General features: G+C 49.4%; 2 protein-coding genes across 3 annotated transcripts; both read right to left on the reverse strand.

Annotated features, from left to right (window-relative positions):
- Positions 1 to 3,544: 3,544 nt before the first annotated feature.
- LOC140387318 (uncharacterized) lies at positions 3,545 to 69,537 on the reverse strand. Its single transcript, XM_072470246.1, has 5 exons — positions 69,374 to 69,537; positions 66,046 to 66,107; positions 44,034 to 44,176; positions 9,506 to 10,261; positions 3,545 to 3,733 (listed from the first exon to the last, which is right to left on the reverse strand). Exons 1-5 carry the CDS (start codon positions 69,535 to 69,537, stop codon positions 3,545 to 3,547), a joined length of 1,314 nt encoding a protein of 437 aa, XP_072326347.1.
- Positions 69,538 to 85,265: 15,728 nt separating this feature from the next.
- Positions 85,266 to 114,559, reverse strand: pdcd7 (programmed cell death 7). 2 transcript variants are annotated; one of them, XM_072470595.1, is made up of 5 exons: positions 112,295 to 114,555; positions 100,073 to 100,211; positions 94,491 to 94,727; positions 86,616 to 86,700; positions 85,266 to 85,480 (listed from the first exon to the last, which is right to left on the reverse strand). In XM_072470595.1, exons 1-5 carry the CDS (start codon positions 114,551 to 114,553, stop codon positions 85,351 to 85,353), a joined length of 2,850 nt encoding a protein of 949 aa, XP_072326696.1. In that variant the 5' UTR covers positions 114,554 to 114,555; the 3' UTR covers positions 85,266 to 85,350. The 2 variants fall into 2 exon arrangements, with proteins under 2 accessions (XP_072326696.1, XP_072326697.1); XM_072470596.1 differs by lacking the exons at positions 85,266 to 85,480; positions 86,616 to 86,700; positions 100,073 to 100,211 and having other exon boundaries at positions 94,580 to 94,727; positions 112,295 to 114,559.
- Between the last annotated feature and the right edge of the window lie 564 nt (positions 114,560 to 115,123).

The following is a 115,123-nucleotide window of genomic DNA, read 5'->3' on the forward strand; positions in this document are numbered from 1 at the left end:
CCCGTTGATTGAGCGGCCTACAAGTAGAAACGGAAATTAGGCTTTATTACTATTTGCTATATCTTGCAGGTTGGATCCATGCCAAGTAGCAATGCATGGTGCATATGTGATTAAAAATTAATTAGGCTAATTACCAAAGGGGTGTGACCCCCATGAAAAGAGCCTACTACTATTTTCCGGGAGAGTTAAAGATGACAAGCAGTAAGAGCTTTTCGAATTAGGATTTAATAGTCCCAATTAACATCACAGGGTGTAAAAGGAAATAATTGTCATTGAATGTTATGCATTAAATGTAAACCATCATTTAAATTAGCTGTAATACATTATAATTATTTTATAAGTGACATACAGGCTATCATTAAATAACTTGGCTCATTAAAATCAAGACTGTGAGGTTGCATTATTGTGTAATAATTTATGTACAGGTGGGGATTTATATTTGTTTGCGATTATTGTGATGAAGGGAAAGGTCAGTCACAAATTGGTCGCTCCTTTCTTCTCTCTCTTTCCCAGTTGGGATAGATCAACTTCGAAATCGAACAAATAATTCAGCCCAGCCCACTTTCCGTCACTGGCATTTAGACCCTGCAGTTTGACAATGCTGCTTTGGGACCAGCAATTTGATCGACAGTTGGAAACATGTTAATTGAGAACCGGACTGAGTACTGAGTAGGCAGAGTCTGCAGTGAAGTTGGGAGTATGGCATTATCATAACTGTCAGTACTGCATGGGTTAATGAAGTGTTGAGAGTAGCTACTAGAGGGAGCTACAGTTACAACTATCTCAGGCAGTGATGCTAAGCCTTGTGAGAGAGTATGTGCAGAAGTTAGCTAGTCAGAAGCACAGATAGCGTAAGTGAGTGGAGATCATAGTTTAACCAGTAGTGAGATGAGCAGTAGATGAGCGTAATTTAGATGTTATTAATCAACTGTGTAACAGGGCAGCACGGTAGCATTGTGGATAGCACAATTGCTTCACAGCTCCAGGGTCCCAGGTTCGATTCCGGCTTGGGTCACTGTCTGTGCGGAGTCTGCACATCCTCCCCGTGTGTGCGTGGGTTTCCTCCGGGTGCTCCGGTTTCCTCCCACAGCCCAAAGATGTGCAGGTTAGGTGGATTGGCCATGATAAATTGCCCTTAGTGTCCAAAATTGCCCTTAGGGTTGGGTGGGGTTACTGGGTTATGGGGATAGGGTGGAGGTGTTGACCTTGGGTAGGGTGCTCTTTCTAAGAGCCGGTGCAGACTCGATGGGCCGAATGGCCTCCTTCTGCACTGTAAATTCTATGATATGATTAAGGAGTACGTGTCGAATCCAAGTTAGGAGTGTTAATAAATTTATAGCTTTCTTTAAGTTCAAGCTATTTTGTGGTCTTTGTGAACACTACGCCAACCATCCTGAAATAAGCAACACAAAGAACACCACAGGGAGAAGATTGGTGCTGCACTTGTGGGCAAATTGTGAGCTTCCTAGCTCAGCCTCTCCAGAACACAACGGAGTAACATGAAGGAGCACATTGTTATTGGGTAACGTTCCTTGTGTCGTTGAAGCACTTGCTGCTCCGCTGGTTCTGCCCACGCCGTGCAAAAGAATGGGAGAGGACCCACGCCAAGCACGTTCCCAAAGTTACTCTGAAACTGGCCACCAGGAGAGAGAGCAGTATCCCGGAATTAGTAACCTCCTGTTTCCTTCCACATTCCACAAGGAAGTATTTAGTCTGGCCGTGGTCCTCTCAAGGCTCAGATTGTTGTCTCCAACTTTGACGTGTGGTGAGCCTATAACTCCATTTGACAGCTCTAAAGTTAACATTTTGTTTTAAAATTCCAGTAGAACTAAGTTAATTTAGTCGCTTGTGCAGGAGATATGATTTTGATTTGACTGTACCCTAGCCAACTCTTTTGAATGCTGAATTATTCATGTGGCTCTTGTCCCAATTGGAAAGGCAAGCAACCCTGCTCGAAGGGCGGTGTGATTAAAAATGGATAAAACTACAACAAAACTCAGAAGATTTCTCTGGATTGTGTAGAAGAGCGAAGCATTGAGATGGCAAGATTTGCAATACCGCATGAAGTACTGGGAATCATAATGAGAACCAGGAGAGGGTAAGAAAGCAAACAAGACAGGGTTATGATTTAAACATAACTCGACTAACTGACTTCACTTTTACTAACTGCGATGGATGGCTACAAATGTCATTCATTAATTGGGTTTAAAGGTGATTGAACTGTTAAAATATTGTCCAGTAGTTCAATGGGATCCTTTGAGCCATTGCAGGATCTCCACTGGAGAATTGAGATACTTTCACTGCCCGGCCCTTTCCCGGTGACCCTGTAATTCTGTTCCCTTCAGGAGTTTACCCAATTCATTCTTGAAAGATAGGATTGAATCTACCTCCTCCACCCTTTCAGACAGTTCCGAGCTCTGAGCTCCTCACTGTCTGAAAGGCTGGTGGGAAGCGGTGATATTGTCGCTGGGTTTATAATCCAGAGTAATGCTCTGGGTTCAAATCCCAACACAACAGGTGATGACATTTTGAATTCAATAAAATTCTGGAATGAAAAGTCCACAAAACCATTCTCGTGAAAACCCACCTGGTTCAGTAATGCCTTCAAGGGAAGGAAATCTGCCATCTTTACCTGGTCTGGCCTACATGTGATTGCAGACCCACAGCAATGTGGGTGACTCTGAGATGGCCTAGCAAGCCACTCAGTTCCAGAGCAATTAGGAATAGCAATAAATGCTGGCCCAGCCATCAACTCCCACATCCCATAGTGAATTTTTAAAAACCCAACTCATAACCACTTGCAGTGTAATAAAGTTTCCCCTTTGGTTCTTTTACCATTCACCTTAAATTGGTGTCCTCTAGTTTCAATCCTTCTGCCAATCGGAACAGTCTCTATGTATCTCTTCTGCTGAGACCCCTCGTGCAAATGAACACCTCTATCAAATCTCCTCTCGAAATTCTCTTCTCGAGGGAGAACAACCCCAGATTTTCTGACCAATATATTTAACTGAAGTCTCACATTTGTGGAAGCATTCTTCTCTGCTCCTCTCTAAAGCAGTCACACCCTTCCCAAAATATGGTGCCCAGAGTTGGAAGCAATACTCTAGTTGAGACCAAACCAGTGTTTTACAAACGTTCATCATAACTTTCTTGGGAATTGTATTATCCATCGGACAAGGTGAGGGAATTCTGCTTCCGGTTTCACTGTAAGGAGGAGGTCATTTCATTATAACAAGACTTGGAAAGAGGAGAGGTAGTAAATTGTCTGAGTCTAGAGTGATCAGAGCATGGGTTTAAAAATGAATCCAGGTAGTCCAGTGTTGCACAATTAACCAGGGTGCAGAAAGGTAGTACACCGCTTCCTGTTCCGCCTCCCGTGTGGCTAGTCCCAGATCTTGCTCATAGTGTCTGAAGAGATGATGGCCAAAGTCGCTTTCTGCTGCTGGGAGCAGAGGGCGAGAGCCAGAGAACAATTCAGAGCGAGCTTTGAGACACACTGGGCTGATATTCCTCTCTATATTGGAGCAGGAGTAGAATTCAATCCCTATGATTGTTGGCCCTCAGTCAGACTTTGTGTCCAGTGATATTCTGAAGAACTTATGGATAAATTGTTTGAGGTCATTAACTTGAAATATTTGTGTTCATCAGTCTGTTTTCTGCTCCTCAGCATGAACGTACTGGCCATTGGAAGTAGGAGGATATTGGCTTCCAATGAAGCAGCACAATCTTGGTTCTGTAGAACGGTCATTTAGACTTAAGCGTTAACTCTGTTTCCCTCTTCACAGATGCTGCCAGACCTGCTGAGTTCTTCCAGCATTCTCTGAATTTATTTCAGATTTCCAGCATCCGCAGTATTTGTTTTTAAATCTTGGGAATAAATGGCTCCAGAATATACAATTTCATCAATCCAGTTATTAATTGGATTGGTATTCTCCCATTTTTTTCTAATGAAAAGAGCAATTGCGACCCCACCTTCATAGTCATTAGGCATTTTCAAGCATGTTGGATTTTATGTCTATGAACTTGTTAAAAATAAATGTAGGACTTCCGGTTGCGGCGATGCGGAGCTAAGCCACACATTTCGGCAGCTCCAGCTATAACGGACTTTTGGGCTCTCCAGAGGAGCCACAATGGAAATTTTTTGATTTAATACTGTGTGGGAAGGTGAAGTAAGGTCCCCTCTTACGTTGTATGGCGGAAATTGGTGGTGGAGCGTTGGAGAAAGAGGCTCTGGAGCAGCGGCAAAAACGAGGGGGAAAAAAACAAGATGGCAGAGGGCGGAGAGCAAGCAGCATGGGGGCCGGACCAGCAGGAGTTCCTTAAGCGCTGTGTGGCAGAACTTAAAAAGGAGGTGCTGGCGCCAATGCTGTTGGCGATCGAGGGCTGAAGGAGACCCAGAAGGCCCAGGCGGGGGAGCTTAATGAGGTGAGGGATAAAACGAACGAGAATGAGGATGAGATCCTGGGCCGGCGGTAAAAATGGAGGCGCATGAGGCGGTGCACAGGAGGTGGGTCGAGAGACTCGAGGTCCTGGAGAACAGGTCGAGGAGGAAGAATCTCCGGATTCTGGGTCTCCCCGAAGGAGTGGAGGGAGCTGATGCCGGAGCGTATGTGAGTACGATGCTCCATTTGCTAATGGGTGCGGAGGCCTCTCCGACCCCCCTGGAGCTGGAAGGGGCTCACCGGGTCCTGGCGAGGAGACCCAAGGCTGATGAGCCGCCAAGGGCGATAGTGGCGAGGTTCCATCGTTTCGCAGACAAAGAAAGGGTGCTGAGATGGGCCAAGAAGGTGCGGAGCAGTAGATGGGAGAATACGGTGATCCGAGTCAACCAGGATTGGAGCGCGGAGGTGGCAAGGAGGAGAGCTGGCTTCAACCGGGCCAAGGCGGTGCTGCACAAAAAAAGAGTCAGGTTCGGCATGCTGCAGCCTGCATGACTGTGGGTCACTTATCAGGACAGACACCATTATTTTGAAACGCCAGAAGAGGCCTGGACCTTCATCCAAACGGAGAAATTGGGGGAGTGGGGGGGGGAAGGAGGAAGGTAAGGAGGAGGAGAAACTCCCACACGGGGGAGATCAATGGGAAGGCGGGGGAAGCCGGGGTCAGCAGAAGTCAGCTGACTCATGGAAGTAATATGGGGGAGCAAGACTGCTAGATGCGGATCTAGCGGGGAGGGGGGAGGGAAGGGGGGGAGAGGGGGATATTAGGGTTGCTGCTGCACTTGGACGAGGTGGTCGGGGCGGGGGTTCCCCGTCTGGGGGACTGGAGAGTGCAGGAGGCGCGGGCACAGGACTGGCCTAAGATAGGAGATGGCTAGTCGGGGGGTGTTAGCCCCCCAATCCTGCTGATCACGTGGAATGTGAGAGGCCTAAATGGGCCGGTTAAGAGGGCCCGAGTGTTCGCGCACCTAAAGGGACTGAAGGCAGACGTGGCCATGCTCCAGGAGACACATCTGAAGGTGGCAGATCAGGTCAGGTTAACGAAGGGATGGGTAGGACAGGTGTTCCATTCGGGGCTGGATGCGAAGAATAGAGGGGTGGCAATATTAGTGGGGAAGCGGGTGTCGTTTGAGGCCAAGAACATAGTAGCGGACAATGGAGGCCGATACGTGATGGTGAGCGGTAGGTTGCAGGGGACAGAGGTGGTACTGGTGAATGTATATGCCCCGAACTGGGACGATGCTGGATTCATGAAACGGATGTTGGGGCGTATTCCAGACTTGGAGGTAGGGAGCTTGATAATGGGTGGGGATTTTAACACGGTGCTGGACCCAGCATTAGATCGCTCCAGGTCGAGGACGGGGAAGAGGCCGGCTGCGGCCAAGGTGCTTAGGGGTTTATGGGTCAGATGGGGGGAGTAGATCCGTGGAGATTTGCCAGGCCTTTGGCCAAATAATTTTCTTTTTTCTCTCACGTGCATAAGGCCTACTCCCGGATAGATCTTTTTGTTCTGGGCAGGGCATTGATCCCGAAAGTGGAGGGAACGGAGTACTCGGCCATAGCCATCTCAGACCATGCCCCGCATTGGGTGGAGCTGGAGCTGGGGGAGGAGAGGGACCAACGCCCATTGTGGCGGTTGGATGTGGGACTGCTGGCAGACGAGGAAGTGTGTGGGAGGGTGCGGGGGTGCATCGAAAGGTATCTGGAGGCCAATGACAATGGGGTGGTGCAGGTGGGAGTAGTGTGGGAGGCGCTGAAGGCGGTGGTCAGGGGAGAGTTAATCTCCATCAGGGCTCATAGGGTGAAGAGAGAGGGCAGGGAAAGGGAGAGGTTAGTGGGGGAGATTTTAAGGGTGGACAGGAGATATGCAGAGGCCCCTGATGAGGGACTACTCAGGGAGAGACGAAGTCTCCAGATGGACCTGTTGACCACGGGGAAGGCAGAGGCACAGCGGAGGAAGGCACAGGGGGCAATATATGAATATGGGGAGAAGGCGAGTCGGATGCTGGCACATCAGCTCCGTAAGAGGATGGCAGAGAGTGAAATAGGTGGAGTCAAGGATGACAGGGGAACTACGGTGCGGAGTGCGGTGAAAGTGAATGAGGCATTCAAGGTCTTTTACGAGGAGCTGTATAGGTCCCAGCCCCCAGGGGGAAAAGAGGGGATGCGACGATTCTTGGACCAACTGAGGTTCCCGAGGGTGGAGGAGCAGGAGGTGGCTGGTTTGGGGGCGCCAATTAGGGTGGAGGAGCTGGTTAAAGGACTGGGGAGCATGCAGGCAGGGAAGGCCCCGGGGCCGAGTGGGTTCCCGGTGGAGTTTTATAGGAAGTTTGTAGACCTGTTAGCCCCGTTGCTGGCAAGGACTTTCAATGAAGCAAGGGAGGGGGGGTACCCTGCCCCCGACAATGTCGGAGGCGATGATCTCTTTGATCTTGAAGCGGGATAAGGACCCATTGCAATGTGAGTCGTATAGGCCGATCTCGCTCCTTAACGTAGATGCTAAGTTGCTGGCAAAAATGTTGGCTACGAGGATTGAGGACTGTGTCCCGGGGGTGATTCACGAGGACCAGACGGGATTCGTAAAGGGTAGGCAGTTAAACACTAATGTGCGAAGGCTCTTAAATGTGATAATGATGCCATCGGTGGAGGGAGAGGCAGAGATAGTGACAGCCATGGACGCGGAGAAAGCCTTTGATCGGGTAGAGTGGGAGTATCTCTGGGAAGTGTTGAGGAGGTTTGGGTTTGGGGGAGGGTTTATTAGTTGGGTTAAGCTCCTGTATAAAGCCCCGGTGGCGAGTGTGGTCACGAACCGGCGGAGGTCGGAGTATTTCCGGCTGTATCGAGGGACGAGGCAGGGGTGCCCCCTGTCCCCTCTGCTGTTCGCATTAGCAATTGAACCTTTGGCCATGGCGTTAAGGGAGTCGGGGAAATGGAAGGGGGTGGTTCGAGGGGGAGAGGAACATCGAGTGTCGCTGTACGCAGACGACCTGTTGCTGTATGTGGCGGACCCAGTGGAGGGGATGGTTAAGGTATTGCAGATCTTAAGGGAGTTTGGAGATTTTTCGGGCTATAAGCTCAATGTGGGAAAGAGTGAGCTCTTTGTGGTGCATCCGGGGGATCAGGGAAGAGGGATAGACGACCTACCATTGAGGAGGGTGGAAAGGAGCTTTCGATATTTGGGGATTCAGGTAGCTAGGAGCTGGGGGGCACTGCACAAACTTAATTTGACGCGGCTGGTGGAACAGATGGAGGAGGATTTTAAAAGGTGGGACATGTTGGCGCTCTCGCTGGCGGGCAGGGTACAGTCAATTAAAATGGTGGTCCTCCCAAGGTTTCTCTTTGTGTTCCAGTGCCTTCCAATCGTGATCACCAAGGCCTTTTTTTAAGAGGGTAGGCAGGAGCATTATGAGTTTTGTGTGGGCGAGCAAGACCCCGAGGGTAAGGAGGGGGTTCCTGGAGCGTAGCAGGGATAGAGGAGGGCTGGCGTTGCCGAATTTGGGTGGCTACTACTGGGCAGCCAACGTGGCGATGATCCGTAAGTGGGTGATGGAGGGAGAGGGGGCGGCGTGGAAGAGGTTGGAGATGGCGTCCTGCAAAGGAACGAGCCTGGGGGCGCTGGTGACGGCACTGCTGCCGCTCTCGCTGACAAGGTACACCACGAGCCCGGTGGTGGCGGCAACGCTAAAGATCTGGGGGCAGTGGAGATGACATAGGGGAGCGCTGGGAGCCTCGGTGTGGTCCCCGATTAGGGATAACCATCGGTTTGTCCCAGGAAGGATGGACGGGGGGGTTTCAGAGCTGGCATCGAGCAGGGATTAAAAGAATGGGGGACCTGTTCATCGATGGGACGTTTGCGAGCTTGGGGGCGCTGGAGGAGAAATTTTGTCTCCCCCCGGGAAACGCGTTCAAGTACATGCAAGTGAGGGTGTTTGTGAGGCGGCAGGTGAGGGAATTCCCGCTGCTCCCGGCACAGGGGATTCAAGACAGGGTGATTGCGGACGTATGGGTCAGAGAGGGCAAGGTGTCGTGATATACCAGGAGATGAAAAAGGAGGGGGAGGCTTTGGTAGAGGAGCTGAAAGGTAAATGGGAAAGGAGCTGGGGGAGGAGATTGAGGAGGGGCTGTGGGCTGATGCCCTAAGTAGGGTTAATTCCTCTTCCTCGTGTGCCAGGCTTAGCCTGATACAGTTTAAGGTAGTGCACAGAGCGCATATGACGGGGGCGAGGCTGAGTAAGTTCTTTGGAGTGGAGGACAGATGTGGGAGGTGCTCAGGAAGTCCGGCGAACCATGTCCATATGTTTTGGTCATGTCCGGCACTGGAGGGGTTCTGGAGAGGAGTGGCGGGAGCAATATCTCAGGTGGTGAAAGCCCAGGTCAAGCCAAGCTGGGGGCTAGCAATATTTGGAGTAGTGGATGAGCCGGGAGTGCAGGAGGCGAAAGAGGCCGGCATTCTGGCCTTTGTGTCCCTAGTAGCCCGGCGAAGGATCTTGTTAATGTGGAAGGAGGCGAAGCCTCCCAGCGTGGAGGCCTGGATAAATGATATGGCAGGGTTTATTAAGTTGGAGAGGATAAAGTTTGCCTCGAGAGGGTCTGTGCAGGGGTTCCACAGGCGGCTCCACAGGCGGTGGCAACTTTTCATAGACTATCTCGCGGAGCATTAGATGTTTGCATGGTTGAAAATTTTGTTAAAAAACTTTTAATGAACATTTTTATTTAAAAAAAATAAAAAAATTTAGAGTACCCAATTCTTTTTTTCCCCCCAATTACGGGGCAATTTAGTGTGGCCAATCCACCTACCCTGCGCATCTTTTTGGGTTGTGAGGGTGAGACCCACGCAGACTCGGGGGAAAAGTGCAAATTCCACATGGACAGTGACCCGGGGCCGGGATTGAACCGGGGTCCTTAGCGACATGAGGCAGCAATGCTAACCACTGCGCCGCCATGCCGCCCCATGGCTATGAACTTGATCATGGCTGAGAAATACAGATCCTGAGTTTCTATAAAAGAATTATATCAAGCCGGATAACTCCACAATGGAGTTAAAACATGACGCCCTCAATTCTTACCGGTAATGGTGGTCTGTGTTTTCTGGGTGGAGTTCTGCTTCTGATCATAAAAGATCTTTCCAAGTGACATCGGGCGCAGGATAATGGTGGATTTCCAATGGAAATTCGTTCTGAGTTCAGATTCTTGTTGTTTCTATTGTTCAGGTGCTGAGAGAGAGATTTTCTACAAAGGTTTCTTGGCGTATGTCCCTGTGACCAGTTCGATCCTTGCTTCCTAACATCTTCCTCCCTAGCAGGACTGTGGCAAAGAGGTGATGACCTACGGCCAGAGATGTGAGGGAGTCTAGTTAAGCTAGCGCTGAGGCATCTCTCACAGTGCCAATTTCTGGAAGGAATGTCCGAGCAGAAAGGGGAAGAAGCTGGTCTTCCATCCAGCAATCGGGAATGAAGATTAAATTTGCCCCTGAGAAGCGGCACACAAGGAAGTTTCTGCTGTTCATTATCATCAGACGATGAGAGTTCATCATCTTCTGAGTACCCATCATCACTTTCTGTGTCTGACTTGCATACGACCCTTGAACGAATATATTTAATGTCCGTCACACTGAAACTCCTGAACCTCTTGGTCTGCAAAATCATATGGTCCGTTTGAGCTTTAGCGTGGTGAGAGTCACGATTCATATAATCCGTATCCTCTCCATCCATATCAGAAAATGCAAGACGAAATGGTGGACATGTTGGTATAAGCCTTGGAGGTTCTCTTAGGGAACAGTCTCGCAGCCATTCCAAAATCTTCTTTTCCAGGGTAAAATCGTACTGCAAAAGAATGAAAATTGCATTCATCTCAATCAAAGTGTTAACATTTTTTTCTAAACATGGCTGCATTTCCATAGGGGCACTCCTGACAATCTGAGAGATCCTACTTTTCAGGGGATTGAGTGACTCTTCTGCCCAAGATATAATGGACAAAGAGCGAAACTCTGCAGAAATGAATCACGATCATTCAGGAGTAACTTCATTAATGTTCTTATAGAAATGTTATAGAATTTACAGTGCAGAAGGGGGCCATTCGGCCCATCGAGTCTGCACCGGCTCTTGGAAAGAGCACCCTACCCAAGCCCACACCTCCACCCTACCCCATAACCCAGCAACCGCACATAACACTAAGGGCAAATTTGGACACTAAGGGCAATTTAGCATGGCCAATCCACCTAACCCGCACATCTTTGGACTGTGGGAGGAAACCGGAGCACCCGGAGGAAACCCACACACACACGGGGAGAACGTGCAGACTCCGCACAGACAGTGACCCAAACCGGGAATCGAACCTGGGACCCTGGAGCTGTGAAGCAACAGTGCTAACCACTATGTTACCGTGCTGCCCTAAATAGCAAAACGTACTGTGGAATTCATCTTTGATATGGAGACCCTTTTCATCAGCCAATCATATATTCTCTTTCTCTCTCTCTCACGCAGATAACTGCTTATGAATGACTTGATGATTTTGCCTCAGATTGCAAAAGGAACATTGGCTGATATTTTGGGGTCCTAGTGCATTAATCACAAAAGGTTTATATGGAGATGAAGAAAATAATTTGGAAAGCGAATAGAATGTTATTGTTTACTGAAAGGGGAATTGATTACAAAAGTAGGAAGGTTATGCTTCAGTTATACAGGGCATTGGTGAGACAACATCTAGAGTATTGTGTACAATTACACCCTTAGGAAGGGTGTAAATGCATTGGAAGCAGTTTTTTAAAAATTCATTTATGGGATGTGGGTGTCGCTGGTTAGGCCAGCATTTATTGCCCATCCCTAGTTGCCCTTCAGAAGGTGGTGGTGAGTTGCCTTCTTGAATCGCTGCAGTCCTTGAGGTGTGGGTACACCCACTATGCTGTTAGGGAGGGAGTTCTAGGATTTTGCCCCAGCGACAGTGAAGGAACGGTGATATATTTCCAAGTAAGGGTGGTGAGTGCCTTGGAGGGGAACCTCCAGGTGATGGGGTTCCCAGGTATCTGCTCCTCTTGTCCTTCTGGATGGTAGTGGCCTTGGGTTTGGAAGGTGCTGTCTAAAGAACCTCGGTGAGTTACTTGTAGATTATACTCGCGACTGCCACTGTTCGTCGATGGTGGAGAGTTTGAATGTTTGTGGAAGGAGGAGCAATCAAGCGGTCTGCTTTGTCCTGGATGGTATCGAGCCTCTTGAGTGTTGCTGAAGCTGCACTCATCCAGGCAAGTGGAGAGTATTCCATTACACTCCTGACTTGTGCCTTGTAGATGGTGGACAGGCTTTTGGGGGGTCAGGAGGTGAGTTACTCACTGTAGGATTCCTAACCTTTGAGTTCAGAGAACTTTACTAGACCAATATCTGGAATGGGGTAGGTTGTCTTTTGAGGAAAGGTTGGACAGGTTAAGCTTGTATCTACTGGAGTTTAGAAGAATAATAGATGACTTGATTGGAACATATCAGATTGTGAGGGGTATTGACAAGGTGGATGTGGAGAAGATGTTTCCTCTTGTGGGAGAATCTAGAACTAGGTGGTCACTGTTTAAAAATAAGGGGTCACCCATTTAAGACAGAGATTAGAAGAATGTTGTTTCTCTCAGAGGGCCGTGACTCTTTAGAACTCTTTCTCAAAACACAGTGGAAGCACAGCCTTCAAATATTCTTAAGGCAGAGATAGATAGATTCTTGACAAGCAAGGAGGGCGAAGAAGGTGAAAGGTTATCGGGGGCTGGCAGGGATTGCAGTTGAAGTTATCATCAGATGATCCATGATCTTATTCCTTCTTTGTTGACCGCAGATTCCAGACCATGACATGCTGATAATGGCAAGGCTGGGGGAGGCAGTATTGGAAAGACTTTCAACCTTCACAGTGATTATCTGAACAAAAGTAATCGAAGGTGATTTGAAGCATACACTCGCTTGTCAATAAAAAAGGTGGACAACTTGAAGAAATTAGGAGAATGGATGAACCTGAAGAAAAAGCCAAGGAAATCTGTTAAGAATAAGCTTAAATGAGGACCAAACTGGATTTGTTACGAGCAGTCAGCTCAATGCTAATGTCCGGAGGCTTTTAAATGTAATTATGATGCCCGCAGAAGGAGAGGAGGCGGAGGTGGTGGTGGGGATGGATGCAGAGAAGACATTTGATCGGGTGAAGTGGGAGTATCTGTGGGATACGCTGGGAAGGTTTGGGTTTGGTGAGGGCTCTATCGACTGGGTGCGGTTGCTCTACCAGGCGCCGGTAGCGAGTGTGTGCACGAACCGGCTGAGGTCGGGGTACTTCCCTGTTGCTGTTCGCTCTGGCTATAGAGCCATTGGCCATGGCGCTGAGAGCATCAAGGAATTGGCAGGGGCTGGTTCGGGGGGGGGGGGGGGGGGGAACACCGGGTTTCGCTGTACGCGGACAATCTGCTGTTGTACATTTCGGACCCGGTGGAGGGATGTGGGGGAGGTGATGCAGATTTTGGGGGAATTTGGCAGGTTTTCCAGGGTCTAAATTGAACGTGGGAAAAAGTGAATTGTTCGTGATCCAGGCAAGGGGGCAGGAGAGGAGACTGAAGGAGCTGCCGCTCAGGATGGTAGAGAGGAGCTTTCGCTACCTGGGAATACAGGTGGCTCGGAAATGGGAGGCATTACACAGGCTCAACCTAACCCGGCTGGTGGGGCAAATGGAGGGGGACTTTAAAAGATGGGATATGTTCCCGTTATCGCTGGCGGGGAGGATACAGACTGTGAAAATGACGGTGCTCCCCAGATTTTTGTTTGTCTTCCAGTGCCTCCCCATCTTCATCCCTAAGGCCTTTTTTAAGATTATTTCGGGCTTTGTATGGGCGAATAAAACCCCGTGAGTGAAGAAAATGTTGTTGGAGCGCAGTCGGGGGGAGGGTGGGTTGGCACTGTCGAACTTCGGCAACTACTACTGGGCGGCGAATATAGCGATGATTAGGAAGTGGGTGGTGGGGGAGGGGTTCCAGTTTGGGAGCGCTGGTAACGGCACCTCTGCCGTTCTCGCCGGCCCGGTACTCCACTAGCCCGGAGGTGGTGGCGGCACTGAGGATCAGGGGGCAATGGAGGAGGTATAAGAAGGTGGAGGGTGCATCGGTCTGGACCCCGATTTGCAATAACCACCGGTACGCACCGGGCAGGATAAATGGCGGGTTCCGGAGCTGGCAGAGAGCAGGAATCAGAAGGATGGGCGATCTATTCATCGATGGGAGTTTTCCCAGTCTGAAGGCGCTGGAGGACAAGTTCAAGCTGCCGCCGGGGAATGGTTTCAGATATTTGCAAGTGCGGGACTTTCCGAGGAAACAGGGGCGTCATTCTCCGACCCCCCGCCGGGTCGGAGAATAGCTGTTGGCCGCCGTGAATCCCGCTCCTGCCGAAGTCTCCGGTACCGGAGATTGGGCGGGGGCGGGAATCGGGCCGCGCCAGTTGGCGGGCCCCCCCGCTCAATTCTCCGGCCCGGATGGGCCGAAGTCCCGCCAAGAAATTGCCTGTCCCGCCGGCGTAAATTAAAGTAGGTATTTACCGGCGGGACAAGGCGGCGTGATGGGCTCCGGGGCCCTGGGGGGGGCGCGGGGCGATCTGACCCCGGGGGGTGCCCCCACGGTGGCCTGGACCGCGATCGGGGCCTACCGATCCGCGGGCAGGCCTGTGCCATGGGGACACTCTTTCCCTTCCGCCTCCGCCATGGCCTCCACCATGGCGGAGGCGGAAGTGACTCTCCCCACAGCGCATGCGCGGGAAACTGTCAGCGGCCGCTGACGCTCCCGCGCATGCGCCGCCCTGAATGTCATTTCCGCACCAGCTGGCGGGGCAACAAACGCCATTTCCGCCAGCTGGCGTGGCGGAAATCCCTCCGGCGTCGGCCTAGCCCCTCAATGTTGGGGCTCGGCCCCCAAAGATGCGGAAAGGGGCGGCGCGATGCCTGTCTGATTGGCGCCGTTTTGGGCGCCAGTCGGCGGACATCGCGCCGTTGGGGGAGAATTACGCCCCAGGTGTTGCCTTTCCCGCTCTTGCTGCCATGGGGGATACAGGACAGAGTAGGCTCTGGTACGTGGGTGGGGGAGGTGAAGGTGTCAGATATCTATCGGGAGTTGTTGGAGGCGGAGGTAACCCCGGTGCTGGAACTGAAGGGCAAGTGGGAGGAGGAGCTAGGTGGAGAGTTAGAGGCGGGTCTGTGGGCGGACGCCCAAGCAGGGTTAATTCCTCCTCATCATGTGCCAGGCTCAGTCTAATACAGTTTAATGTGGTGCACCGGGCACACATGATGGCGGCGAGGATGAGCACGTTTTTCGGGGTAGAAGACAGATGTACGAGGTGTGCAGGAAGCCCAGCAAACCATGTCCACATGTTTTGGGCATGCCCGAAGCTTGGAGGATTCTGGCAGGGGTTTGCCAAGGCTGTGTCCAACGTGCTAGGTACGCGGGTGGTGCCGAGTCCAGAGGTGGCGATCTTTGGAGTGTCAGAAGATCCGGGAGTTCAAGGAGAGAAAGAGGCTGAAGTTTTGGCCTTTGCCGCCCTGGTAGCCCGGAGACAGGTCCTTTTAATGTGGAAGGACTCGAAGTCCCCGAGTGTGGAGATTTGGGTCAGTGACATGGCTGGGTTTCTCAAGCTGGAGAAAATAAAGTTTGCCTTGAGAGGGTCAATGCTGGGGTTCTCTCGGAGGTGGCAGCCGTTCGTCGACTTTCTCGGGGAAAATTAATATGTTAGCAGAAGCAGCATTCTGAAGGGGGGGGGGGGCAGGTAGGTGCAATATGGTTAAGGGATGTACAGAAGGGGTTGGGTGGGAAATGACTAGTTTACCATGTTGTTGTTTATGTTATTATTATTTTGTTTGTTATTGTTATAAAAATTTTGCAAATACTTCAATAAAAATTTTTTTTTAAATGAATAAGCTTTAATTGGTTCGATCCCGGCCCCGGGTCACTGTCCGTGTGGAGTTTGCACATTCTCCCCGTGTCTGCGTGGGTCTCACCCCCACAACCCAAAGATGTGCAAGGTAGGTGGATTGGCCACGCTAAATTGTCCCTTAATTGGAAAGACAATAATTGGGTACTCCAAATGTATTTTAAAAAATATGTTTTAAAAATGTTTTATGTACCGCTGTCGCCGGCCAGGTACTCCACCAGCCCCGTAGTGGGGGCGGCCCTGCGGATATGGGGCCAGTGGTGGAGGCATGTGGGGGAGGTGGGTGCGTCGGTCTGGGCTCCAATTTGTGATAACCATCGATTCGCCCCCGGGAACATGGATGGAGGGTTTCAAACATGGCGGCGGGTGGGGGTGGGGAGGGTGGGCGATATGTTCCTGGAGGGGAGCTTTGCGAGTTTGAGGGGCTTGGAGGAGAAATTTGGACTGGTAAGGGGAAATGACTTTAGGTGCTTACAGATGCGGGACTTTGTACGCAGACAGGTCCCATCCTTCCCACGCCTCCCACCAATAGGGATCCAGGACAGAATAGTCTTTAGAGGAGAAGGAGGAAAGGGCAAAGTCTCGGATATCTACAAGGTGCTCATGAAGGGGAAAGAGTCCCAGACGGAGGAACTGAAACTCAAATGGGAGGAGGAGCTTGGCAGGGAGATGGAGGACGGGCTGTGGGTGGAAGCTCTGAGTAGGGTAAACTCAACCGCAACATGTGCCAGGCTTGGCCTGATTCAATTTAAGGTCGTTCACCGGGCCCACATGACGGTAGCGCGGATGAGCAAATTCTTTGGGGTAGAGGACGAGTGCGCTAGACGCGGGAGGTCCAGCGAACCATGTTCACATGTTTTGGGCATGTCCTAAGCTTAGGGGGTACTGGGTACTAGGGGGAGGGATTTGCAGATGTCCCGGGTGCAGAAAACAAGGATGGTGATGAGTCCAGGGATGGCAATGTTCGGGGTTTCGGAAGACCCGGGAGTCCAGGGGGAGAAAGAGGCAGATGTTCTGGCCTTTGCTTCCCTGATAGCCCGGCGGCGGAAACAGCTGGCATGGACGGACTCAAAACTCCCGAAGACCGAAGTATGGCTTTGGGACATGTCAAGTTTTCTGGATATGGAAAAAATTAAGTTCGCCTTGAGGGGATCTGTACTGGGGTTCGCCCGAAGGTGGCAACCATTCATCGACTTCTTCGCGGGAGAGTGAACGTCAGCAGCGGGGGGAGGGGGGGGGGGGGGGGGGGAGATTAGAGTAGAGTAGGAGGGATAAATCGGCGGGTACTGTCTAGGGGAGAGGAGCGGGCATGTGCAGTATGGTTTGATTGAAGTATTGGTTTTATATTGATGTTTGCACATTTCTGTTATCTGTAACTGTTTACAATGCCAAAAAATACCTCAATAAAATTGTTTGTTAAAAAATAAAAAATGTTTAATGGAATAATTCAAATCAGGATAGCAATTGGAACCAGTTGCCTCAATTTTATGCGATGGGGCTGGAGTTTAGAAGAATAAGAATAAAACAGGGTGGCAATGTGGCATAGTGGTTAGCACTGTTGCTTCACAGCACCAGGGTCCCAGGTTCGATTCCCAGCTTGGGTCACTGTCTGTGCGGAGTCTGCACGCTCTCCCAGTGTCTGCGTGGGTTTCCCCCGGGTGCTCCGGTTTCCTCCCACAGGTCCCAAAAGACGTGCTTGTTAGGTGAATTGGATATTCTGAATTCTCCCTCAGTGCACCTGAACAGGTGCTGGAATGTGGCGACTAGGGTATTTTGACAATAACTTCATTGCAGTGTTAAAGTAAGCCTACTTGTGACAATAATAAAGATTATTATTAAGGGGAATCTCTTTGAAACGTATAAACATAAAATTGTGATAGGGCTGGACAGACTGGGTGTAGGATACAGAGATGATGGGCTGGATTCTCCGGTCTCTGACGCCAAAATCGAGTTCGGCGACCAGCCGGAGAATCCAAGTTTCTGGCGAAATCGGGGGGCGGCGCTGCTCTGCGAGTACGCTGCGACACATATCGATGGCCTCAGGACGTTGCCTGAGGCCCGCCCCCCAATGCTCTGCCCCCGACCTGCCGAGTTCCCAACGCCGTGGATCTCTCATGGTCTCATCCATCGGGAACTCGGCGTGGCGGCTGCGGACTCAGCGTCGCCACAGTCGGGGAGGGCTGATCCACGGGCAGGGGGGATATTATTCGGGGCTGGGGGCACTGTGGGGATGTGATCCGGGGCGCTCGAGCCGGCCGTAGGGTGGGACTATTTCGCATGCCGGGTCCACGAGCGGCTGCCACCATGTTGCACAGGCGTCCACTGCAGACCGCTGCCATGCGCATGCACGGCCACGGACCCGGCAATTCTCCGGTGCATATCGGCAGCTAGAGCTGGGTGCTCTGGCTGCCGCCCTGCTAGCCCCCAGCAAAATGGGGAATTGGTGGCCATTTTGCGCCAGATTTTCGCCGGCGTGGGGACATAACCCCAGAGTCTCAGAATCCAGCCCGATGTTTCCCCCTGCCTGGGAGGTCTAGAGCAAGGGTGAATCAGTCTCAGTATATGCAGTAGGCCATTTAGGACTGAGATTAGGAGAAATGCCTTCCCTCAGAGGGTGGCGGATCTCGCAAATTCTTTACCGCAGAAGGCTGTGGATGGCCAAATCACTGACTGTATTTAAGAAAGGAATAGATATATTTCTAGACACCAAAAGCATCTAGGGATATGGGGAGAATGCTGCAGTGCAGCATTGAGACAGAGGAACAGGCTGGCTGGGCTGAATGGCCCACATGTGCTCCTATATTCAATCTTTCTGTGACATTCCTTCCCTGGGTGAAAAATTAAATTAACAAATAAATCTCAAATCAATTGTTAAAAACATGAAAGCAAAAACTCTGATTTGAAAACATTTCAAAATCTGGAATTGATTTACCTCTCAGCTATGTACAAAACAAAATAGCAACGTAAGAAAGACCAAATAATAGTTTAAATTACCAACAGGTGAAAAGATGACTTCAAACAGCAAATGTTGGCACTTCATCACCTCAATGTAATTAGACCAACTCAAGTTAATGTAGGACCTATCCAGGGCAGCATGGTGGCGCAGTGGGTTAGCCCTGTTGCCTCACGGCGCCGAGGTCCCAGGTTTGATCCCGGCTATGGGTCACTGTCCGTGTGGAGTTTGCACATTCTCCCCGTGTTTGTGTGGGTTTTGCCCCCACAACCCAAAGATGTGCAAGGTAGGTGGATTGGCCACACTAAAGCATTAAAATTAATGATCCTAAGGTTGAAGAGCTTGTTCGAATAAACAAAACATTAGCAAAATTAAAATTGGATAATTGTATTTTGAAATACCTATCTTTAGTTAATATTGACAACTGAAACTGATCGTGTATTGTTATTGTTATTATGAAATCGGGGGCGGAGCCGCTTTTGTGATGCTTCACCCCTCCAAAACAACATACTCTGCGACATTGCCCAAGGCCCTCCCCCAATGCTCCACCCCCAATGGGCTGAGTTCCCGATGGCGTGGGCGCGTGAGGTATTTTTTGGGGAGGAACTCAGCAGTGGACTAAGACCAGCGCCGCCACAGCCGGGGGGTGGGGGGAGGCCGATCCGCAGGCAGGGGGCTCTATGCTGGTTTAAAAGTGTCTGGATAGAATTCCCTAACCCCACCTCAGAGATTTTCCCTTCAGCTTTTGCAATTCCCAGTGTTTTGGCGTTCTACTGGATCTCAATGGAACCTGTTTAAAATTCATCTTTAAATATAAAAGCAAAATACAGCTTTTAATCTTGTAAATCAATATTAAAAGCAGAAAGTGCTGGAAATTCGCAGCAAGTCAGGCAGAATCCGTGGAGAAAGTTAACGTTTCAGGTTGATGACCTTTCGACCTGTCTAATCCAACGGAAGAGACGCAGGAACGCACGGTAGGATAGGAACGAACAAAGGTATATTACAGTGTACACTAAATCGCAAAGCTACAACTCCTCTCCCTGAAGGGCCACCCTCCAGCACCTGCACCCAGGCCTCAGGGTTTTTATACTGAGAGTTTCCTCCTTGTTAAGGGGAAACTGCAGCCATCTGGGATGGCCACTTCCAGCATATAAAATGGACACTCGCAGAGCATACAGGGAAAAATGGACAATGCAAAGTAACAAGCAGGCACTGAGCCTGAATGTGTATTTAGAAGACAGACTGCAGACAGAACCGGAACTCCTGGCCGATTTACACATTGATGGCCCATCTCCGATGAACAAAGACTAGTGCTCAGGTAGCCGGTACCGTCCCAGACATTCCGGCGCCACTACCCCAGCAAGAAGACACAAACAAAGCAAGGCCAACGGCCACTTAGGACACGCCCAGCCATCAAGGCACCCGCCCCTTTATTGGCTCAGATTGATGGCAGTGATCGAGAAGCGGCCCAATTAATTGAGGCCAAGGTTAAGGCCCGCCTAAAAGCGCGCAAAGCCCCTCCGAGTGTAAGAAGGAACCCCAGCCATATGTTCAGCCTCTTGCAATCAGCTCTCAACGGGAGAGACCCTTCCACCTGCACCACCAGAAGCAAGTAAGTTCAAGTTCAACGCTCGCTACCAGACGGACGACCTTAGCTGTACTCCTGCTACTTCTTCAAACCCAACAGCCTCAGATCCGAACAACGGCCACTGTTCCTCTGACCTAAGGGGGCACTCGAAGTTAAGTATAGGTGTTAGTGATAGACATAGTTTAGCCTGTAGTGTTATTGTGCATGAGTAAATCATACTGTGTGTAAATAAAGTGTCATTGACTTTGAACTAACTAACTGGTGTATTGGCTCTTTGATCGGTATTCGGTTGAACCTTGTGGCGGTATCAAGAGATACCTGGCGACTCTGAAAGCATATTCATAATTAAGATTAAGAAAGGCGACCTTATTAACCGCCATATTTACAGCCACAAAAGAGAGCAACAAAATCCCACCCCCAATTACCGGGAGAGTTCATACTCTGAGGTGATAGGGGGGATCGTATAGAGCACAGTCCTTGGCCCCAAAGGGGATCGTAACAGAGTCAACAAGTGTGAGCATTAAAACTGTGGAAGAAAACGTGTAACCTTTCTGTCATCAAACCCAAATCTTGTCCGAGGATTTGAGAGTTTAGAAAGATACTTAAAGTCTTTAGTTACAATCAGATTACGGAAGAACCCATGATGCCAAGTGTCCAAGTTAAGATCTTTCGTAAATTGCATTAACCACTTCATTTCCTTCTACCTTCCCACAATACCACTTCAGGAAGCCTGATTACTCACCCTTCATGAAGCTCCCAAGCCACCAAGTTCTAGAATCCCTCATTTGCTCTGTTATTGAAACCCTTCCAGAGCTTTCAATTAGAAATGCACATTTAATCATTACTCGGTAATTCACTTTGGAATAGCTTTGCAGAGAAGAAAAAAAATGTAAAAACTGTTTTCAGAAGCATGTTTATGTTTTCGGAAGCATGTTTATTTTTATCTCGCATCCTTTTAAAACCCCAATTTGTCATGGAGATAAGCTTTGATTCCCAGCCAACATTTGAAGTCTTGATTGAAACCAGGGCAGTATGTCCAGCATTATTATTTGCCGCAGCTTGGGTTAGACAGTAGAAAAATCAGTCAGAATTCCAAATTCTGATCAATAATTCACACTGGAAAGTTTGTATGCGTGGTCACCAGATGAGGGCGATTTCAGGCTAGCCTTCCATTGTTGGATAGCCTGCTGAAATTATGTTTCAGGTACAAATGAAGAAGGACCACGGGGGGAATGACTGAAAGGCCTTATTTTAGGCATGGAATCTTTGGGAAATCAGTCCAGAATACATTAACAGCTACATGTTCTTTATGGATTGTGTGTTTCAGTTCCCTTCATCCAAGAACTCATCCTTTTCAAATCTCAAATAAATTATTAAACTGACAAGTTTAAAAATACTGCCCCGCAAGGCTGCGTTACTTAACCCCCTACTACACTCTCTGTACACACACGACAGCGTGGAAAAATTTGGTTGCAACTCCATCTACAATTTTGCTGACGACACAACTATAGTGGGTCGGAACTCGAATACCGACAAGTCAGAATGCAGGAGGGAGATAGAGAACCTAGTGAAGTGGTGCAACGACAACAATCTGCCCCTCAATGCTAGCTAAACTAAAGAGCTGGTCATTGACTTCAGGAAGCAAAGTACTGTACACACCCCTGTCTGCATCAATGGAACCGAGGTGGAGATGGTTGACAGCTTCAAATTCCTTGGGGTGCACATCACCAAAAATCTGTCCTGGTCCACCCACGTCGACGCTACCACCAAGAAAGCACAACAGCTCCTATACTTTCCCAGGAAACTAAGGAATTTTGGCATATCCACACTGACTCTTACCAACTTTTACAGATGCACCATGGAAAGCATCCTATCTGGCTGCAACACAGCCTGGTATGGCAATTGCTCGGCCCGGACCCCAAGAAATTTCAGAGAGTCGTGAACACAGCCCAGTCCAGCACACAAACCTGCCTCCCATCCATTGACTCCATCTACACCTCCCGCTGCCTGGTGAAAGCGGGCAGCATAATCAAAGACCCCTCCCACCCGGCTTACTCACTCTTCCAACTTCTTCCATCAGGCAGAAGATACAAAAGTCAGAGAACACGCACGAACAGATTCAAAAACAGCTTCTTCCCCACTGTCACCAGACTCCTAAACGACCCTCTTATAGACTGACCTGATTAACACTACACACCTGTATGCTTCACCCGATGCCGGTGTCTATGTATTTACATTGTGTACCTTGTGTTGCCCTTATAAGTGTTTTATTTTTATTTTATTTTATTTTCATGTACTAAATGATCTGTTTGAGCTGCTCGCAGAAAAATACTTTTCACTGCACCTCGGTACACATGACAGTAAACAAATCCATCCATCGATCAGACAAAGCTACAGTTGTCATTTGCCATGCAACTGTTAAATTAATTTCATTCACAGAGCAATTATATCCTTAAAGCAACATTCAATTTTATGATGTCCTGTATTCACAAAACAGCACTTCCTCTAATATACTGAGCAGTGTCATGAGAGATTTACATTATGTAATATTAAAAATCTTACATCTGAATGACTTCCGGCCAACCTTTTCCCATCGCGAATTCTTATGTTTGCGTGTTGCAAACCCCATAGAGACCAAGAACTTTTTAAAAAGAGATACATTTCCCAGAGACTGACAGAAATAGCCAAAGGGCAAGATTTCACATCTTATTGTCACAAACAAACTAAAATCACCAGAGATCAACAGGCAACCAACCAGTGCACCAAATTAAAGAAATGCATGAACCAACTCACAAGATTGAGATGCACCTTACAAGGCCTTTCACTGTGCACTTCTGGCAGATGTGTAGCATTACAAGAACAAGCCCAAAATTATTCCTGTCTCTTTAGAAAGCTGACATCGCTAGGTTGAAAGTTCCACCGTAATTTTTAAATCGCTCCGTTCATTCTCGATCCTTCAAATCCGGGGCGGGATTCTCCAATCCTGCGGCAGAGTGTCCATGCCGTTGTAAACGCCGCTGCGTTTTACGACGGCATGAACGGGCCGCTCCTAGGACTAATTCTGGCCCCTACAGGTGGTAGGGGCCGATTGGTGGGCCCCGATTGCGGGCCAGGCCACATCGGAGACCACCGCCCCGCCCCCTCCGCCCCCACAGGACGCCACCGGATCCTTCAACGCTGAGGTCCCGCCGGCTCAGAGCAGGTTAGAATGGCGCCGGCGGGAATCAGCTCTTTTCTTACGGCCGCTCGGCCCATCCGGGACTGAGAATCGGCGGGCCGGCCATGGAGAGTGGTGTGACACGTTCGCGGGATTCTCCAGCCCGGCCCAGGGCTGGGAGAATTCCGCCCCCGACTTTCGCACAGAAGGCACACCTTGGAGACTTCTTTCTACTTAAATCTCCAAAAGTCCCATCAGTTCTGTCTCCTTCCTTTCGAACAAAAAAGCTACTCTGGCAAGCATCCTGCTTGGTTGTTAACATAAAACAATCCCTCTCTGCTTCACGTGGCAGTACCTATTGTCGCGGGTGTGAAAACTGTCACTCCTGTTTCAGTAAGTTTTGGTTTGAATTTCGTTCCCCGACAACTAATTATATGAGCCTTTTTAGTATGACCGCCCTATCCCATTTCGATAATGTTCTATCTCAACTTAAATTAAAGGAGACATTTCAAAACACGTCATGAGGTCCACCACTCATAACAGAACGTATAATTGAACTGTCCATGTAAACGTGTTGTAACTTCACCTTTCTCCCATGGAGGTGCTTCAGTGGGTGGTTGTCAGCTCAGTGTGGCAGTGGGAGGGTGTCATTACAGTGTGCAAGTGGGAGGGTGCCATTAGAGGGTGGCAGTGGGAGGGTGTCATTACAGTGTGGCAGTGGGGGGGTGTCATTACAGTGTGGCAGTGGGAGGGTGTCATTACAGTGTGGCAGTGGGGGGGCGTCATTCCAGGGTGGCAGTGGGAGGGTGTCATTACATGATGGCAGTGGGAGGGTGTCATTACAGTCTGGCAGTGGGAGGGTGTCATTACAGTGCGACAGTGGGAGGGTGTCATTACAGTCTGGCAGTGGGAGGGTGTCATTACAGGGTGGCAGTGGGAGGGTGTCATGTCAGTGTGGCAGTGGGAGGGTGTCATTACAGTGTGGCAGTGGGAGGGTGTCATTACAGTGTGGCAGTGGGAGGGTGTCATTACAGTCTGGCAGTGGAAGGGTGTCATTACAGTGCGGCAGTGGGAGGGCGTCATTACAGTCTGGCAGTGGAAGGGTGTCATTACAGTGTGGCAGTGGGAGGGTGTCATTACAGTGTGACAGTGGGAGGGTGTCATTACAGTGTGGCAGTGGGAGGGTGTCATTACAGTGTGGCAGTGGGAGGGTGTCATTACAGTGTAGCAGTGGGAGGGTGTCATTACAGTGTGGCAGTGGGAGGGTGTCATTACAGTGTGGCAGTGGGAGGATGTCATTACAGTGTGGCAGTGGGAGGGTGTCATTACAGTGTGGCAGTGGGAGGGTGTCATTACAGTGTGCCAGTGGGAGGGTGCCATTAGAGGGTGGCAGTGGGAGGGTGTCATTACAGTGTGGCAGTGGGAGGGTGTCATTACAGTGTAGCAGTGGGAGGGTGTCATTACAGTGTGGCAGTGGGAGGGTGTCATTACAGTGTGGCAGTGGGAGGATGTCATTACAGTGTGGCAGTGGGAGGGTGTCATTACAGTGTGGCAGTGGGAGGGCATCATTACAGTGTGCCAGTGGGAGGGTGCCATTAGAGGGTGGCAGTGGGAGGGTGTCATTACAGTGTGGCAGTGGGAGGGTGTCATTACATGGTGGCAGTGGGAGGGTGTCATTACAGTGTGGCAGTGGGAGGGTGTCATTACAGTGTGACAGTGGGAGAGTGTCATTACAGTGTTGTAGTGGGAGGGTGTCATTACAGTGTGGCAGTGGGAGGGTGTCATTACAGGGTGGCAGTGGGAGGTTATCATTACAGTGTGGCAGTGGGAGGGCGTCATTACAGTGTGACAGTGGGAGGGTGTCATTACCGTGTGACAGTGGGAGGGTGTCATTACAGTGTGGCAGTGGAAGGGTGTCATTACAGTGTGGCAGTGGGAGGGCGTCAATACCAGGTGGCAGTGGGAGGGTGTCATGTCAGTGTGGCAGTGGGAGGGTGTCATTACAGTGTGGCAGTGGGAGGGTGTCATTACAGTCTGGCAGTGGGAGGGTGTCATTACAGTCTGGCAGTGGGAGGGTGTCATTACAGTGTGGCAGTGGGAGGGTGTCATTACAGTGTGGCAGTGGGAGGACGTCATTACAGTCTGGCAGTGGAACGGTGTCATTACAGTGTGGCAGTGGGAGGGCGTCATTACAGTGTGCCAGTGGGAGGGTGTCATTACAGTGTGGCAGTGGGAGGGTGTCATTACAGTCTGGCAGGGGAAGGGTGTCATTACAGTGTGGCAGTGGGAGGGCGTCATTACAGTGTGGCAGTGGGAGGGTGTCATTACAGTGTGGCAGTGGGAGGGTGTCATTACAGTGTGGCAGTGGGAGGGCGTCATTACAGTGTGCCAGTGGGAGCGTGCCATTAGAGGGTGGCAGTGGGAGGGTGTCATTACAGTGTGGCAGTGGGAGGGTGTCATTACAGTGTGGCAGTGGGAGGGTGTCATTACAGTGTGACAGTGGGAGGGTGCCATTAGAGGGTGGCAGTGGGAGGGTGTCATTACAGTGTGGCAGTGGGAGGGCGTCATTACAGTGTGGCAGTGGGAGGGTGTCATTACAGTGTGGCAGTGGGAGGGTGTCATTACAGTGTGGCAGTGGGAGGGTGTCATTACAGTGTGGCAGTGGGAGGGTGTCATTACATGGTGGCAATGGGAGGGTGTCATTACAGTGTGGCAGTGGGAGGGTGTCATTACAGGGTGGCAGTAGGAGGGTATCATTACAGTGTGGCAGTGGGAGGGCATCATTATAGTGTGGCAGTGGGAGGGCGTCATTACAGTGTGGCAATGGGAGGGTGTCATTACAGTGTGGCAGTGGGTGGGTATCATTACAGTGTGGCAGTGGGAGGGCGTCATTACAGTGTGTCAGTGGGAGGGTGTCATTACAGTGTGACAGTGGGAGGGTGTCATTACAGTGTGGCAGTGGGAGGGTGTCATTACAGGGTGGCAGTGGGAGGGCGTCATTACAGTGTGGCAGTGGGAGGGTGTCATTACAGTGTGGAAGTGGGAGGGTGTCATTACAGGGTGGCAGTGGGAGGGTATCATTACAGTGTGGCAGTGGGAGGGTATCATTACAGTGTGACAGTGGGAGGGTGTCATTAGTGTGGCAGTGGGAGGGAGTCATTACAGTGTGGCAGTGGGAGTGTGTCATTACAGTGTGGCAGTGGAAGGGTGTCATTACAGTGTGGCAGTGGGAGGGCGTCATTACAGTGTGGCAGTGGGAGGGCGTCATTACAGTGTGGCAATGGGAGGGTGTCATTACAGTGTGGCAGTGGGAGGGTATCATTACAGTGTGGCAGTGGGAGGGCGTCATTACAGTGTGCCAGTGGGAGGGTGTCATTACAGTGTGACAGTGGGAGGGTGTCATTACAGTGTGGCAGTGGGAGGGTGTCATTACAGGGTGGCAGTGGGAGGGTATCATTACAGTGTGGCAGTGGGAGGGCGTCATTACAGTGTGGCAGTGGGAGGGTGTCATTACAGTGTGGCAGTGGGAGGGTGTCATTACAGGGTGGCAGTGGGAGGGTATCATTACAGTGTGGCAGTGGGAGGGCGTCATTACAGTGTGACAGTGGGAGGGTGTCATTACAGTGTGACAGTGGGAGGGTGTCATTACAGTGTGGCAGTGGGAGGGAGTCATTACAGTGTGGCAGTGGGAGGGCGTCATTACAGTGTGACAGTGGGATGGTGCCATTAGAGGGTGGCAGTGAGAGGGTGCCATTAGAGGGTGGCAGTGGGAGGGTGTCATTACAGGGTGGCAGTGGGAGGGCGTCATTATGAGGTTGCAATGGGAGGGTGTCATTACAGTGTGGGTGTGGGAGGGTGTCATTCCAGTGTGTCAGTGGTTGGGCATCATTAGAATGTGGCAGTGGAGGGCGTCATTACAGTGTGGCAATGGGAGGGTGTCATTACAGTGTGACAGTGGGAGGGTGTCATTACAGTGTGGCAGTGGGAGGGAGTCATTACAGTGTGGCAGTGGGTGTGTGTCATTACAGTGTGGCAGTGGAAGGGTGTCATTACAGTGTGGCAGTGGGAGGGCATCAATACAGTGTGGCAGTGGGAGGGCGTCATTACAGTGTGACAGTGGGAGGGTGCCATTAGAGGGTGGCAGTGAGAGGGTGCCATTAGAGGGTGGCAGTGGGAGGGTGTCATTAGAGGGTGGCAGTGGGAGGGTGTCATTACAGTGTGGCAATGGGAGGGTGTCATTACAGTGTGACAGTGGGAGGGTGTCATTACAGTGTGGCAGTGGGAGGGAGTCATTACAGTGTGGCAGTGGGTGTGTGTCATTACAGTGTGGCAGTGGAAGGGTGTCATTACAGTGTGGCAGTGGGAGGGCGTCATTACAGTGTGGCAGTGGGAGGGCGTCATTACAGTGTGACAGTGGGAGGGTGCCATTAGAGGGTGGCAGTGAGAGGGTGCCATTAGAGGGTGGCAGTGGGAGGGTGCCATTACAGTGTGACAGTGGGAGGGTGCCATTAGAGGGTGGCAGTGAGAGGGTGCCATTAGAGGGTGGCAGTGGGAGGGTGTCATTACAGGGTGGCAGTGGGAGGGCGTCATTATGAGGTTGCAATGGGAGGGTGTCATTACAGTGTGGGTGTGGGAGGGTGTCATTCCAGTGTGTCAGTGGTTGGGCATCATTAGAATGTGGCAGTGGGAGGGCGTCATTACAGTGTGGCAGTGGGAGGGCGTCATTACAGTGTGGCAATGGGAGGGCGTAATAATAGTGTGCAATGGGAGGGCGTCATTATAGTGTGCAATGGGAGGGCGTCATTCCAGGGTGGCAGTGGGAGGGCGTCATTTCAGTGTGGCAAGTTTACATCAGCAGCTATATGCCCCACATTGAGTGATTGAGATTTGGCCTGAAGGGATCAGCTCAGCTTAGTGGCTAAATATCGTATCAGTGCTCCAGGTCTGTCTGAAACAGCAGTACAAAACATTAACTTGTGTAAAAATCATTGAGAAATAAATACGAAGGCTTTGTAATGCAGACTCTTGCTCAAATGGAAAACAGCAGAATGGACCCAACCTGGATGACAAATTGAATAATAACCATTGATCAGTTCCATAAAGGAAACATAATAAAAGAAAATAGTTACTCTGCGCATTTATCTTAATATTGCACATTATGCACTCAGTCAGCATAGTTCCCATTTTGGGCCAGCACTGAAATAAGGGAAATAGATTTTGTTACTTCTTTTCAGAGATTTCAGAGATAGTAAGGGGAGGTCGTGCCTGACAAACCTGTTAGAGTTCTTTGAAGAGATAACAAATAGGTTAGACCAAGGAGAGCCAATGGATGTTATCTATCTTGACTTCCAAAAGGCCTTTGATAAGGTGCCTCACGGGAGACTGCTGAGTAAAATAAGGGCCCATGGTATTCGAGGCAAGGTACTAACATGGATTGACGATTGGCTGTCAGGCAGAAGGCAGAGAGTTGGGATAAAAGGTTCTTTTTCGGAATGGCAACCGGTGACGAGTGGTGTCCCGTAGGGTTCAGTGTTGGGGCCACAGCTGTTCTCTTTATATATTAACGATCTAGATGACGGGACTGGGGGCATTCTGGCTAAGTTTGCCAATGATACAAAGATAGGTGGCGGGGCAGGTAGTATGGAGGAGGTGGGGAGGCTGCAGAAAGATTTAGACAGTTTAGGAGAGTGGTCCAAGAAATGGCTGATGAAATTCAACGTGGGCAAGTGCGAGGTCTTGCACTTTGGAAAAAAGAATAGAGGCGTGGACTATTTTCTAAACGGTGACAAAATTCATAATGCTGAAGTGCAAAGGGACTTGGGAGTCCTAGTCCAGGATTCTCTAAAGGTAAACTTGCAGGTTGAGTCCGTAATTAAGAAAGCAAATGCAATGTTGTCATTCATCTCAAGAGGCTTGGAATATAAAAGCAGGGATGTACTTCTGAAGCTTTATAAAGCATTAGTTAGGCCCCATTTAGAATACTGTGAGCAATTTTGGGCCCCACACCTCAGGAAGGACATACTGGCACTGGAGCGGGTCCAGCGGAGATTCACACGGATGATCCTAGGAATGGTAAGTCTAACATATGATGAATGTCTGAGGATCCTGGGATTATATTCATTGGAGTTTAGGAGGTTGAGGGGAGATCTAATAGAAACTTACAAGATAATGAATGGCTTAGATAGGGTGGATGTAGGGAAGTTGTTTCCATTAGCAGGGGAGACTAGGACCTGGGGGCACAGCCTTAGAATAAAAGGGAGTCACTTTAGAACAGAGATGAGGAGAAATTTCTTCAGCCAGAGAGTGGTGGGTCTGTGGAATTCATTGCCACAGAGGGCGGTGGAGGCCGGGACGTTGAGTGTCTTTAAGACAGAAGTTGATAAATTCTTGATTTCTCAAGGAATTAAGGGCTACGGAGAGAGAGCGGGTAAATGGAGTTGAAATCAGCCATGATTGAATGGTGGAGTGGACTCGATGGGCCGAATGGCCTTACTTCCGTTCCTATGTCTTATGGTCTTATTTGTACGGTTAACTGTGATTTGTTAGCAACAGTAGATGTAACAGATATTTATGATTTGCTGGCACAATCACGGGTTAAACATCAACATATTGTCAAATCAAATATCTGTTCAACCTCCTTTTTCTGCCCCAACTACAAATGTTATAGTCCTTTTTGTACCAAGATAGTTTGTTATCATTTGTCCTTACTGCTCTCCTGCTGCAGTTTCTCAAAGTTGGGAAACTTTGCAATCAAGCCAGCTAAAATGAATCGTTGCTTGTTGTTCCCTCATGTTATTCCCATACTACTAATAAACACACTTGCAGTTTTGAGTTTTCAGCACGAGTCAATTTTGAAAATACGCTTCCGTTTCTAAAGTTATTCCGAGCCTCACTTGGAGGAACTGCCACAATTCCCTATTGTAAGGAATTAAGCAGTTTCAGCCTGGGAAGACACTCTCCCATAATTGATGTGGAAAATTTGCAAACCTTCAGCAATTCTTGCTGCTGACTTGGAAACAAGTACAATATGTTTAGTGCTCCAACATGAATATATCAAAACTGAAAGTCTGTCACAGAAAACTCACTCTCTGTCTGAACTCTAAATTTACTGTCTAAACTCTAATCTTTCCCATTTCAACTGAAATGGCAGGCATAAATTTACTGCCTTATTTCTCTTCATTGGTTGGGATCATTTCTGCATTGCAAACAAGATGGTTTTAGGCCTAACCACAATGGTATTTGAGGCCGACCTGCCTGTGTGATCTTCCTAGAGGCATTCTCTTAATTGGCTGCCTCAGGAGCTGGTCCAAATAAGGCTGGCAGGTGAGAGGCCAATAGGAGGCCAACTGAGTAGTTGGCAGACCCATCCGGAGAGCTGTTGCAGGGTGGGTTCAGAAGGGTAAGGAAGTAAAAGAGCCCTCACTGATCTCCTGGCCTTGTTGCCTGCCTCCAGTAAACTGTCAGAATTCAGCCAGAGTAGGGGGAGGGGGTGGATTAAGCACCAGTAGGATTTTCCATTCATTCCACTCATCTGCAAACCCTCAAGGAGGCTTAAACAATTAAACTGCAACATTTGGGCCCAAAGGCATGAGTGGGTATGCTTTGATACTGTGGTAGTATGCATTAGGGGTCATGTGGGACTGTGAAGCTGTGATGTCATTGGCTGACAGATCCCGGGTCCTGGTTGGCTGTTGATCTCTAGCTCCGCCCTGAAGGCGGAGTATAAGAACCAAGAGTTCTACCCCGCAGGCCAGTCTGTTGCTGAACTGCGGGGAACAAGTCACGCTTAATAAAGCCTCATCGACTTCATCTCTATTCGTCTCTCGTGAGTCTTTGTGCGCTACAATTTATTAAGCGTGCTTAAAGGACTATGGAGCTCAGGATCATCCTGGAATGCCTGAGGATCAGCCCCCACGCAGTGAACTCAGCAGCAGTTTTTAAACACTGGCAGACTTGTTTCGAAGCATACCTCCGAACGGCCCCCGGCCGGGTCACAGAAGACCAGAAACTACAGGTCCTGCACTCGAGGGTAAGCCCGGAAATTTTCCCTCTCATAGAAGACGCAGCGGATTTCCAGACGGCGTTCGCAGCACTAAGGAGCATCTATGTTCGCCCAGTGAACCAGATCTACGCACGCTACCAACTCGCAACGAGACGGCAAAGTCCCGGAGAATCGCTGGACGAATTCTACGCCGCGCTGCTAATTTTGGGATGGGCCTGCAGCTGCCCGCCGGTAAACGCGATTGAACACACGGACATGTTAATTCGCGTTGCGTTCGTGGCTGGTATGAACTCTCCCCAAACCCGCCAAAGACTTTTAGAAAAAGAGTCGCTAGGACTCTCAGAGGCACGGGCCCTTGCAGCCTCACTAGATGTGGCCGCGCGAAACGCCCATGCGTACGGCCCCGACCGCGCGGCAGCCCCTTGTGCTCTGTGGACCCCCGTCGCGACAAACCCCCCCCCCCCACCCCACAGGCTTGCGCGGTTCAGACGCCAAGTCGTCCCGGGGGAGCCCTCTGCTATTTCTGCAGCCAGGCGAAACACCCCTGGCAGCGCTGCCCGGCCCGCGCAGTGATTTGCAAGAGCTGTGGGAAAAAGGGCCATTTCGCGGCTGTGTGCCGGTCCCGGGAGGTCGCCGCTGTCCCCGGAGAAGAAGGAGTCCTGCGCATTTCTAACGCTCCCCAACCCCCCCAGCGCCCCATGTACGACCCGCAGGCGCAGCCATTTTGGGTCCCGGCCACCGCTGTTCCCGGAGAACAAGGAGTCCTGCGCATTTCAAACGCTCCCCAACCCCCCCAGCGCCCCATGTGCGACCCGCAGGCGCCGCCATTTTGGGTCCCGGCCACCACGAGGGGAGGAGGGGCGCCGCCATCTTGGGACCCCCCAGCCCTGTGCGACGCATGGGGGCGGCCATTTTGTCCACCCCCTCCGCCATCTTGTGACCCCCAGCCATGTGCGATGCATGGGGACGGCCATTTTGTTCACCCCCGCCGCCACCTTGGACGGCAACAATGGACCCCAGCATCGACGGCTCCACGGGGTTCGAGGAAGACGCTGAAGCACTACGACAACGTCTGGCCTCAATGACGCTGGACCAAGCACGGCCCCCGGACGCTCCAGACGACGACAACAACGGTGCTGATCAACGGGCACGAGACACCATGCCTGGTCGACTCCGGGAGCACAGAAAGCTTCATCCACCCCGACACGGTAAGACGCTGTTTTTTGACCATACGTCCCAGTGCGCAAAAGATTTCCCTAGCTGCAGGAACCCACTCCGTACAGATCAAAGGCTTCTGCATAGTGACCCTAACGGTGCAAGGGAGGGAGTTTAAAAACTACAGGCTCTACGTCCTTCCCCAACTCTGCACGCCCACATTACTGGGATTAGACTTCCAGTGCAATCTGCAGAGCCTAACTTTCCAATTCGGCGGCCCAATACCCCCACTCACTATCTGCGGCCTCGCAACCCTCAAGGTTGAGCCCCCATCCTTGTTTGCAAACCTCACCCCGGATTGCAAACCCATCGCCACTAGGAGCAGACGGTACAGCGCCCAGGACCGGACATTCATTCGGTCCGAAGTCCAGCGGCTACTGAAGGAAGGCATAATCCAGGTCAGCAATAGTCCCTGGCGAGCACAGGTGGTAGTAGTAAAGACAGGGGAGAAGCAAAGGATGGTCATAGACTATAGCCAGACCATCAACAGGTACACACAGCTAGATGCGTACCCTCTCCCCCGCATATCCGGCATGGTCAACCGGATTGCCCAATATAAGGTCTTCTCCACCGTGGACCTCAAGTCCGCCTACCATCAGCTCCCCATCCACCCAAGTGACCGCAAGTACACAGCCTTCGAGGCAGACGGGCGATTATACCACTTCCTAAGGGTCCCATTTGGCGTCACAAACGGGGTCTCGGTCTTCCAACGAGAGATGGACCGTATGGTTGACCAACACGGGTTGCAGGCCACGTTCCCGTATCTCGACAACGTAACCATCTGCGGCCACGATCAGCAGGACAACAACGCCAACCTCCAAAAATTCCTCCAGACCGCTAAAGCCTTGAACCTCACACACAACGAGGACAAGTGCGTTTTTAGCACAAACCGGCTAGCCATCTTGGGATATGTAGTGTGCAATGGGATAATAGGCCCCGACCCCGAACGTATGCACCCCCTCATGGAATTTCCCCTCCCTCCCTGCTCAAAAGCCCTAAAACGCTGCCTGGGGTTCTTTTCATATTACGCCCAGTGGGTCCCCCAGTACGCAGACAAGGCCCGCCCCCTAATACAGACCCCCTACTCCGTGGAGGAGGTCCGTACAGTCACCAGGAGCTGCCACATCTGCGCAGAGTGCAAACCGCATTTTTTCAGGCCGGATACTGCGCACCTGATCAAGGCCTGCCGTCCCTTTGAACGCCTCAGTCTGGATTTCAAAGGGCCCCTCCCCTCCACCGACCGCAACACATACTTCCTGAACGTGGTGGACGAGTACTCCCGTTTCCCCTTCGCCATCCCCTGCCCTGACATGACAGCGGCCACAGTCATTAAAGCCCTTAACACCATATTCACACTGTTCGGTTGCCCCGCATACGTCCATAGCGACAGGGGGTCCTCCTTCATGAGTGACGAGCTGAGCCAGTTCCTGCTCAGCAAGGGTATAGCCTCGAGCAGGACGACCAGCTACAACCCCCGGGGGAACGGGCAAGTAGAGAGGGAGAACGGCACGGTCTGGAAGACCGTCCTACTGGCCCTACGGTCCAGGGATCTCCCAGTTTCACGGTGGCAGGAGGTCCTCCCGGACGCCCTCCACTCCAACCGGTCGCTACTGTGTACCACCACTAACCAAATGCCTCATGAGCGCCTCCTTGTCTTCCCCAGGAAGTCCTCCTCTGGAACGTCGCTGCTGACCTGGCTGGCGGCCCCAGGACCCATCTTGCTCCGGAAACATGTGCGGGCGCACAAGTCGGACCCGTTGGTCGAGAGGGTTCACCTCCTCCACGCGAACCCGCAGTACGCCTACGTGGAGTACCCCGACGGCCGACAGGACACTGTCTCCCTGCGAGATCTGGCGCCCGCCGGCAACACGCACACCCCCTCGACACCAATCACCCCCTCCCTGCCACCGGCGCACCCCGCGACAGCCCCCTTCCCGGGAGGATCGGTGCTCCTCCCAGGTCCGACCAGAAGTGAAGCTGAAGCAGAAACTGTAAAGCTCCCGGAGGCGACAACACTGGAACAAGCACCACCACCACCGGGGCTGAGGCGATCGACAAGGACGACCAGACCGCCCGCCCGACTCGTGGCATCGGTGTAACACTACAATGTTATGGACTTTAACAAGAATGTTTTTTTCTTTTTCCCTCTTACGAATACTGTAAATAGTTTGTAGCGCACAAAGACTCCGTGAGACGAATAGAGTGAAGTCGATGAGGCTTTATTAAGCGTGTCTGTTCCCCAGCAGCCCGATAGTAAACTGGCCTACGGGGGAAGGCACCGGCTTCTTATACTTCGCCTTCAGGGCGGAGCATGAGGTCAACGGCCAACCAGGACCCTGGATCTGTCAGCCAATGACATTAGGGCTTCCAGTCCCACATGACCCCCAATACATACTACCACATTCACCCCTTGTCAAAAATGAACCCGGCGGGGTGATGCTTCGTATGGTGGTAAGGGTTTACAGGGCTGGTCCTGGGAGGATAGAACAGTTACATGGTAGTACAGTATTGGACAGTATCGTCCTGTTACAACTATTTACAGAGGGTATAGGAAAAACAAAATGTTCATTGGACAGTCCATCTTTGTTCTACATCGACGCCACGAGTCGGTCGGGCGGTCTGGTCGTCCGTGTCGATCGCCTCGGCCCCGGCGGTGGTGGTGGTGCTTGTACCAGTGTTGTCGCCTCCGGGAGCCGCACGGTTTCAGCTGTCGGTGCAAAGGGGAGGGGGACTGATCCTCCTGGGAAGGGGGCGGTCGCGGGGTGCGGCGGTGGCAGGAAGGGGGGCGGTTGGGTTGATGGTGTCGGGGGGGTGTGCGTGGTGCCGGCGGGCGCCAGATCCCGCAGGGAGACCGTGTCCTGTCGGCCGTCGGGGTACTCCACGTAGGCGTACTGGGGGTTTGCGTGGAGGAGGTGAACCCTTTCGACCAACGGGTCCGCCTTATGTGCCCGCACGTGCTTTCGGAGCAGGATGGGTCCTGGGGCCGCCAGCCAGGTCGGCAGCGACGTTCCAGAGGAGGACCTCCTAGGGAAGACAAGGAGACACTCGTGAGGCGTTTGATTAGTGCTTGTACATAATAACGACCGGATGGAATGGAGAGCGTCCGGGAGGACCTCCTGCCACCGTGAAACTGGGAGATCCCTGGACCATAGGGCCAGTAGGACGGCCTTCCAGATCGTGCCGTTCTCCCTTTCTACTTGCCCGTTCCCCCGGGGGTTGTAGCTGGTCGTCCTGCTTGAAGCTATGCCCTTGCTGAGCAGGAACTGGCGCAGCTCGTCACTCATGAAAGAGGACCCCCTGTCGCTGTGGACGCATGCGGGGTAACCGAACAGCGTGAAGATGCTGTTCAGGGCTTTAATGACTGTGGCCGCGGTCATGTTGGAGCAGGGAATGGCAAAAGGGAAGCGGGAGTATTCGTCCACTACATTAAGGAAATACGCGGTGCGGTCAGTGGAGGGGAGGGGCCCTTTGAAATCGAGACTGAGGCGTTCAAAGGGGCGGGAAGCCTTAATCAGGTGCGCTCCATCTGGCCTGAAAAAATGCGGTTTGCATTCTGCGCAGATGTGGCAGTCCCTTGTGACTGTACGGACCTCCTCTAAAGAGTATGGGAGATTGCGGGATTTGATGAAGTGGTAAAACCGAGTGACCCCCGGGTGGCAGAGGTCCTCGTGGAGGGCTTGGAGGCGGTCAATTTGTGCGTTGGCCCATGTGCCGCGGGATAGGGCATCGGACGGCTCGTTCAGCTTTCCGGGCCGGTACAAGATCTCATAGTTGAAGGTGGAGAGCTCGATCCTCCACCTTAAGATCTTGTCATTTTTAATCTTGCCCCGCTGTGCATTATCGAACATGAAGGCTACCGACCGTTGGTCAGTGAGGAGAGTGAATCTCCTGCCGGCCAGGTAATGCCTCCAATGTCGCACAGCTTCCACTATGGCTTGGGCTTCCTTTTCCATTGAGGAGTGGCAGATTTCTGAGGCGTGGAGGGTTCGGGAGAAGGAGGCCACGGGTCTGCCCGCTTGGTTAAGGGTGGCCGCTAGAGCTACGTCGGAGGCGTTGCTCTCGACCTGGAAGTGGAGGGACTCGTCGATGGCGCGCATCGTGGCCTTTGCGATGTCCGCTTTGTTGCGGCTGAAGGCCTGGCAAGCCTCTGTCGACAGAGGGAAGGTCGTGGTCTGTATTAGGGGGCGGGCCTTGTCTGCGTATTGGGGGACCCACTGGGCGTAGTACGAAAAGAACCCCAGGCAGCGTTTCAGGGCTTTTGGGCAGTGCGGGAGGGGAAATTCCATGAGTGCGCGCATACGTTCGGGGTCGGGGCCTATTATCCCATTGCGCACTATGTAGCCCAGAATGGCTAGCCGATCGGTGCTAAAAACGCACTTGTCCTCGTTGTACGTGAGGTTCAAGGCTTTGGCGGTCTGGAGGAATTTTTGGAGGTTGGCGTCGTGGTCCTGCTGATCGTGGCCGCAGATGGTTACATTGTCGAGGTACGGGAACGTGGCCCGTAACCCATGTTGATCAACCATTCGGTCCATCTCCCGTTGGAAGACCGAGACCCCGTTTGTGACGCCAAAAGGGACCCGTAGGAAATGGTATAATCGCCCGTCTGCCTCGAAGGCTGTGTACTTGCGGTCACTTGGGCGGATGGGGAGCTGATGGTAGGCGGACTTGAGGTCCACGGTGGAGAAGACTTTATACTGGGCAATCCGATTGACCATGTCGGATATGCGGGGGAGAGGGTACGCGTCTAGTTGTGTGTACTTGTTGATGGTCTGGCTATAGTCAATGACCATCCTTTGTTTCTCCCCTGTCTTCACTATTACCACCTGCGCTCTCCAGGGACTATTGCTGGCCTGGATTATGCCCTCCTTTAGTAGCCGCTGGACTTCGGAGCGAATGAAGGTCCGGTCCTGGGCGCTGTACCGTCTGCTCCTAGTGGCGACGGGTTTGCAATCCGGGGTGAGGTTCGCAAACAAGGACGGGGGTTGCACCTTGAGGGTGGCGAGGCCGCAGATAGTGAGAGGGGGTATGGGGCCGCCGAATTTAAACGTAAGGCTCTGTAGGTTACATTGGAAATCTAAGCCCAGCAAGGTGGGGGCACAGAGTTGGGGAAGGACATTAAGTTTGTAGTTTTTGAATTCCCTCCCCTGTACCGTTAGGGTAACTATGCAGAATCCCTGGATCTGTACGGAGTGGGATCCTGCAGCTAGGCAAATCTTTTGTGCGCTGGGGTAGGTAGTTAAGGAACAGCGTCTTACCGTGTCGGGATGTATAAAACTTTCCGTGCTCCCGGAGTCGACTAGGCATGGCGTCTCGTGGCCGTTAATTAGGACCGTTGTCGTCGTCGTCTGGAGAGTCCGGGGCCGAGTCTGATCGAGCGTAACCGAAGCGAGCCGTGGTTGTAGTAGTGGGGTGGGGTCCGTTGTTGCCGTCCAAGATGGCGTCGGGGATGGACAAAATGGCCGCCCCCATACATCGCACGTGGCTGAGGGGTCACAAGATGGCGTCGGGGGTGGACAAAATGGCCGCCCCCATGCGTCGTACAGGTCGGGGGCGGTCCAAGATGGCGGCACCCCTCCTCCCCTCGTGGTGGTCGGGACCCAAAATGGCGGTGTCTGCGGGTCGCACAACGGCGCCCCTCCTCCCCTCGTGGTGGTCGGGACCCAAAATGGCGGCGTCTGCGGGTCGCACATGGTGTGCTGGGGGGTCTGGGGAGCGCTAGGACCGCGCGGAGTTCCTGCACTGCGAGCGCCAGGGCCGCGGGCGCTAGGACCGCGCGGAGTTCCTTCACTGCGAGCGCCAGGGCCGCGGGCGCTAGGACCGCGCGGAGCTCCCTCGCCGGGGACAGTGGTGGTCGGGGCCCAGGTCGGCGGTGCCGGCGGGTCAGTCGTGGGGCCGCGAGCGCTGGGACCGTGCGGAGCTCCCTCGCCGGGGACAGCGGTGGTCGGGGTCCAGGTAGGTTGCGCCGGCGGGTCAGGCGTGGGGCGCGGGACGGGGGTGAGGGTGGCGTTCGGGATGCGAAAAACCCCCTCCTCTCCGTGGAGAGTGTTGGCCGGCACCCAAATCGGGAGCGCCGGCGGCGGGTCGTACATAGACTGCGGGGGGGGGGGGGGGGGGGGGTTGGGGAGCGTAGGTGGCGTGCAGGGCTCCCAGTTCTCCCGGGGCCGCGGTGGTCGGGACCCAAAATGGTGGCGTCTGCGGGTCGCACGTGGCGTGCTGGGGGGGTTGGGAGGCATAGACTGCTTGTAGGGCTCCCTGTGGCCCCGGGACGGCGGCGGCCTCGCGGGACCGGCACACCACCGCATAGTGGCCCTTTTCCCGCAGCTTTTGCAGATGGCTGCGCGGGCCGGACAGCGCTGCCGGGGGTGTTTCGCCTGGCCGCAGAAATAACAGCGGGCGCCCCCGGTGCGACTCGGCGTTTGGACTGCGCAAGCCTGTGGAGTGTCCGGGGGGGGGGGGTAGGGGGTTTGCCGCGACGGGTACGTACGGGGCCCAATGGCCTGCCGCGTGGTCGGGGCCGTAGGCGCGGGTATTACGCGCGGCGACGTCTAGGGAGGCTGCTAGGGCCCGTGCCTCAGAGTCCTAGCGACTCTTTTTCTAGAAGTCTTTGGCGGATTTGGGAGGATTGCATACCTGCCACAAAAGCGTCGCGCATTAACATGTCCGTATGTTCGTTTGCATTCACCGACGGGCAGCTGCAGGCTCATCCCAAAATCAGCAGCGCGGCGTAGAACTCGTCCATCGATTCTCCGGGAGCTTGCCGTCTTGTCGCGAGCTGGTAGCGAGCGTAGATTTGGTTAACTGGGCGAACGTAGAGACTTCTCAGTGCTGTGAACGCCGTCTGGAAATCGTCGGTGTCTTCAATGAGGGTGAAAATCTCCGTGCTCACCCTCGAGTGCAGGACCTGCAGTTTTTGTTCGTCTGAGACTCGGCCTGTGGTCGATCTGATGTAGGCCTCGAAGCAAGTCTGCCAGTGTTTGAAGGCTGCTGCTGCATTCACTGCGTGGGGGCTGATCCTCAGGCATTCTGGAATGATCCTGAGCTCCATAGTCCTTTTTAGGCACGCTTAATAAATTGTAGCGCACAAAGACTCCGTGAGACGAATAGAGTGAAGTCGATGAGGCTTTATTAAGCGTGTCTGTTCCCCAGCAACCCGATAGTAAACTGGCCTGCGGGGGAAGGCACCGGCTTCTTATACTTCGCCTTCAGGGCGGAGCATGAGGTCAACGGCCAACCAGGACCCGGGATCTGTCAGCCAATGACATTAGGGCTTCCAGTCCCACATGACCCCCAATACATACTACCACATAGTTCAAAACAGTGTAGGGCACTGTGATGACATGCAGAAGTTTTTTTTTCCTCCCAGGACCAGCCTTGTAAACCCCTACCACCATGCGAAGCACCACCCCGCCGGGTTCATTTTTAACAAGGGGTGAATGTGGTAGTATGCATTAGGGGTCATGTGGGACTCTGAAGCCGTGATGTCATTGGCTGACAGATCCCGGGTCCTGGTTGGCTGTTGATCTCTAGCTCCGCCCTGAAGGCGGAGTATAAGAACCAAGAGTTCTCCCCCGCAGGCCAGTCTGTTGCTGAACTGCGGGGAACAAGTCACGCTTAATAAAGCCTCATCGACTTCATCTCTCATGAGTCTTTGTGCGCTACAGATACTTAAGAACTTTTTCTTTAAATCGCTAAGGAACTGTACTCTAATCACACTAGCAAATTGTTTTATATATTTTTAACATCAGGCAACTCCCAGTTGATGGATTGACACTGTGATTTACAACACTTATTCTTTGTGAAAAACTTATTTTTTGGCTCTATTAATCAAACTTTTGGAGTATTTATTGTTAAAGATATGCTTTAAAATGCTGCTTGGTCCATGTTACATGTTATATTGAACAAGAAGCAAATGGGTGTGAGCAGAAACAGATTTTTAAAACAGGTACAATTTTTGGTGTAATTTGTGCCAATTGGGCCCAAAGCTACCTCAATGAATTCATAGACATGTGATTACCCAATCACAAAGCAATCTTCCTATTTAAATTCAAATAACATACACCTGACTGACTTGGGTTCAGCAGCTACCTCGAATGCATCATACCTTGTTCACAGATTTGCAATAAGTCCAGCCTGAAGTGGTTTCATGTTCAAATTAGGCACAATATTAGTTCAAGAAGTATGTATCTTGGCATCACATGTTCAAATTTCAGCAGGTTTAGTTTAATATCGCAGAAAAAAAAAATTCTTCTTGTTGATGGAGCTTAATAACGAGGAGTAAAACTCGAAAGTAGGGAAAGCTCAGCAGAATATCTACACAAATCTTAAATTAAATGAGTGAAACTCCAAGCTTTCAACCCCTGACCAGTTACGTTCCATAGATGATGCTCCTGTGGTTCCACTAGCACTGCTTCTGCATTCATAGAATCCATAGAATCCTTACCATGCAGAAGGAGGCCATTCAGCCCATCGAGTCTGAATCGACCCGCCGAAAGGGCACTCAACCTAGGCCCACTCGCATGCCCTATTCCCGTAACCCCACGATTTATCATGGTCAATCCACCTAACCTGCACATCTCTGGACACTAAGGAGCAATTTGGTATGGCAAATCGACCAAACCTGCACATGTTTGGACTGTGGGAGGAAACTGGAGCAGCCGGGGGAACGCCACGCAGACACGGGGAGAACGTGAAAACTCCACACAGTCACCCAAGGCCGGAATTGCACATGGGTGTCTGGCACAGTGAGGCAGCAGTGCTAACCACTGTGCCACCGTGCCCAGCATTGCTACATCAAAGTGTACCCTGTCGAAATAATCATTGATTCCTTTCAAAATCAGCTATTCATTAATCTCTTTTTAAAGAAGGTAGTCAGAACTATGATTTTTTTCAAAAATTGAATAATCTTCAAGAGCATTTCCATGATCCCATATTCCCAGCACAGAGCACAAGGAGCTTGAGTTGGTGAACTGTGGCTACACAATGGCAGTAATGCACCCTGCCAGTGTGGAATGCAGAATCACAGAACCTTTCATCTAACCTCTAATCTTTCTTGAGGTTGCCCGTTACTTTGCCTGTCAATCTAAATTAGGTTCTGCAACTAAGTTACGATGGGTGGACATGATTTACTTCAACTTGCAGTTAATTGTTCAGGTTCCATTTCAACATTTGATTATCATTGACAGCAGCTTTATATTGATTGGATACTTCCAGTGAAAGATTGATCATCACTGCAATCTTTTTCCTCTTTCACTTTTGCCAATAGACAACCATTGATCATGTCGATAATTCACATTTCCTGTGCCAAAATGTGTTACTACTTTTTCACTCATGAAATGTCAGCTGTTATTTCTTAACTGGTATATTTCAACTGGGTTAAATGCCTAAAAATATCCCTATACTGGTCATTTGGCAATGGAGTTTAGTATGCCAGTAGCATATGTAAATAACTACAAGACCTATTTTCCTTCATCTTAGTTTTCCATTACTATAGACAACAAGGTGCCCAGAATGAACATCTGCAGAACTTCACGACAGTCAATGATTCCCCAGTGAACTTGACAGGATAGTCTTATAATGCGAGATTGAAGAAATTGAGCCTGTATTCTCCAGAGTATCCAAGAATGAGAAGTAATCTCATTGAAACTTACTAAGTCCTTACAGGGTGGGTGTGGACAGAATGTTCTCCTTGGCTGGTGAGTCTAAAACCAGGGGACACTATTTCAGAATAAGGGGTAGGCCATTTAAGACAGAGATGAGGAGCAATGTCTTTACTCAGAGGTTGGTGAACCTTTCTATCCTCTACCCTAGAAGGCTCTGGACGCTCAATCATACAGCATGTTGAGGACAGAAATTGATAGATTTCTAGATACTAGTGATATCAAGGGACATTGCTATAGTGCAGAAAAATGGCAGAGATAGATGATCAACCGTGACTTGTTTGAATGGTGGAACAGACTCAACAGGCCGCATGATCTGTTCCTATTTCCTAAAGAAGCTTACATTTTAACATCTTTTCTCTATTGCTAAACCACTTTTAGATCCAACTAGGTTAATTACCATTAAATCCATGAGTCGATACCCTTTCACAAGGCTCAAATGCACCTTCTTAATTACTAAATGCATTACACCCATTTGGATATTCCTCAGCCATTAAATTGGCTTTCTGCTCAAAGATCCCCGACAGATTTGTGAGGTGTAATTTATTGTTGCTCACACATTTACCCATTATGGCCTCTGTGTTTTAGATGAATGCATTCAATAAAATACCCAAGTCTTTCCAATGACCACTGTTGGCCGGATTGCTGTACAATTTCAGAAAAATATCTCGCCCCTTTCTTTCAACATTGGCATTAAACGTGCCTTAGGGCCAGCCTTTACCCTGACAATACTGAACATATTAGAAATTAAAAAGATGACTTTTCACTTTTGATATAGGATAAGTACTCAAAACATTAATTTGTTGCTTCTCTTTGTCCTGCTATGCTCCCCTGACAATTTCTAATATTATTACTAAAAATATTACCTCATTCCAAGTGAGAAAATGGTCATGGGAAGGAGAGTGCAGGTAGATTGGAGTTCAACTGTGTTGCCAGTAATAGAATCATAGTATACCTACAGTGCAGAAGGAGGCCATTCGGCCCATTGAGTCTGTACCGACCCTCCGAAAGAGCATCCTACCCAGGTCCACTTCCCCATCCACCCCTCCCTATTCCTGTAACCCTGTAGCCTAACCTGCACATCTTTGGACACTTAAAGGATAATTAATCATGGCCAATCCACCTAACATGCACATCTTTGGACAGTGGCCAAATGTTCATTGGTTAGGTGGAGATGTGCTGAAGCAAACAATGGTTATTAAGATTCCAAATGATTGGTATATCTAGTGTTTAATCGACTAATTGAATAGATGCAGAATAAAAAGCTGCCATCAGTATTGGTGATTATGAAACTGCTGGATTATCAAAAAGAAACTATCTGGTTCTCTAAAGTCGTGTAGAGAAGGAAGTCCGCCTTTCTTACCTGGTCTGCCTTGCACATGATTCTAGACCATCAGCAGTGCGGTTAACTTTTAACTGCCTTCTGAAATGGTCAAAGGAGCTACTGAGTTGGATCAAACCACAATGAAAAAGCTGAATCAGCACTGTACTTACACAGACTGGAAGGTTTCAAAAAAATGCAGCTCACCGCTACCTCCTCAAGGGCAATTAGGGATTGGCAATAAATATTGCCCTTGCAACTGACTCCCACATCCCACAAATGAACATATAGAAAATTATTTGGAGTTTATTATCAATCTCAATAGGAGTATGGGAGATAACTGGTTTAGGATTTACGAAAATAACATGTTGAACACTGGAAAGGACTACTGTAATCTATCAACATGGAAACTGTATCATTCCTAATGTCTTCATAGTTTAAGCAACATCTAAATTATTCCATTAAAACAAATGTTGTGCTGCACAGTTGCCATTTTATCATGTATATTTACATCATGCTCAGCAGTATTAATTTACAAAACTACCCAATATAACTTCAAAGCAAAATATTGCAGACGCTGGAAATCTGCAATAAAAACAGAAAATGCTGGATGAACTCAGCAGGTCTGGCAACTTCTGTGGAGAGTGAAACAAGAGTTAACATTTCGGATCAAAATGATCCTTTGTAGATTTAAAACACTAACTGCTTCTCTCTCCACAGATGCTGTCAGAGCTGCTGAGTTTAACCAGCATTTTCTGTTTTATTTCAGTTTTAACTTACCTGTGTTTGCGTCAAGACCTCAGAGTGATCAGACAGAGGGAGATACGATAGAGGGGACATTGGGTGGAATTCTTCCAATACAACAATCTGGAACTTCTGAGAAATTTGAAAAGGTACTTCATCCAAAAAGGTTGAGGATCCTCCTAAACAGTAAAATGTTCAAGTAAATTTAAGAATAGAACCCTGTATCGCAGGCAGCTTTACCAGATATGCTTATGCTTTATCATATGGGGCCATTATTGCCCTTTAAAAGAAGATAGGGGAAGTTTTCTTGGAGACCTAGTCAACATTTTTCTCTCAAGCAACACCATCAGAGTGGGTGTGCTGTTCACTAACCCCACATGCTGCTTTGTGGGACCTTATTGTGACTGCCAATTGCGATTGGCAGCTCCGTGTGCTTATTAAACAATAGTGAACACGCTTCAAAAGTAATTCATTGGCTGTGAAGCTCTTTCGAATGCCCTCAAGATGTAAAAGGCACTCTGCAAATGCAACTTCTTACATTCTGTCCAAAGATGTGCAGGTTAAGTGGATTGGTCATGCTAAATTGCCCTTCGTGTTCAAAAAGGCTGGGTGGGGTTACTGGTTTACAGGGATAGGGCAATTTTAGGGGCAATTTAGCTTGGCCAATCCACCTACCCTGCACATTTTTGGGTTGTGGGGGCGAAACCCACGCAAACGCGGGGAGAATGTGCAAACTCCACATGGGCAGTGGCCCAGAGCCGGGATCGAACCTGGGACCTCGGCGCCATGAGGCAGCAGTGCTAACCACTGAACCACCGTGCTGCCCCTGTCTTCGAATATTTTTAAGGCAGAGCTAGCTGGGTTCTTGATTAGCAAGGGGGGACGAAAGGTTATGGGGGGTAGGCAGGAACATGGGGTTGAGGTTAAAATCAGATCAGCAATGATCTTATTGAATGAGGGAGCAGATTCGAGGGGCTGAGTGGCCTACTCCCGCTCCGAATGCGTAAGTTTGTACGTATCTGCTGCAACATAGAACTCATAGCATCACCTTACATTATTAGACTAATTTTCTAACTGCCCTTTGTTCACTTCACTGATGCGGAACAAATTGTTCCAATTTTGTTTCCATCTATTTCAGACTGTAGTCTGCCATTTATCTAAATGGATGCCATGTGCTGAAGTTGGCATGACTTTGCTGTATTGCGTTCTGGAATGTTGATACTGGCACAGAGATTGCTTACCTTGTAACTGAGGTTATGCCAGCATTGAACTCACTAATCATTGAATCAGGAGAACCAGACATGTTTCTTTTTTATATTGATGTAGTTTGACTCGGAATATTTAGCCTGAATGTTTGTACAATTTGACTGGCTTGCTATCAGTGCAAATTTTCAAATGTTCCAAGATAACGAAAATAATTGACTCGCTTCTAATTCATTTACTGCCTTCGCCTTGCCAAATATTCCTGATGCCCATTCAAGGGATGGTCTTTTTGTTTGTTTAGCTGAGGAATTTGGATGAAGGTCTAAATTTAAAAATAAGGTGAAAATTAATAATAATAATAGCTTATTGTCACAAGTAGGCTTCAATTGTTAAGTAATGGGTTAAGAGACATTGCAATTAGTTGTCTCATTTATGTTAAGTATCCAGTAATTGACATTGATATGTAAAGGGGCTTCAGGTGGCCTCTGTCAGGTGGTGTGCTGTTAAGAGTTTTGTGCAGAGGCTGTGGAAGTGAAATAAATGGTGTTCAGTGAAAAGGAACAAGAACTTTAGACTCTTCATATCACAGCAACTAAAACGGTTAACAATTGGTAGCAGAGGATGGTTGCTGTGTAAATGTGAAGGGTTCAAAGATACAACTTTTCCAGATCAAACCAAGGAGTGAGTGAGAAAAGGGAAAAGAAAAAGGGATATATGGCTGAACTGAAGATAAAGATGGCTGGATATGACTATCCTCCCTTATTTTCTGCAAGGGAATCGTACGACCAATGGAGAAGTGCAGTAGTTATGTGGACTAAAGTAACTGCTTTGGGAAAGAGAAAACAAGGTATGGCATTGGCTCTTTCTCTACCTTATGGCAGTAAAATCCTAAACAAAGTGCTTTCTGAGCTGGAATTGGAAGAGTTAGACTCAGAAGAAGGTCTGGAGACTTTATTACATTATATGGATAAGATTTATAAGAAAGATGACTTGTTAAGTGCGTATGAAGCATGGTCGGATTTTGATAAGTTCCGGAAAATGGGGGAAATCTCCATGGAAGACTATATAATGGAATTTGGCAGACTATATAAAAGGCTGCAGAAACACAATCTGGAATTTCCACAGTCTGTGTTGGCCTTTAAATTACTTGACTGTGCTAGAGTGAGCAACATGGATAGGCTCCTGGTTTTGACAGGAGTTCAGTTTACTGAAAAGGATACCTTATTTGAACAGATGACAAAAGCTTTACAAAAGTTTCTGGGGAAACATTTGATTCCGATGGCTCCGATGACCCAAATAGGTCAGCCTGCAATAAGGCAGAATATGGAAGATACACTAGTAACAGGATGGCGAAATCGTATGGCTACGAACAGGGCTCAAGACTATAGATGGAGACCGAGACAAGGAAATTATGAAGACAGAAACCCAGTTAGAACCTACAATAGGAAGATGAACCCCAGAAATGCACGGGGCATGATAAATCGATGTTTTCGATGTGACTCTCAATACCATTATGCTTTCAACTGTCCAACTCGTTATGATAGAGTGTTTGAAGCGAAACATGACACGGAAGAGTCAGAAGAGGAAAATGATAGTGACCAGAAAGAAGGCATTGTCCTATTGACAAGCAGTTTTACGCCGGTAATGAGGGTGTTGGTTGCAGAATCCTTCAACTGTGCTGTATTGGACAGTGGCTGCACATCTACTGTGTGTGGAATTGACTGGTTAAAATGTTACCTGGACTCTTTGAATGCTGAAAATCGTAACAAGGTTAAGGAATTTGAAAGTTCCACAAGTTTCAGGTTTGGGGATGATAATACTCTGAAGTCGCTGAAAAGAGTGGTGATCCCTTGCAATATTGCCGGAGTGAATCATTTCATTTGCACGGATGTTGTATCAAGTGAGATACCTTTGCTTCTGAGCAGACCGTCGATGAAGAAAGCACACGTGAAACTGGATATGGAACAGGATAAGGCAACAGTTTTTGGAAAGACGGTGGACTTACAATTTACACAGTCGGGACACTATTGTATTCCATTACTGACAAATAATTTTTCAAGTAGAGTGGTTAAGGATTTGTTAATGGCAGTTGAAAATGGGACTTTAGCTGATAAAAACCTTGTGGTATTAAAACTGCATAGGCAATTTGCACATCCGTCTCCTCGGAGGCTGAAAAATGTATTAAAGGATGCAGGGGTAAGGGATGACGACGATACTAAACTGATAGAACAGGTTAGTGACCGCTGTGAAATTTGTAGGAAGTACAGAAGGACACCAGCACGACCGATAGTAACCCTACCTTTGGCCAGGGATTTTAACGACATTGTGGCCATGGACCTTAAGATCTGGGATAAAGCAAATAATATATTTATTTTGCATTTTGTAGATTTAGCAACCAGATTTAGTCGATCAACGATTGTACGAAGTAAAGAAAAGAGGGTAATTCTGGATCAAATCGTGGAAAAATGGATAGGGACAGGAATGGGTCCACCGGCAAAATTTCTTACGGACAATGGGGGAGAATTTGCTAATGATGAGTTTAGGGATATATGTGAAAAAATGAATATCAGAGTTATGAATACAGCTGCAGAAAGCCCATTTAGTAATGGTGTCTGTGAAAAAAATCATGCTGTCATCGATGACATGCTTCGGAACATTTTGGCAGATCGACCAAATTGCAGGCTAAATTCAGCTTTAGCATGGGCAGTGCATGCAAAGAATTCATTGCAGATGGTTGGGGGCTATAGTCCTTATCAATTAGTGTTTGGTAGAAATCCTAAAATTCCGTCCATTTTGGATGACCAGCCTCCAGCTTGGGAGGGGACTACAATTAGCTCTGGCTTTGCTGAACATTTAAATGCATTACATAGCAGTAGAAATGCTTTTTTGGAAGCAGAAGTCTCTGAAAGAATTCGCAGCGCTTTAAGACATAACGTACGTGGACTTTCAGTTGCGGCGATGACCAGCTGAGTCGCACGTTTCGGCACCTCCCGTTTTAACGGACTTTTGGGCTCTTATCGGGAGCCCCAACGGAAATTTTTCACAGCCAAACTCAGTGTGAGGCGATAAAGGAAGGAGTCCCCCCGGGTGTGGATGGAAAGAAGCGATAGTAGTGGCCAGATTGCGGAGGATCCTCTGGAGCAGCGACAGAGAAGAGAAGGGAGTAGCAAGATGGCGGCTGAGGGAGCCCAGATGGTATGGGGCCCGGAACAGCAGGAGTTCCTCCGGCGATGTGTGGAGGAGCTCAAGAAGGAGGTGCTGCCGCCGATGTTGCTGGCGATTGAGGGATTGAAGGAGACGCAAAAGACCCAGGAGATGGAGCTCCGTGGAGTGAAGGCAAAGGCAGCCGAGAATGAAGACGAGAAACAGGGCTTGGTGGTGAAGACGGAGACGCACGAGGCACTACATAAGAGGTGCATAGAAAGGCTGGAAGCCCTGGAAAATAGCTTGAGGAGGAAGAATTTAAGGATTTTGGGTCTTCCCGAAGGGTCAGAGGGAGCGGATGTTGGGGTGTATGTGAGTACGATGCTCCATACTTTAATGGGAGCTGAGGCCCCGACGGGCCCCCTGGAAGTGGAGGGAGCATACCGGGTCCTCGTGAGAAGACCGAAGGCAGGGGAAATACCGCAAGCAATAGTGGTGAGGTTCCACCGCTACAAAGACAGAGAGATGGTCCTGAGATGGGCTAAGAAGACACGGAGTAGCAGGTGGGAGAACGCGGTGATCCGCGTGTATCAAGATTGGAGTGCGGAGGTGGCGAGAAGGAGGGCGAGTTTTAACCGGGCCAAGGCGGTGCTCCACAGGAAAAGTGAAATTTGGAATGTTGCAGCCGGCAAGACTGTGGGTTACACACCAGGGCAAACACCACTACTTCGAGATGGCGGGGGAGGCGTGGGCATTTATTCAAGAAGAGAAGTTGGACTAGATTTGAGGAATGGATGTTTGGAAAGAAGTAGCGAGGTGGTGGCAAGGAATTGTAAAGGGGGGAGAGGGGGAGGGCTTATCTGTAAAAATGTTGGACGGGAGAATTTTTTCTCCCCCACCCCCAGAGGGGGGGGGGGACACGAAGAAATGTGGGCGCCGGTGGGGAAGGGGACAGGGAAGGGGAGAGGGAACTGCGCCATTAGGGGCGGGGCCGAGAGGGAAGCGCGGGCTTTTCTCCCGCGCTACGGAAATTGTGGCGGGAAAAGTGGACGCAGGAAGGAAGGGGGCCCCACACGCAGGGAGGCCAAGGGTAAACGGGGGAAGCCGAGGTCAGCCAGAGTTTGCTGACTCCCGGAAGCAATATGGGGGGAGCAATCATGCTAGAAGGGAATCTAGCGGGGGGGGGGGGGATTAACTGGGTTGCTGCTGCTGAGGGTAAGGGGGAGCTGAGATGGGATGGGATGGTTGGGACGGGAGGGCGCCGTCTGGGGGACAAACGGGTGCGTGGGACCCGGGTGAGGAGCTGGTTTAAAAAAGGGGATGGCTAGTCGACGATGGGGGGGGGGGGGGGGGGTAATAAAGGGCCCCCCAACCCGGTTGATCACGTGGAACGTGAGAGGGTTGAACGGGCCGATTAAGAGGGCAAGGGTATTTGCGCACCTAAAGAGGCTGAAGGCGGATGTGGTTATGCTTCAAGAGACGCACCTGAAAGTGGCGGATCAGGTCAGATTAAGGAGAGGATGGGTGGGACAGGTTTTCCACTCAGGATTAGATGCGAAAAATAGAGGGGTGGCAATACTGGTGGGGAAATGGGTACTGTTTGAGGCTAAGACCATAGTGGCGGACAGTGGGGGCAGGTACGTGATGGTGAGTGGCAGATTGCAAGGTGAGGCGGTGGTGCTGGTGAACGTATATGCCCCGAACTGGGATGACGCGGGTTTTATGAAGCGTATGTTGGGGCGCATCCCGGACCTAGAGATGGGAAATTTGGTATTGGGGGGGGGGGACTTCAACACGGTGCTGGACCCAGGGCTGGACCGGTCCAGATCTAGGACCGGGAGGAGGCCGGCAGCGGCCAAGGTGCTTAAGGGGTTTATGGAGCAGATGGGAGGAGTAGATCCCTGGAGATTTGCTAGACCGAGGAGTAAGGAGTTTGCCTTCTTCTCCCACGTCCATAAAGTATACTCCCGGATAGACTTTTTTGTCCTGGGAAGGGCGCTGATCCCGAAAGTGGCAGGAACGGAATATTCGGCTATAGCCGTTTCAGATCACGCCCCACACTGGGTGGATCTGGATCTAGGAGAGGAGAAGGAGCAGCGCCCACTTTGGAGATTAGACATGGGACTGGTGGCAGATGAGGGGGTATGTGGAAGGGTGAGGGGATGTATTGAAAGGTACCTAGAGGTCAACGATGATGGAGAGGTCCAGGTGGGAGTAGTATGGGAGGCGCTGAAAGCGGTGGTTAGGGGGGAGCTGATTTCCATAAGAGCCCACAAGGGGAAAGAAGAGGGGAAAGAAAGGGAGAGACTGATCGGGGAGATTCTGAGGGTGGATAGGCAATATGCGGAGGCCCCGGATGAAGGGTTATACAGGGAAAGACGGAGACTACAGACGGAGTTTGACCTGCTGACCACGGGTAAGGCGGAGATGCAGTGGAGGAAGGCACAGGGAATACAATACGAGTATGGGGAAAAGGCGAGCCGACTGCTGGCCCAACAACTTAGGAAGAGGGGGGCGGCGAGAGAGATCGGAGGAATTAGGGACGGGGAGGGAAGGATGGAACAGAGGGCGGAGAGGGTGAACGGGGTGTTTAAGTCATTCTATGAGAGGCTGTAAAAGTCCCAACCCCCGGAGGGGAAAGAGGGAATGATGCACTTCTTGGACCAGTTGGAGTTCCCGAGGGTTGAAGAGCAGGAGGTGACAGGTCTGGGAGCGCAGATTGAGGTGGAGGAGGTGGTAAAAGGAATCGGGAACATGCAGGCAGGAAAGGCCCCGAGACCAGATGGGTTCCTGGTGGAATTTTACAGGAAATATGTGGACCTACTGGCCCCACTCCTGGCGAGAACCTTCAATGAGGCTAAGGAAAGGGGGACACTACCCCCGACAATGTCGGAGGCGACGATATCGTTGATCCTGAAACGAGACAAAGACCCGCTGCAGTGAGGGTCATACAGGCCCATCTCCCTCCTAAATGTAGATGCCAAGTTACTGGCCAAGGTGATGGCGACTAGGATAGAGGACTGTGTCCCAGGGGTGGTACATGACGACCAGACAGGGTTTGTTAAAGGGAGGCAATTGAATGCCAACATACGAAGGTTGCTGGGGGTAATGATGATGCCCCCACCGGAGGGGGAGGCGGAGATAGTGGTGGAAATGGATGCAGAGAAGGCATTCGATAGAGTGGAGTGGGACTACCTGTGGGAGGTACTGAAGAGATTTGGATTTGGAGAGGGGTTCATCAGATGGGTTCAGCTCCTGTACGGGGCCCCGGTGGCAAGCGTGGTTACAAACAGGCAACGATCCGACTATTTACGATTACATAGGGGCACAAGACAGGGGTGTCCCTTGTCCCCGTTACTGTTCGTGTTGGCAATCGAGCCATTGGCCATAGCGCTGAGGGGCTCTAAGAAGTGGAGAGGGATGCTTAGAGGAGGAGAGGAACATCGGGTGTCATTATATGCGGATGATCTGCTGCTATCTGTGGCGGACCCAGTGGAGGGGATGCCTGAGACAATGCAGACACTCAGGGAGTTTGGAGAGTTCTCGGGATACAAATTGAACATGGGAAAGAGTGATGCACCCCGGGGAACAGGGCAGGGGAATAGACGATCTGCCGCTGAGGAGAGTAGCAAGGGACTTTCGATATCTAGGGATCCAGGTGGCTAGGAACTGGGGAACCTTGCATAAACTTAACCTGACACGACAGGTAGAGCAGATGGAGGAGGACTTTAAAAGGTGGGACATGGTGCCCCTGTCATTGGCGGGTAGGGTACAGGCGGTTAAAATGGTGGTCCTCCCGAGGTTTCTTTTCGTGTTTCAGTGCCTCCCCATACTGATTACAAAGGCCTTCTTCAAGAAAGTGGATAGGAGTATTATGAGCTTTGTGTGGGCTGGAAAGACCCCAAGGGTAAAGAGGGGGTTCCTGCAGCGTAGGAGGGACAGAGGGGGACTGGCACTGCCGAGCCTGAGTGATTACTATTGGGCCGCCAACGTGTCTATGGTATGTAAGTGGATGAGGGAAGAAGAAGGAGCGGCGTGGAAAAGGCTGGAGATGGCGTCCTGTAGGGGAACAAGTTTAAAAGCACTGGCGACGGCGCCGTTACCGTTTTCCCCGAAAAAATACACCACAAACCCAGTGGTGGTGGCGACTTTGAAGATTTGGGGGCAGTGGAGACGACATAGGGGGGTGACGGGTGCCTCGGTGTGGTCCCCGATAAGGAACAACCACAGGTTCGTCCCGGGAAGGATAGATGGGGGATTCCAATCTTGGCAACGAGCAGGAATTGTGAAATTGAAGGACTTGTTCTTGGACGGGACGGGTCTGGGAGCACTGGTAGAAAAATACGAGTTGCCACCTGGGAATGCCTTCCGATATATGCAAGTGAGGGCATTTGCAAGGCGACAGGTGAGGGAATTTCCGCAGCTCCCGGCACAGGGGATCCAGGACAGAGTGATCTCGGGGGCATGGGTCGGTGATGGTAAAGTGTCCGATATATACAGGGAAATGAGAGACGAGGGGGATACGATGGTAGAGGAGCTAAAGGGTAAATGGGAGGAGGAGCTGGGGGAAGAGATTGAGGAGGGGCTGTGGGCAGATGCCCTAAGTAGGGTAAATTCCTCGTCCTCGTGTGCCAGGCTCAGCCTGATCCAATTCAAGGTTCTACACAGGGCACATATGACTGGAGCAAGGCTGAGTAGATTTTTTGGAGTGGAGGATAGGTGGGGTAGGTGCGCGGGAAGCCCGGCGAACCACACCCACATGTTTTGGTCATGTCCGGTATTGCACAGGTTCCGGGTGGGTGTGGCAAGAGTGATCTCAAAGGTGGTGGGGGTCCGGGTCGAACCAAGCTGGGGGTTGGCTATATTTGGGGTTGCAGAAGAGCCGGGAGTGCAGGAGGCGAGAGAGGCCGATGTTTTGGCCTTTGCGTCCCTAGTAGCCCGGCGAAGGATTCTACTTACGTGGAAAGAAGCTAAACCCCCGGGCGTGGAGGCCTGGATAAACGACATGGCAGGGTTTATAAAATTGGAGCGAATAAAGTACGCACTAAGAGGTTCGGCTCAGGGGTTCACCAGGCGGTGGCAACCGTTCCTTGACTATCTCGCAGAGCGATAAGGGAAAACAGGAAAGACAGCAGCAGCAACCCAGGGGGGAGGGGGAGGGGAGGGTACATGTGGGTCCTTGGTTTTTTTTTTGTTCTTTTCCATGCTAGTTGTTTAAAATTATATTTATTTTTTCAATGTTACTATTTCTTTTTCTGCACTTGTTGTTAGTTAATATATTGTTTAAATAACAGTCAAATAACAGTCAATGTACATTTTGCTACAAAGTTGTAAAAATGGAAAATTATTTTTGATCGAAAAACTTTAATAAAATATATATTTTTTTTAAAAGACATAACGTACGGCCATCAGATGCCGTTTTTCAGCAAGGAGGCATGGTATACTATAAGAGAGACAATTCTAATGAATGGAAAGGCCCAGGGAAGATCATAGGCATAGATGGCAAAACAATTATTTTGCAACATGGTAATCAAACTGTTAGGGTCCATTCATCCAGGATAATGGGTACAGATTACAAATTTTCAAGTTTAGACAGAGCAGACAGACATGACGAGGAACCAGAGTCATCTGGTACGCATGTGTTACAGAATTATGAGGATATAGACAGGGTTTCTGTGGAGGAACACAACACTTCTGGTGAATTAAAACAGGCCATTTTTCCGAAAGGGCAACTGCCAAAAGTTGGTACAAAAGTGACATACTTGCCTGAAGGGTCTAGTCAATGGAAGGATGCAACTGTTATTAGTAGAGCAGGGAAGGCCACTGGAAAGTATAAACATTGGTTGAATGTACAGAATTCAGGGGAAGGAGTCAAGACTATGGATGGAGAAAACAAAGTTCAAAAATGGAGGGCACAGAAACGCAGTGCCAGTTCAGATAGTACATCGGATAGTGAACAGGTCCGCAGGAAAAGGTCGAGAACTATTGAAAGGACATCCCACAGCAGAAGGGAAAGATCAAGCAGTAGCAGTACAGAACGAGAGACCAGGCGGGAGAGGGGACGTAGTTTGTCAAGATCTCGGAACATGAGTAAGACTACGAATACTAATAGGAGTAGAAGCCCACATGCACGTGAGATTTTGGTGGCTTCAAATAAATTAGATGAAAAAGTTATTAAAGAAGCTAAACAGCAAGAATTGCATAGTTGGAGTGAATTTGGGGTATACACGGAAGTACCGGATAGGGGACAAAGAGCTCTATCCCACAGATGGATTTGCACAGAAAAGATTCTTCCAGATGGAACTTATAAGGCAAAGGCCAGGCTTGTGGCAAGGGGATTTGAAGAAAACTTAGAAGATCAGGATTTAAGGGTAGATTCACCTACAGCAGGAAAGGTTTTTTTAAAGATCTTCTTGGCTCTATTAGCCACAAAGGCATGGGAATGCAAATCTATAGATGTAAAAGCTGCCTTTTTGCAGGGGCATCAGCTCCAGAGAGACATTTTTCTCCGTTCTCCTAAAGAAGCAGTTAACACAGAAGGGGTACTCTGGAAGTTGAACAAATGTGTATATGGATTAAATGATTCATCTAGAGTCTGGTATTTTTCGGTAAGGTCAGTTTTGTTAAAGTTAGGCTGTTGCCAGTTGAAAGCAGATCCTGCAATGTTTTACTGGCACTATAAAGGAAATCTTTCTGGCATTTTTATGATGCATGTCGATGATTTTTGTGGGGTGGGACTAGTTATTTTGAAGCTATTGTAATTTCTGGTTTGAGGAAAGAATTCAGGGTTGGAAGTCAGGCTTCTGGTGCATTTAAATATATTGGACTGGAAATTGGACAGACTAAGTTAGGGGCAACTTTACGTCAGCAATCTTATTTGGAAAGCATCACCCCAATAGCAATTAGTCGTGGCCGAGTTTCACAAAAAGACGCAATGGTTTCAAAGATAGAAAAAGAGCAACTGCAAAGTTTAATTGGGCAACTGAACTGGTTAGGTAGACAGACTAGACCGGACATGAACAACAACAAAGAAATGTACAGCACAGGAACAGGCCCTTCGGCCCTCCAAGCCCGTGCCGACCATACTGCCCGACTAAACTACAATCTTCTACACTTCCTGGGTCCGTATCCTTCTATTCCCATCCTATTCATATATTTGTCAAGATGCCCCTTAAATGTCCCTATCGTCCCTGCTTCCACTACCTCCTCCGGTAGTGAGTTCCAGGCACCCACTACCCTCTGCGTAAAAAAACTTGCCTCGTACATCTACTCTAAACCTTGCCCCTCTCACCTTAAACCTATGCCCCCTAGTAATTGACCCCTCTACCCTGGGGAAAAGCCTCTGACTATCCACTCGGTCTATGCCCCTCATAATTTTGTATACCTCTATCAGGTCGCCCCTCAACCTCCTTCGTTCCAGTGAGAACAAACCGAGTTTATTCAATCGCTCCTCATAGCTTATGCCCTCCATACCAGGCAACATTCTGGTAAATCTCTTCTGCACCCTCTCTAAAGCCTCCACATCCTTCTGGTAGTGTGGCGACCAGAATTGAACACTATACTCCAAGTGTGGCCTAACTAAGGTTCTATACAGCTGCAACATGACTTGCCAATTCTTATACTCAATGCCCCGGCCAATGAAGGCAAGCATGCCGTATGCCTTCTTGACTACCTTTTCCACCTGGTGTTGCCCCTTTCAATGACCTGTGGACCTGTACTCCTAGATCTCTTTGACTTTCAATACTCTTGAGGGTTCTACCATTCACTGTATATTCCCTACCTGCATTAGCCCTTCCAAAATGCATTACCTCACATTTGTCCGGATTAAACTCCATCTGCCATCTCTCCGCTGTTTTGATGTCTTAGAGTTGAGTACAATAATGAATGATCCCAAAGTGGAAGACATAATAAGAGCAAATAAAGCATTGGCCAAACTAAAAATGCAGGAGTGTGTTTTGAAGTTCCCGGTTTTAGGTGACCTTAAGCACTTGAAACTCATAGCTTATAGTGATCCGTCCTACGCAAATTTATGTGATGGGGTTTCAAGTGCAGGAGGTTTTATAATTTTCCTTTTGGGGAACAATGGTAAATGTTGCCCGCTTGTGTGGGAAACAAAGAAAGTAAGGAGAGTGGTAAAAAGCACGTTGGCTGCTGAGACGTTAAGCCTTGTAGAGGCAGTGGATATGGCCGTTTATATAAGTATATTGACAGAAATTTTGGGATTAGGGGATTTGGGTAATATACCTATTGACTGTCACATTGACAATAAATCCCTGTGGGAAAATGTGCACTCTACAAAAAAGTGTCAATGAAAAGAGGTTACGGATAGACATCGCAAGTTTGAAGCAGATGTTGGACAGAGGGGAAATAACAAAAATTAAATGGGTCGACAGGAGCTATCAACTGTCAGACTGTTTTACGAAAAGAGGGGCGAGTTCACAGAAACTTTTGGATATTGTTAATGAAGGGCGCTTGCTTCTGTGACTTTTTTTTTTCTTTCTCGTCTAAACAATAAAAAAGGGGGGGACATGTGTGTGTTTTTGAGTTTCTTGAAATTTTGTTTTCACCTAATTTTTTTTTTTCTCCAAGGAAGGGGAGACTGTTAAGTAATGGGTTAAGAGATATTGCAATTAGTTGTCTCATTTATGTTAAGTATCCATTAATTGACACTGGTATGTAAAGGGGCTTCAGGTGGCCTCTGTCAGGTGGTGCGTTGTTAAGAGTTTTGTGCAGAGGCTGTGGAAGTGAAATAAATGGTGTTCAGTGAAAAGGAACAAGAACTTTAGACTCTTCATATCACAGCAACTAAAACGGTTAACATCAATGAAGTTACTGTGAAAAGCCCCTAGTCGCCACATTTCGGCGCCTGTTAGGGGAGGCCAGTACGGGAATTGAACCCGCGCTGCTGGCATTGTTCTGCATTACAAGCCAGTTGTGTAGCCCACTGTGCTAAACCAGCCCCCAATTACCTACATTTCTATAACACCAAATCTGAGGATGGCATTTACACTATTGCATTGATGTGAAACTGATAACACAGTTAGAATGTAAATTAATCTGACCAGGTCTAGATTTTCCATTTAGGGGTCAGGATCAATGCGGGTCTAGTCCCTGCACCGAGTTAGGAACAGTGACAATATTTGCAGGATTGGCCAATCAGTGTCCAATTCAGGACTGCGGATGGGTTCCTCAAGCTGGAGAGCAGGTAATGAGGCCTTCCCAATACAGAGATCTGCAGCCCCTGCCAATGGGCGGCATGGTGGTTAGCACGGCTGCTTCACAGCACCAGGGACCCGGGTTCGATTCCGATCTCAGGTGACTGTGTGTGGGGTTTGCACTTTCTCCCTGTGTCTGCGTGGGTTTCCTCCGGGTGCTCAGGTTTCCTCCCACAGTCCAAAGATGTGCAGGTTAGGTGGATTGGCCATGATAAAATTGCCCCATCGGGTCCAAACGTTGGGTGGGGTTACGGGAATAGGGTGGGGGGTTGGCCTTGGTCTGATGGTCTGTCAAAGGGTCGGTGTAGACCGAATGGGTTTTGTGTTATGCTGCTTCGGATAACACAGGCTGCTACTTGATGCAGGCTTAACTAAAGGATGCTCCAGACTCTGAAATGAGTTCAACGTGTTTATTGAACTATTAACACAGTTCTCAAATGAGTTCGACTCTCTGCTAATCTAACTGTAGTAACTCAGTCTAACTGTACCAGCTTGCTCTAAGCCACGTGCTGGGTGTGATGCTGCTGATCAACCCTGTCTAACTCTCTAGATGTCCGTCTGTGGAAAGAGGCAGGGTGTGAGTGCCTCATCCCTTTTATAGTGTTTGTCATGCCCCCTTGTGGTGATGCCACCTCTGAGTGTCCTGACTGCCCATTGGTTGTGTCCTATTCTGAGTGTTCATTGTTTGCATATCATGACAGGGCCGAATGGCCTCCATCTGCACTGTAGGGATTCTATGATTCAATATAGATGAGTGAGAACTTTTTAAATTGTTGAAATTTAAAACGCCACAACTGCGAGATTGCCATGGTGGATGCGAAACCATTCCACAGGACACCTTGCAGCCTGAGATGTAACCATTGTAAGGTCGCCTCCTTACAACAACCTTGCTTCCGCCATCACTGGGGGCCAGCCTGTAGGAGAACCCCCTTAATTGGCTTAACTGGCAAACCACGCCACTTTCAGGAAAATGCCTGGGCAAACTAGTGCTCTCTCTCTCTCTCTTTCTCTCATGGTGCTCCTTCTGCCTGCCCACACCTACTGGGCTTCGAAAATCCAGCCCCATTGTTGTGGCCACACCGCGGTGCAACTCTGAAAGCAGTTTGGGCTTTCGCTGCTGACCTGCATTCCAAAATCAACATCCGTTTGAAGCTGCGACCATCCTACGCCAATGCTAAACTTTGTAGCTTGGGGGCACAAGTAATATCTTTATGTGTTTTGCGTAGAGCCAAGTGCAGCAGCTAGTTTACAAACAGCAAACCCCTGCTTCAGGAGGACCTGACATCTCACTCAAAGGACATTAGCTCGGGTAGCACTGGAATCTCCACTGGCGACTTCCGGTTGCGGCTATGCGGAGCTAAGTCGCACATTCGGCGGCTCCCGCAAAAATGGACTTTCAGGCTCTTTTCAGGGCCCACTTTTTCGACGTTTCCCGGTGTGGGAAGGAGTATACAACAGCTCCCCGTCAGTATATGGCTTCAACTAGGAGCGGAGCGACAAAAAAGGTGGTGGTGGACCCAAAGTAGGTGCGAGGGAAGAAGGACAAAATGGCGACGGGCGGAGACCAGGCAGCGTGGAGGCAGTGGGCGGAAGAGCAGCAGGAGGGTATCCAGCGCTGCTTCAGAGAGATTAAAACGGACCTGCTAGAGCTGATGAAGGCGTCTATTGATAAGCTGCTGGAGACACAGACGGCCCAGGGGGTGGCGATCCGCGAGGCTGGAGGCGCACGAGGCGCTCCACAAGAAATGGCAGGAACGGTTCGAGGAGACGGAGAATCGGTCGAGGCGGAAGAATCTGCAGATTCTGGGTCTCCCGGAGGGGCTGGAGGGGCCGGACGTGTGGGCCTATGTGGTCATCTTGTTGAACTCGCTGATGGGAGCGGGGTCCTTCCAGGGGCCCCTGGAGCTGGAAGGTGCCCATAGAGTGCAGGCGAGGAGGCCCATGGCTAATGAGCCTCCACGGGCGGTGCTGGTGAGGTTCCATCGGTTCGTTGATCAGGAGTGTGTGCTCAGGTGGGCCAAGAAGGAGAGGAGCAGCAGGTGGGAGACCGCGGAGGTTCGGATATACCAGGACTGCAGTGCGGAGGTGGCGAAGAGGAGGGCCGGGTACAATCGAGCGAAGGCGGTGCTGCACAGGAAGGGGGTGAAGTTTGGCATGCTGCAGCCGGCGCGACTGTGGGTCACCTACAAGGACCGGCACCATTATTTTGAGTCTCCGGAGGAGGCGTGGGCCTTTTTTCAGGCCGAGAAGTTGGACACAGACTGATGGTCGGGATGGGCGATTGGGGACTGCGGTTGATATGCTATGTTTATTTTTGTTTCGAGGTGGGGGGGCCTTTGTATTGCTCCGGGTTTCTTCTTCTCTGTGTTTTTCTCTTTTGGGTCGGTGAGGGTGGCTGGGGCGGGTTGGGCACTGTTTTGGTTGGGTTGGTCGGGGGGGCTCTTGGAGGTGTGATGGGGCCCCGCGGGGAGGGGGAGGCCCGAGTCAGGGGTGAGGGGACCGGGCCTGTAAAAGGAGCTACGTCAGAGGTGGCGAGTCCTGATAGGTGGAAAGCGCAGGCTTTTTCCCGCGCTGAAGACTGGAGGGGGCGGGGCAGGGAAGCGAGGGTTGTTTCCCGCACTCAGAACGGAAAGGGGAGGGGGAGAGCCTATGGATGGGGACGGGAGAGGAGGGTGTGCCACACAATGGGAGGAGTCGAGGGAGAGGCGGGAGTGGCCGGGGTCAGCAGGAGTCAGCTGACTTGCGGAGGTGCAATGGGGGGAGTAAATCAGCTAGGATGCGTCCTAGCCAGGGGGGGGGATCGAGTTGCTGCTGCTATGGTCAAGGAGGAGCTGGAGCAAGTGGGGGGATCGAGACGGGGGTATGCTGCTGCGGGGAACGGGCCGGGTGTGGGGTGCGGGCGTGTGGCTGGCCGAGGAGGGGTCATGGCTAGTGGGAGGGGGCAGGTAGCCCCCTGATCCGGCTGATAACCTGGAATGTAAGGGGACTGAATGGGCCAGTTAAGTGGGCCCGCGTGTTCGCGCACCTGAAGGGGCTCAAGGCGGATGTGGTTATGCTTCAGGAGGCACACCTGAAGGTGGCAGACCAGGTAAGATTGAGGAAAGGGTGGGTAGGTCAGGTATTTCACGCGGGGCTGGATGCCAAAAATCGAGGGGTGGCGATCTTGGTGGGAAAGAAGGTGTCGTTTGAGGCGTCGAGCATTGTGGCAGATAATGGCGGTCGGTACATAATGGTAAGTGGTAAGTTGCAGGGAGAGAGGGTGGTACTGGTCAATATGTATGCCCCAAACTGGGACGATGCGGGTTTTATGCGGCGTATGTTGGGTTGGATCCCAGACTTGGAAGTAGGGGGCCTGATAATGGGGGGAGACTTTAACACGGTGCTGGAACCGGCACTGGATCGCTCCAGGTCTAGGACGGGTAGGAAGCCGGCAGCGGCTAGAATGCTGAGGGGGTTTATGGACCAGATAGGAGGGGTGGACTCTTGGAGGTTTGAAAGGCCGGGGGCTAGGGAATTTTCATTCTTCTCACATGTCCATAAGGCTTATTACCGAATCGACTTTTTCACCTTGAGTAGGGCGCAGATAGCGAGAGTAGAGGATACTGAGTATTCGGCAATAGCCATTTCGGACCACGCCCCGCATTGGGTGGACTTGGAGATGGGGGAGGAGAGGGACCAGCGCCCGCTGTGGAGCTTGGAGGTGGGGTTGTTGGCGGACGAGGAGGTGAGCGAGCGGGTCCGAGGAAGTATAGAGAGGTACTTGGAGACCAACGACAACGGGGAGGTCCGAGTGGGGATGGTATGGGAGGCACTGAAGGCGGTGGTGAGGGGAGAGCTGATCTCCATTAGGGCCCACAAGGAGTGGAGAGAGCGGGGGGAGAGGGAGAGGCTGGTGGGGTAGATGGTGAGGGTAGACAGGAGGTATGCGGAGGAGCACGAGGAAGGATTGTTGAGGAAGAGGCGTAGCCTCCAGGCCGAATTGAAGGCGGAGGTGCAGTGGAGGAAGGCCCAGGGGGCAGTCTACGAGTATGGGGAAAAGGCAAGCCGGATGCTGGCGCATCAGCTTCGGAAGCGGGATGCAGCTAGGGAGATCGGGGGAGTTAAGGATGGGGGAGGGAGTGTGGTGCAGAATGGAGTTGGCATCAATGGGGCCTTCAGGGACTTCTACGAGGAATTGTACCGATCCGAGCCCCCACAGGATGGGCCGCTTCCTAGACCAATTGAGGTTTCCAAAGGGGGAAGAGGGACTGGTGGCGGGATTGGGGGCCCTGATTGGGCTGGAGGAGCTGATCAAAGGGATAGGAAGCATGCAGGCGGGGAAGGCACCGGGGCTGGACGATTTCCCGGTTGAAATTTATAAAAAATAGCGGGCCCAACAGGTCCATATGTTAGTTAGGACCTTCAATGAGGCAAGGGAGGGGGGGGTTTGCCCCCGACGATGTCCCGGGCACTGATCTCCTTGATCCTGAAGCGGGACAAGGATCCCCTTTGTGTGGGTCTTACAGACCGAACTCCTTGCTAAATGTAGATGCCAAGGTGCTGGCGAAGGTCTTAGCCACGAGGATTGAGGATTGTGTGCCGCAGATCATCCATGAAGACCAGACGGGGTTTGTGAAGGGGAGGCAGTTGAATGCGAATGTGCGGAGGCTTTTGAACGTTATCATGATGTCGGCGAGGGAGGGGGAGGCGGAGATAGTGGTGGCGATGGACGCTGAGAAAGCCTTCGATAGGGTAGAGTGGGGGTACCTGTGGGAGGTGCTGAAGAGGTTCGGGTTTGGGGAGGGATTTGTCAGGTGGGTTAGCCTGCTGTATGAGGTCCCGATGACGAGTATGGCCACAAACAGGAGGAGGTCCGAGTACTTTCGGTTGCACCAAGGGATGAGACAGGGGTGTCCCTTATCCCCCCTGCTCTTCGCGCTGGCGATTGAACCCCTGGCTAAGGCACTGAGGGAGTCAAGGAACTGGAGGGGGTTGGTGCGGGGTGGGGAGGATCATAGGGTGTCACTTTATGCGGACTACCTGCTGCTGTATGTGGCGGACCCGGTGGGAGGAATGCCGGATGTAATGAGGATTCTTAGGGAATTCCGGGACTTTTCGGGGTACAAGCTCAACATGGGGAAGAGCGAGCTGTTCGTAGTTCATCCAGGGGACCAGGAGAGGGGGATTTGCGACTCCCACCAAAAAAGGCGGAGAGGAGCTTCAGGTACTTGGGAGTCCAGGTGGCCAGGAGCTGGGGGGCCCTGCATAGGCTTAATTTTACAAGGCTGGTGGAGCAAATGGAGGAGGAGTGCAAGAGGTGGGACGCGTTGCCGCTGTCCTTGGCGGGTAGGGTGCAGTCAATCAAAATGATGGTGCTCCCAAGGGTTTTGTTCCTGTTCCAGTGCCTCCCCGTGTTTATCCCGAAGGCTTTTTTCAGGAGGGTTAACAGGAGTATAATGGGGTTTGCGTGGGCGCGACGGACTCCGAGGGTGAGAAGGGTGTTCCTGGAGCGGAGTAGAGATGGGGGGGGACTGGCGCTGCCCAACCTTTGTGGATACTACTGGGCCGCCAATGCGACGATGGTGCGCAGGTGGGTGATGGAGGGGGAGGGGCTGCATGGAAGAGGCTGGAGACGGCGTCTTGTGTGGGTACGAGTCTGGGGGCGCTGGCAACGGCGCCGCTGCCGCTCCCTCCAAGGAGGTATACCACGAGCCCGGTGGTGGTGGCTGCCCTCAAAATTTGGGGGCAGTGGAGGCGGCACAGGGGGGAAGTTGGGGCCTCGGCGGGGACCCCAATACAGGGGAACCACCAGTTCGCCCCAGGGAGAACAGGTGAAGGGTTTTCGGAGTGGCACAGGATAGAGATACGAAAGTTGGGGGACCTGTTTGTGGACGGGAAGTTTGCGAGCCTGGGTGAGCTGGAGGAGAAGTACGGGCTCCCCCGGGGAACACCTTCAGGTACTTACAGGTAAGGGCGTTTGCCAGACGGCAGGTGGTGGAATTCCCGCGGCTACGGCCACACACAGTACAGGACAGGGTGCTCTCGGGGGGGTGGGTGGGAGTGGGGAAGATCTCGGAAATTAACCAGGTGATGCAGGAGGAGGAGGAGGCCTCGGTGGTGGAGGTAAAAGGTAAGTGGGAGGAGGAGTTCAGAGAGGAAATTGAGGAAGGGGCGTGGGCAGATGCCCTGGGGAGGGTGAACTCTTCCTCATCGTGCGCGAGGCTCAGCCTCATACAGTTAAAGGTGCTGCACAGGGCACACATGACCGGGACAAGGATGAGCCAGTTTTTTGGGGGTGAGGACAGGTGTTAGGTGCTCAGGGAGCCCAGCAAACCACACCCATATGTTCTGGGCATGCCCAGCGCTGGAGAAATTTTGGAAGGGCGTAGCAAGGACGGTGTCGAGGGTGGTAGGATCCAGGGTCAAACCGGGCTGGGGGCTCGCAATATTTGGGGTGGCAGAGGAGCCGGGAGTGCAGGAGGCGAAAGAGGCCGGAATTCTGGCTTTGTGTCCCTGGTAGCCCGGCGAAGGATTCTTCTTCAGTGGAAAGATGCGAGGCCCCCAAGCATGGAATCCTGGATCAACGGTATGGCGGGGTTTATTAAATTGGAGAGGGGGAACTTCGCCTTGAGAGGGTCGGTACAAGGGTTCTTTAGGCGGTGGCAACCGTTCTTAGACTTCCTGGCAGAGCAGTAGACATTGGTCAATGGCAGCAGCAACTCGGGGGGTGGGGGGGGGGGGGGGTTACTTTACTACTTTATTTTTGTTTTTGTTATTTACACTGGGGGGTCTGAGAGGGTGTATATACTTGTTGTATTAAGTCGGGGTGTTAATGTTAATTTATTATTTATGTACGGGGGGAGGGGGATATGGAGGGTTGCTTTTCTGGACTGTGTTTTGTACTTAACCCTGTTGGGTTCTTTTTTCATTTTGTTATTAATATTTTATGAAAACCTTTAATAAAAATGATTTAAAAAAAAAAAAAGAATCTCCACTGGCCTGTGAAACCTGTACTCATTATTTAACCTTAGGAGCTACGGGTGTCATTCCGGTGAGTCTGCACCTCCCCAACGTCAATATATTCGTCCTGTGGTGGCTCAAATTCAATGCTCAGGTCGGGTTTGATCAGGTCGGAGCTGCCTGACTCAGCTTTAAACCAATGGATGTAACAACGTGACTCGTTATTCCAACCTTTGCAAAGACACGCACTGTCTTACAATTTAATGCAATGGTTCAATTTCTTTTACTCACAGAAGAGAACAAAGGCGGTGAGCGAGGGGGCCAGAAAAACCCATTGGCATCTCTAATCTTTATTTAAATAAATAGTTAATCACTTTTTAAAAAGAGCAGGAGTGCGCCATTCGTAGAGTTTTACAGGACAGAGGCCCTTCAGCCCAGCTTGTCTGTGCCGGCCATCAATTCCAATCCCATTTCCCAGCACTTGGTCGGTAGCCTTGTATGCTGTGGCATTTCAAGTGCTCACCTTAATGCTTCTTTAATGTTATGACTGTTCCTGCCTCCAGCACCCTTTCAGGCAGCGAATTCTAGATTCCCTCCACCCTTTGGGTGAAAAGGTTTTGCCTCAAACCTCCTGCCCCCCCCACCTTTAAAATCTATTAACGTATTTGCCCCCTCCAGCCTGCTCCACCAGGCAATAAGATCATGGTGGATCTGATGTGCCCCAATACCCTTAGCTCCCTTGTCAAAGATCTGTCAAAACCCACCTTGAATATATTCAATGATCCAGTCTCCACTACTCCCTGTAGAATCGAATTCCAAAGAGTGAAGTAATTCCTCCTCATCTCCCTCTAAAATGGGAACCACTTTGGGCGCGATCCTCTGGCCTCTTCGCGACGTTTATCTCGGCAGCAGGAGGCCTCCCGCCGCTGTAAATGGGAGCCGGAATTCTCCGGCTGTCCGCTGGCAGCGGGATTCTCTGTATCCGCCGCAAGCCCGGGTTCCCCATGACGTGGGGTGGCTTCAACGGGAAATCCCATCGACGGTGGTGCGAGCAGAGAATCCCGCCACCGGCGAACAGTGTACCGCCTCCTTCCACCGACATCATGCGGCTCGGGTCCGTGAACCCAGCCTGGGAATCCACCCCACGCCGCCGGGCAACCCGCGGGCAGGAGTACACTGTCAGCGGATCTGGTAGATCCCGCTAGCACGAACAGCCAGAAGATCTCACCCACAATATATCTTTAAACTCTGCCAGGCCGGCTAGTTGGGGAATGGGCATCCCCATTCTTGATGAAGGAGCTACGCTCCAAAAGCTCGTGATTCCAAATAAACCTGTTGGACTTTAACCTAATGATGGACTAGGTAAGGCAGTCTTGATGGACCAGCTGGTGGCCAATTCTTTTTTCTAAATTAGGAATTGGGTCATTGAGAAAGTGCCGAAGTTTGCAGGTGCCCCATCCATGAATGTTAACAGCGGCGGGAGCACAACGGCTTATTTTAAATAACAGACCTGGCCCACAAACCCCTTCATTTGTGCAATCACTTACCCAAACTGCTGTAAACCTCATTCTCCGAACTGCTCATTGTTGCTGCACTCCAAACAAACACTCTGAAAGGAAGGAAACAATTGAGTAACAAATGGAAATTGGGAGTTCCAACGTTGTGCTGGTCACTGGGAATTTACTCAAATACCGCACATTATCATATTAAACCCCTTGGCTGGAATAGTAATGCACGGAAGCGTTTCTCAGTCTGATAGTCGTATTTCAGATTATTTGTCGACCAGATAAGCACTTCAGACCTCCCTCCCTGTCCTGCTTGCATATCGTTGATACAAGCCGTGCTTACAATTAAACTGATGGTAGCATAGGTCGAACACAGTTTAATCTCCAGAAAGATTATCCCTCTTGAACATGTCCCCCCCAACGTGAGTAGGAGCTCAGTAAACAGATTTTCTCAGTGTGACCATGTCATCACTGAAGGGATGTAACAAGAAAATGCACATCGAAGCTTAGATCTGGTGATTGTGATTAACAAGCACCACTCAACGCATTAATTCCTTTCAAAACTGACCTTGACACACACACACAGGAAACCTTCACAAAGCCTTTCTCACGTGTGCATGTCAGAGTTGTAGATTTCACATAGATTGGTGTCAATAATCAAGCATTTCAATTATTATTAAATGTGTAAAAAGTAATCATCCAGACAGATGTCACTGTGATCCAGGAGCACTGGTTGGAATCTTGGGCTGTCGATCAATAGTCACGGCTTTGATTGGGGCAGACGCTCCTTGAGAAAATGCCCAATTATCTGGTCGGGAAGTTAGATTGCAAGAGGCAATTTCATGCCAAATTGCAATAAGGAAAAAAAATGATGCTGCAGTTAAGGAATGGTTGAGTTTAGTCAGAAACAGAAACAACTGCTGGAAATAAAGCACAATGAGGAAGAAGAATGTCAAGGGGCGGGCCCATCATCTTAAATTAACTAAAAAAAAACTGAAAGACAGTATTAAGTTTGCATAGTGGCAGGTCAAAAGAACATCAAAGAGTGACAAAGTATTGATAAGGAGGGAAAAACTAGAGTACAAGTGAAATCTAGCTAGTAATATAAAGACAGACAGTAAGAGTTTCTATAGATATTTAAATAAGAAAAGAGCTAACAAAGTGAGCGGGCCCAATATAAAGAGTGTGCCTTGGGAATTGGTAATGGAAAATATGACTATGGTGGATGAATTAAACAGATATTTTGCATCTGTCTTCACGATAGATGACACAAGTAATATCCCAGAAATAGCTGTAAATCAGGAAACGGAAGGGAACAAGGAACTCAGCAACATTACAATCACCAGGGAAGTGATATTGAACAAATTCTTGGGTCTGCGGGCTGACAAATCCCTGGGTGCGGATGGACTTCAACCTAAGGCATGAAAGAAGTGGCTAATGAGATAGTTGATGCATTGGTTTTAATTTTCCCAAATTCCATAGATTCAGTATCAATAGATTGGCAGCACGACGGCACAGTGGTTAGCACTGCTACCTCACAGCTCAAGGGTTCAATTCCGGCCTTAGGTCACTGTCTGTGTGGAATTTGCACTTCCTCCCCGTGTCTGCGTGGGCTTCCTCCGGGTGCTCGGGTTTCCTCCCACAGTCCACAGATGTGCGGGTGAGGTAGATTGGCCATGATAAATTGCCCCATAGTGTACAAAAGGTTAGGTGGGGTTATGGGGATACGGTGGCTTGTATCCATTAAAGTTTAGAAGATTAAGAGGTGACTTGATCACAACCTTTAAGATCCTGAGGGGTATTGACAGGGTGGATCTGGGGAAGCTGTTTCCTCTTGTTGGAGAATCCAGAACTGGGGGTCACTGTTTAAAAATAAGGGGTCGTTCATTTTAGACAGGGATAAGGAGAATTGTTTTCTCTTAGAGAGTCGTGAGTCTCTGGAACTCTCTTCCTCAAAACATAGTGGAAGCAGCATCTTTGAATGTATTTAAGGCAAAGCTTGATAGATTCCTGATTAACAAGGGCATCAAAGGTTATCAGGGGTCGGCAGGAATGTGGGGTTGAAGTTACAATCATAAGTTACGATCTTATTGAATGACAGAGCGGGCTCGAGGGGCCGAGTGGCCTACTCCTGCTCCTAATTCCTATGTTCGGACAGCATCTGGAAAAAGTGGGAACAGGGAAAAAAAGTTTTCTCGGGTCCAGGTGGGTTTGAGGTAGACTCCGGCTATTTTCTGTTTTTATTCCCCATTCCCAACATTGGCAGTTCCTGTTTTCTTCAAAATTAGGTGGCGATGGCGAATGAATAGGAATTAGAAAGCTATTAAATACGATTTCAGAACGTGGCGAGATTCATTCGCAGATAATTAGCGCAAGTAGTGACCTACAACTTTTAGCATAAAGCAGAGCATCATTTTTTTAAATCAAAGCAAGAAATAAGAATTATTTTCTAATCTGCGTTACTGGAAAAGCTGCTTTCGATATTGGAAATTTCTCACCTCAGGGGACAGCTCAAAGTTCCTTTGATAATTTTTTAAATGGGAACTAGTTTGGCTTTTACCAAATGCCTTCTGCAAGACATTTTAAAAAATACATTGCTGCTAGGTAAAATTTTAAAAGAATCATAATAGCATGAGCAATCCGTGCGGTAATGCTCAGAATACAAGTGATATATTTGTCCATTGACAAACCATTCAACTCCAATAATCACGTCAGAAACACAAATACAGAATGCCAGTGTGCGAAATACTTTAGAATTGATAGCAACTTTTTTGTGTCCTAAACACTAACTATTCACACAGGACCTGCAGCTTTCCCCCTTTCACTTTGATTCTTAATACCACAAAAAAAATCATTAAATTCAAAACTGGGGAACACTTGAGATATGGGCAGCACAGTTGATAGCACAGTTGCTTCACAGCTTCAGGGTCCCAGGTTCGATTCCCGGCTTGGGCAACTGTCTGTGCGGAGTCTGCACGTTCTCCCCATGTCTGCCTGGGTTTCCTCCGGGTGCTCCGGTTTCCTCCCACAGTCCAAAGATTTGCAGGTTAGGTGGATTGGCCAGGCTAAATTGCCCTGAGTGTCCAAAAAGGTTGGGTGGGGTTACGGGGATAGGGTGGAGGCGTGGGCTTGGGGAGGGTGCTCTTTCCAGGGGTTGGTGCAGACCCGATGGGCCGAATGGCCTCCTTATGCACTGTAAATTCTATGATTCTATATCAAAGCTATCAAAGGGAAAGAACATTCTTCATTTTGATATTACTAAAAGAGGATTTCCTGTAGCTAAATATCACCTTTCTTAAACATTGTGAATGCTGTCAGTGAGTAATGTTCCACTGATTTTATTCCATTACTGGTATTTAAAATTGCTTACTGTTTGGGAGCAGGTTTGGAAAAAGACTGCTTCCTTCCAACTATCTTTGCGTCGAGTTGCTGATGCAGAAAATGCTCTGTGCAATCTGGCAGCGAGATGTCACCTGGATGATTATCTGACGAAATCAGTGGTAACCGATTAGACTGTCTTAGGTTGATGGACATCCTAATCCAGCAGGATATTAACACAGCTTCTATCCCCACACCATCACGCCACTGTCCAACTCTTTTATATAATGACCAGCATTTCTATAATAATCTTTATTAGTGTCACAAGTAGGCTGACATTAATACTACAATGAAGTTAATGTGAAAATCCCCTAGTCGCCACATTCCGGCGCCTGTTCGGGTACACCGAGAGAGAATTCAGAATGTCCAGTTCACCTAACAAGCACATCTTTCGGGACTTGTGGGAGGAAACCGGAGCACCCGGAGGAAACCCACGCAGACACTGGGAGAACGTCCAGATTCCGCACGGACAGTGACCCAAGTCGGGAATCGAACCCGAGTCTTTGGTGCTGTGAAGCAACAGTGCTAACCACTAATGCCTTAATGCAGTGGTTCCCAACCTATGGTCCGCAAGAGTACTGCGGGTGGTCCATGGGGGAATAAAATAATACATTTACGGGCCCCCTGTATGTATTGTGATCGATGTTTGCTCCCTCGTGCTGCCAAGGACGCGGGTTCGACCCCAATCCCTGGTCACAGTCTGTGTGGAGTTTGCACATTCTGCCCGTGTCTGCGTAGGTCTCACCCGCACAACCCAAAAAGATATGCAGGGTAGGTGAATTGGCCACACTAAATTGCCCTTCAATTGGAAAAAAAGAATTTGGTACTCTAAATTTATTAAGCATAATCAATATTACATTATTATTTGCAATTATTTTGTTTCACAAACATCCTTGTGTAATATAATCCGCAATGCAACTGTGCGTGTATCATAAACTATTAGAAATAGCTGCGTTTTTAATACCTGTTTAATATGTAAGTTTTACTCCCGTAAGCCATTGGCTATGTAAAAATAATATTAAAAAGGTTTGCGTACGGTGTGTGGCCCGCAAATGTTTCTGATGACGATCTATAGTCCGCAAAAAGGAAAAGGTTGGGAACCACAGCTTTAACAGTAGGGGACACATACTGAGCAGAAGAGAACAAAATTTAACATGGAAAAGGAAAAATTAGGAGGATTAACAAGAAGATTGGTCGAAGATGTCGGCTTGATTGGGGTCTTCCAGGCTGAGAGTGAGTTGGAGCGGCAGTGAGCTTTGGGGAGGGAATCCCACTGTTTAGGGAAAAGCTGCAATAGGGAGGGGAGGGCGGGTTGGGAAGGGAAGGAAACCTGAGTTAGAGGAAGGCTAGAGTTCTCCGAGGAGAACTGGAGGAAGGTACAGAGATAGGGAGGGGTGAGGACGTGGCCGAATGGGGAATTCGAACCCAAGGTTGTGAATTTTATAATCAAAGAGTTGCTGGGGCTGTGAGGAAGTAATGTAGGTCAGGGTGTTGGGTGAAGGGGACCTGTTGCAGTGTAAGGGTACAGGCAGCAGAATTTTGGATGAACTCAAGTTGATGAAAGGTGAAAGATTGGAGGCCGAGCAGAAGAAAGTTGGAAAAGTTGTGTGGAGGTATTAGAAATGGATGAAGGTTTCAGTGGCACAATGAGCTGGGGCATGCTGGAGACTGGTGATGTACAGAGGTGGAAGTGGTCTAGACGATGAAGAAGATATGGCAAATTGTATATATATATTCACATGGATATAAATTTCATCAGTTGAGCCAAATCAATTCCATCCACCTAAAAACACAGCAGCTCTTTAACCAACATTGTCTTTACAAACCCAGCCTAATTTTGCCCAACCTTATGAATTTCATTTTATTCATTCACGGGATGTGGGCTTCGCTGGCTAGGTCAGCATTTGTTGCCCATTCCTAATTGCCCTTGAGAAGGTGGTGGTGAGCTGCCTTCTTGGACCGTTGCAGTCCATGCGGTGTAGGTGCACCCACAGTGCTGTTAGGTAGGGAGTTCCAGGATTTGGATCCAGTGAAGGAACGGTGATGTATTTCCAAGTCAGGATGGTGAGGGAAACTTCCAGATGGTGGTGTTCCAAAGTATCTGCTACCCTTGTCCTTCTAGATCAGGGTTTTTCAAAGTGCGAGTCGTGTCCTGTGAGTGGATCGCGGGTATGTGTCGGGAGGGTCGTGGAACGATCGCGGGAGAAGCACCCAACAGCCGCCCACTGGCTTTTACATCAAGAATGGTGGCTGCTGTCACCTTTAAAATGGAAAATACAAGGCTGTGTGGAGTCTTCCGGCTAGAAGCGGCAGCAGAGAGCAGGGCACGAGCCCTGCACGCACACTTGACATCAAGCACCATCCAGGTACATGCTTTGGTGCTAAATCATGGAGCAGTGTTGCGTCCATTTTGCAGCTGCTGGCAAGCAAGGCAAGTGAACTGTGAAGATGAATGGATTTCTTAAAAGTAAGAGATGGTCAGAGACTCAAATAGGCAGTTTACCTATTCGACAGGATCTCACAACAGAATCAGCTGGAGAGAGCTGCTTAGGAGAGTCCAGGGCATGACAAAGCAGTGCTAGTGTTAGCTCTGTACAGAGCTCCAGGGCCTCTGGTTAACAGCCTACAAAGAAGAAACTTAACTCAGGAGCAAAGCAGTATAAAGATGATTTCTTGAGGTATGGTTTTGTCAATTGTGCCAGTGCAAATAAGAATGCAAAGCCCATGTTTGTTATATGCAGGGAAGTACTGGCAAATGAGAGGAGAAGTTTCATATTTTGAAAAAGAAGCGGTGGGTGAAAAATTAATTTTGAGGTTGAGACCCCAGAGTCATTGAATCATAGAATCATAGAATTTACAGTGCAGAAGGAGGCCATTGGACCCATCGAGTCTGTACCGGCCCTTGAAAACAGCCATGAGGCTGTCAGTATTCTGATCTAGCATCTCCCAGGAGTATCCAGTGGTGAGTAAAACAAGCATTTTGTTGCCATTGCCCTTCACGATGACCTACATGCGCAAGGTTGGATTTTCTGCTTCTATACAGATGAAGGCTTATAAAAATGAACTGGCTGAAGTCTTCACCTGATATACACCGTGCCCTCCTTTGAACTGATTCAAGTGAATTTGTGAGGACCAAGCAGGCTTCCCTTTCGCATTAAAGGTAAGCGAATGTGGTGTGGGTTGCAAAGGTCTGCTGGCATGTGTCCTGAAGGTTGGCAGGGTGGCAAAAGTGGGTCCTGGGAAAAAGGTTTTAAAAACACTGCTGCAGATGGTAGTGGTCATGGGGTTGGAAGGCGCTGTCTAAGGAGCCATGGTGGGTTCTTGCTGTGTATCTTTGTGGATGGTACACACAGTTGCCACTGGTCATCAGTGGTGGAGGGATTGAATGTTTGTGAAAGGGGTGCCAGTCAAGCGGGCTGTTTGTCCGGGGTGGTGTCGAGCTCCTTGAGTGTTATTGGGGCTGCACTCATGCAGGCAAGTGGAAAGTATTCCATTACACTCCTGACTTGTGCCTTGTAGATGGTGGACATGCTTTGGAGTATCAGGAGTAGCCACCGTATTGATATGGTTAGCCAAATTCCATTGTTAGTCAATGGTAATCCCAGGATCGGGAATTCAGTGATGGTAATGCCATTGAATGTCAAGAGGCGATCGTTAGATTCTCTGTTGTTGGAGATTTCAGGCAATTTAATTATAAAATTAAAGAGATGAGGCGATTGTCCAGATGCCCTCCGGGTGCTCGGGTTTCCTCCCACAGTCCAAAGATGTGCAGGTTAGGTGGGTTGGCAACGTTAAACTGCCTCTTAGTGCCAAGGGATGTGCAGGTTAAGGTACAGAGTTAGGATGGTGTGGAGGGGGAGTGGACCTGGGTAGAGGGTTGGTACAGACTCGATGGGCCGAATGTCCTCCGCCTGCACTGTAGGGATTCTATGATTCTACGAACTTCAACCGGGAGCCTCTGGTTCAGAGGCAGGCCGCAACTCACTGCCAGCTGACGTAATTTATCTGACTTTAAACCAAAATTGTTCAATGCCCCATTCGCTAACCTTACGCATCAGAATGTAGCCACATGTTATTCTGCTGCTCCAGGTTTAGTACCATACCTTTCCCGAAGTATTGTAACATCTTCATACCTACGTTGAAATATATATGCAATAGTTAGAGAAAACAAAATAAAGATCTCATTTCCCAAGCAGTTGCATTCATTTTGAAGATAAAACCCAGCGATATCTTTTGCTGCATTGTCGGAAAAATAGTAAAATATGCATAATCCCTTGGATTTACTGCCACCTGCTGGAGATCGATAAGTTTTGCTGCAGTTTACATAAAATAGAATGGATGCTGTATCTTATTGTGCTCCTGCATCAACACTTTCTTACTGCAGAGCTATTCCTGAAACTCAGTGAGTGTGATAACACCAAAAATTGATTGTTCTAAATCCAAATTTATCCTTTAAAAAATTCTCTCTCTCTGTAATTGTTTTTTTGTCTCTCCGAATTGTATCATATCCTGCCTCAAATCAGCAGCAACTTCCTCACCCTCCCCTCAAAGGCAGCAACCTCAAAAGTATTACGATAGCTTGATTCGCTACAATTGCCGCAGCACCTGAATCATGTAATTTACAGGACAGAAGGTCGTTCAAGCCTAACGCCACCGTCCTTCTCTTTAAAACGTTCCTAAATTTTTGTAACCCTCTATTTGAACTCCCTTCCCTATCCTGTCGCACACACCGAGAAAAGCCCCAATCTTGGGAGCTGTTGTTCACAACTATAGCCTCTCCTTTCTAGTACTTACTGTACAGCTGCTCCTCCTTTGCAGTAACCAGCATCGGGAGATCAAGGATACTTACTTGTTTTTATATTCAATGTTCCACGCAGAAGTCAGAATTCCAAGTAGTGCTCTCCAGCATCCCAAACATCGTTTGCCAACTCAATCTCACCATTCTTTCCAAAATTGCACCTTGACCTACTTTACACTCTGTCACGTCACGCTCTAAAGCAGTGCTTTGCAAACTTTTTTTTCCCGGATTACACTTTTCCTAACTCTCCAGAATAAGTGGCCAAACGAGCCACCATGACAGCCAAAGTCAAAGGGTGCACACCCCGTTTGATAAGATCTAAGGTGCTCTGCTCCGCCACAGGACTGGCAGCTCCTGTAGCCTATTCTATGTGGAGCACATGGCCATTCACCTGTATCAGAACTCAAATGGGGGCCACACGGGGCATTGCCAAACAGTTTAACTGCATCGCAGCCTCATTCTCTTCCTCTTCTGTGTCATCCAGATGCAAGGCCCAACACCTGGCTGATGCCTACCTCAACCAGAGCACCTGGAGCGTGGCCCTCCTGCGGCCTGCGGTTCCACCTCGACCAGCATTCACACGTCGCACACCGACCAAAATCTCCTTCAGCCGATTCTAGGGACGTCTCGACAGCCAGCACTTTGCCCAGATGCGCTGGGGCGGCTGGTCCGGGCCATGGGGATACCACTTGAGTGTCAACGCCCCAAAACGTTCACCTCCATCCCTTGTGTTTCTTAGACACTGGGTTCCGCGCTCTCACGGGACAAAGAGATCTGCACTGCCTATTGAAAAGTCAGGGAGGTTTCGCCCAAATGTTTTTCTGTGACTTCATATTAGCCTGCAGACCAAAGAACCATGGAGTACATCAGTTAGAGCAGTTCCTTACTCCCAAAACCCGGCTATCTTCTGTAGCCACAATATGAACTCGGTGATGATACCTTTGAACGATCCCTGACGGGGTGGGGTTAAAATGTTGCACCACAAGTTGGTTGAATGAGTGTGTATCTGGCCGTGCCGGGTACACAAGACTCCTGACCACTCCGAATTTGTACTCCCCGCAGGTGATCAGCAGTATGGCCGTCTGGCGCTCCTTCTCTGTGATGTAGTTGGCCCAGAAGATGGTAATGCATTCTTTCTGCATGCTGGTTCTCGTCTTCAACATGGCATCAAATACATCCAATCGCACAAACTATTGATTCCAAAAACCTGGGCCCAGAAAATCGGGGTTGGGGGGGGGGGGGGGGGGGGGGCTCAGCTGAATAGGTTGTAGCATTGACAGCAAACAGATTACTCCTCATCACCAGTTTAATAAGGACACGGGGAGTCCACACCGAGTAAGAATAAATAACTTTGGTTTATTGACATTTATGTTATATAGAACTCCCGGTAGAGCCCAATCGGGTTTCTCCACAGCCGGCGCTGTGACCAGATACACAAACTCTGTGACCCTTAGCTCTACGATGCTTCTGATACCCGCCCATAACCCATCCACGGGCTGCGACCCTCACTTTGAAAAACCCTGCTCCAAAGCAGCGTTTTTCAAACTTTTTTTTCCCGGGACCCCCATTTACCAGACTGCTGACCTTCAAGGCCCACGCCGATCAACCTTTGGGACCTGCGCCAACCGACTTTTGCAACCCACGCCAATCGACCTTTGGGATCTACGCCAACTGACATTCTCAACCCACGCCGGCCGGCCTTCGCGACCCATTCCGGCCGACCTTCATGACCCACACTGGCCGACCTTCGAGACCTATGCCGATCGACCTTTGCAACCTACGCCGGCCGACCTTCGCGACCCACACCAACCGACCTTTGCGACCCATGCCGGCTAACCTTCGGGACCGACACCAACCGACCTTCGCGACCCATGCTGGCCGACCTTCATGACCCATGCCGGCTAACCTTCGGGACTGACACCAACCGACCTTCGCAACCCACGTCGACCGACCTTTGGTATCTATACCCACCGACCTTTGGAATCCACGCCGGTCGACCTTCACGACCCATGCCAACCAACCTTCACGACTCGTGCTGGCCGACCTTCACGACCCACGCTCGCCGACCTTTGGACCTACGTGACCGACACCATTTGCTTATCTTTAATGTGACAGGTGAGCCTACCTGGTCTTCACAATCTCACTCGCTTTGTCATTCAATGTTACATTTCTGCTGAGGACTTCAGCTGGCGATTTAAGTTCTTGCTGCATCTTTTGAAAAAGGTCAAGAGGTTTGTCCTCAAGCTCACCATGCTTAGACTTCAAAAGCTTTTGAAGTTTTGAAGGTTTTAAACTCTGATTTGCCAGTACATCTCTGCACATAACACACATTTGCATGCTGATTTGCAATGGCACAATTAACAAAGCCATCGGTCAAGAAATCATCTTTATACTGCTTTGTTCCTGATTTCAATTTTTTCTTTATTTAAAACGATCCATCTTCAGTTCTTCACAGTCCTGTGGCCCTGCTCCATGATTTTGGCCAAATGCAGAGATATACAACGCCCGTGATGTCAGTGTATGTGCCGGGCTCGTGACTGGTCTATGCCGGAAGACTACATCGTTCCATTTAAAAGCCGGTTGCAACCAGCATTCTCAATTTAAAAGCCGGTCGCGACCATTGGGTGCTTTCCCCACAATCGGGAACAGGGCGATCGGTTGGTCCATGAACCTCCCGACACCAGCCCGCGATCCCACCCGCAGTTGCTCTGAAGCCACCACCACCCTCCCCTGAAGCACAACACTTTCTGGCACATCATGTACCAACTATGACTCAGCTCATAAATATACAACAAGATCTCACTTCGCCTCTCCAAATGAAAACTGAACTTTGTTCATTGAAATACATATCGTTGAAGATAGCCAATGTACGGGCTGAGCTGGAAGAAAATGTAGATGTTTGTGAGATGTTAAGAGCGCATATGATGTGAAAATTATACCATGACCATGGGATTCAGCAAAGGACTCTCTGGGAAGCTATAATCTTGATTGCAAGCATATGGATTTAATTATCTTCCTTTTCCCCCTCTGTTTATGTTCTCATTTAGGTTCCACACAGCACACAATATTCCCATTTGAAAGGTAATTTCTTCCTAGATTTTCAGTCAGGTAAAGGTAAAGTTGCCATAGTCCCAGATGACCCTAGGCTGCTTTCCCCTTTGAAGGGGAAGAGCTGACTGGCGGTGGTTTAACCTGAGGATCGCCACACCTCAGGTGAGGGGCAAGGTTGAGATACACGTGGCCTAGGGAGAACAAGAAACATTATAGTGGAAAAGGGTGAATGAATGAATTTGCAAGCTCAGGAATCTACTTTGGCGGTCGTGCGATGTGAGGGGGGGGGAGCGGCTGCGTTTTCGCAAGCTCTGGTTCTGCCCATCTTTTCCTCTTGATGCGCATTTCAAACCAGCTTTTCTTGGGATGTACCTGGAAGTTCCGTTTTGTGATTAAAAAGCTGAGATGAAATGCTACAATCCTTGTTTGTGGTCAGAGTAGGCTAGGGTGGACCCAGTTGGTAGTGGCGCAGTTGTTCCTGAGCAGGCTCAGGCCTTACCTCAGGCATTGGATAATCGCTGCCTTCGAAGGTGTTGCCTTGACTGAGAATTTTGGCTCTGCAGTGCAGGTCGTTAGAGCTCACCTGAAAGGACTGCGGGTTAGCTTCAAAAGAGCGGTGCAGTTGCTTGAGGGTTCTTGTACTCGAAGGAGCACTGCCCCTGGTCAGGGGGCGCCTTTGGGTCATTGAAATCCTGTTGCATGGTGTGTCGTGTATCCTGACGGGTTCGAGCGATGGGGGTCGGGTGGGGTGCCACCCTGAGCCTAGTCCCTTCCGAGAGATGGGAGATGAATTCCCGACTGAGTTCAGAAATTGGCTGCCGTGCTTTGTTAATCTTGATTTGGAGGCAGGGCGGCACAAGCACAACCCAAAGATGTGCAGGGTAGGTGGATTGGCCGCGCTAAATTGGCCCTTAATTGGAAAAAAGTAATTGGGTACACTAAATTTATGTTAAAAAATGTTTTTAAATCTTGATTTGGAGGCTGAGTGCATCACATTCGATGGAGCATAACGTATCCTGTCTGGCAGGCCAGAGGTCGGTAGGACCCAGTGATCACTGCTCTATCGTCGTATTCTTGATGCTCATCGTGAGGCATTGGTGGTGGCTGAACTGGTCGAGTCATTCCCCTTGGCCAGCGCCTAGACTCTGGACCGCCGGAGCATCGGGGAGACGGCATGGTAGAAGCGATGGTGTCAATGTCGATGCTTCAATCGTTGGAATCCTTTGCCTTCTCATGTGACATGGAAGAGCTCATTATCCTGAAATCTACCCTGCGGTTCTTCAGGAATCCTGATCATTTATCCCTGTGGATCACGTCGTTGACTTTTTATTGTTGTCTTCTTTCCTGTAGGAGTGTGAATTGTGAGTGTGATGGCCTGTGCCGTCAATTATCCTCATCCTGTTCTAGTAAGATCATTTTGAGTCAATTCTGGAGGTGTGATTTGTGCTCAATTTTACTCCTTTTGGTTATTGTGTCTAGAATCCTTGTGGTTGGGGGTGGGGAGTGATTTTTGTCACCCCCATCCCCATGTCCCGTTTATGAAGAAGACGGGTGAAGCTGGGGCAGGCTCAAGGCTCAGTGGTTATGGTTGGCCCTCAGTCCTCACTGAGATTTAGGATCGTTCCCTAATTACAGCTAACCCGTTTTGGGGTTTTCTTTTGTATATTCTTTGAATTAAGAAACCTTGTCTTCATCATTCTTTGTCCTGGACAGAGTTTGTAGACTGGGAGGGATTGGGTTCCTCCTGTCTCTTCTTTGAGGTTGAGTTTTTCCTTCCCTCTGTTTGGTTCTCTCTTTTGTGTTTCCCCCCTGGGCTGGACTGATGGTCGAGTTATTGAGGAGGGAGGTTGCTCTGGATATCCTTTCTGCGACAGTGTTCTCTTTGAGCTAGGCTGGGTGTCCACTCTTAGGGGGTTCTTTTCTCTTCTTTTCTTCATTCGGTGAGCACTGTGCTGGTTTTTATCCTTCTGCTATAGAAAATCTCAGCGGAATTTTCCATTCCTGATTCTCCGGAAAAATTTCTAAGTTCATTTGTGGCGGGTTTTTCAGGGAGTTTCCCGCCGCCAAGTTCCCCACCACTATTCAATGACATTTTTATAGGCCCTGGGGAGTTTCCCATTTGTTTAGCCCATACATAGAATTTTTTTTTGAACTGGGGAGCTGAACTCGAGATAGGGCTGCCATTTTGAAAGGGTGCCTCTCCGTGGCCTACCTCCTCTCTCTCTCACACACATCAGCCACCGATTTCTAAAAGTACAAGTGAACCTCGTTGTCAGAAATTGCCCGCAGTGGAGGTGGAGCATCGTGGAAGCTGTGTAGCATTAGAGGGTGTTCACCGTTTTGTCATGTTTTCATTGTCTTATCCTTGGATTGGATTGGTTTATTGTCACGTGTACAGAGGTACAGTGAAAAGTATTTTTTCCTTGGTCGTTGGTAGGGCAATGGGAGTATCTAGCTCTATCTAAAGATGGTATTAAGCCAATTGATGCAATTCCCCTGGTCCATACCATGCTCATGTGGGTTAAGCTGTTTGTATTTTCCCTTCCTGGCTTTGGGTGTTGTATTATTTTGTAACTTTTGTTATTTTATAAAATGTAAATCTCAATAAACATACTTATTAAAAAAAACTAATTCTTTGCAGCCCCCAAACACAAGCTTTGTACCTGATCAGTTTAATTGACAACTCCAGTCTCTGCAGGGGCACTGCCAGAGTGCTTTCAGTTTGGCCGGCAAGGTGGCGCAGTGGTTAGCACTGCTGCCTCACTCGCCGAGGACCCAGGCCCCTGTCCGTGCAGTTTGCACATTCTCCCCCCCCCCCCCCCCCATGTGGGTCGCACCCCACAACCCAAAGATGTGCAGGATAGGTGGACTGGCTACGCTAAATTGCCCCTTAATTGGAAAAAATAATTGGGCACTCTTCAATTTATATTAAAAAAATGTTTTAATGACTTCCGGTTGCGGCGATGCACTGCTAAGCCGCACGTTTCGGCAGCTCCCGTTCTAACAGGCTTTTGGGCTCTTTTCGGGAGCCCCAACGGAAATTTTTTCAGACCAAACCCACTGTGGGGTGACGAAGGAAGGTGCCCCCCAGGTGTGTATGGAAAAGACCAATGGCAGTGGCCAGATTGCGAAGTATCCTTTGGAGCGGCGGCAGAGAAGAGAAGGAAGAAGCAAGATGGCGATGGTTGGAGCCCAGACGACATGGGGCCCGGACCAGCAGGAATTCCTCCGACGGTGTGTGGAGGAACTAAAGAAGGAGGTGCTGGCACCGATGTTATTGGCAATCGATGGGCTGAAGGAAACACAAAAGGTCCAGGCGATAGAGCTCCGTGGAGTGAAGGCAAAGGCAGCCGAAAACGAGGATGAGATACAGAGCTGGCAAGTGAAGAGGTGGTCGGGACGGGAATGCGCCGCCTGGGGGATGGGTGGGTGCGCAGGACCCGGACAGGGGGGGGGGGGGGGGCTGGCCTAGAATAGGCCAAGTGCCCCCCCCCCCCCAATCCGGCTGATCACGTGGAATGAGAGGGGCCTGAATGGGCCGATTAAGAGGGCCCGGGTGTTCGTGCACTTAAAAAGACTGAAGGCGGACGTAGTCATGCTTCAGGAGACACACCTGAAGGTGGCGGAGCAGGTTAGGCTAAGGAAAGGATGGGTGGGACAGGTGTTCCACTCGGGGTTGGACGCGAAAAATAGGGGGGTGGCGATACTGGTGGGGAAACGGGTGTCGTTCGAGGCTAGGAATATAGTGGTGGTTAACGGGGGTAGATACGTGATGGTGAGTGGTAGATTGCCGGGAAAGGAGGTTGTGCTGGTAAATGTATATGCCCCGAACTGGGATGATGCGGGACTTATGAAGCGGATACTGGGACGTATCCCGGACCTGGAGGTGGGAAGCCTGGGCCCATGTCCACAAGGTATACTCTCGGATAGATTTCTTTGTTCTGAGTAGGGCACTGATCTCGAAGGTGGCAGGAACGGAGTACTCGGCCATAGCCGTTTCAGACCATGCCCTGCACTGGTTGGATCTGGAAATAGGAGGGAGCAACGCCCACTCTGGCGACTGGATGTGGGACTATTGGCGGATGAGGGGGTCTGTGGAAGGGTGCGGGGATGTATTGAGAGATACCTGGAGGTCAATGACGATGGTGAGGTCCAGGTGGGCGTAGTATGGAAGCACTGAAGGCAGTGGTTAGGGGAGAGTTGATCTCCATTAGAGCTCACAAGGAGAAACAAGAGGGCAAAGAAAGGGAGAGATTAGTGAGGGAGATCTTGAGGGTGGATAAAAGATTTGCGGAGGCCCCGGACGAAGGACTATATAGAGAGAGGCGAAGACTTCAGACGGAGTTTGACCTGCTGACCACAGGAAAGGCAGAGGCACAGTGGAGGATGGCACAGGGGATGAGATGAGTATGGGGAAAAGGCGAGCCGGCTGCTGGTCCACAAACTTCGCAAGATAGCAGCAAGGGAGATTGGGGGAGTTAGGGATGAAACGGGAACTACGGAGCGGAGAGCAGGGAAGGTAAATGAGGTGTTTAAGACCTTTTATGAGAGGCTATACAAGTCCCAACCCCCGGAGGGAAAGCAACAGTTTCTGGACCAACAAAGGTTCCGAGGGTGGAGGAGCAGGAGGTGGCAGGTCTGGGGGCGCCAATTGAGGTGGATGAGGTGACTAAAGGACTGGGGAACGTGCAAGCAGGGAAGGCCCCGGGACCAGACTGGTTCCTGGTGGAATTCTACAGGAAATATGTGGACTTGTTGGCCCCGCTGTTGGTGAGAACCTTTAACGAGGCCAGAGAAGGGGGCATACTACCCCCGACAATGTCGGAGGCGACGATATCACTAATCCTGAAGCGGGATAAAGATCCGCTGCAATGCGGGTCATATAGGCCTATCTCACTCCTAAATGTAGACGCCAAGCTGCTGGCAAAAGTGCTGGCAACGAGGATAGAGGATTGTGTCCCGGGGGTGGTGCACGAAGACCAGACAGGGTTTGTAAAGGGGAGACAACTGAATGTCAACGTTCGACAGCTGCTGGGGTGATGATGCCCCCAGCGGAGGGGGAGGCAGAGATAGTGGTGGCGATGGATGCGGAGAAGGCATTCGATAGGGTAGAGTGGGAGTATTTATGGGAGATGTTGAGGAGGTTTGGGTTCGGGAAGGGGTTTGTCAGATGGGTCAGACTCCTATATGGGGCCCCAGTGGCAAGTGTAGTCATAAACCGGCAACGGTCGGAGTATTTTCGGCGACACAGGGGAACAAGGCAGGGGTGTCCCCTGTCCCCATTACTGTTCGCGTTGGCAATTGAACCACTGGCCATAGCGTTGAGAGACTCTAAGAAATGGACGGGGGTGGTTAGAGGGGAGAGGAACATAGAGTGTCACTCTATGCAGATGACCTACTGCTATATGTTGCGGACCCTGTAGAGGGGATGACAGATGTTATGCAGATATTGAGGGAGTTTGGAGATTTTCCGGGATACAGGCTAAATATGGGGAAGAGCGAGCTTTTTGTAATACACCCCAGGGACCAGGGACGAGGAATAGACGCCCTATGTTAAGGAGAGTGGAAAGGAGCTTCCGATATTTGGGGATCCAGGTAGCTAGGAGCTGGGGAACTCGACACACTTAATCTGACGCGGCTGGTGGAGCAGATGGAGGAGGATTTCAAGAGGTGGGATATGCTGCCGCTCTCATTGGCGGGCAGTGCAGGCGGTAAAAATGATGGTTCTCCCGAGGTTTCTTTTAGTGTTTCAATGTCTCCCCATTCTGATCACGAAGGCCTTTTTCAAGAAAATAGGAGCATTATGAGTTGTGTGTGGGCAGGGAAGACCCCAAGGGAAAGGAGGGGGTTCCTGCAGCGTAGCAGGGACAGAGGGGGACTGGCGTTGCCGAGCCTGGATGACTACTACTGGGCCGTCAATGTGGCGATGGTTTGTAAGTGGATGAGGGAGGGAGAGGGGGCGGCGTGGAAGAGGCTGGAGATGGCGTCCTGTAAAGGAACAAGCCTAAAGGTGCTGGTGATGGCGCCGCTGCCGCTCTCCCCGAAAAGGTATACCACAAACCCAGTGGTGGTGGCAACCTTAAGGATCTGGGGGCAGTGGAGGCGACACGGGGGTGACGGGTGCCTCGGTGTGGTCCCCGATTAGGAATAACCACAGGTTTGTCCCAGGAAAGATGGACGGAGGGTTCCAGAGCTGGCAACAAGCAGGAATTGGGAAACTGAGAGATTTGTTTATAGACTGGACGTTTGCGAGCCTGGGAGCGCTGGAGGAAAAATATGAGTTGCCCCCGGGGAACAATTTCAGATACATGCAAGTGAGGGCATTTACGAGGGAACATGTGAGGGAATTTCCGCTGCTCCCGACACAGGGGATCCAAGATAGAGTGATTTCCGGGGTATGGGTCGGGGAGGGCAAAGTGTCCGAAATATATCAGGAGATGAGAGACGAGGGGGAGGCGATGGTAGAGGAGCTGATGGGAAAATGGGAAGAAGAGCTGGGAGAGGAGATTGAGGAGGGTCTGTGGGCTGATGCCCTAAGCAGGGTAAACTCCTCGTCTTCGTGTGCCAGGCTTAGCCTGATTCAACTTAAGGTTCTATACAGAGCACATATGACGGGAGCAAGACTGAGCAGGTTCTTCGCAATGGAGAACAAGTGCGGGAGGTGCTTGGGAAGCCCGGCGAACCACACACACATGTTCTGGTCGTGTCCGGCACTGGATGAGTACTGGAGGGAAGTGGCAAAGGTGGTGAAGGTCTGGGTCAAGCCAGGCTGGGGGTTAGCGATATTTGGGGAAGCGGAAGAGCCAGGAGTGCAGGAGGCGAAAGAGGCCGATATTTTGGCCTTTGCGTCCCTGATAGCCCGGCGAAGGATCTTACTCATGTGGAAGTAAGCGAAACCCCCCGGCGTGGAGGCCTGGATAAACGATATGGCAGGGTTCATAAAACTAGAACGAATGAAATTTGCGTTGAGAGGATCGGCTCAGGGGTTCTCCAGGTGGTGGCAACCGTTCCTTGACTATCACACGGAACGTTAAGGGAAAATAGTTCGTCAGCAGCAGCAGCCCGGGGGGGGGGGGGGGGAGAGAAAGAGAGCACTATTTTTTGTTACTTTGTTAGTTCACTATATTATTTAAATAATGTTATTTATCAGATGCTGTACTATTTATATGTTGATTTGTAAAATGGAAAAATTCTGTTTGAAAACTTTAATAAAATATATATATTTTTTTAATTTTAAAAATAAAACATTTTAAAAACATTGAATTAGATCCTGCCCAATAATATTATCCAAAAATAGTATTATTTTCTTACTATTTGCTATGGCTGTTAACAGTAGACCTCAAGGGCGGTGCTTAGCATGCTGCCTCATGGCACAGAGGACCCGGGTTCGAACTCGGCCCCGGGTCACTGTCCGTGTGGAATTTGCACATTCTCCCCCTGTCTGCGTGGGTCTCATCCAGAAAGTTGTGCAGGGTAGATGGATTGTCCACACTAAATTGCCCCTTAATTTAAAAAAAAGAATTGGGTATTCTAAATGTATAAAGTAAAAACAGTTGACCTCAGTAAGTGACTTGCTTGACTGAGATTGAAGTATATTTACAGCCCCAACAAGTTACAGAAGCAAGATCAAGAGGCTATCAAACAAATCATAAATTCTGAATGTTTGAAGTATTACTAATTTAAGCTTATTTCTGAAAATCTTAGAAGCAGACTACTGCAAGTCCTCTAACCCCATTTCATTTGAAGACTACACTAGGTTCTTCATGTGCAATGACACAGATCTACTACTGAGATACAGTATCAAATTCACTATGAATATCAGACATTCTTACTTGAGCATCACTATTCTGTGACAGTCACACCTATATGGTACCACCACCATCAGATGGTACTCCAGGAACTGTAGATGTCCTCCAGCATCACCAATGTACTGAGAAAAATTTGCTTTGTCCTTGCTGCCTGCTGGCAAAGCCATGAGAGATCCACCAAGTCTTATGAATTTGGGATGGTATCAATACAGTCACAGAACTCTAAACAAGGTGAATCCATCTTTATTAAATATAGAACAGATACTAATTGGCAACAAGTACTTCAGCCACAGAGAAAATTGTTGAACAGCATCAACTCTCATTCTGTTGGAGAGCAGTTGCCCATGTGTCAGTAGAGGGTGGGTGTGGGAAGACCCAGCCCTGGGGAATACAGCTTCCATCCGGATGATCTTCTGGTACAAGATATCGATCCCATTCCTGTCTAACAAGGAGAGAAAGAAACATTAATCTCAATGACAGTAGTCACCGCACCCTCTATCGTTGAAGCAGCATCATTATGCATTCATCGCAAATATAAATCAGCTCTGCCCGCTTCCGCTACTCAAACACCACTTGCAATATAACTTCACATGTTCCTTTTTTTTTTTAAATTTAGTGTACCCAACTCATTATTTTCCAATTAAGGAGCAATTTAGCGTGTTCAATCCACCTATCCAGCACATCTTTTGGTTGTGGGGGCGAAACCCACGTAAACACAGGTAGAATGTGCAAACTCCACACGAACAGTGTCCCAGAGCCCGAATCGAACCTGGGACCTCGGCGCCGTGAAGCAGCAGGGCTAACCCACTGCGTCACCATGCTGCCCAACATCACATGTTTCTGACAGGGGCGAAAACATTCTGCTTCATCTCAAGCAGAAAGAAATGGAATACCTATTTAATAAGAGGAAATAAACTATCTGGAGCACGGCAACCACAATGGTGGATCACTCTATCATTCCATTAGAAGGTAGAAAGCAGATAGCATGATTCTCTGCATGAAGAAACAGGGAACAAATAGGACAACTCAATCCCCTAGAAATTAACATAAGAGTCTGGCAAATATTAGAATCTTATAAATGACCCGTCTGTAAAAGAACCTATTTTTCAAAGACAGATGATAAATGAACTGCTGCAGAGAAATATCCTGGAACGATTAAGAGGTGGAGGTTTTGCCCATCTCCAAGCACCAGCATCAGATGGCTAATAATTTCCATCTATAAAACAGCGCGGTCTTGGTGACTTCATTACTGCTATTTTAATAGTGCAAAATAATCACTGAGTGAAAATTATAGACCAATTTCTGTCACCACTTTCTACTCCAAGGTACTGCACTAGTAAAGATTACTGCCCTCAGCTGTCATTTCTTTCCTCACTTCATCCCATTCTGCAGGAGGTGCTACAGTTCGTAAGATACATTTGGAAAGAGTGATTATCATTAAAAATCTCAGTTATGTGAAATATTCAAACAGTTTGAGTAAACATTCTTTTTGTTCATCGATTTAGCGGCGTTGATTACACACAATGATGCCACCTTATATGAATGCTTCAGACATTAACATATTCATTAATCCTTACCTGATTTGCACAAGTACATGAGAAGAATGCTCAGCTTGCAGGTAATATTGGCGAAATGGCTGTAGTGGGTGGTCTGAAGGTAATTCTATTGAATGAAGTAAAGCATACAATTGTTTTTTTGTTTTTCAGCATGCCGTACTACAGTTACCTTAATGTGTTGATAACATATATTAGGTTGGGTGAGGGCAGCATGTGGCGCAGTGTATAGCACTGGGACTGCGGAGCTGAGGACCCGGGTTCGAATCCTGGCCCTTGGTCACTGTCCGTGTGGAGTTTGCACATTCTCCCCATGTCTGCATGGGTTTCACCCCCATAACCCAAAGATGTGCAGGTTAGGTAGATTAGCCACACTAAATTGCCCATTAATTGGAAAAAAAAAATTGGGTACTCTAAATTTTTAAAAAAATATTAGGTTGGGTGTTCCACCGAGGTCCAGTCGCACACTGGAGCTTTTTAAATGAAGTTTTTTTTAAACAGGAAGGAGGAATAAATTTTACTTGTGACTGATGTAAAGCCATGTACAAAACAATCCAGGTCCTCAAAGATGTTTAAAAGTGAAACGGTCCTGTTAAAGAATCACTTTACCAACAAAAGGAAATTAAATAAATGTAACTCAACAATCACATAAAAGGCGATCTCTTCAGAGTTGTGGATTGTTCAGCATCAGAGGTAATGGTTGAGTGTTTACCCCTGTTACAGATGGATGCTCCTTACACGTTATATTTGGGCTAGGGGGGAGGGGGGGGGGAGAAGAGGGGGGGGGGGAGAAGAGGGGGGGGAGGGAAGAGGCGGGGGAGGGAAGAGGGGGGGGGGAAGAGGGGGGGGGGGAAGAGGGGGGGGGAAGAGGGGGGGGGGAAGAGGGGAGGGGGGGGAAGAGGGGAGGGGGGGGGAGAGGGGAGGGGGGGGAGAGGGGAGGGGGGGGGAAAGAGGGGAGGGGGGGGGAAGAGGGGAGGGGGGGGAAGAGGGGAGGGGGGGAAGAGGGGAGGGGGGGAGAGGGGAGGGGGGGAGAGAGGGGAGGGGGGAGAGGGGAGGGGGGAGAGGGGAGGGGGGAGAGGGGAGGAGAGGGGGGGGAGAGGGGAGGGGGGGAGAGGGGGGGAGAGGGGAGGGGGGGAGAGAGGGGAGGGGGGGAGAGGGGAGGGGGGAGAGGGGAGGGGGGGGGGAGAGGGGAGGGGGGGAGAGGGGAGGGGGGGAGAGGGGAGGGGGGGGAGAGGGGAGGGGGGGGAGAGGGGAGGGGGGGAGAGGGGAGGGGGGGAGAGGGGAGGGGGAGGAGAGGGGAGGGGGAGGAGAGGGGAGGAGAGGGGAGGGGGGGAGAGGGGAGGGGGGAGGGGGGGAGAGGGGAGGGGGGAGAGGGGAGGGGGGAGGGGGGGAGAGGGGAGGGGGGGAGAGGGGAGGGGGGAGAGGGGAGGGGGGGAGAGGGGAGGGGGGGAGAGGGGAGGGGGGGAGAGGGGAGGGGGGGAGGGAGGGGAGGGGGAGAGGGGAGGGGAGGGGGAGGGGGGGGGAGAGGAGGGGGGGAGAGGAGGGGGGGAGGGGAGGGGAGGGGGGGAGGGGAGGGGGGGGAGGGGAGGAGAGGCGGGGAGGGGGGGGAGAGGCGGGGAGAGGCGAGGAGAGGGGAGGAGGAGGGGGGGAGGAGGAGAGGGGGGGAGGAGGAGAGGGGGGGGAGGAGGAGAGGGGGGGGAGGAGGAGAGGGGGGGGGAGGAGGAGAGGGGGGGAGGAGGAGAGGGGGGGAGGAGGAGAGGGGGGAGGAGGAGGGGGGAGGAGGAGAGGGGGGAGGAGGAGAGGGGGGGAGGAGGAGAGGGGGGGAGGAGGAGAGGGGGGGAGGAGGAGAGGGGTGAGGAGGAGAGGGAGGAGGGGGGGAGGGGGGAGAGGAGGGGGGGAGGGGGGAGGAGGAGGGAGGGGGAGGAGGGGGGGAGGGGGAGGAGGGGGAGGGGGGAGGAAGGGGGGGAGGGGGGAGGAAGGGGGGGGAGGGGGGAGGAAGGGGGGGGAGGGGGGGGGGAGGGGGGGATTGTAATTGTTGAAGTTAACCGAAGGTTTAAGACATGGCAGGAGATCTCAGACCCATGTCATGCTCCTCGTGTGCGATGTGGGAACTCAGGGGCACGTCCACTGTCCCTGGCTCCTTCATGTGCAAGAAGTGTGTCCAGTTGCAGCTCCTGTTAAGACCGCTTGACGGCTCTGGAGCGGCGGATGGACTCACTTTGGAGCATCCATGATGCTGAGGACGTCGTGGATAGCACGTCTAGCGAGTTGGTCACACCGCAGGTGAAAGGTACTGAGGGAGATAGAAAATGGGTGACCAAAAGACAGAGCAAGAGTAGAAAGGCAGTGCAGGTGTCCTCTGAGGTCATCTCCCTGCAAAACAGATATACCGCTTTGGATACTGTTGAGGCAGATGGCTCACCAGGGGAAGGCAGCAGTAGCCAGGTTCATGGCACCGTGGCTGGCTCTGCTGCACAGCTGGGCAGGAAGAAGAATGGCAGGGCTGTAGTGATGGGGGACTCAATTGTAAGGGGAATAGACAGGCGGTTCTGCGGACGCAATCAAGACTCCAGGTTGGTATGTTGGTATGAGCGGCTGCAGGATATTCTGGGGTGGGGGGTGAACAGCCAGCTGTCATGGTGCACATAGGCACCAACGATATAGGTAAAAAACGGGACAAGGTCCGACAAGCTGAATTCAGGGAGTTAGGAGTTAAACTAAAAAGTAGGACCTCAAAGGTAGTGATCTCAGGATTGCTACCAGTGCCACGAGCTAGTCAGAGTAGGAATGTCAGGATAGATAGGATGAATGCGTGGCTCGAGAGATGGTGCAAGAGGGAGGGATTCAAATTCCTGGGGCATTGGAACTGGTTCTGGGGGAGGTGGGACCAGTACAAACCGGACGGTCTGCACCTGGGCAGGACTGGAACCGATGTCCTGGGGGGGGGGGGGGTGTTTGCTAGAGCTGTTGGGGAGTGTTTAAACTAATGTGGCAGGGGGATGGGAACCGATGCAGGCAGTTGGAAGGTAATAAAACAGGGACAGAAACAAAAGGCAGTAAGGGGGAAAAGTGTAAGGCAGAGAAGCCATAGTCAAAAATCAAAAAGGGAGACAGTACAAGGTACAGTGACTGAGGGGAGCTCAGTGAATAGGACCAGGAATACTAAAAGGAATAAAACGGGAAGTGAAAACATTAATGGTAAGCGACGCGGCAGGCTGTTACATGAAGATATGGGTTCAACGACAAGGAAAATTAGGAGAAAGGTTAAGAGGAAATATAACTTAGGAGATGTTACTGATCGAGGTGTTAAGATTCAGAACAGAGGTAAAAAAGCCAACATAAGTGTACTTTACCTGAATGCTCGTAGTATTCGGAATAAGGTAAATGAGTTGATGGCGCAAATCATCGTGAATGACTATGATTTAGTTGCCATTACTGAAACATGGTTAAAGGATGGTCACGACTGGGAGTTAAATATCCGAGGGTATCAAACTATTCGGAAGGACAGAGTGGATGGTAAGCGAGGTGGTGTAGCTCTGTTATTTAAGGATGACATCCGGGCAACAGTAAGGGATGACATCGGTGCTATGGAGGATAAGGTTGAATCCATTTGGGTAGAAATCAGGAATAGTAAGGCGAAAAAGTCACTGATAGGAGTAGTCTATAGACCACCAAATAGTAACATTATGGTGGGGCAGGCAATAAACAAAGAAATAACTGACGCATGTAGAAATGGTACAACAGTTATCATGGGGGATTTTAATCTACATGTTGATTGGTTTAACCAGGTCGGTCAAGGCAGCCTTGAGGAGGAGTTTATAGAATGTATCCGCGATAGTTTCCTAGAGCAGTATGTAATGGATCCTACGAGGGAACAAGCGGTCCTAGATCTGGTCCTGGGTAATGAGACAGGATTGATTCAGGATCTCATAGTTAGGGATCCTCTCGGAAGGAGCGATCACAATATGGTGGAATTTAAAATACAGATGGAGGGTGTGGAGGTAAAATCAAGCACTAGTGTTTTGTGCTTAAACAAAGGAGATTGCAATGGGATGAGAGAAGAACTAGCTAAGGTAGACTGGGAGCAAAGACTTTGTGAAACAGTTGAGGAACAGTGTAGAACCTTCCACGTGATTTTTCACAGTGCTCAGCAAAGGTTTATACCAACAAAAAGGAAGGACGGTAGAAAGAGGGACTATCGACCGTGGATATCTAAGGAAATAAGGGAGAGTATCAAATTGAAGGAAAAAGCATACAAAGTAGCAAAGATTAGTGGGAGACTAGAGGACTTGGAAATCCTTAGGGGGCAACAGAAAGCTACGAAAAAAGCTACAAAGAAGAGTAAGATAGATTATGAGAGTAAACTTGCTCAGAATATAAAAACAGATAGTAAAAGTTTCTACAAATATATAAAACAAAAAAGAGTGGCTAAGGTAAATATTGGTCCTTTAGAGGATGAGAAAGGAGATTTAATAATGGGAGATGAAAAAATGGCTGAGGAACTGAACAGGTTTTTTGGGTCAGTCTTCACAGTGGAAGACACAAATAACATGCCAGTGACAGATGGAAATGAGGCTATGACAGGTGAGGACCTTGAGAGGATTGTTATCACCAAGGAGGTAGTGATGGGCAAGCTAAAGGGGCTAAAGGTAGACAAGTCTCCTGGCCCTGATGGAATGCAACCCAGAGTGCTAAAAGAGATGGCTAGGGAAATTGCAAATGCACTAGTGATAATTTACCAAAATTCACGAGACTCTGGGGTGGACCCGGCGGATTGGAAATTAGCAAATGTAACACCACGGTTTAAAAAAGGAGGTAGGCAGAAAGCGTGTAATTATAGGCCAGTGAGCTTAACTTCGGTAGTAGGGAAGATGCTGGAATCCATCATCAAGGAAGAAATAGCAAGGCATCTGGATGGAAATTGTCCCATTGGGCAGACGCAGCATGGGTTCATAAAGGGCAGGTCGTGCCTAACTAATTTAGTGGAATTTTTTGAGGACATTACCAGTGCGGTAGATAACGGGGAGCCAATGGATATGGTATATCTGGATTTCCAGAAAGCCTTTGACAAGGTGCCACACAAAAGGTTGTTGCATAAGATAAAGATGCACGGCATTAAGGGGAAAGTAGTAGCATGGATAGAGGATTGGTTAATTAATAGAAAGCAAAGAGTGGGGATTAATGGGTGTTTCTCTGGTTGGCAATCAGTAGCTAGTGGTGTCCCTCAGGGATCAGTGTTGGGCCCACAACTGTTCACAATTCACATAGATGATTTGGAGTTGGGGACCAAGGGCAATGTGTCCAAGTTTGCAGACGACGCCAAGATAAGTGGTAAAGCAAAAAGTGCAGAGGATCCTGGAAGTCTGCAGAGGGATTTGCATAGGCTAAGTGAATGGGCTAGGGTCTGGCAGATGGAATACAATGTTGACAAATGTGACGTTATCCATTTTGGTAGGAATAACAGCAAAAGGGATTATTATTTAAATGATATAATATTAAAACATGCTGCTGTGCAGAGAGACCTGGGTGTGCTAGTGCATGAGTCACAAAGTTGTTTTACAGGTGCAATAGGTGATTAAGAAGGCAAATGGAATTTTGTCCTTCATTGCTAGAGGGATGGAGTTTAAGACTAGGGAGGTTATGCTGCAATTGTATAAGGTGTTAGTGAGGCCACACCTGGAGTATTGTGTTCAGTTTTGGTCTCCTTACTTGAGAAAGGACGTACTGGCACTGGAGGGTGTGCAGAGGAGATTCACTAGGTTAATCCCAGAGCTGAAGGGGTTGGATTACGAGGAGAGGTTGAGTAGACTGGGACTGTACTCGTTGGAATTTAGAAGGATGAGGGGGGATCTTATAGAAACATATAAAATTATGAAGGGAATAGATAGGATAGAAGCGGGCAGGTTGTTTCCACTGGTGGGTGAAAGCAGAACTAGGGGGCATAGCCTCAAAATAAGGGGAAGTAGATTTAGGACTGAGTTTAGGAGGAACTTCTTCACACAAAGGGTTGTGAATCTATGGCATTCCTTACCCAGTGAAGCAGTAGAAGCTCCTTCATTAAATGTTTTTAAGATAAAGATAGATCGTTTTTTGAAGAATAAAGGGATTAAAGGTTATGATGTTCAGGCCGGAAAGTGGAGCTGAGCCCACAAAAGATCAGCCCATGATCTCATTGAATGGTGGAGCAGGCTCGAGGGGCCAGGTGGCCTACTCCTGCTGCTAGTTCTTATGAAACCGAAGCACCCGAAGGAAACCCACACAGACACAGGGAGAACGTGCAGACTCCGCATAGACAGTGACCCAAGCCAGGAATCGAACCTGGAACCCTGGCGCTGTGAAGCAACAGTGCTAACCACTGTGCCGCCCATGTGGCACCTTGTCAAAGGCCTTTTGGAAATCTTTTTTAAAAAATAAAAAAAAATTCAGAGTACCCAATTAATTTTATCCAATTAAGTGGCAATTGTAGCGTGGCCAATCCACCTAGCCTGCACATCTTTGGGTTGTGGGAGCGAAACCCATGCAAACACGGGGAGAATGTGCAAACTCCACCCGGACAGTGAGCCAGAGCCGGGATCGAACCTGGCACCTCGGCACTGTGAGGCAGCAGTGCTAACCGCTGCGCCACCGTGCTGCCCTTACCTTTTGGAAATCCAATTATTGCACATCCACAGGTTCCCCTTGACCTATGTTGCTTGTTAACGTCCTCAAAGTACTTCAATAAATTAGTCAAACATGATTTCCCTTTCACAAAGCCACGGTGACTGCCTGACTGCACTGAGATTTCCTGAGTGCCCCACTAACACTTGTTTAATAATAAATTCTAGCAATTTCCCTACAACAGGTGTTAAGCTAACTGGCATGTCATTTCCTGCATTCTGTCTCCCTACTTTCTTGGATCGGGAAGTCACATTCGCTATTTTTCAATCCAATGAGACCTTCCCAGAGGACTTTCCTATAATTTGATGCAACTCCTAGTAACACATTATAAAAATACGGTGCCCTCCAGGATATTTACATTCTATTAAAAACTCCCATCTTGGTTCTCAAGCCAATTGCTCAAAACGTTCTTAGAGGGGTGGCACGTGGCACAGTGGTTAGCACTTGCCTACGGCGCTGAGGACCCGGGTTTGAATCCCGGCCCTGGATCACTGTCCGTGTGGAATTTGCACATTCTCCCTGTGTCTGCGTGGGATTTACCCCCACAACACAAAGATGTGCAGAATAGGTGGATTGGCCACACTAAATTGCCCCTTAATTGGAAAAGAAAATTATTGGGCACTCTAAATGTATTTTTTTTTTTAAATGTTCTTAGATCTGAAATTAGATGTAAAACAAAACAAATCCCTACTGTGTGGTAGCAAGTAACACAAATGGTCCCAGAATCAAACAGTGTAACATTGTTTATGATATTTTAATATTGAATGTATATCTTGTACCGTATTAGTGACCATACTTCAAATGTACAAAAAGCACTTTGGGACATCCTGAAGTCATGGAAGGTTCTATCTGAATGCAAGTTTCTATTTTATTGATCTCATCTATAACTATATTTAACAGTCATAACAAAACCTTCCAAGTTAATCAGAAGAAAGACTTCAAGTAACTTTGCAAAACAAAATACCATGGATGTTGGGAACCAAATGAAAATAGAAAATGCAGAAAATATTCAGCAGGCCTGGCAGCAGCTATGGAGAAAAAAGTGTTAACGTTTCAGGTGGATGATCTATCATCAAGCTGAAACATTACGGCTGTATAATCTTATGTTGGTCTTCAGTTACTAGGTCCTCAGTCAGACAAGGACCGATTGACTAACTTACTCACGAACATGATAATGCAGCTTGTTTTAATAATATGAAATTATTTATATTAGGGAGAAACAGAAAAGCGAAAAACAAATACCTGGATCTCCAAACATCATCGATTCCATTTCGCGTTGCTGTTTCTCTAGTTTCTCTCTCTCTTTTTTCAGCTTTTTCTCATTTTCTCTTTTTCTTTCTTCTTCTTGTTCTCCTTCCAGCATAACTCTCAAGGCTCTTTCTTCTGCATCATACAATTCACTGCGCTTTTTAATTAACTTTCTTAGCCTCTCAATATGATGTTCAAAGGTTTGATCGGCTGAAGGAGGAGGCTGAACACCTGTACAAACCACATAGCATTTGAGTCATCAGGTTGATTTCATTATATAGTTATATGAACTGGTAAAAAATCTTAAGAAATCAGGGTTCCTTAGCTTGAGCCTTTACTTAGCAAACCGTTGCAATCTTTAACATCATTGCAGTGTAATCTAGCACCACAATATTCTAAGATTCAGAATTTATCAAAATCTATGAGTTTATTCCACCAAGTTACAGAGAAGAAACTGAATGTGTAAAACAACATTTCTACAAAGATTGCCAAAAACCTTTCCCTTTCAGTCTTGGAGTAGGATAAAATACATCAGAACACATTTGTTACTCAATCAGGTCAAGGTTTCCATTTGCTAAAATATTCAAAATTCACTGTATCTTTTATCCGCAGCACAGGACTTTTATCCGCAGCACAGGACTTTTATCCGCAGCACAGGACTTGTGCAAAAACAGATCAGCACATTTTGCAATTATTAGTCTATCTGCAGAGCATAAAATCACATAAACTACATGCCGTATCAAACAAAAGATCTGGCTTTTTTCAAAATACTGTAGCTCTTATCTTTGCAAGTCGAATACTAGCTGCAGATAAATATTACCAATCATACATAACATTTAGTTCCAAAAGAGAAAACAATTAGTTTTGAATTATATTTTTTCCATATAGAATATAATTTTTATAAAAATTTATATTCATTCAAATGTTTGCAGGATGAATTTTAATTTAATGAACAAGTGGTGTGACCCTGTTCTGTTAACTAGACGCCTATCTGGTAGGCATGGGGTTAAATGGCTATAGACTACCTGTACAGGAGTCCGCTACAGTATATGTTCTACAAGGTCTTCGGAAGAAACAGGATTAATGAGGCCTATTATTATGTACAAAATACAAGTGATTAGTATAACAGGAAAACATTTTTTTTTAGTTTTAAATATTTTTATTGAAGCATTTGCAAAGTTTTTATAACAACAAAAACAATAACATAAACATCAACAAGGTCAAATAGACATTTCCCACCCAACCCCTTCTGGACACCCCTTAACCATATTGCATCTACCCCCCCCCCCCCCCCCTCCAGAATGCTGCTTCTGCTGACATATTAATTTTCCCCGAGAAAGTTGACGAACGGCTGCCATCTCCAAGAGAACCCCAGCATTGACCCCCTCAAGGCAAACTTTATTTCCTCCAGCTTGAGAAACCCAGCCATGTCACTGACCCAAGTCTCCACATTCGGGTGCTTAGAGTCCCTCTACATTAAAAGGATCAGTCTCCGGGCTACCAGGGAGACAAAGGCCAAAACATCAGCCTCTTTCATTCCCTGAACTCCCGGGTCTTCTGATACTCCAAAGTTTGCTATCTCTGGACTCGGCACCACCCGTGTACCTAACACCTTGGACATTGCCTTGGCAAACCCCTGCCAGAATCCTCCAAGCTTCGGGCATGCCCAAAACATGTGGACATGGTTTTCTGGGCTTCCCGCACACCTCGCACATCTACTTTCTACTCCGAAAAACGTGCTCATCCTCGCCGCCGTCATCTGTGCCCGGTGTACCACATTAAACTGTATTAGACTGAGCCTAGCACATGATGAGGAGGAATTAACCCTGCTTAGGGCGTCCACCCATAGACCCACCTCTAACTCCCCACCTAGCACCTCCTCCCACTTGCCCTTTAGTTCCTCACCGGGGTCTCCTCCGCCTCCAACTCCTGATAGATATCCGGCACTTTCCCCTCCACCACCCAGGTACCGGACACTACTCTGTCCTGTATCCCCCATGGCGGGATCAGCGGGAAAGCCACCACCTGTTCCTCAGAAAGTCCCGGACTTGTAAATATCTGAAACCATTCCCCGGCGGCAGCTTGAACTTGTCCTCCAGCGCCTTCAGACTGGGAAATCTCCAATCTATGAATAGATCTCCCATCCTCCTAATCCCTGCTCTCTGCCAACTTCGGAACCCGCCATCTATCCTGCCCGGCGCAAACCTGTGGTTGTTGCAAATCGGGGTCCAGACTTTCGCACCCTCCACCTTCTTATACCTCCTCCATTGCCCCCAGATCCTCAATGCCGCCACCACCACCGGGCTAGTGGAGTACCGAGCCGGCGAGAACGGCAGAGGTGCCGTTACCAGTGCTCCCAAACTGGTGCCTTTGCATGGCGCCGCCTCCATCCGCTCCCAAGCCGACCCCTCCCCCATTACCCACTTCCTAATCATCGCTATATTCGCCGGCAAGTAGTGGTTGCAGAAGTTCTACAGTGCCAACCCACCCTCCCCCGATGCGCTCCAACAACATTTTCTTCACCAGGGTTTTATTCGCCCATACAAAGCCCGAAATAATCTTGTTCACCCGCTTGAAAAAGGCATTGGGGATGAAGATGGGGAGGCACTGGAAGACAAACAAAAATCTGGGGAGCACCGTCATTTTCACAGTCTGTACCCTCCCCGCCAGCAATAAGGGGAACATATCCCATCTTTTAAAGTCCCCCTCCATTTGCCCCACCAGCCGGGTTAGGTTGAGCCTGTGTAATGCCTCCCATTTCCGAGCCATCTGTATTCCCAGGTAGCGAAAGCTCCTCTCTGCCATCCTGAGCGGCAGCTCCTTCAGTCTCCTCTCCTGCCCCCTTGCCTGGATCACGAACAATTCACATTTTCCCACATTCAATTTGTACCCCGAGCACCTGCCAAATTCCCCCAAGATCTGCATAGCCTCCACCGGGTCCGAGATGTACAAGAGCAGATCGTCTGCGGACAGCGAAACCCAGTGCTCCACCCCCCCCCCCCCCCCCCCCCCAAAACCAGCCCCTGCCAATTCCTTGATGCTCTGAGAGCCATGGCCAACGGCTCTGTAGCCAGAGCGAACAGCAACAGGGAGAGGGGGCACCCCTGCCTCGTCCCTCGGTGTAGCTTGAAGTACCCTGACCTCAGCCGTGCACACACTCGCTACCGGCAACTGGTAGAGCAATCGCACCGAGTTGAAGAAGCCCTCCCCAAACCCAAACCTTCCCAGCGTCTCCCAAAGATACTCCCACTCCACCCGATCAAAAGCCTTCTCCGCGTCCATCGCAACCACCACCTCCGCCTCCTCTCCTTCTGAGGGCATCATAATTACATTCAAAAGCCTCCGAACGTTAGCATTGAGCTGTCTACCCTTAACAAATCCGGTTTGGTCCCCCCCCCCATCACCCGCGGGACACAGTCTTCTATCCTGGTGGCCAAAATCTTAGCCAGCAGCTTGGCATCTACGTTCAAAAGCGAGATCGGCCTATATGACCCAGATTGTTCCGGGTCCTTTTCTCGTTTAAGGATGAGCGAAATAGAGGCCTGCGACATCGTTGAGGGGAGGATTCCCCTCTCTTTAGCCTCATTAAAGGTCCTCATCAGCAGTGGCACAACACCTCTGAGAACTTCTTCTCGAATTCTACCGGGTAACCGTCCGGCCCCGGAGCCTTGCCCAGCTGCATGCCCTCCAGTCCTTTAACAATTTCCTCTGCCTCAATCTGGGCCCCCAGCCCCTCCACCAGGTCCTCCTCCACCCTCGGGAACCTCAACTGATCTAGGAATCCCCTCATCCCTTCAATAGCAGGCAGGGGTTCCGACTCATAATTTACTATAAAATTCTTTAAAAACGTAATTCACCCCCACTGGGAGTATAACAGGAAAATTAGTACGCTTGCAGGGTGAGTTTCTACGTGCTAAATCTTCTCGTCTCACTTCTGAACACTGGTGTGTACTTATGTACATACTGCATTTGTCTTTAAGATGCACTGGAGTTAAACGTTCCAATGCAAGTGCACAACATTCGAAGGACAGGTGTAACTTGTGTTCTCTGGGGTCGTCATTTTGCCATTCCAACACTTGAAAGCTATTTGCATCCCTCTGAAAATATCAGTACTTATTTTTGTATATATTTAGTACCATGTTTGCAGAAAAGTGACAGGATAACTTGTGAAATTGGCTAGTTATAGAACATTACAGCGTAGTACAGGCCCTTCGGCCCTCGATGTTGCGCCGATCTGTGAAACCACTCTAAAGCCCATCTACACTATTCCCTTATCGTCCATATGTCAATCCAATGACCATTTGAATGCCCTTAGTGTTGGCCAGTCCACTACTGTTGCAGGCAGGGCATTCCACGCCCTTACTACTCTCTGAGTAAAGAACCTACCTCTGACATCTGTCCTATATATATCTCCCCTCAATTTAAAGCTCTCACAGTATTGTGACTTAATACATGTTTTAACCAGGATTCAGTAAAACATTGTAAAACTCTACACTGCAGGGCGGCTCAGTGGCACAGTACTTAGCACTGCTGACTCAAGGCGCTGAGGATCCGGGCTCGATCCCGGCCCTGGGTCACTGTCCGTGTGGAGTTTGCGCATTCTCCCCGTGTCTGCATGGGTCTCACCCCCACAACCCAAAAGATGCGCTGGGTAGGTGAATTGGCCACGCTAAATTGCCCGTTAATTGGAAGAAAACTAATTGGGTACTCTTTTTAAAAAAAAAAAAAAAAAATTTTTTTTTAAAAACTCTATGCTGCAACCTTTTGTGTGAATCAGAGTGCTAGGTGATAACACTCTCTGGGAAATGACCTGCCAAAAAGTAAAATGGAGTGGTTGAGGCAGAGACCATCTTTTAAGAGGACAGCAGTTAAACATTTGAAAGAACAAAATAAGGAACAATGCCGAGAGCAGTCGGGTTAGTTATGGATTGTTTTAACAAACAACCAGCACAAATAGATGGCTGAATTGTGACTTGTTAATGTTGTGAACAGCAGTGCTTTATACAAATATAAGAAATAGGAGAACTAGGCCATTTGGCCCCTCAAGCCTGCTCCGCCATTCAATATGATCGTGGCTGATAGGTTTGTGTTTCGAATCCCACATTCCCATCTGTCCTCGATAACTTTTGCTTCCCTTGCCTATCAAGAAACTATCTACCCCTGCCTTAAAAATATTCAATGACTCCGTTTCCACTGCCTTCTGAGGCAGTGTTCCAAAGTCGTGCAGCACTCAGAAAAGGTTTCTCCTCATGTCTGTCCTAAAAGGGCAACCCCTATTTTAAATAGTGCTCCCTAGTTCTGGATCCACCCACAAAAGGAAACCTCCTCTCCATGTTCACCATGACAATACATTTTATGTATTTCAATTAAATCACCGTCACTCTTTAAACAAGTCCGGTTCGTCTAACCTTTCCTCATGAGACATTCCCGCTTCATTTATCAATCTAGTAAACCTCCTCTGAACTGCCTCAAATGAATTTACTTCTTTCCTTAAACAAGGTTAAGGAACAGTAACCTGGGTCTTTGGATGACTAGCCTAGTGACAATGCCACAATACCCCTGCCTCCCCAACACACCTTTTCTAGCTGCAGCTTCCTTCCTCAGTTTCCGCAGCTTCTCCAGTGCCCGCAGGATATCTGTTAGTCGTTTAGCATCTGCCTGTTTTTTCCGAACCTCTGACAACACACTGTCTGCTGCAGCTTTCAGTTCACGTTCCTATAACCAAAAATACAAAAACAATGTTGCTCTGAACAAAAAACGTTCAAAGTCCAGATGGTGTAAATCAAAACATTAAAGATGAAACAGGGAATGCCTATTCTTTCTCCAAACTATCTGCATTATGATGGCATTGTGAGGAGGAAAGCCTTAGATTACAGGACGATATAGATGGCACAGTGGTTAGCACTGCTCCCTCACAGTGCCAGGGACCCGGTTTCAATTCCGACCTTAGGTTTCTGTGTGGAGTGCATTTCCTCTGCGTGTCTGCGTGGGTTTCCTCCTTCGGGTGCTCCAGTTTCTTCCCACAGTCCAAAGATGTGCGGGTTAGATGGTATTGTGTGGATACGGTGGGGAGTGGGCCTCGGTAGGGCGCTCCTTCACAGGGTCGGTGCAGCTTAATGTGCCAAATGGCCTCCGTCTGCACTGTAGGAATTCTATGGTTCGATGGCTGATTAGATGGACAGAACTGTGGCAAATGGAACTTAACCCTGAAAAGTGTGACGTGATGCATTTTGGGAGGACTAACAAGGCAAGTGGAATACACAATGACAGTAGGACACGAGGAAGTCCAGAAGACCAGATGGGCCTTGGGTGCATGTACATGATCCCTGAAGGCAGCAGGACAAGTAGATGAGGTGGTTAGAAACGTATATGGGTTATTAACAGAGATTATGATTGAGCTGTACAAAACACTGGTTCAACCGTAGCTAGAATACGGTGTGCGGTTCTGGTCACCACACTATAGGAAGGAAGGGATGGCACTAGAGAGGGTACAGAAGAAGTTCACCAGGATGTTGCCTGGGCTGGAGTGTTTCAGTTAGGCTGAGATTATTTTCCTTGAAGGAGGGAAGCCTGATTGAGGTGTAAAAATTATGAGGGGCATAGATAGGGTGGATAGGAAGGAACTTTTCCCCTTAGGGGAGGAATCAATATAAAATAAAGGGCAGGAGGTTTATAGGAGATGGGAGTAAAAGCTTTTTCACCAGATGGTGATGGGAATCTAGAACTGACTGCCTGAAAGGGTGCTGGAGGTGGGAACCCTCACAATATTTAAATATTTAGATGAGGACTTGAAATGCCACAGCACACAAGGCTACGGGGCCAAGTGCTGGAAAATGGGAGTCGTGTGGATTTGTGCTTGATGGACACGAAGGGCCTCTTTCTGTGCTGTAAAAATTCAGGGCACAATCTTCCCAAAAGGGAACAAAGTTCCCTAGCGAGCGTGTTTAGCTGCGTGTTTCCGGGCTCTTGCAGTGCCGAGAAACATGTGGCTAGTCACCGCTATTTAAGTGTTGAATAAGGGGCCTAAACGGGAACACTCGGCTGAGGCCGCACATACAACGGGGAGCTCTGCTCGCCGGAACTGCCCGCTGTAACGAGAGATAAATGGCGTCCCGATCTCAGAGGCCCACAAAAAAAAACACGGGCCTCCCCCCAGCACCCACGGTGGGCAACCCCGGACCAATCACACAGGCGCAACAAAATGCCAGCTTGGCACTGCCCCTGCTAGTTGGCAGTACCACCTGGGCACCTTTACAGTGCCAGGATGGAACCCAGGTGGCACTGCTAGGGTGCCAGGCTGGTGCTGCCAGGATACCGAGGTGGCACCACCCAGCCCAAAAGGCATGCAGCTGGGGGCAACCAATCCGCTTGGAGACCTCCACGGTGCCATTCCACCTGGTCCCTGTTTGTGGGGACCAGTTTTTTTCTCTCAAAAAAATATACTTTATTCATAGAATCTATACTAAACATTACAGAACATTTAGAATTGTCTTGACTGTACATTTCCATCAGTTACATATTCCCTTGACTTTCTTCCATTCAATTTTGAAAACATTACACACATATCGCTCTTTACATTACATTATATATACATTGGAGTGTTAATAACCCAGGCCGAGGGGGGTTTACACTGTTATCCGCCCCTCGGTGTACATTTGCTGGTAAGACCTTACACAGTGGTCTTTCCCCATTGCGCCTTGGCGCCAGCTGCCCCAAGCTTGAGTGTGTCCCTCAGCACGTAGTCCTGGACCTTGGAATGTGCCAGTCTGCAACACTCGGTCGAGGACAGCTCTTTGCACTGGAAGATCAGCAAGTTTTGGGCAGACCAAAGAGCATCTTTCACCGAGTTGATGACCTTCCAGCAGCAGTTGATGTTTGTCTCGGTGTGTCCCCCTGGAAACAGTCCGTAGAGCACAGAGTCCTGTGTCACAGAGCTGCTCGGGATGAACCTTGACAAATGCCACTGCATCTCTCCCCAGACCTTCTTTGCAAAGGCACATTCCACAAGTAGGTGGGTGACCGTCTCTTTTCCCCCACAGCCACTCCGAGGGCAATGTGCAACAGCGCTGAGCCTTTGGGTGTACATGAAGACTCTGACGGGGAGGGCCCTTCGCACCACCAGCCGAGCTCGGCCTTGATGCTCGTTTGTAAGTTCTGGTGAAGAGACGTTCTGCCAGATGACAGTCTGCATTTCCCGGAGGGCCTCGAGGACAATACGTGCTGACTACTGCTTCATTGCCTTGTGGTCAAAGGCGTTTTTCTTCAAAAACTTTTCCACGAGGGACAGGTGGTACGGCACGGCCCAACTACTTGGAGCGTTCCGTGACAATGAGGCCAGGCCCATCCTTCGTAACACCGGGGACAGGTAGAACCTCAGTATGTAGTGACACTTGGTGTTTGCATACCGGGGGTCCACACACAGCTTGATGCAGCTGCACACAAAGGTGGCCATCAGAATGAGGGAGATGTTGGGTACGTTTTTCCCTCCCTTATCCAGAGGTTTGTACATGGTGTCCCTTCGGACACGGTCTATCTTGGATCTCCAGATGAATTTGAAGATGGCCTGGGTGACTGCTGCGGCGTAGGTCGGGTAATGGGCCAGACCTGCGCTACGTGCAGTAACACAGAGTGCCTCACACCTGATGACCAGGGTTTTGCCCGCAATGGAGAGGGAGAGTTGCTCCCACCCGCCCAGTTGCTGTCTTACCTTGGCGATGCGCTCCTCCCAGTTTTTGGTGCACGCCCCGGCCGCTCCGAACCATATCCCCAGCATCTTCAGGTAATCTGACTTGACAGTGAAGGGGACAAAGGACCGGTCGGCCCAGTTCCCAAAGAACATGGCCTCACTCTTGCCGCGGTTTACCTTGGCTCCCGAGGCCAGTTCAAACTGGTCGCAGGCATTCAAGAGCCTGCGTACAGACGTGGGATCCGAGCAGAAGACGGCGACGTCGTCCATATACAGGGAGGCCTTAACTTGCTCGCCTCCGCTGCCTGGGATCGTCACTCCTCTTATACCCGGATCCTTCCTGATGGATTCGGCAAAAGGTTCTATGCAGCACACAAACAGGGCCGAGGAGAGAGGGCAGCCCTGCCTGACTCCAGATTTGATCTGCAACTTTTCTGATTCCCACCCATTGATTGAAACTGCGCTATATAGATGTTTGTGTAAAGCAGTTTGATCCAATTGCGAATTCCCTCCCCAAACCCCATTTTGGAGAGCACATCCATCATGTAGGTGTGCGATATTCTGTCAAAAGCCTTCTCCTGGTCAAGGCTGATGAGGCAGGTGTCCACCTTCCTGTCCTGCACGTAGGCGATCGTATCCCTGAGTAGCGCGAGGCTATCAAGAGATCTTCCTGCCAGGTACAGCACAGGTCTGGTCAGGGTGGATCACCAACTCCAGAGCAGACCTGACCCGATTGGCGATGAGCTTGGCTAGAATTTTATAATCCACATTCAACAGTGAAATGGGGCGCCAATTTCAAATTTCTTCCCTTTCCCCCTTCTGCTTGTAGATGAGGGTGATGATGCCTTTCCTCATGGATTCTGGCATGCTGCCGTCCAGAAGCATACTCTCGTACACTTCCAGTAGGTCTGGGCCCATCCAGTCCCACAGAGCCGAATACAACTCAACCGGTAAGCCGTCGCTTCCGGGGTTTTACTCGTCTCAAAGGACCTGACGGCCTTTGTCAGCTCTTCCAGAGTTAGCAGTTTGTTCAGGTTTTCCCGCTCGCTGTCGCCCAAGACCTCCGTGATAGATGACAGGAATGTCTGAGAAACAGTGTTACCTGTTGGCTTCAGATCATACAGTCCGGCATAAAAGGATTTGCTGATCCTTAGGATGTCAGACTGCGATGACTTTACAGAGCCATCTTCTTCCTTCAGGCTGCTGATCACAGAGGTATCTCTGTGCACCTTTTGGAAGAAATAGCGTGAGCACTTTTCATCCTGCTCCACGGAGCGGACTCTGGAACGGAAGATAACCTTGGAGGCCTCCAAGGTGTAGAGCGAGGCTTGCTGGCTCTTCACCTCTTGGAGATCCTCCTTGACATCAACCCCCATCGGCTGCAGCTGGAGCAAATTTTGCATACATTTCTGGAGCCTGGACATGGCCCCTCGTCTCTCTCTCTCTCACCTTTTGAATGCCTTTTTGAGGATGAAAAACCTTTTGATGTTCCCCTTGATTGCTTCCACCAGAGATGTGGAGACTCAAAGAGGGGTTTCACGGTTCTCCAACCTTTGTAATCCCTTTTAAGTTCCTCGAGGTTCTCTGGAGTCAACAGTTTTACATTCAGCTTCCATGTCCCCCTGCCGGCCCCCTGGTCTTCCTGCAGGTGGCAGTCGGCCAGTAGGAGGCAGTGGTCAGAGAAGAACACCGGCTTAACGACGGTGGACCTGACTGTGAAAGCACGGGACACAAAGAAGAAGTCTATCCTGGAGCGGACAAACCCGTCTGGCCGTGACCATGTGTATCTACGCTGCGCTCCGTCTGCAGGGTTGCTGAAGACGTCGAGCAGCTTGCCGTCTTTTACAGTTCCCATCAGGAGCCTGGACGCAGCGTCTAGTTTGCGGTTGGCTCTGCTGGATCGTCCAGCCTCATCGATGATGCAGTTGAAGTCACTGCCCAGAATGACAGGCTTGGAGGTGGCCAACAGCAGCGGGAGTTGCTGAAGGACTGGCAGTCGCTCACTCTTTACGGCCGGGGCGTACACGTTAATGAGTCGGAGAGGGACGTTTTTGTATTTAACGTCTGCTACAAGGAGGCGTCCACCCACTACCTCCTTAACGTTGGAGATGAAGTTGCCTCCCCGCAGCAGAATACCTAGGCCGGAGGAACGACAGTTGTTTCTTCGTGACCAGATGGATGGCCCGTGGGACCACCCTTGACCAGCGCCTGTAGTTGCTGAGGTGAGGAATTCCACACTCCTGCAGGAACAGCATGTCGGCTTTCACGTTTGCCAAGTAGCCTAGTGTAGCTACGCACCGCAAAGTATCTTTAATGCTTCGCACATTCATAGATGCAATTTTAAACCCCATTTTAAAAAGGTAGATTTACCAGTCTCAGAGTCCAGAGTCTATGCAGTTGGGTGTTCCAGCTGCTGAATGTTCCCCAGCATGCCCGTGGTGCTCGCAAACTGTTGCACAGTTGCAGGGCTGAGAAAGCTGTCCTGGTCCTCACTGGGCCCGTGAACTCGACGGGGATGCATTGGGGGGGGGTAAGTGTAGCCCTGGCGTTCGTCGTGGCATTCAGTGGGTGTTGGGGTTGCAGGCCGGTTTTCGCCTGGGTTGTTGCTGTTTGTTAATTTCTGGAGTTGGTCTGTGACCTTATTTTTAATGTCCGGCGTTTGGTGTCCGTTGGTCATATTGCTGTTCCCATTCACCAGAGGTTGATGATCTCGGCGTGCTTTATTTCCTTCCCTGTCTGTGGTGTGGGGGGTCTGTGCTTCCCGTCCTACATTGGTACTTTGCCTCTTTATTTGAGGCCGATTCTGGTCTTGTTTTCCCTCATCGGAGGAGGTGTCGACGCTAAGCCCGCTGGCTGAAAGGTGCCGCATTTTGCCATTCCCCATCGGGGGTTTCCTCAGTTCATTGTTTTGTTCCCTCTTTCGTTTGTCCCTGTTCACCGTTTCCCAGGGCCCTTGATTCTTCGTTCCGTCCTATTCCATCGAGTCGTCCTCGTCAGATGAGGTTGGGGTTGAGTTGTCAGGTTGAGCTGGGGCCTCCACTTTTTGTTGAGGGCCCTTCTGTTGATTTTCAGCATTGTGTGCTGTGGTGTCTTTGTCGATGGAGGGTGCATGAACCTCCTCGGTGGTCGTCGTTTTGACTCTGCCGCTGGTGAATTGGGCAGGCCCTGCAAAGATGGCCGGCCTCCCCACACAGGTTGCAGCACTCGTCTTCCTTGCAGTCCTTTGTCATGTTTGCATTGTGGATAGCACAATTGCTTCATAGCTCCAGGGTCCCAGGTTCGATTCCGGCTTGGGTCACTGTCTGTGCGGAGTCTGCACATCCTCCCAGTGTGTGCGTGGGTTTCCTCCGGGTGCTCCGGTTTCCTCCCACAGTCCAAAGATGTGCAGGTTAGGTGGATTGGCCATGATAAATTGCCCTTAGTGTCCAAAAGTGCCCTTAGTGTTTGCTGGGGTTACTGGGTTATGGGGATAGGGTGGAGGTGTTGACCTCGGATAGGGTGCTCTTTCCAAGAGCCGGTGCAGACTCGATGGGCTGAATGGCCTCCTTCTGCACTGTAAATTCTATGATAATCTATGTGTCCCTCCTGCCTGCAGTTTTTGCAGATGGTGACATTGTAGTTGGCGGCAACATGCCCCGTCCTGCCACAGGTGCGGCATGTCTCACGTAGTAGAGATAGCCTCAATTTCCTCCAATGGCGAAACTGGAGGGGGGGTGCAGGATGGTTTCGTCGCAGTCTGTTCTCAGTCACCTTGATCTGGTGCTCACTTGTCCAGATGCCAAAGGTGTCCTTCACTTGCACGCTGTTACTTTTCAGCTCGATGTACCTGGCGAGGAACGTGAGCACATCAGACACGGGGACGTGGGAGTTGTACGTGTGCAGTGTGACAACCAGGTTTTGCTGCGACAGTAGCGTAAACAGAGGCTCCGCAGTCAGGATAGACAGGGGGCTCTGGTTACCTTTTTCTTTGAACACGTTCAAGAATTTGATGCAAGCTGCGACACTCTTGAAGGTGACGTCAAAATATCCATTGTTGCAAGCAGAAGATATCTGTTGCTTGAAACCCGCAGCACTCGCTTCACGAAGAAATTGCGGTCCACAGGTGACTCCCCTTCCGACTTCTTCGCTGTAACTCTGACAGTGTTTCGCACTCCCCAGCCTGGTGGTCGGGATGCAGCTGCAGCCATAGCTCACACGTTGAGTCTAAACTGTATCGGCGTTAGGCCTAAACCAGAGGCTTAGACAAGCATGTAGATCCATCAATAGCAGCAAGAGCTCCAAACATTTCCTCTTCGACGACTTTAACCCCTCCGTGTTCTCCAATCCACGATCGACATCGAAATCCTCTTAGCCAAAAGATCATGGTTTCACCCCTGCCAACAGGAGTTCCTTTGAGCAGCAATGCATCCAAACATTTGGGGACCAGTGCTGAACGGCACTTGCCCAAGGTCCCGAGGCAAAGGGATTGAATCCCAAAGCCTCAGGTACCTTGGAAATCTGCACATTAGAGCGAGGCTTACTGCCTCGCGCTAAAATGCAGATTTGCCAAAAAGTGATCCCGCTCATGGCAGGAGTCTCCTTGAATCTCGCAAGGAGTTGCGAGTCGGGTGGATCCCGGGAGTGGGGTCTCCCAGCTTTCACCAGCCACACTGTGCCGCAGCGAGATGCTTTTCCAGCAGAGCGTGGCGGAAGATCACGCCCTCTATCTCTACTATTAATTAATCCAAGGAAGTTTATTGCAAATTCCACACCTCCATTGGTTTACTGAATTAACAGGTATGTTTTCCAACTTTAGTTTTTAAAAAAATGAAATTTGTTTGCAGCTAACACTTCATCGGCTTGCTAATTTCCCCCAGCAAATCCTTAATTATCTACTGCACATTATCATTTACTGCACCAACCACCCTTGTGGCTTCTATAAACAAAATGTGTATGAGGATGAGAACACAAACAATCGAATAAGTCTCTTAAAAGGCCTACGGTGGATTACAAAGTTAAAACTGTTACCTGATAATTCATCAATCTTTTGAATTTTTATTTTACTTCAAAACTATGACATACATAGAAAGTAGAGGAGGAAGCTATTCGGCCCTTCGAGCCTACTCCACCATTCATTATGATCATGGCAGATCATCAAATTCAATACCCTGACCCCCCCCCCCACCATATCCCTGATCCCCAAGAGATATACCTAATTTCTTCTTGGAATCACACAATGTTTTGGCCTCAACTACTTTTGTGGTAGTGAATTCCACAGATTCACCGCTCTCAGGTTGGAGAAATTTCTCAATTCAGTCCTAAAAAGGTTTAGCCCTTATCCTCAAACTATGACCCCCAGTTCTGGACTTTCCCACCATCGGAACATTCTTTCAGAATCTACCCTGTCTAATCCTGTTAGAATTTTATCAGTTTCTATGAGATCCCCTCTCTCTCTTGTAAACTCCAATGAATATAATCCTAATCAACTTAGTCTCTCCTCATATGGCCATTCTGCCATCCCAGGAATGCCTGGTAAACCTTCATAGCAAGAACATCCTTGCTCAGATAATGACACCAAAACTGCACACAATACTCCAGGCCTGGCCTCACCAACGCCCTATACAATTGTAGCAAAACATCCCTATACTCAAATCCATTCGCTATGAAGGCCAACATACCATTGCCTTTTTTACTGTCTGCTGTACCTGCGCACTTACTTTCAGGGACTGGCGCATGAGGATGCCAAGATCTCGCTGAGTATCAACCTCTCGCAATTTACACCATTCGAATAATAATCTGCCGTCCTATTTTTGCCACCGAAGTGGATAACCTCACATTTATCCACATTATACTGCATCTGCCATGCATGTGTCCACTCAGCCCATCCAAATCCCACTTAAGCATCTCTGCATTCTACTTAAAGCTCACCCTCCCACCCAACTTTATATCATCTGCAAATTTGGAGATAATACATTTAGTTCCCTCGCCCAAATAATTAATATATGTGAACAGTTGGGGCCTTGGCACATATCTCTCCGATATCCCACTAATCACCGCCTGCCAATCGGAAAAGTAATAATAATAATCATCTTTATTGTCACAAGTATGCTTACATTAACACTGCAATGAAGTTACTGTGAAAACCCCAAGTCCCATTTATTCCAACGTTTTGCTTCCTGTCTGCTAATCAGCTTTCTATTCATCTCAAGACACTACCTGTAATCCCATGCACTTTGACTTTACAGAGTAATCTGCTACGTGAGACCTTGTCAAAAGCCTTCTGAAAGTCTAAATAAACCACAACCACCGGTTCTCTCTGGTCAACTCTACTAGTTACATCTTTAAAGAATTCCAATAGATTTGTCGAGCTTGATTTCCCTTTCGTAAATCCATGCTAACTTTGTCTGATTATACCACTGCTTTCCAAATGTTGTGCTATGAAATCCTTGATAATGGACTCTAGCAACTTCCTGACTATCGACGCTAGATTCACTGGTCTGTGGTTCCCTGTTTTCTCTCCACCTCCCTTTTTGAATAGCGGGCTTATATTAGCTATCCTCCAAACTGTAGGAACCATACCAGAGTCCAAAGAGTTTTAGAAAATTACCACCAAACGCTCTATTATTTCTAGGGCCACTCCTCAAGAACTCTGGGGTAAAGATTATCAGACCCTGGAGATTTGTCCGCCTTCAATCCCATTAATTTCCCCAAAACCCATTTCTCGACTAATACAGATTTCCTTCAGCTCCTCACTAAAGTTTGTGCTTCTCAGAGCATCCGGTACATTATTCATGTCTTCCTTTGTGAAGACAGAAGCAAAGTGAGAATTTAGTTCCACAGCCATTTTAGTTCCTCGTTACGAATTTCCCTGTTTCTGGCTGTAAGGGGCCTACATTCATTTTTATCAATCTCTTTACATACCTATAGAAACTTTTAGAGTCAGTTTTATGTTCCCCCCTAGCTTACTTTCATATTGTATTTTCCCCATCTTAATCATAAAATCATAGACTTTACAGTGCAGAAGGAGGCCATTTGGCCCATTGAGTCCGCACTGGCCCTTGGAAAGAGCACCCTATCCAAGCCCACCCCACCTTTTTGGACACTAAGGGCAATTTAGCTTGGCCAATCCACCTAACCCTGCACATCGCCACACTCCGGTGCCTGTTCGGGTACACAGAGGGAGAATTCAGAATGTCCAAATTATCTAACAGCATGTCTTTTGGGACTTATGGGTGGAAACCGGAGCACATGGAGGAAACCCACATAGACACGGGGAGAACGTGCAGACTCTGCACAGACAGTAACCCAAGCCGGGAATCGAACCTGGGACCCTGGAGCTGTGAAGCAACTGTGCTAACCACTGTTCTACCGTGCTGCCCCCAATCTATACTTTGATCCGCCTTTGCTGAATTTTAAAATGTTCCTAATCCTCAGGCCTATTGCTTTTTCTTGCAAATTTGTATGCCTCTTCTTTGAATCTCAACCTATCTCCAAATTTCCCTTGTGAGCCATGGTTTGACCACAGATCCCTTCCTGCTCTGCACCAAATAAAAATAAACAACTTCTGGAGTTCATCTGTTTGTTCCTTGAATGTCTGCCATTGCCTATCGACTGTCCTTCCTTTCACTAATGTTTCCCAGTCCATCATAGCCAACTCATGCCTCATATCCTCAGATACCTTTAAGATTCAGGACCCTGGTCTCAGAATCAACGACCTCACTATCCACCTTGATAAAGAATTGTCACATTATGATCTCTCATGCCTAAGGGTTCTCTCACAACTAGATTGCCAACTAATCCTTTCTTATTACATAATACCCAGTCCAAGATGGTCTGTTCCCTTGTTGATTCCTCAACATATTGGTCCAGAAAACCATCCCATATACACTCCAAAAATGTCTCCTCTGTTGCACTATGACTAATTTGACTCAACTAATTTGTATGCAGATTAAAGTCACCATAATCACAGATGTTCCTTTATCACATGAATTTCTAATGCTATTCCCAACATTACCACCAGTTTGGTGGTATGTATACCATCCCAACGAATGACAATAGGCTAGTGTAACATAATACCACAAATTCATTATGTTTTGACATGTCAAAATATGAATATATTTATATATATATAATTTGATAGCACAAGATAACCAAGATTGAAGCAAAAACATCTGTAAATGACTGTGATAGTGACATAATAGAAAACTGCATTTATATGCTGCGTAAGACAGAGTTCTGAGGAATTTCCACAGTGGCCATACATTTTCAGCAACACAGCATTTGACTACATATGGAAACTATTCTGCTTTAAAACAGATTTAAAACAATTTATTGAATAACTTTTAACAAATTCCTGCTGAGTATTCTGCACAAGATATATGCAAGCAAACTACAGGTGTAAACACAGGACAATTTCCTCTTACTGCAACTTTAGAAGTTTTCTGAAGAACCTCATTAAACTGGTCTAGATCGTCCTTCAACATTTACAACTGAACAAACTACAAATGTGTAATACAAAATGCATCCATATTATATGATGGATTCAGCATCAAACCAACTGTAAATTTAACTGCCCGTATTTTATCCACTGGTTAGGGTTGGCTTTGTGGTAATGAACACAACACAAGCAGGTAAGAACTAGTTTCCAACTCTGTGCCAAGCAACTGCTGGAGTACAATTCCCCTGAATACATCTAGATTAGAAATAGAAGAAGCAGCCTGGTTAGAGATTTCTGATCATCATCCAGCGGCCCTCGCTACAAACAATGCATGTCAGCGTTTAAGAATTGGGTTTGACTGTGATGCCCCATACAGCCAAATGGCTGTTGAGTTGCCATCAAGCTTCATATATTGAAAGTAGCCACCAGTTACCCGACCTGGAAACTGCAGTGCAGTGTAACAAACCTGACCATCCCAATATCTTTCTAATCATTAGTTCTGAATGAAGGCACATCATGCCAAGTATGCTTTTATACACTTACAACACTGGGTAATAGGAACACTTCAATTCCTTGTGTATTTACCATAGTAAAGAATGTATTTTTGCTACTGCCTGGACCTTACAATTGCTAAGCTGTGCAAATCACCGTGATCTGATCTCACATATAAAGATAACATAATAAAAAGATAAATACCCTCTTTTTTTCTTCAACTTTTCGGACACACTTCATTCTCCATTCATCAATTTTTGCTTCTCTCTCTGCTGCTCTTGCCTCTTCCTCTTGTTTTTCTAGGAGCCACTCTTGCTTCTTCCTTTGAATGCTGCTTCTTTTCTTTTTGATTCTTTCCAGTTTCTTTTTCACAGCACTGAGGTAGTCGCTGTCATTTAACATTTTTAGTTTTTCCTGTAAAGCAGTCTTTATTTCAATTGCTTTGAGATAAGATTCAGTCCAAACAGCTTCATTTTCAATATTATGCCTCAACTTCTGGCATAAGGTAGTTAGTTCAGCCACTAGTTTACAAGCACTCAGCACCGACTCCTTTACTTCGCTAACTAACAGGGATGATTTGGGCTTTTTAATCATGGAAGGCTGCGACCTACGTTTTGACAAGAATCTTGTAAGCCATAACTCATCTTGCTCTTTCAGAGATTCATATTTAAAATTATGAGAGAACTGGTCTGGTGATGATTTCCTCATCATTAAGTCATTTCTGTGTAGTTGTTCCACACTGATGTCTTTTAGGTTTTGTGAGAAATTAGCAACACTGGGCCAAGGCATTGTCATATTTTCATTGTTATACTGCATGCTGTGATCATTTTGCCAAGATGGTATTTCTCCCAATGAATTTGGAAAGTTCTGTTGATTATTATGGATGCTATGGTTTATTAACTGAGAATTTTGAGGTCCATACCCAGCAGGTAAGTTAAGAGTTCCACTACGAAGCAAACTGTGGTCCTGACAGGAACTGTTCGGAGGCTGGGGAGGCATGCTGTGGATGTGAGGTGGGACACTGCTGGCAACTCCAGCACTCTCGGACAAGGGTGGAAGTTGCTCAGGATGTAAACGTTCATGGAATGGATACTGGTGCTGAGAATCCATGTGTTCCTGTAGATACGGAGGTTGAGGGCAATGATACGGCTGCCCCTGCTGAGGGTAATGTTCCCAATACTGATCAGCTGAGTGGTCCTGGTGTGAAAATCCTTGTGGGAGGCTAGGTTGGTCTCTGCATTCATATCTCTGCACTTGGGGTAGACGTTCCTTATGTTCATGATCCTGAGGGAGGGTAGTGTAACTTTGGTGATGATTCCATGGGTCAGGAGGATGCTTATGTCCTTGAGAGAGAGACAGAAGGTCCTGGTGAGGATGGCCCTGCGAGTGAGGGTGGTGGCTTGGATGTTGCTGACCTTGTGGATGCAGAAGATAGTTTAGGTGTTGCTGACCTTGTGGATGCGGAGGGTGACTTGGGTGTTGTTGACCCTGTGGGTGAGAGGGGTGGTCTGGGATTTGCTGACCCTTTGGGTGCGCAGAGTGGCCTGGGTGTTGCTGACCCTGTGGGAGAGTAGGGTAGTCTGGGTGTTGCTGACCCTGTGGGTGAGGGGGGTGGTCTCGATGTTGCTGACCCTGCGGATGATTTTGATGTTGCTGACCTTGTGGATGAGAGGGGTGGTCTCGATGTTGCTGACCGCGCTGGTGAGGGGGGTAGTCTGGGTTTTGCTGACCCTGCGGGTGGTCTGGATGTTGCTGACCCTGAAGATGAGGAGGGTGGTCTGGGTGCTGTTGACCCGGAGGGTGAGGAGGCTGGTCTGGGTGCTGTTGGCCCTGAGGGCGAGGGGGCTGGTCTGGGTGCTGCTGACCCTTAGGGTGAGGGGGGTGGTCTAGGTGCTGTTGACCCTGAGGGCGAGGGGGCTGGTCTGGGTGCCGGTGACCCTGAGGGTGAAGGGGGTGGTCTGGGTGCTGGTGACCTCGAGGGTGAAGGGGGTGGTCTGGGTGCTGTTGACCCCGAGGGTGAGGGGGGTGGTCCCGGCCCCAGGGCTGGGGAGGGCAGCGCGGGCGCTTGTGTTGCGGCTGGTTCCGGGGCTGCTCCGGTGCCGGTAGGTGGTCGCGATGTCCCTGATCCCACGGCTGACGGTGCTCCTCTAAGGGCTCCACTTTGGCCGCAGTCGGAGCGGGCCCTCCCGGGCTGGGTTGAAGGTAGCTCTCTGCGGGAGAAGCAGGCGGCCCCCAGTCTCCGCCCGCCGCCGCCCGGTTCTGGGCCAGGCCTCGCTCCGGCACAGGGAAGCCATGCTGCCGGGGGTGCGGAAACGCGGCGCCGGGCGACTCCTCACTCTTGCTCCCGGGCTGACAGAAAGAGAGGCGGCCTCGGTCGCGCGGGCCGAACTCCGCAGCCGGCGGCAGGGGCGGCCCGTGGCGCCGCTCGGGGAGACCGCCATAAAATGGTGGCGGCCGCTCCATCTCAGCCCGAACTCCCGACTGGCGACGTCATCTGATTGACAATGCCAACCGTTCAATCAGCGCGCACCAAAGAGGCGGGGCTGGTCCACGAGTGACCAATCATCGCACTGCGAGGGCGGGCATTACCAGGAGTCAATTGGAGTCTCGGCCTGCGCGCCCCCTGCAGGCAGCCTGACAGAGAAGCCAGGTCCTGGATATCCCTGCGTCCCTCGGGGAAAATTCAGGGCTCCTGGATATCCCTGTGTCCCTCAGGGAAACTCCAGGATTCCTGGATATCCCAGTATCCCTCAGGGAAAATCAAGGTGTGGTAGTCACGACTAGTGGCATATTATATGTATTACGGCACTGCCCGTATATTAAGGGTACAACAGTAAATCCCTGCCTGCGGTCTGAAAATCTCCCGGTCTCCCGCTGGCAGGAGGTCCTGCCCGACGCGCTCCACTCCATTCAATCATTCCTCTGCAGGTCCACCTCCTGGGTCTCGCTCCCAACATGGCTGACAGTTCCTAGACCCGTCCTCCTCCGGAAGCATGTGCGGACCCATAAGCCGGACCCCTCAGTCGAAAAGGT

Source organism: Scyliorhinus torazame, chromosome 12 (genome assembly GCF_047496885.1).
Source record: "Scyliorhinus torazame isolate Kashiwa2021f chromosome 12, sScyTor2.1, whole genome shotgun sequence".
In the NCBI taxonomy this organism is placed as follows: Eukaryota; Metazoa; Chordata; class Chondrichthyes; order Carcharhiniformes; family Scyliorhinidae; genus Scyliorhinus; species Scyliorhinus torazame.

Excerpts from the sequence above, each read along its gene's own strand:
- LOC140387318 (XM_072470246.1), bottom strand. The coding sequence starts at position 69,537 with ATGTCCATCAACCTAAGACAGTCTAATCGGTTACCACTGATTTCGTCA. Across the intron at positions 66,108-69,373 it reads TCCAAACCTGCTCCCAAACA|AGTGTTTGTTTGGAGTGCAG; the intron begins GTAAGCAATTTT and ends CCTTCCTTTCAG. Across the intron at positions 10,262-44,033 it reads AGGTCTTGACGCAAACACAG|TACGATTTTACCCTGGAAAA; the intron begins GTAAGTTAAAAC and ends ATTCTTTTGCAG.
- pdcd7 (XM_072470595.1), bottom strand. The coding sequence starts at position 114,553 with ATGGAGCGGCCGCCACCATTTTATGGCGGTCTCCCCGAGCGGCGCCAC. Across the intron at positions 100,212-112,294 it reads AAGTTGAAGAAAAAAAGAGG|GAACGTGAACTGAAAGCTGC; the intron begins GTATTTATCTTT and ends TTTTGGTTATAG. Across the intron at positions 94,728-100,072 it reads GGAAGCTGCAGCTAGAAAAG|GTGTTCAGCCTCCTCCTTCA; the intron begins GTGTGTTGGGGA and ends TGGTTTGTACAG.